This window comes from Salvelinus alpinus, chromosome 6, assembly GCF_045679555.1.
Source record: "Salvelinus alpinus chromosome 6, SLU_Salpinus.1, whole genome shotgun sequence".
Classification (NCBI taxonomy): domain Eukaryota; kingdom Metazoa; phylum Chordata; class Actinopteri; order Salmoniformes; family Salmonidae; genus Salvelinus; species Salvelinus alpinus.
The window spans coordinates 10,993,056-11,137,234 of NC_092091.1; the positions used below are offsets into that span (position 1 = coordinate 10,993,056).

A 144,179-nucleotide genomic window follows, 5' to 3' on the forward strand; every position below is an offset into this window, starting at 1 on the left:
GCCTTACCTTATGTAATATAACTTTCACTCACAGTCGAAATCTGATTCTCTCTCACACTGTCTCACACGCACTAGGACCTAGAAAATCTGTACAAATGCACATTTACCTACTACATCTATGAAGGCTGATGGCAAGTGGTTATTTTCACAACCATACAAATACCTTTACAACTCTTTATGATGAGTCATCTCATCTCACAAGGCTATTTGCTGTTTGTATATCAAGTTCTGGTTACAAGGATAAAAAGGCATTGCACAAGGATTTACATGGTCCTTGTGGGGAACAGCCGGAGACCACTGGCATCAGTTCGATTCCCCTCTGGCTGTGAGCTCCTCATAAATCATTGAAATAGCAATGAGCTGATTGTGCTGTGTGTGTGTGTGTAAGAGAGAGGGAGGTGTGTGTGAGAGAGGGAGCGTGTGAGAGAGAGAGAGAAAGGGAGGTGTGAGAGAGGGAGATGTGTGTGTGAGAGAGAGAGAGAAAGGGAGGTGTGAGAGAAGGAGATGTGTGTGTGAGAGAGAGAGAAAGGGAGGTGTGAGAGGGAGATGTGTGTGTGAGAGAGAGAGAGAAAGGGAGGTGTGAGAGAGGGAGATGTGTGTGTGAGAGAAAGGGAGGTGTGCGAGAGGGAGATGTGTGTGTGAGAGAGAGAGAAAGGGAGGTGTGAGAGAGGGAGATGTGAGAGAGAGGGAGGTGTGTGAGAAAGGGAGGTGTGAGAGAGGGAGATGTGAGAGAGAGGGAGGTGTGTGAGAGAGGGTGATGTGAGAGAGGGAGAGAGAAAGGGAGGTGTGAGAAAGGGAGATGTGAGAGAGGGAGATGTGAGAGAGGGAGAGAGAAAGGGAGGTGTGAGAAAGGGAGATGTGAGAGAGGGAGATGTGAGAGAGAGGGTGAGGTGTGCAAGGGAGGTGTGTGAGAGAGAGAGCTCCACTTCCTAACCTCCTGCCAAATGTATGACCATATTAGAGACATATTTCCCTCAGATTACACAGACCCACAAAGAATTTGAAAACAAACCCGATTTTGATAAACTCTCATATCTACCGGGTGAAATACCAGTGTGCCATCGCAGCAGCAAGATTTGTGACCTGTTGCCACAAGAAAAGGGCAACCAGTGAAGAAACAAACACCATTGTAAATACAACCCATATTTATGTTTATTTTCCATTTTGTACTTTAACTATTTGCACATTGTTACAACACTGTATATAATTTGAGGTGTCTTTATTCTTTTGGAACTTCTGTATGTGTAATGTTTACTGTTCATTTTTATTGTTTATTTCACTTTTGCATATTGTCTACTTCGTTAGCTTTGGCAATGTTAACATGTTTCCCATGCCAATAAAGCCCCTTGAATTGAATTGAGAGAGAGAGATGTGTGTGTGTGAGAGAGAGGTGTGTGTGAGAGAGAAAGCGGTGTGTGTGAGAGAGAAAGCGAGAGAGTGATGTGTGTGTATGTGTGGTTGCCAGTGTTTGGTATGAATGACATCAGTGTTTGGCATCCGGTGAAGAAGGCAGACACAGCTTTCACCGTCTCTCTCCCTATCGGGTGACACAGCTCTCTGCATTCACCCACCGTCTCTCTCCCTATCGGGTGACACAGCTCTCTGCATTCACCCACCGTCTCTCTCCCTATCGGGTGACACAGCTCTCTGCATTCACCCACCGTCTCTCTCCCTATCGGGTGACACAGCTCTCTGCATTCACCCACCGTCTCTCAGGAGAAGTCAATTACGTGGGGGGGTAGCTGAAATGAAGCGGTTTCCATAGCAACGCGTTGGCGCCGGAGCCGAGGAATGAGTCATCATTATTGTTCACGGATAGGGAGGGAGCGGGGAAGAGAGGGTGGGTGAGAGGAGAGAGAAAGCGAAGGAGAGGGACACAGAAAGGTGTCCCATCCCAGAGCAGTGACTCAGCTGTCAGGCAGCACCCTCTCTTTCTTTATAGATCAACAACACAACCCAGCCTATAGACCTTAAGCAGAGAGACCAGGAACAAAATTCCCTGTCTGGACTGGTCAACTAGATGGGACCAGTCTCACGCATACACACAGAGATACACAGTGTACAAAACATTAAGAACACCTTCCTAATATTGAGTTGCACCTCCTTTTGCCCTCAGAACAGCCTCAATTCGTCGGGGAATGGACTCTACAAGGTGTTGAAAGTGTTCCACAGGGATGCCGGCCCATGTTGACTCCAATGCTTCACACAGTTGTGTCAAGTTGGCTGGATGTCCTTTGGGTGGTGGACCATTCTTGATACACACAGGAAACTGTTGAGCGTTTAAAAAAATCCAGCAGCGTTGCAGTTCTTGACACAAGCCAGTGCTCCTACTACCATACCCCATTCAAAGACACTTAAATATTTTGTTTTGCCCATTCACCTTCTGAATGTATATTGACGTCCTAGAGATTTACACAGTTATCAAAACATCGCCCCAGGGTTAGCCTACACGAAACACAGCCCTTATTTTAAGTGTTTCTAAAATACCCAATGGGAAAATAAAATGGTGGAAAAACAATTGGAACCATTTCCTCGTTTAACCGCTAAGTTTTATGGGTATTATGACTCATACATTGGGACTCGATATATAAAAAGTAGTGGACTGAGCCTCATGGATGCATCATTTCTGTTTCAGAATGAGAGGTGGTTTAGCTCTGCTGGTGTTGCTGTTCTGCCCGTCTGGGGGAATGGGCTCAGGGACAGAGTGGAGAAGTCAGACAGAATGACATCACTCAACACGGTCACAGGATCGGAGCTACATAGACCACGCGACCTGACATGAGAACGCTGTGACACATGGTGGTGGAACAAAGAGTGGAGCTGAGGAACACAGAAGGCAAGAGCATAGAGAATGAGATAGGCCTCTAGTTGCCAAAAGGCTGTTTTTAACATGGGCAGCGCCATTGAGGGCATCCACCATGATTCCGCCATTTTAAAGTAGTCATAGTAGGAATTCCTATGGGTTGTAGCCTCAGTGGCGCTGCTTATGATGTCACAGATGCTCTAATGGCACCGATATAAAGATGAGTCCCCTATCTCTATTGGCCTGAGGAACAGCCAATGAGAGCCAGATGGACTGGAGAGAATGCAAACAGACCACAGGTAGCATTCTTTGCTACTTTTAGGTAGTTGCGATGGGACCCTACAATAACAATATTAAATCTGGTCTACACTAAATGTCACCACTAACATCGGCAACGTCTACAGTCCAGTTACAGGGAGGGGGGGACTCTAGAGGGAACTAGAGGTTATGAATATGTATACAATGCAGTGACTCTAGAGCTAGAGGTTATGAATATGTATACAATGCAGTGACTCTAGAGCTGGAGGCTATGAATATGTATACATTGCAGTGACTAGAGCTAGAGGTTATGAATATGTATACATTGCAGTGACTAGAGCTAGAGGTTATGAATATGTATACATTGGAGTGTCTCTAGAAGGAACTAGAGGTTATGAATATGTATACATTGCAGTGACTCTAGAAGGAACTAGAGGTTATGAATATGTATACATTGCAGTGACTTTAGAGCTGGAGGAGAGGATGTGTCCTACATGGTACTTATCAATCAAGATCGTTGGTGATCACAATAAACATCGCAACTTCAGTGGCTTCCCGCTCTTCCCTATGTGAGGAGAACTAATACATTAAATGATTGTAGCCTTCAGGATCGTTGGTGATCACAATAAACATCGCAACTTCAGTGGCTTCCCGCTCTTCCTTATGTGAGGAGAACTAATAAATTAAATGATTGTAGCCTTCAGGATCGTTGGTGATCACAATAAACATCGCAACTTCAGTGGCTTCTGTCTTTCTCTTGATTCTGTAAATGTTGCATTAAATCTCTGTGTGGGCATTCCTGAATCGTACAATAAAGGCTTGGTAGAGGCCCAATGCAGATGTTTTTATAGCAATACCAAATCATTCCTGGGTAACATTTAAGTACCTTACTGTAATAGATCTCCATTAAAATTGGCAACAAAAAAAAGACATTTTAGCAAAGCAATTATTTTCCTAGGACTGTATGGGGGTGATGTGAGTGGGAAAACTGAAAACAAGCTGTTACAGAGAGGTTTGGAACTCTTCTTATTGGTCTATTAACTAATTTCCCGCCTTTGTGATGTCACCAGGCAGGCCAAGACTCAATCCCACCAAAATGTTTTTTCCCAAACAGCTTTTACACTAAAAGGGCATTATAATTTTTACAATATTATTCCAACCTCATAGTGTGGAAATACTAAATAAAAATATAAAAACGCAACATGTAAACTGTTGGACCCATGTTTCATGAGTTTAAATAACAGATCCCAGAAATGTATATATACACACATATATATATATATATATATATACACACACACACACACAGAGTATATATAAATAAACACAGGCATATCCCATTTTTTTGATTGCACTGGGCCTTTAACCAATTTACCACATGGTGATGTCACCATGGAAAGCCGAGACTCCGCCCATGAAATCCTGCTGACCAGAAGGTCCTGTGTAGATTTGTATTTTCAACCAGCAACTTTCAGGAAATAACACTGTTCACCTTGTTTCACACTTCTTCAGTGTTAACTTCATAAGCTGTTGAACAATATAATATGAAAACAGGGCCGTTAAATATCTCTCTTTCTCTACGTTGCCTGAACAGACATGAACTGTGCAGTTCCACTCACTCCTCTCCATTTAAAGTACTAATGGAAGCCAGCTTTGTGATCTGACGTGTGAAGCAACTGTGAGCATATCATCCTCTATAACAGGGGGTATTCAACTCTTACCATGTGATGTCCGGAGCCTGCTGGTTCTCTGTTCTACCTGATAATGACTTGCACCACCTGGTGTCCCAGGTCTAAATCAGTCCCTGATTAGAGGGGAACAGTGAAATAATGCAATGGAACTGGCTTCCAGGTCCAGAGTTGAGTTTGAGAGCTCTATAATATGATAGTGAACCTTGCTATACCCACAAACACCCGCATGCCCACACACACACACACTTGTGCACCTACCCACACACGTGCACCCATCAGACTAGTTAAAATGATGGATTTGTAATGCCTGAGCTTAATGGAGAACCACAACCTCCAGAGATCCGATATGACTTTTAATAAAACAACTGTGGTATTCTATTTTTAAAGTCTAAGGAGAGGATTCTATACAGCGTCACATGTCTTTGGCTGACATTACATTGCCACATTAAGTAAATCACAAATACAACAGCCCTAAATTTCACCTACAAAACACCAATCGTTAAATAAATCATTACTATCACGATAAAAACAAGGTGAAGTAAAGTCAAAGAAAAATGAAGGTTTGTTGTACAGATTCAGCAGTGCTACGGTAGGTCTGCATTAGTGCAGTTGAGAGCATCCTTGAGATAGCATATAAGACAGCATACAAGACAGCATACAAGACAGCATACAAGACAGCATACAAGACAGCATACAAGACAGCATACAAGACAGCATACAAGACAGCATACAAGACAGCATACAAGACGACATACAAGACGACATACAAGACAGCATACAAGACAGCATACAAGACAGCATACAAGACAGCATACAAGACATACAAAAAGACGACATACAAACTACAAAACACAATGACAAGCACGCTCTCTTCATAATCTATTGAAACGTTTTAGTTTTACAATTCTGAGAATTATGTCAAGAATGTAATGGCACTGTACAAGAACAAAATAAAATAAAAATTGTATGTAAATTGTGTTCGTAACCATATGTTTTTGTTAAAACGATTTAATGTATCCCTCCCATCTAACAAAAATATATTTTTTAGCCCTAATTACATATTCAATATAACTTTACTATCGTCTCAGGTACAACACAGATGACAAAATAATATGTATTACAACATATGATACAGAATCGTTTAAATTAATATTAAAAACGTAACTTTGGCAAGACAGCAGACGTGTTTAAACTAGTAGGAGGATCCAGTACAGACTGCAGTAGCCTAAACGACAGCAGACATGTTTAAACTAGTAGGAGGATCCAGTACAGACTGCAGTAGCCTAAACGACAGCTACTTCCTGTGGAGTGGTTTACCCTTGAAACACCAAAACATATATTCAGTAACACTGATTCTCGTTGTAAGGGAGTTGAGGCATATGTTTTTGAAAGAGGTATATGAAATATATTTTACACTTAAAACATAACCAGTATGTGTATAGAATGAGTTGTTATTTTGCGACAAAGTGGTATTAAAATGCTGTGTAGACAATGACAGGAAACAGTATCCCCATTGTATTGTACCCTTTCCCCCAAAATCATGTCAAGTACGGTAACCCAAACAGTGTACCAAAAAAAAAGGGACAACACCAACAAAACTGGACAAAGTAGTCCATATTTGATCAACTGGCTCAACTATCTCTGTGTTCCAAAGAATACGGTCAGCCATGATTCAAAATGGAGAATATTCTGAACCCGCCTCCCTCCTCTGAGAAAGGAGCTACTCATACAGCGCCACATTCTGTGTGTGCAGTTCCATATAGAATAGGATTTTGATGAAGCATGGAAATACTCAGCTCCTGTTTCTCCCATCGTCTCTAATCAGAAGCCACAGTCTGAATCCAGGACAGACGGCAGGACAGCAGTCTGAATCCAGGACAGACGGCAGGACAGCAGTCTGAATCCAGGACAGACGGCAGGACAGCAGTCTGAATCCAGGACAGACGTCTGAATCCAGGACAGACGGCAGGACAGCAGTCTGAATCCAGGACAGATGGCAGGACAGCAGTCTGAATCCAGGACAGACGGCAGGACAGCAGTCTGAATCCAGGACAGACGGCAGGACAACAGTCTGAATCCAGGACAGACGGCAGGACAACAGTCTGAATCCAGGACAGACGGCAGGACAACAGTCTGAATCCAGGACAGACGGCAGGACAACAGTCTGAATCCAGGACAGACGGCAGGACAGCAGTCTGAATCCAGGACAGACGGCAGGACAACAGTCTGAATCCAGGACAGACGGCAGGACAGCAGTCTGAATCCAGGACAGACGGCAGGACAACAGTCTGAATCCAGGACAGACGGCAGGACAACAGTCTGAATCCAGGACAGACGGCAGGGATGAGTCCAGCCTCAGGCCCGTCTATACACTGCAAAGGAACCTGGGGATAGGCTCCCCTCGCTGTCGCTCAACTGGGGCAGAGTGTTGGTTGGACACACATCCGCCTGATGGGAGGGGCCAGTGGGTTTTGGTTTGTTTTTGTCCACACTGGGTCCAGCACTGTATGTGGCTGTGATTAGTTTGAAAGCACTCACAGGCAGGTAGAAGTCACAGCGTGGCTGGATGAATGGCTGGGTGGGTGGGTGGATGGATGGGTGGATGAATAGATGGGTGGGTGGATGGATGGGTGGATGGATTAATAGGGAGTGGATCCAGGTGTTGTGTTGTCCTTGTGGATCTGTGTGGGATCCGGTGAGGGGGCTGTGGTCTACTCACTGAAGCTGAAATGTATGTCTGGGTTCACTGAGGAGGGGGAGGGGGGCCCTGCACTGAACACTGTGCTAGAGGGGCCACTGCTGTCTGCACACACACACACAAAGAAAAAGAGAGACAAACATGAACATAAACATGTAATTGGATAATTATTTTGTACCTTCATTTATACATGTATGTCAATTAAGAACAAATTATTATTTACAATGTGTCAAACATTATTAAACAACATATCAAATTTGAAGTGTAATATCAGTCACTCTAGCGCTGGGCCAAACTCTAGCGCTGGGCCAAACTCTAGCGCTGGGCCAAACTCTAGCGCTGGGCCAAACTCTAGCGCTGGGCCAAACTCTAGCGCTGGGCCAAACTCTAGCGCTGGGCCAAACTCTAGCGCTGGGCCAAACTCTAGCGCTGGGCCAAACTCTAGCGCTGGGCCAAACTCTAGCGCTGGGCCAAACTCTAGCGCTGGGCCAAACTCTAGCGCTGGGCCCAGCGAGTCTAGTGAGAAAATAAACAAATGTCACGCCACACTCAAATGAGAACAAAGCTGCTATTCATCAGAGGGACACTTCTAACCTCCAGCATGCTTTCTCCTCCTCCTCTACGCCCTAATAAACATTACATGGGTTATTAAGACTGAAGAGACACAGATAAAGCTATGGTTATCGCAAGTTCGATTTTGGGGCGAGAGCGAAAGAGAATTAGAGAAAACTAGAGCAAAAGAGCGAAAGAGACCGAAAGAAAGGAGAGACAGAAAGAGAGAGACAGAAAGGAGAGAGACAGAAAGGAGAGAGACAGAAAGGAGAGAGACAGAAAGGAGAGAGACAGAAAGAGAACTAGAGAGAAAGAGCGAGAGAGACAGAAAGAGAGAGACAGAAAGAGAGAGACAGAAAGAGAGAGACAGAGATAAAGCAGCTCACAGCAGCTGTTGAAACAATCCTAAAAGACTGGTGAAGGGCCAAATTAATCCCCACTGGAAGGGGGGGGGGCACCGACAACAATGGACCCCAGCGGCAAGGCAGAGATGGCTAGATAAAACTAAGGAGGGGGGGGGGGGGGGGGGTATTATCCCGAGTCCTATTTTACAGAAGTCTTATATTGATAGCGCCTCTCTTCTTGGCAAAGAAAGACAAAAACACAGCGCTCTTATTTAGTTAATCTGACAGTTTTAGGCCTTTTATACGTCCTGCTCTGGGAAACCTCTTTCTCTTTCTACGTCCTGCTCTGAGAAACCTCTTTCTCTGGTGCTGGTTGGCCTGTTAACCATGTTCATTAGGCAATAATAGGCTCCAAACGGAAGAAAATAGACTGTTCAATAAGACATTTATTTTGTTTTAAAACATTTTCTGTTGCATGCCCCATTGAACATAACCGTGTTGTAGGACAATGGAAATGTGCATTACTACTGTAGTGTTGGGTCCTAAAACTAACCCTTTTTCCTAGCCCCTAGCATCACTTTCATGTTTGCAGATCTGAAGGGACTGAGTGGGTGTAATCTCAAACTAACCTACCCATGGGGTTGGGGAACGCTTCCGCCATACTGCTCAAACCCATCTAGGTGAGGGCTACGGGTTGTGGTCGGACTGACATGCACCTGAACCTGCGTTGATTGTGAAGTTTTGCATACGCATCTACTGTAACTCACTATAGCACTGTGAGAAGCAGAGGTGCCAGACTGCCAGGTAGGCCTACTGTAACTCATTATAGCACTGTGAGAAGCAGAGGTGCCAGACTGCCAGGTAGGCCTACTGTAACTCACTATAGCACTGTGAGAAGCAGAGGTGCCAGACTGCCAGGTAGGCCTACTGTAACTCACTATAGCACTGTGAGAAGCAGAGGTGCCAGACTGCCAGGTAGACTCACTGTAACTCACTATAGCACTGTGAGAAGCAGAGGTGCCAGACTGCCAGGTAGACCTACTGTAACTCACTATAGCACTGTGAGAAGCAGAGGTGCCAGACTGCCAGGTAGACCTACTGTAACTCACTATAGCACTATGATAAGCAGAGGTGCCAGACTGCCAGGTAGGCCTTCTGTAACTCACTATAGCACTGTGAGAAGCAGAGGTGCCAGACTGCCAGGTAGGCCTACTGTAGCTAATTGGTACTCAAAAGAACGCAGCATATTACTCTGTGGTACAAGTACAGTATGGTGATGTTAATGCTCAGTATTTCGTTTAGCGTTTAATATTCTCACATTTAAAAGAGCTAGATATGTTTTAAAGAAATATGTATGAAGACTGAAGAACATGGACGTCGCTATACTCACACCATAGTGGGCATTCGGGGGGCCGGACAGGAGTTTCTGAGGAGGACAGGGCTTTCGGTGAGGGGGGTAGATGTGTGTTTGGCCGTACCCCTGACTCGACGTGTCGAACAAGGCAGAGAGAGCTGGAGAGAAACGATCATGTTCGCTACTAAACATCATAAAAGGTGGATGTGTTATATGCCACTGAGAAAGACACTGATGACTGACACCAAATATATGAATTTGTTTGCCTGGTCCCAGATCTGTTTCTCCCATCTTGCCAACACTTATGGTCATTATCAGGCCAATGATCATAGGAGTTGGTACGACAGCACAAACCGATCTTGGATCAGGTCTGTATCGTAGAGGCTAGGTATGTCGCTCCTAGAATTAATGTTGTAGTGTCATGTAAATGCATCATAATGCTCATTCTAGACATTCTATTCCCCATGTAATGTTAATGGGGGAGCCAACATGGCTGCCATAGAATGTAAATGCATCATAATGCAGAAACTTCAATGGCCCAACTCTCTAAATGCATGGCTCTAACTAGAATGCCTACCTTTCATGGTCTTGGCGTGGGCATCGCTGCTGTGCTCACACACGGCATTGAGGAACTTGTCCACCTGCTTGAGGGACAGCGAGTTGTGCAACGTCTCCAGCGGGTAGATAGAGGGCACCATGGAGCAGCCTTCAAAGCCTGCATGGGAGAAGAGACACACAAACACACGGTGGCACCACCCCTCCATCTGAGCTATGAGACGTGGCGATACAGTAATATAACACGTAGCCCCGCCCCCTTTCAATGTGACATCCCTCGACGGAGAAAGATAGACATTGGGCGTCCCTCAGGGCACTCTGCAAGGACCATGCCAAAATTCAGCTGAGTCATTCACACAAGAGTACCAAGCCATAGAGCAGCTTGACCAAGGACAGGCTTTGCGTCTCGAATGGCGTACAGTACACACGTCCTGCCCTGAGGCCTTGTGTTGTGTGACGACAGGCTTTTCACACACCAGCAGGCCTGTGCGGCCAATCAATCCTTTGACATACAGTGCAGCCCAAAATAACACCACAATGGAAGTGACAGCACCACACAAAAACAAGGAATGTATGAGGTCAAGCAATGAGTCATCCAGTCATCCATTTCCCAGAATGCATGCTGTCAGCCTTCTCCCCGAACTGTCCAAATGTTGTAACCTAAATCCCAACAGCACTTCGATGGTCAGCACAAATGGCTTCCAAGGCCCGCATTTTACAGTATTCCGCCATAATGTTTCTTCCCCAACCATTAATCAACGTGTTAATGTCAGAAATAACAAGTCAACTTGGTCAGGATGGACTTTCACCAACCACCAAAAGAGTGTTGTTGTGATTGGTGAAGCCTTTAGTGGAGTCTTTGAGTTTGCCGTGTTTCAACCATAAGCAGTTTTCAGCATCATTATTCACCTGGGCAAGACAAGGTCAGAGTACAACATGAGAGCGTTTTGCCTGCCAAAAATTATCTGATAACGTCGCTAAAGAATATCAACCCAGACGTCCGTGGAGAAGGCCTGATAAGATCTCTAGCTTTCTGTTGTCTTTCCCTTCCTCCCTCTGCTTGCCTCGCTCTGTCTCCACCCCTCCCTCGCTACGTGTTGCAGCCTACCACTCCGTACGGGTATTCAATTCAGCACACACACACCAGATGTAGCAGAAGACACTGACGCTACACTGCACCCTTAATTTACTACCCGTCAAACAGAGTGGAAGAGCAAGAGAGGGAGAGAGACGCAGCGAATTAAGATATGTAATGAAAAAACACAGAGTGGTAAGGGAGGAGGGAAATGGAAAAATAAAGTAAGACGAGAGAGAAAAAAAAACGTCAGGCTTTGACAATTCAAGTGTGCCCAGTCAATTACCTATGGAAATGTAATATTCCTATCAACCTCTTCCAAGTCTAGGGAATAGTGATTTCCTGTCCAGCTACAGAGTTCTGGGCTGATGTCTAGTACTCTCATGTGGGGATGCGTATGCTTAAAAGGGGGACGCAGAAGCTCCAGATCCTCCCCTAAAAATCTGTCGTTTAAGGACAGACTACCGCTTACTCGGCCAATTAAAATGAGGTAAGCCAAGATGACCTAGATATTCTTCGCAGATCTCAGATCTTAAATCTGGTCCAAAATACCAAAACATCATTCATGAGAGCTAAGGGATTTTCAATGGTAGCCAGGAGGGCCTCCAAAAGTGCAGTCTCCACATCACTCCAATCAAGTGTCCATATGTAAAACAACTATCTTGACAGCCAGAATACCCAACTGGAATGTAAAAGGTCAAATAGTGGGTGCTTATATATCTTTCCTGTTTCAAATATATGAAAGTGTGTGGTGTGAAATGCAAATGTGTTTTTTTGCATATTGCACTCCCCTGCGACACCCTCGGAGAGCGGGGTCACGGCCCTCGGAGAGCGGGGTCACGGCCAGGGATCAGCCAATATTGACGGCGACCCTGGACCAATTAGGGTTAAGTGCTTTGCTCAAGGGCAGATCGACATTTTTCCACCTAGCAGGGACTTTTTAAAAATAATTTCACCGTAAAGATCTTGAAGAGAAAGCTGGCAAACATCCTTTTGGATTAAAAGCCTCAGCAGCAAAATGAGTAAGGGATATTGACCCATCGATTGGAGAATGAACACTCCCTTTATAGTTGCCACGGCTGCATTCTCAGGCAGAGACAGAGAGAGAGACAGAGAGGAGAGAGAGAGACAGACATGAAGGGAATAGGCCAACAAACGTCATGTAGACAGTGATAGTGAATTAGATCTAAAAAAGTAATGAGGACAGAAGCGACAAAACCGGAAGAGGGAAGAGACCGAGAAGATGAAAGAGAAAGGAGAAGCAATACGACAAGCCTGCATCGGCAGCACCCCGGCCTCAGCACTGCATGAACAGGTGGAGGGTAGGACATGGGAGGTCTACAGGGGGCCGACCGTAGAGGCACTCTGGGAGGTCTACGGGGGGCCGACCGTAGAGGCACTCTGGGAGGTCTACAGGGGGGCCGACCGTAGAGGCACTCTGGGAGGTCTACAGGGGAGCCGACCGTAGAGGCACTCTGGGAGGTCTACAGGGGGCCGACCGTAGAGGCACTCTGGGAGGTCTACAGGGGGGCCGACCATAGAGGCACTCTGGGAGGTCTACAGGGGGGCCGACCGTAGAGGCACTCTGGGAGGTCTACAGGGGGCCGACCGTAGAGGCACTCTGGGAGGTCTACGGGGGGGCCGACCGTAGAGGCACTCTGGGAGGTCTACGGGGGGGCCGACCGTAGAGGCACTCTGGGAGGTCTACGGAGGGGCCGACCGTAGAGGCACTCTGGGAGGTCTACAGGAGGGCCGACCGTAGAGGCACTCTGGGAGGTCTACAGGAGGGCCGACCGTAGAGGCACTCTGGGAGGTCTACGGGGGGGCCGACCGTAGAGGCACTCTGGGAGGTCTACAGGGGGGCCGACCGTAGAGGCACTCTGGGAGGTCTACAGGGGGGCCGACCGTAGAGGCACTCTGGGAGGTCTACGGGGGGCCGACCGTAGAGGCACTCTGGGAGGTCTACAGGGGGGCCGACCGTAGAGGCACTCTGGGAGGTCTACGGAGGGGCCGACCGTAGAGGCACTCTGGGAGGTCTACAGGGGGGCCGACCGTAGAGGCACTCTGGGAGGTCTACGGGGGGCCGACCGTAGAGGCACTCTGGGAGGTCTACGGGGGGGCCGACCGTAGAGGCACTCTGGGAGGTCTACGGGGGGCCGACCGTAGAGGCACTCTGGGAGGTCTACGGGGGGCCGACCGTAGAGGCACTCTGGGAGGTCTACGGGGGGCCGACCGTAGAGGCACTCTGGGAGGTCTACGGGGGGCCGACCGTAGAGGCACTCTGGGAGGTCTACGGGGGGGCCGACCGTAGAGGCACTCTGGGAGGTCTACAGGGGTGCCGACCGTAGAGGCACTCTGGGAGGTCTACAGGGGGCCGACCGTAGAGGCACTCTGGGAGGTCTTGGCTGGACACCAGACGGTTCCGGAAGAAGGCGCCGGTGGTAAGGGCACTGTTGCAGATGGAGGGCCATGGCCCCCGTCCAGAGAGGAACAAGACAGGAGAGCCCCTTCAGCAGCTGGGCTACATGGTGCTAGTCTAGGGGCTCTGAGGAAGAGTAGTGAAAGGCTGTAGGCGGGCCAGCATGTTCACAATATTAAAGAGGCTGAGACTCTCTCATTCATAAAGAAACCAGGCTGCAGGTAACAGGCTCTCTCCCATCCATTCGACAAGACAGATGGAGAAACATTTAACCGCTGTCCAGAGCTACAGTTCTCTCCATCTTTGATGTTCATGGGGTAATGTACATTGGAAGCTGACAGGCATGTCAGTCAAAATGCCTCTTTGCTGATCACGAACACCAGTAAGTCACAAGGCTTCTCAACATCAAAGAAAGGACAATGCTTTCATTCCAGACGTAACACTGAACTGCAACTACAAAACGAGGCATCAATGTTTTCATGTAGAATCCAAACAGGGTGTAATCTGGAATTCATACAACGGTCAACAACCGGAACAGAGGCTTATGGGTAGTATCTACAGTGCATTTGGAAAGTATTCAGGGTCAACCAGAATACCAGACAATGGGATCAGAGAGACTTATGGGTAATATGGGTAGTACCTACAGTGCATTTGGAAAGTATTCAGACCTCTTGACTTTTTGCTACGCTACAGCCTTATTCTAAAATCAATATCTCTCTGTACTTTGCGCCATTCATCTTTCCCTCAATCCTGACTAGTCTCCCTGTCCCTGCTGCTGAAAAACATCCTCACAGCATAATGCTGCCACCACCACACTTCACCGTAGGGATGGTGCCAGGCTTCCTCCAGACGTGACGCTTGGCATTCAGGCCAAATAGTTCAATCTTGGTTTCATCATACCAGAGACTCATGTTTCTCACGGCAAACTCCAAGCGGGCTGTCATGTGCCTTTTACTGAGGAGTGGCTTCCGTCTGGCTACTCTACCATAAAGGCCTGATTGGCGGAGTGCTGCAGAGATGATTATTCTTCTGGAAGGTTCTCCCATCTCCACAGAGGAACTCTGGAGCTCTGTCAGAGTGACCATCGGGTTCTTGGTCAACTCCCTGATCAAGGCCCTTCTCCCCCGATTGTCCAGTTTGGCCAGGTGGCCAGCTCTAGGAAGATTCTTGGTGGTTCCAAACTTCTTCCATTGAAGAATGATGGAGGCCACTGTGTTCTTGGGGACCTTCAATGCTGCAGAAATGTTTTGGTACCCTTCCCCAGATCTGTGCCCAAACACAATCCTGTCTCTGAGCTCTCAGAACAATTCCTTCGACCTCATGGCTTGGTTTTTGCTCTGACATGTGTGTGACTCTCCAAATCATATTCAATCAATTGAATTTACCACAGGTGGACTCCAATCAAGTTGTAGGATCAATGGAAACAGGATGCAACTGAGCTCAATTTCAAGTCTCATAGCAAAGGGTCTGAATACTTATGTAAATAAGATATTTCTGTATTTCTGAAAACCTGTTTTCGCTTTGTCATTATGGGGTATTGTGAGTAGATTGAGGAGTAAAAAAAATATATTAAATGAATTTTAAAATAAGGCTGTAACATAACAAAATGTGGAAAAAGCCAAGGGGTCTGAATATTTTCTGAATGCTCTGTATATCACCCCAGAAAGACAAAACAATTGCACAGACAGAGATATCTGCCTCAGACAAGGACTAGCACCGAGTCGATCTCAAACGTTTCCTTTGATCTAATGCATCTTTCATGCCAACACAATATTGTAACACCTTGACTGTGGATGGCTAACTTCATTAATGGCAAAACAACATATAGAGGTCTGAACCAAAGACAACAGGTGTTAATGAGCAGACGGAGAAGGTTGGTTACACGGATGAGGAAGTCTTGTTGAGAACTACCGGTCGTATGAATAGAAGGGTTACTGTGCCTCTAATCTGAGCATACCCCTGTTGGAGACACTACACCATTTGTCCACCTCACTTTTCGGTAAGTACTGCCAACTTATACAGCTTTATTTCCTAGCACGGGGGGACGCGTCCGGTCCTAGCACGGGGGGGCGCGTCCGGTCCTAGCACGGGGGGACGCGTCCGGTCCTAGCACGGGGGGGCGCGTCCGGTCCTAGCACGGGGGGACGCGTCCGGTCCTAGCACGGGGGGACGCGTCCGGTCCTAGCACAGGGGGGAGGCGTCCGGTCCTAGCACGGGGGGACGCGTCCGGTCCTAGCACAGGGGGGAAGCGTCCGGTCCTAGCACAGGGGGGAGGCGTCTGGTCCGGTCTTAGTAGCCAGATGACCCAGGCACTTGGATAACATCTAATACTGCTATTTACCTATAATTCAATGCCAAATTCACTCAGTTTAACTGGGTGAGAGCCAGGCCCAGAGTCGGCAGTTTCAATGTGTCCCTCTCCTTCGTCATTCTCCAAGCTACAGGAAAATACAATCAAGTGCAATTCACAAAACATTGACTTGTATCTGTACAGCCCCAACAGTAAAGTCATTGTGTCGGGCAAAAATTCTCAATTCAACCACTGTTACTTTCTTACCACAGCAGCTCAGGTCCTATACATTGTTTGAGAGATACAACAGGACTCACCCATGCATGACAAACTCATCCAACCACTGCGTGGACACCTATAACATAGTAATATATTTCATAGCACAGTGCATAGCAACATGACTCAATTGAAATCAGTAAAACAGACGGAATAAATAAAAATTAGTCAATTTCCCCTTTAATGGGTATTCTTGTGGACACATGTTCAGACACAGTACCAGTCAAAAGTTTGTACACACCTACTCATTCAAAGTTTATTTTTTTTTCTTTTAACTATTTTCTACATTGTAAAAAAATAGTGAAGACATCAAAACTATGAAATAACACATATGGAATCATGTAGTAACCAAAAAAGTGTTCAACATATCAAAATATATTTTAGATTCTTCAAAACTAAAGAAAAATAAAGAAAAACCCTTGAATGAGTAGGTGTCCAAACTTTTGACTGGTACTGTATAGCAACACGTATACCGCAGTCTCTCTTCCATAGCACAGTGTTATGTGAATGCCTCTCTCGTTTGGTCACCAATTGGTTCGGCCACGTTTGAACACCAACCATTCCTTAAAATTAAATTAATAGATTCACCGACATGGTTATGAGTGATGGGACAGGTTTCATGTTAAAACCATTTCATTCTTTACCCATCGTATTAAATTAGTAGGTTTAGCATGAACTCACGTTTTCATTGGGTCAAATTGAAAGATCTCTCAAGAGTTGAACAAGAGATTTGCCAGTTAATTCAGAAATAAAAGGATGTTTTTGAAAGGATATTAATTCGCTTTAAACACACGGGTTATCCTAATCAAAAAGTAAACTGGAACGGTGGAGGAGCTAACCGTCTCCCCAGACAATGGGTTTGAATGAACAAAAGGAGCATGTGATGATGTGTACACACAGCCACACAACGCGATATATTCCACACACATATACCCATCCTGTGGGAAAACCGTGGGTCAGAGAGACGCGTATTAACAGGTGAAAATCAGTGTCAAGGCAGAACACGGATGGTGTTAAGAGTGAGGGTCCAAAAACCAAACAGATGGTGAAGACAGGAAGTCTTGTGAAGTAGAAAACTCAAGAGATATTGAGATTCTGGCATAATAACGTCATTATGCAGCCAATATCAAACCAAAATATAGTTGTTTCCCCCAAAAGACATGCAAGATGAAGGGAAACTGAGTGGCAAGGTATACTTAAAAAATATTTGTTTTTTAAAAAGGCAGACATACCATTAGTCGGATGCCTGGCAAACGACACAGAAAATCTCTTTACTGCCGGCATAGAGAAGAGCTCTGAGGAAATAAGAAGGGTAATGGTGTTACTGAGGCCCACAGGTTAACTGTGAACACGCTTGTACCTTGTATCGGAGGGCATATGTACGTGTGTGTGTGTGTGTGTGTTTTCCTGACCCCATGTGTGTCTTCAAACTCTCTGAAGTAGAGCCCCTCTCTAATGCTGCAGCCTTATTATGTGTCCACTGTGTCTGTGTCTCTCTGTCGGTGTCTCTCTGTTGGTGGTGAGACATACGCAGCATGGGAAGGGTTAACAGAGGAATGACAGAGAATGTGGAGGGGAAATGGATATACCTAAGTCTTGTTGTACAACTGAATGCATTCAACTGAAACGTGTCTTCCGCGGATGAGTGAATGAACAACTCAGCTGTGATTGTTCTGAATTCAGACAGAGGACTGATATTATTATGATTTATTTAACGAGGCAAGTCAGTTAAAGAACAAATTCTTATTTTACAATGACGGCCTACCCCCCCGGCCAAACCCAGACGACGCTGGGCCAAATTGTTGCGCCGCACTATGAGACTCCCAATCACGGCCGGATGTGATACAGCCTGGATTCGAACCGGGGACTGTAGTGACGCCTCTTGCACCGAGATAGCAGTGCCTTAGACCCCTGCGCAACATTAAGCACTGGTGAAGTGGGCTTTTGAAGAAGTTACCTAAAATGTCCTTTATCTTGTTTTAAATCTCTCTGGAACACTGACTGACTGTTCAGTCTATTGCCATGCCAAAACCATCTGAAACGTACGAAATGAACCATACGATGAAGGCAAGTGACATTTGAACATCCTGTTATATTGAACATGTGTTATATATTAAAATACTGTAATCATCTGGATTATGGGAGGTGTATCTGTAAACACAATCATTATTGCTTATTCGTCTTTGTAACCTACCAGTGCATTACGAGAAATAGACGTTTGCAAAAACACACACTTTAAAACACCGGAGATAAACCCCCCCCATACGTCATAGAAAAACATTGGTGTTATTTCAAAACCCCACACTTGTCACACTCTGTAGTCTCAAACAAGCAAACAATGACGTAACATCTCAAAGCATAACATTAAAGCAACCGTTTCATAAAGTGTGACATCACCTGCATAGTGGAAACAGTACACAGTGCCACCCAGTGGACAACGTGGGGAACTTCAGTTCAACCCACAGTGGGACAACCTATCCTCTCCACATGCATGGGGCAGGTCATACAGTATTGTCCTTTATATACCAGGGTTTTTAACAAACACGGTTTTTAACAAATCATGCTCTGCATACACTGTATGGACAAACAATTCTTAGCATATAATCACGAATGTGGTCACTGTCATGCTGTTGGGGGGGGGGGATCACTCAAGCAGAGGATTGCTCTAAAGCAGGCCTGTCAAATGACTAAAACCACATTGAAAACTATAGAACTGATAATGGACCTGAAATTCATAAACAGTTTCTTGACTGTGCACGGCGTGTTAATAATTACCCGAAATGAAAGCTAGGACAGTCAGGGAGCATAGAAAACTCCCCCACATTTCTTTGGCAAATTTTGACGGCGAGGTAACAACCAATTTTCAGTGTGGCTCTTCCTGGAACTGGTTGAAGAGCGAATTAGTTCGACAGCGCTGCTCTTAGAGGCTGACGACAAGAGGCAGGAAAAGAGGAGGGCTCTTTCGATAACTTTTCTGTTCAAATAATAACCTCTTGTCCACTAAGGTTGGAAGAACCAGATCGAAGGAAACAGGATCTAAACATCAGCTCGGGACGCCATTTCAAATCTTCAAGGTAGTCTTACACTATATAGTAGGGCCGATTCAACGAAGAACAGGTGGGAGATAGAGATCGATAAAGGAGCCGTACCATCTCGAAAAGGCAAACAGGGGGGCAGGGGGGGGGTTTGCGGTAGTGGGTGCGGACGTAGTCCCAAACGTTGGGGGTGCTAGAGGACACCCCCAGGACAGAGGTACTGAAGAGGCCCGAGCACAGGAACCCTGTTGTGGAAGATCCGCGGGGTGGAAGAGAGGAGCGGGATGAGGGAGAGGAGCGGGATGGGAGAGAGGAGCGGGATGGGAGAGAGGAGCGGGGTGGGGGTAGGGAGGAAGTGGTTAGTCCTCATTGCATATCATGCAGTTCTTAGTAAGCGCAGATCACTGTTGCCAAGGGAGCTGTGTGTGTGTGTGTGTGTGTGTGTGTGTGTGTGTGTGTGTGTGTGTGTGTGTGTGTGTGTGTGTGTGTGTGTGTGTGTGTGTGTGTGTGTGTGTGTGTGTGTGTGTGTGTGTGTGTGTGTAAGTGTGTGTGTGTGTGTGAGAGATACTCCAAACACCTGCACCTCTTCCCTGATCAGAGAGGTGGTGAAGCCCCTCTAAGGCCTTCTGGGAAAGGTGACTGACATCAACATCTGGTGGGATCATGGACTCACAGGACGTCATGGATTTAAGAAACAAGTATGAACACATTTGGAACACGACCTTAGATACATTCTCTATTGACCTCTGACCTACATAGTCTAGGCTACTCTGACCTACATAGTCTAGGCTACTCTGACCTACATAGTCTAGGCTACTCAGACCTACATAGTCTAGGCTACTCAGACCTACATAGTCTAGGCTACTCAGACCTACATAGTCTAGGCTACTCTGACCTACATAGTCTAGGCTACTCTGACCTACATAGTCTAGGCTACTCTGACCTACATAGTCTAGGCTACTCAGACCTACATAGTCTAGGCTACTCTGACCTACATAGTCTAGGCTACTCAGACCTACATAGTCTAGGCTACTCAGACCTACATAGTCTAGGCTACTCTGACCTACATAGTCTAGGCTACTCTGACCTACATAGTCTAGGCTACTCTGACCTACATAGTCTAGGCTACTCAGACCTACATAGTCTAGGCTACTCTGACCTACATAGTCTAGGCTACTCAGACCTACATAGTCTAGGCTACTCAGACCTACATAGTCTAGGCTACTCTGACCTACATAGTCTAGGCTACTCAGACCTACATAGTCTAGGCTACTCAGACCTACATAGTCTAGGCTACTCAGACCTACATAGTCTAGGCTACTCAGACCTACATAGTCTAGGCTACTCTGACCTACATAGTCTAGGCTACTCTGACCTACATAGTCTAGGCTACTCAGACCTACATAGTCTAGGCTACTCAGACCTACATAGTCTAGGCTACTCTGACCTACATAGTCTAGGCTACTCAGACCTACATAGTCTAGGCTACTCTGACCTACATAGTCTAGGCTACTCTGACCTACATAGTCTAGGCTACTCTGACCTACATAGTCTAGGCTACTCAGACCTACATAGTCTAGGCTACTCAGACCTACATAGTCTAGGCTACTCAGACCTACATAGTCTAGGCTACTCTGACCTACATAGTCTAGGCTACTCAGACCTACATAGTCTAGGCTACTCAGACCTACATAGTCTAGGCTACTCAGACCTACATAGTCTAGGCTACTCAGACCTACATAGTCTAGGCTACTCAGACCTACATAGTCTAGGCTACTCTGACCTACATAGTCTAGGCTACTCAGACCTACATAGTCTAGGCTACTCAGACCTACATAGTCTAGGCTACTCAGACCTACATAGTCTAGGCTACTCTGACCTACATAGTCTAGGCTACTCTGACCTACATAGTCTAGGCTACTCTGACCTACATAGTCTAGGCTACTCTGACCTACATAGTCTAGGCTACTCTGACCTACATAGTCTAGGCTACTCTGACCTACATAGTCTAGGCTACTCTGACCTACATAGTCTAGGCTACTCTGACCTACATAGTCTAGGCTACTCTGACCTACATAGTCTAGGCTACTCTGACCTACATAGTCTAGGCTACTCTGACCTACATAGTCTAGGCTACTCTGACCTACATAGTCTAGGCTACTCTGACCTACATAGTCTAGGCTACTCAGACCTACATAGTCTAGGCTACTCAGACCTACATAGTCTAGGCTACTCTGACCTACATAGTCTAGGCTACTCTGACCTACATAGTCTAGGCTACTCAGACCTACATAGTCTAGGCTACTCAGACCTACATAGTCTAGGCTACTCAGACCTACATAGTCTAGGCTACTCAGACCTACATAGTCTAGGCTACTCTGACCTACATAGTCTAGGCTACTCTGACCTACATAGTCTAGGCTACTCAGACCTACATAGTCTAGGCTACTCTGACCTACATAGTCTAGGCTACTCTGACCTACATAGTCTAGGCTACTCAGACCTACATAGTCTAGGCTACTCAGACCTACATAGTCTAGGCTACTCAGACCTACATAGTCTAGGCTACTCTGACCTACATAGTCTAGGCTACTCTGACCTACATAGTCTAGGCTACTCTGACCTACATAGTCTAGGCTACTCTGACCTACATAGTCTAGGCTACTCTGACCTACATAGTCTAGGCTACTCTGACCTACATAGTCTAGGCTACTCTGACCTACATAGTCTAGGCTACTCAGACCTACATAGTCTAGGCTACTCAGACCTACATAGTCTAGGCTACTCAGACCTACATAGTCTAGGCTACTCAGACCTACATAGTCTAGGCTACTCAGACCTACATAGTCTAGGCTACTCAGACCTACATAGTCTAGGCTACTCTGACCTACATAGTCTAGGCTACTCTGACCTACATAGTCTAGGCTACTCAGACCTACATAGTCTAGGCTACTCAGACCTACATAGTCTAGGCTACTCTGACCTACATAGTCTAGGCTACTCAGACCTACATAGTCTAGGCTACTCTGACCTACATAGTCTAGGCTACTCTGACCTACATAGTCTAGGCTACTCTGACCTACATAGTCTAGGCTACTCAGACCTACATAGTCTAGGCTACTCAGACCTACATAGTCTAGGCTACTCAGACCTACATAGTCTAGGCTACTCTGACCTACATAGTCTAGGCTACTCAGACCTACATAGTCTAGGCTACTCAGACCTACATAGTCTAGGCTACTCAGACCTACATAGTCTAGGCTACTCAGACCTACATAGTCTAGGCTACTCAGACCTACATAGTCTAGGCTACTCTGACCTACATAGTCTAGGCTACTCAGACCTACATAGTCTAGGCTACTCAGACCTACATAGTCTAGGCTACTCAGACCTACATAGTCTAGGCTACTCTGACCTACATAGTCTAGGCTACTCTGACCTACATAGTCTAGGCTACTCTGACCTACATAGTCTAGGCTACTCTGACCTACATAGTCTAGGCTACTCTGACCTACATAGTCTAGGCTACTCTGACCTACATAGTCTAGGCTACTCTGACCTACATAGTCTAGGCTACTCTGACCTACATAGTCTAGGCTACTCTGACCTACATAGTCTAGGCTACTCTGACCTACATAGTCTAGGCTACTCTGACCTACATAGTCTAGGCTACTCTGACCTACATAGTCTAGGCTACTCTGACCTACATAGTCTAGGCTACTCTGACCTACATAGTCTAGGCTACTCTGACCTACATAGTCTAGGCTACTCAGACCTACATAGTCTAGGCTACTCAGACCTACATAGTCTAGGCTACTCTGACCTACATAGTCTAGGCTACTCTGACCTACATAGTCTAGGCTACTCAGACCTACATAGTCTAGGCTACTCAGACCTACATAGTCTAGGCTACTCAGACCTACATAGTCTAGGCTACTCAGACCTACATAGTCTAGGCTACTCAGACCTACATAGTCTAGGCTACTCAGACCTACATAGTCTAGGCTACTCTGACCTACATAGTCTAGGCTACTCTGACCTACATAGTCTAGGCTACTCAGACCTACATAGTCTAGGCTACTCTGACCTACATAGTCTAGGCTACTCTGACCTACATAGTCTAGGCTACTCAGACCTACATAGTCTAGGCTACTCAGACCTACATAGTCTAGGCTACTCAGACCTACATAGTCTAGGCTACTCTGACCTACATAGTCTAGGCTACTCTGACCTACATAGTCTAGGCTACTCTGACCTACATAGTCTAGGCTACTCTGACCTACATAGTCTAGGCTACTCTGACCTACATAGTCTAGGCTACTCTGACCTACATAGTCTAGGCTACTCTGACCTACATAGTCTAGGCTACTCAGACCTACATAGTCTAGGCTACTCAGACCTACATAGTCTAGGCTACTCAGACCTACATAGTCTAGGCTACTCAGACCTACATAGTCTAGGCTACTCAGACCTACATAGTCTAGGCTACTCAGACCTACATAGTCTAGGCTACTCAGACCTACATAGTCTAGGCTACTCAGACCTACATAGTCTAGGCTACTCAGACCTACATAGTCTAGGCTACTCTGACCTACATAGTCTAGGCTACTCTGACCTACATAGTCTAGGCTACTCTGACCTACATAGTCTAGGCTACTCAGACCTACATAGTCTAGGCTACTCTGACCTACATAGTCTAGGCTACTCTGACCTACATAGTCTAGGCTACTCTGACCTACATAGTCTAGGCTACTCTGACCTACATAGTCTAGGCTACTCTGACCTACATAGTCTAGGCTACTCTGACCTACATAGTCTAGGCTACTCTGACCTACATAGTCTAGGCTACTCCGACCTCCATAGTCTAGGCTACTCAGACCTACATAGTCTAGGCTACTCAGACCTACATAGTCTAGGCTACTCAGACCTACATAGTCTAGGCTACTCTGACCTACATAGTCTAGGCTACTCTGACCTACATAGTCTAGGCTACTCAGACCTACATAGCCTAGGCTACTCTGACCTACATAGCCTAGGCTACTCTGACCTACATAGTCTAGGCTACTCTGACCTACATAGTCTAGGCTACTCTGACCTACATAGTCTAGGCTACTCTGACCTACATAGTCTAGGCTACTCTGACCTACATAGTCTAGGCTACTCTGACCTACATAGTCTAGGCTACTCTGACCTACATAGTCTAGGCTACTCTGACCTACATAGTCTAGGCTACTCTGACCTACATAGTCTAGGCTACTCAGACCTACATAGTCTAGGCTACTCAGACCTACATAGTCTAGGCTACTCAGACCTACATAGTCTAGGCTACTCTGACCTACATAGTCTAGGCTACTCTGACCTACATAGTCTAGGCTACTCTGACCTGCATAGTCTAGGCTACTCTGACCTACATAGTCTAGGCTACTCAGACCTACATAGTCTAGGCTACTCAGACCTACATAGTCTAGGCTACTCAGACCTACATAGTCTAGGCTACTCAGACCTACATAGTCTAGGCTACTCTGACCTACATAGTCTAGGCTACTCAGACCTACATAGTCTAGGCTACTCAGACCTACATAGTCTAGGCTACTCAGACCTACATAGTCTAGGCTACTCTGACCTACATAGTCTAGGCTACTCTGACCTACATAGTCTAGGCTACTCTGACCTACATAGTCTAGGCTACTCAGACCTACATAGTCTAGGCTACTCAGACCTACATAGTCTAGGCTACTCAGACCTACATAGTCTAGGCTACTCAGACCTACATAGTCTAGGCTACTCAGACCTACATAGTCTAGGCTACTCAGACCTACATAGTCTAGGCTACTCAGACCTACATAGTCTAGGCTACTCAGACCTACATAGTCTAGGCTACTCAGACCTACATAGTCTAGGCTACTCAGACCTACATAGTCTAGGCTACTCAGACCTACATAGTCTAGGCTACTCAGACCTACATAGTCTAGGCTACTCAGACCTACATAGTCTAGGCTACTCTGACCTACATAGTCTAGGCTACTCTGACCTACATAGTCTAGGCTACTCTGACCTACATAGTCTAGGCTACTCTGACCTACATAGTCTAGGCTACTCAGACCTACATAGTCTAGGCTACTCAGACCTACATAGTCTAGGCTACTCAGACCTACATAGTCTAGGCTACTCAGACCTACATAGTCTAGGCTACTCAGACCTACATAGTCTAGGCTACTCTGACCTACATAGTCTAGGCTACTCTGACCTACATAGTCTAGGCTACTCAGACCTACATAGTCTAGGCTACTCTGACCTACATAGTCTAGGCTACTCAGACCTACATAGTCTAGGCTACTCTGACCTACATAGTCTAGGCTACTCTGACCTACATAGTCTAGGCTACTCTGACCTACATAGTCTAGGCTACTCAGACCTACATAGTCTAGGCTACTCAGACCTACATAGTCTAGGCTACTCAGACCTACATAGTCTAGGCTACTCTGACCTACATAGTCTAGGCTACTCTGACCTACATAGTCTAGGCTACTCTGACCTACATAGTCTAGGCTACTCAGACCTACATAGTCTAGGCTACTCAGACCTACATAGTCTAGGCTACTCAGACCTACATAGTCTAGGCTACTCTGACCTACATAGTCTAGGCTACTCAGACCTACATAGTCTAGGCTACTCTGACCTACATAGTCTAGGCTACTCAGACCTACATAGTCTAGGCTACTCTGACCTACATAGTCTAGGCTACTCAGACCTACATAGTCTAGGCTACTCAGACCTACATAGTCTAGGCTACTCTGACCTACATAGTCTAGGCTACTCTGACCTACATAGTCTAGGCTACTCTGACCTACATAGTCTAGGCTACTCTGACCTACATAGTCTAGGCTACTCTGACCTACATAGTCTAGGCTACTCAGACCTACATAGTCTAGGCTACTCTGACCTACATAGTCTAGGCTACTCAGACCTACATAGTCTAGGCTACTCAGACCTACATAGTCTAGGCTACTCTGACCTACATAGTCTAGGCTACTCTGACCTACATAGTCTAGGCTACTCAGACCTACATAGTCTAGGCTACTCTGACCTACATAGTCTAGGCTACTCAGACCTACATAGTCTAGGCTACTCTGACCTACATAGTCTAGGCTACTCAGACCTACATAGTCTAGGCTACTCTGACCTACATAGTCTAGGCTACTCTGACCTACATAGTCTAGGCTACTCAGACCTACATAGTCTAGGCTACTCTGACCTACATAGTCTAGGCTACTCAGACCTACATAGTCTAGGCTACTCAGACCTACATAGTCTAGGCTACTCTGACCTACATAGTCTAGGCTACTCTGACCTACATAGTCTAGGCTACTCTGACTTACATAGTCTAGGCTACTCTGATTACAGAGTCTAGGCTACTCTGACTTACAGAGTCTAGGCTACTCTGGCCTGGGAGCTTTGGTTGCTGGACCTACCTACTGTACGCAATGATGGCAGCTATGAGAGAAAGAGAACACGAGAGAGAGCCAACAGATAGTGAGGTAGTTCACATAACCCAGAGAGATCAGTGAGATAGTGCTGATGTCAGGGGGACAGAAATATGACAGTGGCAGCAGTGGTTGGTACAGGGGGACAGAAACCAGATACCCACCTAGGCCAGTCTGTTTAATCTCGGGGGACTGGCACGAGCATGAGGGGAAGAGGCGATAGGAGGTGCCCTTGGAGGAGGTGGGCAAGGTCTCGGAGAGGACCTGGTTGGGGACAGGGACACATGGTCACAGTGAGACAGACAGCGACAGACAAACAGCTGACTGTCAGACAGGTAATTAAATAACCAGGCAGACATACACTCTGGATGAACTTGTAAAAACACAAACATGACTTGACTAATCATCACTAATAAGGACATAGTAGACAGACCACAAAGTCTACTGAGCCCGAGATTAATAATCAGTAGTGTAAAGTACTTAAGTAAAAATTATTTAAAGTAGTTATGGGTATCTGTACTTTATTATTTATATTTGACAAGTTTGACATCACTACATTCTTAAAGAAAATAATGTATTTTTTACCATACATTTTCCCTGACACCCAAAAGTACTCGTTGCATTTTGATGCTTAGCAGGACAGGAAAATGTTCCAATTCACACACTAAATCAAGAGAACATCCCTGGTCATCTCGACTGCCTCTGACCTGTTGGACTCACTAAACACAAATGCTTCGTTTGTAAATTATGCCCGAGTGTTGGAGTGTGTCCCTGGATATCCGTAAAAATAAAATTAAACGTTAAAATAGTGACATCTGGTTTGCTTAATATAAGGAATTTGAAATGATTTATATACTTTTACTTTTGATACTTGGAAGTATATTTTAGCAATTCCATTGACTTTTGATACTCAAAGGAAAATCCACCCAAAACCACTCATTCCTTTAATTTACAGTGTTAAATAACACTAATATTTGAGAACAATATTTTTGTGATCAAATGCTTCATTTCGGCTTTCTAAAACGGTTGGTAGCAACATGGATCGTTGTGTAAATCTGAGGCATCTCAGGTTGACTACAAAATCCACAATGCAATGCTCTCTCTATGGGCTGACTGGCTAGCTAGCTAGCAAGCAAGCAAACGTAGCTACACACATTAATACTAGTTAGCTGTAATCGCCTAAACAAACTGCACCATCAATTTAGGAGTCTACAATATCACCATGTTCAACCTGCAGATGGATGTGCCTCTCAGGGGAGTCTAACATTCGCAACAGCAGATATATTTTTGAGGAGATGGGAAACGTTGCCTATGCTAGGCCAATGGGTCGCGCGGTGCATTCTGGGCGATTATGGGACAAGGAGAGCTTTCCGTCAAGGAGTGAATGGGAGTCGATTGGGCGATAGCTCAAAAACCCAACATTAGCACAACAAGTACAACATTACAAATCTTTTCAGAGATGTGAAATAATTAACTTGCTATCTGTAGCAGTGGCGTAGCCACGGGTAGAACCTGCCCAGTTTGATCTCAGGCCTACCCCCCCAAAAAATCCAGAAATTATTCAATATAAATTGTTTAATTTTATTACATTTTAAAAAATTAACGCATGTGAGATTTATTGTCTATTGGTCATTTTATTATAATGTAACAAAGAAATAGTCCGCGACAATCAAGTTGGCGCCGACTGTTGGTTACATTTAAGAAAAAACTCATACTGTGGTTTACATCAAAAACCTGGCAACGTCACATGGCTAAACTTCATAGCGCATAAGATAGCAAGCTCTACCGCGCAAGTTTACTCGAAGTGACTCACCAGCTACGGTCATTTAGTAGTTCTAGCAATTACAAACCAAAATGTCGATCGCTGGGTTTTTCAAAAAAAGACATCTGGAGTTAAAGTTGTGTGCGTGCCTGAAAATAATTTGGATCAATCTACCGATAGCTTCCAGAATAAGACATAAACAGGTGGCGCCAGGATAGAAACAACCGCCAATGCCACATTGAGCCAGGCATGTTTGCCTACCCCACCGTCTCCTCTCATTCTTGATGCTGCGGGCGGGGGAAAACCTTCAGTAGGTCCACCGACAGACGTGTCTGCCGTTGATGAACCAGCTTGTCAACCAAAGCTAGCAAAGTTCCCTTCAAGTATGATAAATGGCAAATCACGCTGCTTCTCTTCAAGGTGGTATGACCAGTTCGTGTGGATTGAGTATAGTAAAGCACAAGTTTTGTAGGCACTTTCCTGGGGCTAATGGCGAATTCGATTTATACGAGATGGATTTAAAAACTGGAAACTCACTAGAAATGCTTGCTGCAAACACGAGAATAGCAAATTACATGCTAGTGCCCTTGCAACATGTGAATCCTACAAGGCGACCCACGGGCCTAGAAGTTGTGGGACTGTGTTGAACCAAATGTATGGTGATGCAAACATGGATTTCATAGAAAGAAACCGTGCACATGTTAAAGTAGTCATAGATATTGTGCTAATGTGTGCAAAGCAGGATATTCCAATCAGAGGACATAGAGACACACGAAGAGGCAACCAACAAAGGTCACTTTTTAGAAATCTTCAATTTCATCTCAAAGTATGACTCAGAAATACAAAACAGGCTTAATGAGTTACCTCACAATACCACTTATGAGCCCCGAAATTCAGAAGGAGTTGCTGGAGCATGCAGCATCATTGTTACTGTGCAGGATACAAGGTGAAGTTCATTCTGCTTCTTCCACGTATTTTGACATGCTAGCAGTTGAATATAAAGATCAATCTAAATGAGAACTTATTGCTGTGTGCTTCCGATACATTCGTGCTGGAATGATTTAAAGAAAAGAGCTGTTGGGTTTATGGAAACCGCTGATTTATCTGCACAAGGAATTTCTCAAATACTTGAAGTGTTGCAACCACTGGAGTTGGATACCACTCTGTGTGTGGGTTTTTATTTCGATGGCACTTCAGTCATGTCAGTAACAGTTTTGCTTCCGTCCCTCTCCTCGCCCCTACCTGGGCTCGAACCAGGGACCCTCTGCACAAATCGACAACAGCCACCCTCAAAGCATCGTTACCCATCGTTCCACAAAAGCAGCGGCCCTTGCAGAGCAAGAGGAACAACTACTTCAATGTCACTGACAAACGCTATTAGCGCGCACCCCACTAACTAGCTATCCATGTTACATCAGGATACAGAGGAGGGGTACCTGTCCTACTAAAGCAAACATTTAAGCAAGCGGTATATGTGCATTGCAACTCCCACCTTCTGAATTTGGTTCTGTGCACCGCGGCAAAAGTTTTTGGACACAGTAATAAATCAGCAACACACATTTATGAGTGGATCACACAGACATGCTGGATTCATAGAAGTACAGAAAGAGTTGCATCCCCATTAGACTCATGTATCGAGCTAGAAAGATCCACGGTGGAGTTCAAAATCAGGGTCTGTGAGTAAAGTGCTGTTAACTGCTAGATGTCATTTTTAGACGTTCTTGCAGAGTTTTCAGAGGCTTGTGGACAAACCAAATTAGAAGCCGATGCCCTCTTACAACAAATCCAGAACAAGACGTTTTTATTCCTGTTAGTCACGTTTTAGTAAAATTGTTTTGACATTAGTGATTTTGCGACGAAGGGATTACAAAGCTCTACATGATCCGTGACGGACTGTATTGGTTTAATTGAAATCCTCAAAAGCAGATTTTCTACATTCAGAGAAAACTCAGGGGGAGACTGATAAAGTTCTCAAGCTAACTGAAGAGATGATGATTAAGAATGATTATTAGTAATTGGGATGTGAGCTCATCATGGCAGTGAAAACTGCCTGTAAAATTGTCAGACAGTGTTGTCACAACTCCATTAGGGAAAACATCCACCATTAAGAGTGACAGTGACCTGAGGCAACTTTGGAACAATATTCTAGACAGACAGATTACTGAGTTGAACTCAAGATTTCAAGAAGACACTTATGGGATCATGCAAGCGGCAGCCTCCTTTTCCAAAGAATCCCAAACCTGCGGCCTTAAAGAGCAGCTGAAGACCACATGCGATATCAATTGAGGATGCTGAATTCACTGTTTTTATTCAGCAGTTGAGATGCATAATGAACATGGGAAAGAGTGACTTTTCCTCCATAATGAGTGTACTTGACAGCTGCCCTGATGATATGTTCCCTAATATAAACTCTGTTAAGGATCATTGTCACACTTCCAATGACATCATGCAGTGTGGAGAGACTTTTCTCAACAACAACTAGGATAAAAAATCGTCTTCGCACATCAGTGACAAGCGCCCGGCTGAACCACTTCAGTTTTCTGTCTTTTGAGTGTGAATTGACAGATACATTGGATTATGATGAAATCATCACCATATTCAACTGAAAGCCTCGCCGTCTGCACCTTGTGATGTAGGTCACGACTTATTGATACGTCTACTAAAGGTAAGGTACCTTTTTATAGTACTACTGTCCGCCGTGCTATAAATGGTAACATCAAATATAGGCTTGTTTGCCCATCGAGATTAAAGTGCGTCTGAAGATGAGTTTTATGTTGTTGGCAAATTGGCAACTGGTCTAAAGTTAGTCTTATTTTAATATGCTGGGATGGGTAATTATTAGTATATGTAACGAGGTTGCTCCTAGTACTATGCACTAGTATAAAATGATTGTATTATGAAATAATATACGGTGCACATCGCAAAATAAATGTAATAAACAAGTAGAAAAAATGCCTATCCAAATTGGTCTTGGCCTAAACCCCCAAAAATGATCTGGCTACGCCCCTGATCTGTAGTATCAGACAGCTTTGGAATTGAGACATTATGTCGTTTGAGGAAAATAGGCACGTTTCTCGACATATACACTGATTTTGAGAAGGGATTGCGTTACGATTAGCTTAGCAACCGCAGCATGACAACGTGAATGCGATTGGTCGATAGTCTGCTGGGTGGGGGTGTTTAAGTCCCTTTATTCATTCGATTCCTATCTTCTTTGGATAATATCTCTGGTAACGGCACCATGCAATGCACCTTGGTCTAAAGAGGGAGACAAATAGGAGAAATGTGCTAGACCCTCGGTTAAATTACACATTTCTCCAGGTAGGAAAATGGCAAAAATATGATCGACGGCTGTCATCCGAGAGAAGACATCCTACCGAGTTACGACATTGGACAGAATTGAAATCTGACATGTATGATAGACGTTTTCACGATCTAAAAAATGTTGTATTCCAATGAACTTCCAGTTTAGTGAGAGAGACTTTACCACTGTGCTATGTCATACCGGACGGATTTCTACCTGCTTGAACGCCAATAACTCAGATACACATGAAAACCGTGAAATGACCCAGGGGATCGATTGAACATCACTCAGAGATGCACAAAAACAATATAACATTCAAAATGGGTGAACCTTTCCTTTAAGTACATTTAAAACAAGATACTTTTAGACTTGTACTCAAGTAGTATTTTACTGGGTTACTTTTACTTGTCATTTTGTATTAAGGTATCTTTATTTTTTTACTCAAGTATGACAAATTGGGTACTTTTCCCACCACTGTGAATAATCATCACTAATAGGGACATAGTACAAAGACTACGTGATCTGAGATGAGGTTGCAAAGTGCACACAGACACCTGGATGTTGTTCATCAGGCTACACAACAAAAACGTTTAAAAACGTTTCGCAACGGAAAACAGATGTTTGGTCCAGGTAAGTCGCTCTCTGTTTCAAATTATTTTTTCCATTCTATTATTTGGTACCTATGAACATCCGTCTTAGAAAAATCAGGTCTATCCTAAAGACTCAATATCTGAACAGATTCACGCTATGCCTGTGGTTCAGAAGTGGACTGTACTGAATGTGGGAGAGAGGGCTAGGGTCATGCTAGGGTTAGAGAGGACGCACAGTAATGGACATGACCCTTGTCAGCTACCTCCATGGAGCCAGTCTTGCGGTTGCGGATCATGGTGGATCTTTTGATGCCGATTGGCTCAGAGAGCGACAGGGCCTGGTCAGTCTCGTCCTGTGATAGGTCCTCCAGACTGCCTTGGTTGGTCTGCTTCTCCTGATTCTGGATTGGATCAAAGAGTCCGTTAACGGGGGTTGTGGACACACACGGACACCACACACACGGACACCACACACCTCAGCGGAGGCTGGGCGGAAGCCAAAGCCCAGAGGGACGTTCTCCTCGTCCTCACAGCCCTTCACCCCGGGACTGAAGTGGAGCTCCACGTGGAAACGCTCCTCTGAGCCGGGGTCCTGATCAACACATACACAGAGAAACAAAACATGAAAAATGATGTTAAACTACACAGACAGAGACAGAGAGACCTAACTGACCTTGTTGTTATCCTCATATAGCATGATGACTATCTGAATGTAGAGACAGAGACCTAACTGACCTTGTTGTTATCCTCATACAGCATGATGACTATCTGAATGTAGAGACAGAGAGACCTAACTGACCTTGTTGTTATCCTCATACAGCATGATGACTATCTGAATGTAGAGACAGAGACCTAACTGACCTTGTTGTTATCCTCATACAGCATGATGACTATCTGAATGTAGAGACAGAGAGACCTAACTGACCTTGTTGTTATCCTCATACAGCATGATGACTATCTGAATGTAGAGACAGAGACCTAACTGACCTTTTGTTATCCTCATACAGCATGATGACTATCTGAATGTAGAGACAGAGACCTAACTGACCTTGTTGTTATCCTCATACAGCATGATGACTATCTGAATGTAGAGACAGAGAGACCTAACTGACCTTGTTGTTATCCTCATACAGCATGATGACTATCTGAATGTAGAGACAGAGAGACCTAACTGACCTTGTTGTTATCCTCATACAGCATGATGACTATCTGAATGTAGAGACAGAGACCTAACTGACCTTGTTGTTATCCTCATACAGCATGATGACTATCTGAATGTAGAGACAGAGACCTAACTGACCTTGTTGTTATCCTCATACAGCATGATGACTATCTGAATGTAGAGACAGAGAGACCTAACTGACCTTGTTGTTATCCTCATACAGCATGATGACTATCTGAATGTAGAGACAGAGAGACCTAACTGACCTTTTGTTATCCTCATACAGCATGATGACTATCTGAATGTAGAGACAGAGAGACCTAACTGACCTTGTTGTTATCCTCATACAGCATGATGACTATCTGAATGTAGAGACAGAGACCTAACTGACCTTGTTGTTATCCTCATACAGCATGATGACTATCTGAATGTAGAGACAGAGACCTAACTGACCTTGTTGTTATCCTCATACAGCATGATGACTATCTGAATGTAGAGACAGAGAGACCTAACTGACCTTGTTGTTATCCTCATACAGCATGATGACTATCTGAATGTAGAGACAGAGAGACCTAACTGACCTTGTTGTTATCCTCATACAGCATGATGACTATCTGAATGTAGAGACAGAGACCTAACTGACCTTGTTGTTATCCTCATACAGCATGATGACTATCTGAATGTAGAGACAGAGAGACCTAACTGACCTTGTTGTTATCCTCATACAGCATGATGACTATCTGAATGTAGAGACAGAGAGACCTAACTGACCTTGTTGTTATCCTCATACAGCATGATGACTATCTGAATGTAGAGACAGAGACCTAACTGACCTTGTTGTTATCCTCATACAGCATGATGACTATCTGAATGTAGAGACAGAGACCTAACTGACCTTGTTGTTATCCTCATACAGCATGATGACTATCTGAATGTAGAGACAGAGAGACCTAACTGACCTTGTTGTTATCCTCATACAGCATGATGACTATCTGAATGTAGAGACAGAGAGACCTAACTGACCTTGTTGTTATCCTCATACAGCATGATGACTATCTGAATGTAGAGACAGAGACCTAACTGACCTTGTTGTTATCCTCATACAGCATGATGACTATCTGAATGTAGAGACAGAGAGACCTAACTGACCTTGTTGTTATCCTCATACAGCATGATGACTATCTGAATGTAGAGACAGAGAGACCTAACTGACCTTTTGTTATCCTCATACAGCATGATGACTATCTGAATGTAGAGACAGAGAGACCTAACTGACCTTTTGTTATCCTCATACAGCATGATGACTATCTGAATGTAGAGACAGAGAGACCTAACTGACCTTGTTGTTATCCTCATACAGCATGATGACTATCTGAATGTAGAGACAGAGACCTAACTGACCTTGTTGTTATCCTCATACAGCATGATGACTATCTGAATGTAGAGACAGAGACCTAACTGACCTTGTTGTTATCCTCATACAGCATGATGACTATCTGAATGTAGAGACAGAGAGACCTAACTGACCTTGTTGTTATCCTCATACAGCATGATGACTATCTGAATGTAGAGACAGAGAGACCTAACTGACCTTGTTGTTATCCTCATACAGCATGATGACTATCTGAATGTAGAGACAGAGACCTAACTGACCTTGTTGTTATCCTCATACAGCATGATGACTATCTGAATGTAGAGACAGAGAGACCTAACTGACCTTGTTGTTATCCTCATACAGCATGATGACTATCTGAATGTAGAGACAGAGAGACCTAACTGACCTTGTTGTTATCCTCATACAGCATGATGACTATCTGAATGTAGAGACAGAGACCTAACTGACCTTGTTGTTATCCTCATACAGCATGATGACTATCTGAATGTAGAGACAGAGACCTAACTGACCTTGTTGTTATCCTCATACAGCATGATGACTATCTGAATGTAGAGACAGAGAGACCTAACTGACCTTGTTGTTATCCTCATACAGCATGATGACTATCTGAATGTAGAGACAGAGAGACCTAACTGACCTTGTTGTTATCCTCATACAGCATGATGACTATCTGAATGTAGAGACAGAGACCTAACTGACCTTGTTGTTATCCTCATACAGCATGATGACTATCTGAATGTAGAGACAGAGAGACCTAACTGACCTTGTTGTTATCCTCATACAGCATGATGACTATCTGAATGTAGAGACAGAGAGACCTAACTGACCTTTTGTTATCCTCATACAGCATGATGACTATCTGAATGTAGAGACAGAGAGACCTAACTGACCTTGTTGTTATTCTCATACAGCATGATGACTATCTGAATGTAGAGACAGAGACCTAACTGACCTTGTTGTTATCCTCATACAGCATGATGACTATCTGAATGTAGAGACAGAGACCTAACTGACCTTGTTGTTATCCTCATACAGCATGATGACTATCTGAATGTAGAGACAGAGAGACCTAACTGACCTTGTTGTTATCCTCATACAGCATGATGACTATCTGAATGTAGAGACAGAGACCTAACTGACCTTGTTGTTATCCTCATACAGCATGATGACTATCTGAATGTAGAGACAGAGAGACCTAACTGACCTTGTTGTTATCCTCATACAGCATGATGACTATCTGAATGTAGAGACAGAGAGACCTAACTGACCTTGTTGTTATCCTCATACAGCATGATGACTATCTGAATGTAGAGACAGAGACCTAACTGACCTTGTTGTTATCCTCATACAGCATGATGACTATCTGAATGTAGAGACAGAGAGACCTAACTGACCTTGTTGTTATCCTCATACAGCATGATGACTATCTGGGTCATGTAGTTGAGTTCAGAGACGGCACTGAGGTAATCCATGGCCTGTTTCCACTGCTGGTCCTTCACTTCCTGCCACACACACACAACAACCAGAGATATCTGGATCCTGCCGATTCATTTAGCCTATATGAGACAACTGCAAAACAAACTAAAAAATAGTATGTGAACCCAAGTCTGCAATATTCACGACCACGTCTAAATCACAATTGGTACTTTCCCAGATCTGTTTGTGCCATCTTGCCAACACCTTGACCTATGATCATTGTCGTGCCAAACAGATCTGGGACCAATATACTTACATCCAGTAATCCCCCGTAGCGGAAGATGCTGAGCAGTGAGTGGACGTGGCTTTCGCTGGTGAAATAGAGACGGGTCCTGACGTGGCGCCCCGGAGACATGACCCCCCGTGAGTACCTGGAACACCAGAGGGAATGAAAGACAAATGGGTGATCACTCACTGGGGCTCTAGGGGAGACTTCAGGGGAGGGTTAACTGGTCCTGGGACAGTGGCTCAACTCAGTGGTATGCCATCATTGTAACAGGGTCTACTAAGAACTGGTCCTGGGACAGTAGCTCAACTCAGTGGTATGCCATCATTGTAACAGGGTCTACTAAGAACTGGTCCTGGGACAGTGGCTCAACTCAGTGGTATGCCATCATTGTAACAGGGTCTACTAAGAACTGGGCAGTGGTATGTAGGGCTGGGCGATATAGCCTAAAAATCATATCTCGATTTTCTCACAAACTCATGGCCGATCACGGTACAGTATATATTTATTTTCTTAGTAGGGTCTGTTCTGCTGTAAATTTTGGGAGAGATGAGACATGAAACAGATTGTTACAAAGGTTAAGTTCTCCTCCATTACAGTAAAATAGAGAGTTGAAAAAAAAACTTAGTTGAAACTAGTGACATTTTCAGTCTTTGTTGTTGTGAGTGGCAGGGGCTTGGTGTCTGTGGACGAGTGGGAAGGTTCACAGTGCACAGAAGGTGGTGCTTGGTGTCCGGGGGGGGGGGGGGGGGGGGGGCTTGGTGTCAGGGGGGAGGGGCTTGGTGTCTGTGAGCGAGTGGGAAGGCTCACAGTGCACAGAAGGTGGTGTCCGGGGGAAGGGGCTTGGTGTCTGTGGGCGAGCGGGAAGGCTCACAGTGCACAGAAGGTGGTGCTTGGTGTCCGGGGGGGGGGGGGGGGGGGGGCTTGGTGTCAGGGGGGAGGGGCTTGGTGTCTGTGAGCGAGTGGGAAGGCTCACAGTGCACAGAAGGTGGTGTCCGGGGGAAGGGGCTTGGTGTCTGTGGGCGAGCGGGAAGGCTCACAGTGCACAGAAGGTGGTGCTTGGTGTCCGGGGGAAGGGGCTTGGTGTCTGTGGGCGAGCGGGAAGGCTCACAGAAGGTGGTGCTTGGTGTCCGGGGGGAGGGGCTTGGTGTCTGTGCGACTGGTAAAGGTAAACAGTGCACACAGCACAGTCAGAAGGCACGAAGGAGACGACGCCAAAAATAAAAAATAAATCCCCCAAAAGAAAAAAAAAATGTAAACCTCGATTCTAGCGATACAGGCATTTCGAACATCGCGCTAAAACATTAATTCAGATTAATTTGATATATCGCCCTGCATCATACAGGTGGCACTGCAACTCACAGTGGGTGCAGCTTATTGACGGCCTCGTCCTCGTGGGTCCTCTGCAGGTCCAGCTGAATCTTCTTCATCAGGGGCAGGCAGTAGGCCTGGGCAATGTCCATCTTCTCTGCCTTATTGATGCCATACTCCTAGAGAGAGACAAACATGCTCAAAAAATATAAGCTTCAACTCAAGTTTTTACTTCTGTTGATCATTTTCTGAAAAGACAGCTATAGTCTCAGTAGGTCTACACTACAGCCATAGTCTCAGTAGGTCTGCACTACAGCCATAGTCCCAGTAGGTCTACACTACAGCCATAGTCCCAGTAGGTCTACACTACAGCCATAGTCCCAGTAGGTCTACACTACAGCCATAGTCCCAGTAGGTCTACACTACAGCCATAGTCCCAGTAGGTCTGCACTACAGCCATAGTCCCAGTAGGTCTGCACTACAGCTATAGTCTCAGTAGGTCTACACTACAGCCATAGTCCCAGTAGGTCTGCACTACAGCCATAGTCCCAGTAGGTCTGCACTACAGCCATAGTCCCAGTAGGTCTACACTACAGCCATAGTCTCCACTTAGTAGGTCTACACTACAGCCATAGTCCCAGTAGGTCTACACTTCAGCCATAGTCCCAGTAGGTCTACACTACAGCCATAGTCTCCACATAGTAGGTCTACACTACAGCCATAGTCTCCACATAGTAGGTCTACACTACAGCCATAGTCCCAGTAGGTCTACACTACAGCCATAGTCCCAGTAGGTCTACACTACAGCCATAGTCCCAGTAGGTCTACACTACAGCCATAGTCTCCACATAGTAGGTCTACACTACAGCCACAGTCCCAGTAGGTCTACACTACAGCCATAGTCCCAGTAGGTCTACACTACAGCCATAGTCTCCACATAGTAGGTCTACACTACAGCCATAGTCTCCACATAGTAGGTCTACACTACAGCCATAGTCCCAGTAGGTCTGCACTACAGCCATAGTCCCAGTAGGTCTGCACTACAGCCATAGTCCCAGTAGGTCTACACTACAGCCACAGTCCCAGTAGGTCTACACTACAGCCATAGTCCCAGTAGGTCTGCACTACAGCCATAGTCCCAGTAGGTCTACACTACAGCCATAGTCCCAGTAGGTCTACACTACAGCCATAGTCTCAGTAGGTCTACACTACAGCCATAGTCCCAGTAGGTCTACACTTCAGCCATAGTCCCCACATAGTAGGTCTACACTACAGCCATAGTCCCCACATAGTAGGTCTACACTTCAGCCATAGTCCCAGTAGGTCTACACTTCAGCCATAGTCCCAGTAGGTCTACACTACAGCCATAGTCTCCACATAGTAGGTCTACACTACAGCCATAGTCCCAGTAGGTCTACACTACAGCCATAGTCCCAGTAGGTCTGCACTACAGCCATAGTCCCAGTAGGTCTACACTACAGCCACAGTCCCAGTAGGTCTACACTACAGCCATAGTCCCAGTAGGTCTGCACTACAGCCATAGTCCCAGTAGGTCTGCACTACAGCCATAGTCCCAGTAGGTCTACACTACAGCCATAGTCCCAGTAGGTCTACACTACAGCCATAGTCTCAGTAGGTCTACACTACAGCCATAGTCCCAGTAGGTCTACACTTCAGCCATAGTCCCCACATAGTAGGTCTACACTACAGCCATAGTCCCCACATAGTAGGTCTACACTTCAGCCATAGTCCCAGTAGGTCTACACTACAGCCATAGTCCCAGTAGGTCTACACTTCAGCCATAGTCCCCACATAGTAGGTCTACACTACAGCCATAGTCCCCACATAGTAGGTCTACACTTCAGCCATAGTCCCAGTAGGTCTACACTACAGCCATAGTCCCAGTAGGTCTACACTTCAGCCATAGTCCCCACATAGTAGGTCTACACTTCAGCCATAGTCCCCACATAGTAGGTCTACACTTCAGCCATAGTCCTCACATAGTAGGTCTACACTACAGCCATAGTCCCCACATAGTAGGTCTACACTACAGCCATAATTCCCACTTAGTAGGTCTACACTACGCTATAGCCCCAGTAGGACTATACGACAGCTATAGTCCCCACTTAAGTAGGTAAACGTATGTGTGTGTGATAGATATAAATAATGTCTTCCCCTCACCTGAGGTATGACGATGTCGGCCAGGGCACGGGACAGCCTGAACAGCTCCAGTGTGTCCTCTAGGTCCAGCGTGGCGTTGTGCTGTGTGTCGTACTTCACACAGTCGTAGATGTCCGGGATCTTACTGATGTCGTAGCGGCCGCTCTTATTCCGGAAGTCCCTTTCCAGCTTGGACCAGCGTTGCAGCATCAGCTCCAGGGTCTCGCTGTGGTACAGCTGCAGATCTGGGAACAGGACTTAGCTTACAGGTACAGCTGCAGATCTGGGAACAGGATTTAGCTTACAGGTACAGCTGCAGATCTGGGAACAGGACTTAGCTTACAGGTACAGCTGCGGGTCTGGGAACAGGACTTAGCTTACAGGTACAGCTGCAGATCTGGGAACAGTACAGGACATAGCTTACAGGTACAGCTGCAGGTCTGGGAACAGGACTTAGCTTACAGGTACAGCTGCAGATCTGGGAACAGGACTTAGCTTACAGGTACAGCTGCAGATCTGGGAACAGGACTTAGCTTACAGGTACAGCTGCGGGTCTGGGAACAGGACTTAGCTTACAGGTACAGCTGCAGATCTGGGAACAGTACAGGACATAGCTTACAGGTACAGCTGCAGGTCTGGGAACAGGACTTAGCTTACAGGTACAGCTGCAGGTCTGGGAACAGGACTTAGCTTACAGGTACAGCTAATGGTCTAGGAACAGGACAGGACTTAGCTTACAGGTACAGCTAATGGTCTGGGAACAGGACAGGACATAGCTTACAGGTACAGCTGCAGGTCTGGGAACAGGACAGGACATAGCTTACAGGTACAGCTGCAGGTCTGGGAACAGGACAGGACATAGCTTACAGGTACAGCTGCAGGTCTGGGAACAGGACAGGACATAGCTTACAGGTACAGCTGCAGGTCTGGGAACAGGACAGGACATAGCTTACAGGTACATCTGCAGGTCTGGGAACAGGACAGGACATAGCTTACAGTTACAGCTGCAGGTCTGGGAACAGGACAGGACTTAGTTTACAGATACATACCTGCAGATTTGGGGTCCTCCAGCCTCCTGCGGATCTGAGAGGTGAGGCTCTGGATGAGGGCGTAGACCTGGTCACACGTCCTCACTGGGTTCCCTATGGTCTTCATAGAGGTGACCAGGGAGGGGCTGCCTGTAGGGGCCAGCTGCAACACATGGTAACAGTCCCACTTTATTACAGTGGTACCAATAGTGCAGAACGTAATGGAACGGTGTAACGCCAACGTTGGTATCCATAACAACCAGTGATGAAATGCGAAACTCTTATCTGGAGATTGACAGAGATGTCATGGTAAGGAATGACTAGGAAACATTGTTTTTAATCTCAAGAATACTGAAAGACTTGATGGAATTGTCGATGGAGCCTCCCACCAGTGAAACAGAGTGTTAATTTGGGTGACCATTTCTCTACTCAAACCCCACAGGTAAAATACATTGGAGGCAGTTACTGTATTATTATAATAATGTATATTATAATGCATTGTAAAACTTGTAAATGACATGTCTTAATATCTCAATGATTCTTAGTTGAAAGCGTTATGAGACATTATAAGCTCATTCGTGGTTATAACAACATAAGGAATTGCATGCAGTGAGTCAAGTGTTATTAACCATTTCAAACAGGGCTTTCCTGCCTCTGGTTTTTCCCCAACCCCGATTGGGTGGTTAGTAGTGGTCTAGGTGAAAGGGTCTGCTGACTGTACCTTTTGGTAGTCGTCCTCAGTGAAGTCCTGGTCTTTCTGCATGATCTCATGGAGCCGTACCTTCACCCTCTGCTGGCAGTCGGTCAGAGACTCACTGTCGCTGTCCAGCATGCCGTTCATGTTGGCACTCTTCACCATCTGCACCAGGATGGGTGTCAACTCTCCCTCCAGAGCCAGCAGACCCTACACACACACACACACACACACAGTTAAGAGATATACACATATGTTCACACGTACTGTGCACAGAAATGGTTGATCTATGCAGGGTTGGAGATATATTGACACATACTGTACACACGTATACTGAAACATCTACAGACGTACGCACGCACCTTGGCAAAAGCGGCAGCGGTCATCTGAACACGGCCTTCGTCTGAGGCGTAGATCTTGAGGTCGTGGCGGTAGGTGCTGTGTAAACGGAGCAGACCACAGCCAGGGAAACCAGCGTAGTCCCCTTCAGAGTTAAAAACACAGAGGAAGGAACATCAGCCTTGCAGGACATCACAGAGGAAGGAACATCACAGAGGAAGGAACATCACAGAGGAAGGAACATCACAGAGGAAGGAACATCAGGCTTACAGGACATCAGAGAAGGAAAGAACATCACAGAGGAAGGAACATCACAGAGGAAGGAACATCAGGCTTACAGGACATCAGAGAAGGAAGGAACATCACAGAGGAAGGAACATCACAGAGGAAGGAACATCACAGAGGAAGGAACATCAGGCTTACAGGACATCAGAGAAGGAAGGAACATCACAGAGGAAGGAACATCACAGAGGAAGGAACATCAGGCTTGCAGGATATCAGATGAAGGTAAAGCGCGAAGAAAGGGTACCCACCTACGCAACGGCACAGACTCTGCAAAAAGTTGATGAGGTAGGTAACATTGGTTATTTGGTGATTCAAAAAGATTTCTTTTTATTTAACTAGGCAAGTCAGTTAAGAACAAATTCTTATTTGCAATGACTGCCTACCCCGGACAACGCTGGGCCAATTGTGCGCCACCCTATGGGACTCCCAATCACGGCCGGCTATGATAGAGCCTGGATTCGAACCAGGGACTGTAGTGATGCCTCTTGCACTGAGATGCACTGTCTTAGACCGCTGCGCCACTCGGGATTCTGTTCGCCTGAAAAGGAAACAGTCCTTCGCATCTCATACCTGGGATGAAATATGGTTCATGTAATGAGGTTGAAATCATAAACCACTAAAGACCTGGGAAATTCCATAATGAATCCTCCTGCAGGTTGTTTACTAGTCTTCCATAATGAATCCTCCTGCAGGTTGTTTAATAGTCTTCCATAATGAATCCTCCTGCAGGTTGTTTACTAGTCTTCCATAATGAATCCTCCTGCAGGTTGTTTACTAGTCTTCCATAATGAATCCTCCTGCAGGTTGTTTACTAGTCTTCCATAATGAATCCTCCTGCAGGTTGTTTACTAGTCTTCCATAATGAATCCTCCTGCAGGTTGTTTACTAGTCTTCCATAATGAATCCTCCTGCAGGTTGTTTACTAGTCTTCCATAATGAATCCTCCTGCAGGTTGTTTACTAGTCTTCCATAATGAATCCTCCTGCAGGTTGTTTAATAGTCTTCCATAATGAATCCTCCTGCAGGTTGTTTACTAGTCTTCCATAATGAATCCTCCTGCAGGTTGTTTACTAGTCTTCCATAATGAATCCTCCTGCAGGTTGTTTACTAGTCTTCCATAATGAATCCTCCTGCAGGTTGTTTACTAGTCTTCCATAATGAATCCTCCTGCAGGTTGTTTACTAGTCTTCCATAATGAATCCTCCTGCAGGTTGTTTACTAGTCTTCCATAATGAATCCTCCTGCAGGTTGTTCACTAGTCTTCCATAATGAATCCTCCTGCAGGTTGTTCACTAGTCTTCCATAATGAATCCTCCTGCAGGTTGTTAACTAGTCTTCCATAATGAATCCTCCTGCAGGTTGTTAACTAGTCTTCCATAATGAATCCTCCTGCAGGTTGTTAACTAGTCTTCCATAATGAATCCTCCTGCAGGTTGTTAACTAGTCTTCCATAATGAATCCTCCTGCTGGTTGTTTACTAGTCTTCCATAATGAATCCTCCTGCAGGTTGTTTACTAGTCTTCCATAATGAATCCTCCTGCTGGTTGTTTACTAGTCTTCCATAATGAATCCTCCTGCAGGTTGTTTACTAGTCTTCCATAATGAATCCTCCTGCTGGTTGTTTACTAGTCTTCCATAATGAATCCTCCTGCAGGTTGTTCACTAGTCTTCCATAATGAATCCTCCTGCAGGTTGTTAACTAGTCTTCCATAATGAATCCTCCTGCAGGTTGTTAACTAGTCTTCCATAATGAATCCTCCTGCTGGTTGTTTACTAGTCTTCCATAATGAATCCTCCTGCGGGTTGTTTACTAGTCTTCCATAATGAATCCTCCTGCAGGTTGTTTACTAGTCTTCCATAATGAATCCTCCTGCAGGTTGTTTACTAGTCTTCCATAATGAATCCTCCTGCTGGTTGTTTACTAGTCTTCCATAATGAATCCTCCTGCAGGTTGTTTACTAGTCTTCCATAATGAATCCTCCTGCAGGTTGTTTACTAGTCTTCCATAATGAATCCTCCTGCAGGTTGTTTACTAGTCTTCCATAATGAATCCTCCTGCAGGTTGTTTACTAGTCTTCCATAATGAATCCTCCTGCAGGTTGTTTACTAGTCTTCCATAATGAATCCTCCTGCAGGTTGTTTACTAGTCTTCCATAATGAATCCTCCTGCAGGTTGTTTACTAGTCTTCCATAATGAATCCTCCTGCAGGTTGTTTACTAGTCTTCCATAATGAATCCTCCTGCAGGTTGTTTACTAGTCTTCCATAATGAATCCTCCTGCAGGTTGTTTACTAGTCTTCCATAATGAATCCTCCTGCAGGTTGTTTACTAGTCTTCCATAATGAATCCTCCTGTAGGTTGTTTAATAGTATTCCATAATGAACGCTCCCGAGTGGCGCAGCGGTCTAAGGCACTGCCTCTCAGTGCTAGAGGCGTCGCTACAGACACCCTGGTTTGAATCCAGGCTGTATCACAACCGGCTGTGATTGGAAGTCCCACAGGGCGTCGAACAATTGGCCCAATTTGTTCTCAACTGACTTGGCTAGTTAATTAAAGGTTCAATAAAAAATGTAAACTTTTTTTTAATAAGCCTGCAATGAGTTTCAATGTCTTCCATGCGCGTCTTCAACTATTTCTCCCTCATAAACGTAAACATTTGCGTACGCCCACGCAACAAAATTGCACAACTTTTGTAATGAATTGAGTTGGACTAATGATCATCTTGGCAATACAGAGCATCTTCTAAGAATGTCCATATGATTAAGGAAGAGAGACAAAGCAGCAGGCAGATGGTTCAGGAAGCTTGAGGGTCTCTTCCACTGAACCTAGAACAAGCACTTTAATGACACCCTGTTCAGGAAGCTTGAGGGTCTCTTCCACTGAACCTAGAACAAGCCCTTTAATGACACCCTGTATGTTACAGAGCAGTTGCATCACAGAGTTGAATCACAGAGTAAAATGTCAAACACAAAGAGAAGGTGTGTCCACCAAGAGGACACACCAATATGTCCCAAGTTCTCCCTGACCATGTGACCTCATGAAGAGAAACCCAGGGCTCTAGAAAAGTGCTACTGTATGTGTGGACAGACAGAATATGAAGGGAAGTTTTCTTATCAAACACTTTACAGCGTTATCTACATGTAATTCAACTGACGTTTGGAGCATTAGTTCAACTGAATTCAATTGAGACCAGAGCTGAGTTTGATGTCAAATCATTTGGGTTTGACTAAATTGTGTAAAGGTGAGGAGTGTAACCAGAGGTAGTATATAGTGTAGAGGTGAGGAGTGTAACCAGAGGTAGTATATAGTGTAGAGGTGAGGAGTGTAACCAGAGGTAGTATATAGTGTAGAGGTAGTATATAGTGTAGAGGTAGTATATAGTGTAGAGGTGAGGAGTGTAACCAGAGGTAGTATATAGTGTAGAGGTAGTATATAGTGTAGAGGTAGTATATAGTGTAGAGGTAGTATATAGTGTAGAGGTAGTATATAGTGTAGAGGTGAGGAGTGTAACCAGAGGTAGTATATAGTGTAGAGGTAGTATATAGTGTAGAGGTAGTATATAGTGTAGAGGTGAGGAGTGTAACCAGAGGTAGTATATAGTGTAGAGGTGAGGAGTGTAGAGGTAGTATATAGTGTAGAGGTAGTATATAGTGTAGAGGTGAGGAGTGTAGAGGTAGTATATAGTGTAGAGGTGAGGAGTGTAACCAGAGGTAGTAGGAATATCCAGTAGTAGAGTACTGTACCTTGACCTCCAGGGTACATGCAGCGGAAGGCCCTGCCCAGCTCCTCAGCCTGTACCCTGCCTGCCGGGGTCAGCTCCCCTCCCCACTTCAACACCAGCAGCAGAGACGGACCCTCCTTTGGACCCTCTGAACACACACACACAAATAACCGCATTAGTTCCTGCAGGCCAAGAATGTGCATGTTAAACGTACATTTGAAGTCAGAAGATGACATACACTTAGGTTGGAGTCATTAAAACTAGTTTTTCAACCACTCCACAAATGTATTGTTAACAAACTATAGTTTTGTCAAGTCGGTTAGGACATCTACTTTGTGCATGACAAGTAATTTTTCCAACAATTGTTTACAGACAGATTAATTCACTGTATCACAATTCCAGTGGGTCAGAAGTTTACATACACGAAGTTGAATGTGCCTTTAAACAGCTTGAAATATTCCAGAAAATTATGTCATGGCTTTAGAAGATTCTGATAGGCTAATTGACATAATTTGAGTCAATTGGAGGTGTACCTGTGGATGTATTTCAAGGCCTACCTTCAAACTCAGTGCCTCTTTGCTTGGGAAAATTGATTTTGATTTTTCATGGGAAAATCAAAAGAAATCAGCCAAGACCTCAGAAAATAATTTGTAGACCTCCACAAGTCTGGTTCATCCTTGGGAGCAATTTCTAAATGCCTGAAGGTACCACGTTCATCTGTACAAACAATAGTACGCAAGTATAAACACTATGGGACCACGCAGCCGTCATACCGCTCGGGAAGGAGAGGTGTTCTGTCTATTAGAGATGAACGTACTTTGGTGCAAAAAGTGCAAATCAATTCCAGAACAACAGCAAAGGACCTTGTGAAGATGCTGGAGGAAACAGGTATAAAAAGTATGTATATCCACAGTAAAATGAGTCCTATATCGACATAACCTGAAAGGCCGCTCAGCAAGGAAGAAGCCACTGCTCCAAATCCGCCATAAAAAAAGCCAGACTATGGTTTGCAACTGCACATGGGGATAAAGATCGTACTTTTTTGGAGAAATGTCCTCTGGTTTGATGAAACAAAAATAGAATGTGAAGCACAGGGGTGGCAGCATCATGTTGTGGGGGTGCTTTGCTGCAGGAGGGACTGGTGCACTTCACAAAATAGATGGTATCATGAGGCAGGAGAATTATGTGGATATATTGAAGCAACATCTCAAGACATCAGTCAGGAAGTTCCATTTGCGACCAAGCTTTGTCTTCCAAATAGACAATGACCCCAAGCATACTTCCAAAGTTGTGGCAAAATGGCTTAAGGACAACAAAGTCAAGGTATTGGAGTGGCCATCACAAAGCCCTGACCTCAATCCCATAGAAAATTTGTGGGCAGAACTGAAAAAGCATGTGCGAGCAAGGAGGCCTACAAACCTGACTCAGTTACACCTGCTCTGTCAGGAGGAATGGGCCAAAATTCACCCAACTTATTGTGGGAAGCTTGTGGAAGGCTACCCGAAACGTTTGACCCAAGTTAAACAATTTAAAGCCAATGCTACCAAATATGAATTGAGTGTAAACTTCTGACCCACTGGGAATGTGATTAAAGAAATTAAAGCTGAAATAAATAATTCTCTACTATTATTCTGACATTTCACATTCTTAAAATAAAGTGGTGATCCTAACTGACCTAAGTCAGGGAATTTTTACTAGGATTAAATGTCAGAAATTGTGAAAAACTGAGTTTAAATGTATTTGGCTAAGGTGTATGTAAACTTCCGACTTCAACTGTATGTGTAAGAAGTTAATCATGAACATGAGCAGAGATGGTGAATGCCTGCGACTCCTCGTCCCTACCTTCTTCCTCACTGGAGGCTTTGGGCTGTCCGTTGGGCAGGTAGGTGAGCTGCACCTTCCTGTTGATGCCTGAGAAATGGCCGTACCTGGAAGAGACACGCACACAGGCGGCAGGTATCCACCCTTAATGAAGAACCAGGCATCATTATACGGGGGTAGGTATCCACCCTTAATGAAGAACCAGTCATCATTATACAGGGGCAGGTATCCACCCTTAATGAAGAACCAGGCATCATTATACAGGGGCAGGTATCCACCCTTAATGAAGAACCAGTCATCATTATACTGGGGCAGATATCCACCCTTAATGAAGAACCAGTCATCATTATACAGGGGCAGGTATCCACCCTTAATGAAGAACCAGTCATCATTATACAGGGGCAGGTATCTACCCTTAATGAAGAACCAGGCATCATTATACAGGGGCAGGTATCTACCCTTAATGAAGAACCAGTCATCATTATACAGGGGCAGGTGTCTACCCTTAATGAAGCACCAGTCATCATTATACAGGGGGAGGTATCTAACCTTAATGAAGAACCAGTCATCATTATACAGGGGCAGGTATCCACCCTTAATGAAGAACCAGTCATCATTATACAGGGGCAGGTATCCACCCTTAATGAAGAACCAGTCATCATTATACAGGGGCAGGTATCTACCCTTAATGAAGAACCAGGCATCATTATACAGGGGCAGGTATCTACCCTTAATGAAGCACCAGTCATCATTATACAGGGGCAGGTATCTACCCTTAATGAAGAACCAGTCATCATTATACAGGGGCAGGTATCCACCCTTAATGAAGAACCAGTCATCATTATACAGGGGCAGGTATCTACCCTTAATGAAGAACCAGTCATCGTTATACAGGGGCAGGTATCCACCCTTAATGAAGAACCAGGCATCATTATACAGGGGCAGGTATCTACCCTTAATGAAGCACCAGTCATCATTATACAGGGGCAGGTATCTACCCTTAATGAAGAACCAGTCATCATTATACAGGGGCAGGTATCTACCCTTAATGAAGAACCAGGCATCATTATACAGGGGCAGGTATCTACCCTTAATGAAGAACCAGTCATCATTATACAGGGGCAGGTATCTACCCTTAATGAAGAACCAGTCATCATTATACAGGGGCAGGTATCCACCCTTAATGAAGAACCAGTCATCATTATACAGGGGCAGGTATCCACCCTTAATGAAGAACCAGTCATCATTATACAGGGGCAGGTATCTACCCTTAATGAAGAACCAGGCATCATTATACAGGGGCAGGTATCTACCCTTAATGAAGAACCAGTCATCATTATACAGGGGCAGTACACACTCCTTAATGAAGCACCAGTCATCATTATACAGGGGCAGTACACACTCCTTAATGAAGAACCAGTCATTATACAGGGGCAGTACACACTCCTTACAGACACGTGACATATGTCAAGAGCTCAGCGTTGAGCTCAACTCCATCCGAACTCTGTCAATTTAGGAAGTACATTTTAAATATCCTTATTAAAAAAAATGTAAAAACTTTTCTTGGACTAAAATCAATTAATTACTGGATGGAATTGGCAATTTTTAAATGGAACTGACTCAGACCCTATCGGACACGACATTTAATTTCAGAACCATGGTTCAGAGGTCTTCGACCAGCTTCAAACGCTAGCTAGCAAGTGCTCAGTCAGTCAGGCTAGGCCAAGCGAGTTTTGCTAGGCTAGGCTAGGCTAGGCTAGCTGCCTGGTTTCTGGAAACATGTTTTGGGTTGTTGTGTATGACCCATGGAAGCCTGCGGTCACTGTGTTACTGGTAATCCCTTATGTGCCATACCAGCGCTGTCCTTCAGGATGTGACAGGCTTTTGGTAAAAGTGCATAACACCCCACCCACCATCTCTACCTCCCCTGTGGTTTGCGATACATTGATGTGACAGTGATAGGCTACCTACTGCTGCTCAATGCTCCGGCAATTCTAATCATTTAGCATATCCGTCACTAATGTAAAACATACCTTCTTCTAATAGAAAAGAGTCCTTGGGACAAGCATCTGGTTTGACACAACGTACAGACCAAGCACATGACAGCCCCGTGAAAATGGGTTTGATAGGCGATACAGTCTGTGTTTTACAACCGATCTTGGATTCCCCGTTCCCGCACCTTCCCAGATCAATAACCCACATAGATCAATAACCCTCACAGATCAATAACCCTCACAGATCAATAACCCTCACAGATCATGGACCTGTGTGTTTGATCCTTGGTTATTGTCAAAGAGGTGCCATTTGCATTGAATTGTGGTTAATATGCAATCCCCATACCATTATCAACGAGTTTAACCAGGAAGACTACATACAGATTACATACAGTACACAGAGAATGAGAAGAGTGAGAGGACGAAGGTGTAGTGAGATTAGAGGGCAACTTTCAGAACGACATGCATCACAGACAAACACAGCACTCGTTCAGAAACACACACATGGATGTGGCTAGTGGTCCCTGATTCTAATGGTCAGTTTAAAATCCCTCGTTATGACTGGAGGTTAATGGCAGTGGTGGTTACAGAGCGAGGAGGAGTGAACCCGGGGGGGCTGAACCGGGGGAGGAGTGAACCGGGGGAGGGGGAGGAGTGAACCAGGGGAGGGGGGGAGGAGTGAACCGAGGGGGGGGGGGTGTATACCGAGTGTCATTCAAGCTGGATTCCCTTTGGAAAGAGGAGGAGAGAGAGAGAAAGGAGCGAGGAAAAGAGAATTAGAGACACAAGGAGGATGGGGGTTGTCCACAAAGTGAAAGCTGCTAGGCTACGGTGTGTTTCAGGAACACAGGGACTAGGCTAATTCAATGTGTGGAGCACTGGACTACAGACACGGCAACACGGAGGAGGTTCCTACACTGGACTACAGACACAGCAACACGGAGGAGGTTCCTACACTGGACTACAGACACAGCAACACAGAGGAGGTTCCTACACTGGACTACAGACACGGCAACACAGAGGAGGTTCCTACACTGGACTACAGACACAGCAACACGGAGGAGGTTCCTACACTGGACTACAGACACAGCAACACAGAGGAGGTTCCTACACTGGACTACAGACACGGCAACACAGAGGAGGTTCCTACACTGGACTACAGACACGGCAACACGGAGGAGGTTCCTACACCGGACTACAGACACGGCAACACGGAGGAGGTTCCTACACCGGACTACAGACACGGCAACACGGAGGAGGTTCCTACACTGGACTACAGACACGGCAACACGGAGGAGGTTTCTACACTGGACTACAGACACAGCAACACAGAGGAGGTTCCTACACTGGACTACAGACACAGCAACACGGAGGAGGTTTCTACACTGGACTACAGACACAGCAACACGGAGGAGGTTCCTACACTGGACTACAGACACAGCAACACAGAGGAGGTTCCTACACTGGACTACAGACACAGCAACACGGAGGAGGTTTCCACACTGGACTACAGACACAGCAACACAGAGGAGGTTCCTACACTGGACTACAGACACGGCAACACGGAGGAGGTTCCTACACTGGACTACAGACACAGCAACACGGAGGAGGTTTCCACACTGGACTACAGACACAGCAACACGGAGGAGGTTTCCACACTGGACTACAGACACAGCAACACGGAGGAGGTTCCTACACTGGACTACAGACACAGCAACACGGAGGAGGTTCCTACACTGGACTACAGACACAGCAACACGGAGGAGGTTCCTACACTGGACTACAGACACAGCAACACAGAGGAGGTTCCTACACTGGACTACAGACACAGCAACACGGAGGAGGTTCCTACACTGGACTACAGACACGGCAACACGGAGGAGGTTCCTACACTGGACTACAGACACAGCAACACGGAGGAGGTTCCTACACTGGACTACAGACACGGCAACACGGAGGAGGTTCCTACACTGGACTACAGACACAGCAACACGGAGGAGGTTCCTACACTGGACTACAGACACAGCAACACAGAGGAGGTTCCTACACTGGACTACAGACACAGCAACACGGAGGAGGTTCCTACACTGGACTACAGACACAGCAACACGGAGGAGGTTCCTACACTGGACTACAGACACAGCAACACGGAGGAGGTTCCTACACTGGACTACAGACACAGCAACACGGAGGAGGTTCCTACACTGGACTACAGACACAGCAACACGGAGGAGGTTCCTACACTGGACTACAGACACAGCAACACGGAGGAGGTTCCTACACTGGACTACAGACACGGCAACACGGAGGAGGTTCCTACACTGGACTACAGACACAGCAACACGGAGGAGGTTCCTACACTGGACTACAGACACAGCAACACGGAGGAGGTTCCTACACTGGACTACAGACACAGCAACACGGAGGAGGTTCCTACACTGGACTACAGACACAGCAACACGGAGGAGGTTCCTACACTGGACTACAGACACAGCAACACGGAGGAGGTTCCTACACTGGACTACAGACACAGCAACACGGAGGAGGTTTCCACACTGGACTACAGACACAGCAACACGGAGGAGGTTCCTACACTGGACTACAGACACAGCAACACGGAGGAGGTTTCCACACTGGACTACAGACACAGCAACACGGAGGAGGTTCCTACACTGGACTACAGACACAGCAACACGGAGGAGGTTTCTACACTGGACTACAGACACAGCAACACGGAGGAGGTTTCTACACTGGACTACAGACACAGCAACACGGAGGAGTTTTCTACACTGGACTACAGACAGAGCGGAGGTTTCTACACTGGACTACAGACACAGCAACACGGAGGAGGTTTCCACACTGGACTACAGACACAGCAACATGGAGGAGGTTTCCACACCAAGCATCACATACAGAATAGCAGATCACTACCTGATGCATGGATAAAATTATGGACAGATTAGAGCGTGACGTGTGTGTGTGTGTGTGTGTGAGTGAGTGCGCAAGTGTATACTAGGATACCAGATTTTCCATGGCAAAAAAACAACAAAAAAAACGAAGCAGACTTTGTTCCTCGTCAACATTAGGACTGTTTTCCATGAGAAATGAAGTCTACTTCATGTTTTGTTTCCTTGCCACGATACTTCTGAGTATCGCAATACTGGTCACCTGACAACCCTGGTGTGAGTGTGTGTGGCGTGCCCATAAGAGTCTCTCACATCTCTAGAACTGTCTTGAGCTGCTCCAGTTTACCCTTCTTCTCCTCGATCTCACAGTCTGTGTGCTGTCCCAACTCAGCCAGTAGGAGCCGGGCAATGTCCAGCACTTCCTACACAAAACACACACAACAGTCAATTGAACTGACATTTGTCACAAAGTGCTTAACCGCTACAGGATCGGTGACCCCCACAGGACGGTTGAGCTAACGTGCGCTAACGTGATTAGCATGAGGTTGTAAGTAACAAGAAAATTTCCCAGGACAGAGACATATCTGATACGAGCAGAAAGCTTAAATTCTTGCTAATCTAACTGCACTGTCCAATTTACTGTAGCTATTACAGTGAAATAATACCATGTTATTGTTTGAGGAAAGTGCACTGTTATGAACTTGAAAAATTTATTTATAAACCAATTAGGCACATTTGGGCAGACTTGATACAATATTTTGAACAGAAAAGCAATGGTTCCGTGGATCAGTCTAAAACTTTGCGCACAAACAGCTGCCATCTAGTGGCCAAATCTAAATTGCGCCTAAACTGGAATAATAAATTGTGGCCTTTCTCTTGCATTTCAAAGATGGAACATCTTTTACCAGATCTAATGTGTTATATTCTCCTACATTACAAAACTGAAAACCCCCTACAAAGAGGCGACAGTGGCAGGACATTTTACAGGTGTTGGAAACCTTGAAAATAACTGGATTAGAGGTAGCAACCATATACAGTATTATCTTATTGTTACAAATAGGCAGTGTTGGGGAGTAGTGTAGTACATGTAGTTCAACTAGTAAATTAATTACATTTTCCAGTAGCTTAGTGGTAGTTGAACTAAATTCAAATCTATATAGTGTTTTCAGTAGTTAATTACTTTTTTGCCATGAACCGGTGCAGCTAACTACTGGAACTACACAATATTGTTTTACCATATAGTGGTGTAGCTAACTACTGGAACTACACACTACTGTTTTACCATGTAGGGGTGTAGCTAACTACTGGAACTACACACTACTGTTTTACCATGCCATCTGTAAAAACGAATAAAATTGATAAATTACGAGCCTAGTTGGTTTAGCCACGGAAAAGGTCAGCAACCTTCCTGCTAGCCATGATTGGCTGAGATAATGAATGGGCTGGACATGCAGGGAGATGAGTTTGGATTGGTCTGCCATGTAGCATGCTTCTGTCTATAACATGAGCTGGTGTAGGTCATCCTTTTTAACGCAGCTTTTTTGAAAGATATCGCGTAGTAGAACTGCATAAGTGTTGCTCTCCACTTTCTGGAGGACCGAGTTTTGAAATCAGTGGAATTAGAGTATGACAGCTGAGGAGACGGAGAACATTCTGGCCTTTGATTGCAAATATGCAGACGGAGTCGAAAAGAGAACACAGAGGGCTGTTGTATAACCTGTCTCCGGATTACATCTTCAAACTAAAGGGCAACCACGGCATCGGTGACAGAGCGGGAGAAGTGTCCATCCATGTATATGGGTAAGATAGTCTAGCTAGCTATATTTTCAGATACAGTAATCCCTCGTTTATCGCGGGGGTTACGTTCCGAAAATGACCCGCGATAAGTGAAATCCGCGAAATAGAAAACTTCTTTTTTTTTTACAATTAGCAACTATTACATGTATACAAATACAGTGACTCACGTGTAGGCCGTTTCACTGCTCTTCAGACTGGGCCGCTGCATCCTGACTGCGCTCTGCAGTGTTCTCTTCTTCTGAAGCCCGCGGTGCAGGTGTGTTTGTTCGGGAGAAGAGCATAGTGATAGGCAGCTGTTGTCGCTCTTTTTTCTTCTTTGCAAAAAGATCCTTGTACACCGACATGCCACCATCGATTACGTTGGAGAACTGTAATGAACGGCTCATCAAAGGGTCCCATTCCTCAGCTACTCGCTTAAGTTCAGTGGCCATTCGCACCATGGTTGCTAAGCGACCAAGCGTTAGTCCTTCCTTCCTTCCTGGCCAACTTAATGTAAATTTGCCAAGCTGTTTTATGTACGTACACATAACTGCACGAGACGACAAAATGATAGCACAATTCGTAGCATGTTTTGATACAAGAAGCGGGAGTGAGTTTTTAGCGAATCAGAATGCAGAGCACAATGCACCAAAAAAAAAAAAAAAATGCATTATGAAAATCCGCGAAATAGCGAATCCGCGATAAGTGAACCGCGAAGTGGCGAGGGATCACTGTATTACACGTTTCTAATTTTGTCAGAAAGTCTTTTTCATTTAAAGTTAAAGTGTACTGTTAGCTAGCTAGCTAACGTTAGCTGGCTGTCTCGCTAGGTAACGTTACGTGTATGATCTGTCTAGTAATATTATTCGTATCTGAGTTAGTTATAGCCTAATGTAAGCTAGATAACATTGAACCTGGTTGGTTAGTTACCTGCAGATTAATGCAGGTTAGTACCGTTATGAGTTGGGATTATGGTTCATTGTTTAGCTAGCTAGCTACATGTCTAAACAAAAAGACTCCACTATGCAAGTAACCATTTCAATAGAAAGTTCATGATGTCACTGCAACATTTGTCAATAGACGTAGCTGGTAAATTCGCTCTGGCTATCTACTCCGATTTCAGAGCCCTCTCGTCTGAGTGTGCCAAAGCGCAGAATAACTGACAAATTTATGAACGCTCAACACCCGTTGAATATGGCCAGTGTCAGTAAACATTGGCAAAAAAAAGCTTAATTCAAATTGTTGCCAGCAGCACAGGTGCAGTCATCAACGCAGTCATCAAAACTTGCACACTGGAGGTTACAAGTTTATCAACTTTCAAAGCAGAATTACTTTCCCATTGTTCCTCAACTCTAGTGTGTGATACACCATTTTATAGCCCTGAGTCTCTACTTTTATCCAATGTAAAAAACACAATTTAAAATTTTGCTACGTAAGATTGAATCAAGCCGGTCGGTCAGTCACATATAGGCAATAATTAACTATATTTTTCGACATTAGACTTGCCTAATTCACACCATTTCAGATTTCCATATGATCATTTTTCATAATAATCACAAAGTACTGTAGTTTGGATGTAGTGAACTACTTTTTCAAAATAACTGAAGTAAACAAACTGTATTTTTCTTAAGGGTAGCTTAACTTCTTCCAGTGTAAAGTCATTGGTAGCTAGGTAAACTATATTTTCAGAATAGCTTCCCCAACACCACAAATAGGCTTCCGCTCAACAGAGGGTTTCTGTGTTACGGGGAAAGAAGATATACTTGGACTGACCTGTAGCTGTTTGGGCTTCTTCAACTTCAGTTTCCCTGACTTGTAGCCTCCGTACTTTTCAAACAGCGCAAAGAATCTAAAAACAACAGATTCAAACATGGAATCTAAACAACAGATTCAACACCGAAATGCAACAAGACTGGGGAATGTGAATTACAAGTTGTATTTGTTATATGGACGAACAGAAAATGAAGTCATTCATTTTGTCAGCGTGTAAAATGTTGCCCACTGTGAATGGGGAGAGGGGGTATTTGAGGTATATAGACTCACAGAGGGGGTATTTGAGGTATATAAATATATAGACTCACAGAGGGTATTTGAGGTATATAAATATATAGACTCAGGTGGGGTATTTGAGGTATATAGATATATAGACTCACAGAGGGTATTTGCGGTATATAGATATATAGACAGATGGGGTATTTGAGGTATATAGACTCACAGAGGGTATTTGCGGTATATAGATATTTTGACAGATGGGGTATTTGAGGTATATAGACTCACAGAGGGGGTATTTGAGGTATATAGACTCACAGAGGGGGTATTTGAGGTATATAGATATATAGACTCACAGAGGGTATTTGCGGTATATAGATATATAGACAGATGGGGTATTTGAGGTATATAGACTCACAGAGGGTGTCGGACTTCCATCTTCATCTTCTGTTTGGGGGTGCGGTCTCCGTGGCGGATGATGGCGATGACACAGCGCAGCTCCATCCTGTGGGACAGGTGCCATTATAGAGTTGTTTACTGTACTCATCCTTAATTATTGAGAATCTCAATAGGCTGAGGGCTGAAAAACCAATAGGCTAATGGACATGGAAATCAGTTATATACACCGGGTTTCAAACTAGGTCATTTACGTGACTCAGGACTGTGTTTAGCCCAATGAGATGAAGCCTAGGAGTTAGCTGTGGGAGCTAACAAGTCTTCAAGTCTCAAGAGAGGTTAATCACCACGTGAGTATAGTTCACTAAACCACCTCAGACTACCTCTAGAAGAGATGAGCAAGGAAGAGGGGGGACAGGATGAAGAGGAGAAAGAAGCAGGAGGAAGAGGAGAAATGAAAAAAAAGGAAGAGGAGAGGAGTACTCACATGGTTCCCGAGGTGGTGGGGACTATGGGTATGTCCTCAGCCTCCAGGGGGATGGACCAGGGGATGTGGAACTGAGGGGCCAGCTCTCGCATCACTATGTTCCTGTGTGGGGTGGGGGGGAAACAACTAATAGTGTGAGCTATAGCAGAGTTTGGATTCTAGCTAGTTCAAGGAATGAGTTGTGGCTAAAAGACACTTTTACTTTGTCAACGTACAGTATGGCTCTAGTTACCCAGCTGTCCCCTGGGTGTCAACGTACAGTATGACTAGTTACCCAGCTGTCCCCTGGGTGTCAACGTACAGTATGACTAGTTACCCAGCTGTCCCCTGGGTGTCAACGTACAGTATGACTAGTTACCCAGCTGTCCCCTGGGTGTCAACGTACAGTATGACTAGTTACCCAGCTGTCCCCTGGGTAGCAATGTACAGTATGACTAGTTACCCAGCTGTCCCCTGGGTGTCAACGTACAGTATGACTAGTTACCCAGCTGTCCCCTGGGTGTCAACGTACAGTATGACTAGTTACCCAGCTGTCCCCTGGGTGTCAACGTACAGTATGACTAGTTACCCAGCTGTCCCCTGGGTGTCAACGTACAGTATGACTAGTTACCCAGCTGTCCCCTGGGTAGCAACGTACAGTATGACTAGTTACCCAGCTGTCCCCTGGGTGTCAACGTACAGTATGACTAGTTACCCAGCTGTCCCCTGGGTGTCAACGTACAGTATGACTAGTTACCCAGCTGTCCCCTGGGTGTCAACGTACAGTATGACTAGTTACCCAGCTGTCCCCTGGGTGTCAACGTACAGTATGACTAGTTACCCAGCTGTCCCCTGGGTGTCAATGTACAGTATGACTAGTTACCCAGTTGACCCCTGGGTGTCAATGTACAGTATGACTAGTTACCCAGCTGTCCCCTGGGTGTCAATGTACAGTATGACTAGTTACCCAGCTGACCCCTGGGTGTCAATGTACAGTATGACTAGTTACCCAGCTGTCCCCTGGGTGTCAATGTACAGTATGACTAGTTACCCAGCTGTCCCCTGGGTGTCAACGTACAGTATGGCTCTAGTTACCCAGTTGACCCCTGGGTGTCAACGTACAGTATGACTAGTTACCCAGCTGTCCCCTGGGTGTCAATGTACAGTATGACTAGTTACCCAGCTGTCCCCTGGGTGTCAACGTACAGTATGGCTCTAGTTACCCAGTTGACCCTTGGGTGTCAACGTACAGTATGACTAGTTACCCAGCTGTCCCCTGGGTGTCAACGTACAGTATGACTAGTTACCCAGCTGTCCCCTGGGTAGCAACGTGGAAATCAGGGGGCTAAATCAGGGACTGTAGTTGGAAATTAGGCGGCTGGCTAAAACTGGCACTTTCATAGTAATGTTGATTCAAGTGCGCACGGTCCCTGTAAAACTAAAACGTACTAAATGAACGGAGATGGATGAGCGCTAGTTGAACCTTCAGCATGACAGCCTGCCTCACCTACCCCAAGACTTTGGCACAGTCGTCATAGTACTTCATGGAGTTCTTCACAAAGCTGAAGCCGTTGACGTCACAGACGAAGGAGTGGCCGTTTGCTCTCAAGAGGTCGAAGCCACATACAGTTTGCTGGGAGAGAAAGAGAGTGTCACTGTCAGACATTGAAACTGAATGATGCCAATCAAGTGGAGGGCATCCCAGTAGTCTAAAGAGGGTTCCTCCCTTCATCTGCACTTACCTGAGAAAACACGACAGATGCTTTTACCTACGCAGCTCTTGCAGATAAAGGAGATGAGGTTGAGGAGAAGAAGCCTCTTCAGACTATTGGGATGCACCGCGAGTTTAAGATGGCTTCAGGTTGAGTGGGTGAGATGACACACACACACACACACACACACACACACACACACACACACACACACACACACACACACAGCGAGTGGTCTGATTGGTTGACTCACCTTGAAGGCCAGGCAGACCTTGCGGGCCACCAGTTTCTCCATGGCGGAGAGCATGACAGGGTAGCGGATCTCCTTCCCCTCGCTGTCCCTCTCCACCTTACCGTCCAGGGCCGGGGACTTCCTTGCCTCAGCATGGGCATAGTCAGGGCCCACTGTGTACACCTGACATCATATCATAGTCAGGGCCCACTGTGTTCACCTGACATCATATCATAGTCAGGGCCCACTGTGTTCACCTGACATCATATCATAGACACATAGTCAGGGCCCACTGTGTTCACCAGACATCATATCATAGACACATAGTCAGGGCCCACTGTGTTCACCTGACATCATATCATAGTCAGGGCCCACTGTGTTCACCTGACATCATATCATAGACACATAGTCAGGGCCCACTGTGTTCACCAGACATCATATCATAGACACATAGTCAGGGCCCACTGTGTTCACCAGACATCATATCATAGTCAGGTCCCACTGTGTTCACCTGACATCATATCATAGACACATAGTCAGGGCCCACTGTGTTCACCTGACATCATATCATAGACACATAGTCAGGGCCCACTGTGTTCACCAGACATCATATCATAGACACATAGTCAGGGCCCACTGTGTTCACCAGACATCATATCATAGTCAGGGCCCACTGTGTTCACCAGACATCATATCATAGTCAGGTCCCACTGTGTTCACCAGACATCATATCATAGTCAGGGCCCACTGTGTTCACCTGACATCATATCATAGTCAGGGCCCACTGTGTTCACCAGACATCATATCATAGTCAGGGCCCACTGTGTTCACCAGACATCATATCATAGTCAGGTCCCACTGTGTTCACCAGACATCATATCATAGTCAGGGCCCACTGTGTTCACCAGACATCATATCATAGTCAGGTCCCACTGTGTTCACCAGACATCATATCATAGTCAGGTCCCACTGTGTTCACCAGACATCATATCATAGTCAGGGCCCACTGTGTTCACCAGACATCATATCATAGTCAGGTCCCACTGTGTTCACCTGACATCATATCATAGTCAGGGCCCACTGTGTTCACCTGACATCATATCATAGTCAGGGCCCACTGTGTTCACCTGACATCATATCATAGACACATAGTCAGGGCCACAGTAGTGATGGGGGGGGGGGGGAGAAACAATACAGTGACATATGGGGATATTATATTGGATGAAATATCGTATCGTTTTGACAATATAATTTTTGCACTAGTTGGGTGAACCTGCATGTTAATTTCCATCAATACTAGTTGTTTTCCCATGGCATCTATCGTGTCCCTCTGCAGCAGACATAAGGTGAGCAATATGTTTAGTTGAGTTTTTTTTTTTATCACCGTTTCTAAATCACAATACATACAGAATTGTGAGTATCGCAATACATATCCTATCAGCACCTTGGTATGGTGATATCATATCGTGATGTCGCTGAAAATCCACAGCCCTAGTCCCCACAGTGTACACCTGATACAGTATTCTCAAGGCTGTAACCGCTGCCAAAGATGCTTCAAAAAAGTACTGATTAAAGGGTCTGAATACTTAAGTAAATATATCCTCATTTATTTTTTTATAAATTAGCAATACAATTCTAAAAACACATTTTTGCTTTGTCATTATGGGGTATTGTGTGTAGATTGATGAGGAGAAAAAACAATTTAATCAATTTTAGAATAAGGACGTAACGCAACAAAATGTGGAAAAAGTCAAAGGGTCTGAATACTTTCCGGAGGCAGTGTATACAGTCCACCAATCGATGAACCTAAACATCAACAAAAGACACACTCCATACAGCCGATCAAACAAATGACTGACTGCAACCAGGCTCACACACCAACACACACTTAAGACGATACCTTGACATCAGTGCCGTCCGTTGGCATGAACTCCTCGTATATGTAGGAGCCAGTCTTCCTCACACAGCTCTCTGGGGAGTACACACTACTGCGGCTCCCTATCTACGAGAGAGAGGAGACAATCAGACCTGGGTTCAAATAGTATCGACAGAGCGCTTGATTGAGCCAGCCAGATGGGATTTTGCACTTTTGGGACTATTCCATTTGTTGGATTATTTCAAGGGGGGGGGGAGGAAATCAAATAAAGTGCAGCTAAAATATCTAAATATGGGGTTGAAAGTTTGGTTTGAGTACTAAGTGTGTACAGTTGAGTTTCGGCCCATTCTGTACAGCATGGCTCCAAAAAAACTCCACCCATCCACTATAATTCCAACAGCAGTTCCTATACAATACAGTGTCTGACTGTCCCTCCCTAGTCCCTCAGTACCTTGCGGAAGAGTCTCTGGCTGCCTCCTCCAGCTGAGGTGGGGTAGTAGACGTAAACGTTATGGTCCTCAGCACTCACAGGCTTCTCCACAAAGGGTTTGGGGAACACCTCCCCGTTCACCTCCACATGATCCTCCCCCTCCACCAGGTTACACTCTAGAATGACATGCCACCCAGACAATCAGAGACAGGGCCTCGAAGCACACTTGAATTATGCCCCATTGGGTAGGGGTTGGTGATACGGTAAGAGCCTTCATCTTCATTAGGCTAGGCGGAACTTGTGGTCTACAGAAAGTACATATTTAAAGGAAGTCGCTGTGCTTCCTTAGCCGCAACACTTCCTCTCGATCTAGCTCATACCGAGACTCACGCACATTGAACCGCCCTCCTGAAGCATTCCAACCAATCGCTCTATGGGAAAACGCCACATTCAGCAGTGCAAGTGGCTACACTTGTAATCTTGGCACCCAGAACCAAATCTTGGGTGCATGCTAGCTAGCTAATTGATTTAATAGTACCAGTCTGTCACAAGAGACAAGTTGCGTTGTAACACTTACCTTCAGGTCTGTCTGGGTCTCGGGTTAACACAGCGTAACGAGGAAGATCAATGCCCTCCTCCTGCAAGATACGATACACCTCCCTCCTGAGGGGACAGAATACAACGTTTATATGGTGGAACGAGTCAGTAGACTTTTACAAAGTATGAACAGGCCAGGAATGACTGTTTACCATCATACCTGTCTTGTATGTAGTACTGCATGTTCAGGTCATTGATGAGAAGTGGGTTTCTGAGTTTGGCGTACTCTACCGCTTTATCCAATGGGAAACCTACACACCCACACATACATAAACACAACCATGTAAATAAATACAGGAAATAGATGTCTTAACCATGGCATTATTGTTCCGTACAGGCTAAATACATGACATTATTGTTCCATGGGTCTGTATACAGGCTAAATACATGACATTATTGTTCCATGGGTCTGTATACAGGCTAAATACATGACATTATTGTTCCATGGGTCTGTATACAGGCTAAATACATGACATTATTGTTCCATGGGTCTGTATACAGGCTAAATACATGACATTATTGTTCCATGGGTCTGTATACAGGCTAAATACATGACATTATTGTTCCATGGGTCTATATACAGGCTAAATACATGACATTATTGTTCCATGGGTCTGTATACAGGCTAAATACATGACATTATTGTTCCATGGGTCTGTATACATGCTAAATACATGACATTATTGTTCCAAGGGTCTGTATACAGGCTAAATACATGACATTATTGTTCCATGGGTCTATATACAGGCTAAATACATTTCCATGTACATTACATTTATCTGAACTCTGTTCTAAGACCAGGCCAACATAAACCAGGTCAGACGCATACTACGGCTAAACACTGGCAAGACGGGACTGTGTGTGTGTGTGTGTGTGTGTGTGTGTGTGTGTGTGTGCGTGCATTCTGTATTTCCTTCCTTTGTGCATGCTTAATGTAGAGATTGTGTATGCATGTATACTACAGGCATATACAGTATTCATCTGTAGCTGTGCAATGTGCATGCATGTGAGAAAACCAGTACCGGATGCACTTAATAGTGTACGGTGGGTCCACATACGTACGTTGGTTTGTACCTTTGGAGTGGAAGGAGACGAGGCAGTCACACAGGGGCCATTTGTCCACGGGCTGGTTGAGGATGACCTCCTCGGGGAAGATGACCACTGTGATGTACTCAAACTTACACAGCCTTTCCATAATCTGGGTCATGGGTTTGGACTTGGACTTCTTCATCATGGAGCAGATGCCCACCACGATCTGCCTCTCTGGAGGCTGGGGGAACCAGAGAGAAGGGGAGGGGTGGATGTAAAGATTCACCGTTTGTCATTTAATGTACATGATGTGTTATAAGATTACTTGTGAAGGCAAAGGCAATTTTTTCCTGTCCTGTCATCTCTCCTCCTTTTCAAAAAGCATTGGAGGAGAAGGTCCAAGGAGAGGGATCTTGGATTCTTCCCCTCAAATGCGGTTTGAGAAGGAGGTGAGGAAGCAAAGGAATCAATGAAAGACTAGGGTTTTTTTCTGCTTCCACGTACACACCGAGTCATAATCCTTGTCGTTGTCCTCCTGCTCCTCTCCTTTTCGCATCTCTCCCTCGTTCTTCATTCTTCCTCCTTCTTCTGAGCCTCGGTGGTCTTCATCGACACAGCCAACCACAAACGTGAGATTCCCACTCTGGTCCCGCCCCTCTCCTCCAGCCTCTGACATCACAGAGTGGGGACGTCACTCGAAGTTCAGCAGCACCGTCGCGTGCCAGTACACAGGCTTAGAGCACCCTACTGATGGCACTGACCATGCTTTTTTAAATTCCCCCTGTTGGTGTGTTGAATGTAATGTAATAATCAGGGGGGTGGGAACAGAGCGGTTTAAGAGCAGCAGGTTTACATAGAGGAGAGTTGAGGTAGTAATTAGAGGGGAGGGTTTATGGGTTAGTCAGGGGTGAGGCAATGGGGGTCAGTGGTGAGGTAGGTAGGTAGAGAGTCCGGGTTGCTAAGGTTGGGGGAGGAGTACCCTCCCTGTGTCAGGAGAAGGGTCTCATTCTGCAAAGTGGCATCGCTCTAGGCTGAAGACGATGAGATGACTGGTTCACAAAAGGTTCCTCCAGTCTCACCACCAGTCAACACCTACAGAGGACAACACAGAAATAAAGACTGAGAAACAGACCAACCCTGAGAGACTGAGTTCAGTGCCTGTGAAGAAGTGCGCATGCTGTCTACTAATGCTGCCTCATCTCTCTAACTCGGCTCTACTCATCTACTGGGTGTCGTACCACTGTTTGGAGTTGCTATGCCCACATGCCGTGAAGAGCATAACTAAAATGGGCCTTCTTTTGTGTCCTGTGATATACAGTCGTTTGTTAAAGTTAGTCCATCCTTATTTTCTAGCCGAAATCACATAGCCTCAATGCAAAACACACAATCTAAATGGACAAAGACATAATTTATATGCAAATTAGCCATTGCAACTTCCGACTGATTATAATCGAGCGTGTCACATATGTACAGTGCGGTGTCCCTCAGGGCAGATGCCTTGGGCCGTTACTCTTCTCTATTTTACAAAATTATTTACCACTGGTCTTACACAAAGCTAGAATGACTATGTACACACTACATGTCAGCACCCAAAGCCAATGAGCTCACTGAAATTCTAAATAACAGTCATTACCCGAATGGCTGATGCTGAGCAGAAATTACAACAAGCATTTTAGATCAGCACTTAAAATACACAGCAAGAGATTTCTTAAGGGTTCTGTTTTGTCCTGCGTGAAAAATAAAGAAATCTGTGTTAACGCGACCCCTAAGTTTAACTTGCTGGTTATCGAAGTAATTTACTGAATTCATAAATTGACGGGGCATCATATGGGACCGACAGGCACGAGTCGGTATTATGTAGCAACATTTTAAATTGTGTTTTTTACATTGGATAAAAGTAGAGACTCAGTGATATAAAATGGTGTATCACACACTAGAGTTGAGGAACAATAGGAAAGTAATTCTGCTTTGAAAGTGTTCGGCCCTCCGTTTCCACGATCAGCTCCTTTGTCTTGCTGACGTTGAGGGAAAGGTTGTTGTCCTGGTACAACACTGCCAGGTCTCTGACCTCCTTCCTTTAGGCTGTCTCATAAGTGGTACCAACAGGATCCTAAACAGCTTCTACTCCCAAGCCATAAGACTGCTAAATACACTCCGTATACAAAACATTTGTGGATTTATTCCTTGTGTTATTATTTTTTATATTACTTCACTTTCTTTTTTTCCCCCTCTCTGTATTGTTGGGAAGGGCCCCGTAAGTAAGCACTGTTAGTCTACACGTTTTGTTAATAAGCATGTGACAAATGAAAAATTGATCTGATTTGAAACAAAAACAACTCCTTTCATGATATGCTATAGAATGCTAGCACGCTAGCTAAACCCACATGCTTCTTTCAGACAGCTCCTGCCCACACATATCTCAACTTTGTCACACATAACATGTGACCATGGGTAACACCGGTCCCCAGAATAGCCTGCCCTCCTTTCAGGGGGGGGTTGAAAGAGGGCCAGGGGTGGACAGAGTAGAGAAAAGTATCGGGTGCAGAGGCCTACACTAGTAACACTACCCAAACATAATTCATCACTCTCCTCTATGGCGTTGACACGGACAGGCTGCACTAAACCAAGTGGAAGCCCATCTCGGACACCCGAGGACGGGAGATAAACTCATAAATACATAGCTACAACGACAGTGTGAAGACACTCAACACCACCGCGCTCGAAGAAACACAGCAGTAAGGCTATCAGGCCTTGAGGGACAGGGGGAGATAGGACTGGGGGAGATAGGACTGGTGGGTTGAGGATGAGGAGAATAGTGGTACTGGAATGCAGGCCCCTTCAGTTTCACACATTTATGGCTAATGTATGATGGTTTAACACCTAGTGTTGATGGTTGAACAACTAGTGATGATGGTTGACTTTCAATCTGGTAGATATTACTGTTCTATTCTATTATGACGATATACCCTTCAATCATTCACTTAAAAAGTACCAAAAGAAACAGGATGTAGCAACTGCAGATTGCCCCTTTAAAGAATTAGGTCCGCCTGCGCGTCCGTCTGCCCTAATGCCTGCCCTAATGCCTGCCCTAATGCCTGTGCGTCCGCCTGCCCTAAAGCCTGCCCTAAAGCCTGCCCTAATGCCTGTGCGTCCGCCTGCCCTAATGCCTGCCCCAATGCCTGTGCGTCCGTCTGTCCTAATGCCGGCGCGTCAGTCTGTCCTAATGCCTGCGCGTCCGCCTGCCCTAATGCCTGCCCTAATGCCTGCGTGTCCGTCTGCCCTAAAGCCTGCCCTAACGCCTGCGTGTCCGCCCGTCCTAACGCCTGCGTGTCCGCCCGTCCTAACGCCTGCGTGTCCGCCCGTCCTAACGCCTGCGTGTCCGTCCGTCCTAACGCCTGCGTGTCCGTCCGTCCTAACGCCTGCGTGTCCGTCCGTCCGTCCTAACGCCTGCGTGTCCGTCCGTCCGTCCTAACGCCTGCGTGTCCGCCCGTCCTAACGCCTGCGTGTCCGTCCTAACGCCTGCGTGTCCGTCCGTCCGTCCTAACGCCTGAGTGTGCGTCTGTCGTAACGCCTGCGTGTCTTTGTTTCTAGTCTCCAATCCTTGCTGTGCTTCATTCATCCCTTTACCTCACCATCTCAATTTTTATAAGATTCAGCCTTCATTAAAAGGCACTACTTCTGCCGACGCCTACGATGCCCCCCTCCTCCTCCGACGTCCTCCTCCTCCTACGATGCCCTCCTCCTCCTCCTACGATGCCCCCCTCCTCCTCCGACGTCCTCCTCCTCCTACGATGCCCTCCTCCTCCTACGATGCCCTCCTACGATGCCCCCCTCCTCCTCCGACGTCCTCCTCCTCCGACGCCTACAACGTCCTCCTCCTCTTCCGACGCCTATGACTAATTAAATCCAAGATGGCTGACAGAACACGTCCCCATCTCCCTCGGGCATCGACCGACCCACTGTCTGGGTGGTGGAGGTGACCCAGTGCCAGACAAAGTGTGACAAACCCAATAAAGGCTTTTAACCTTTGAGTCAGTAACCTTTGTGACAGTGTCCTGTAGAAAGGCCTCGCTTCCACCAATGTTTATGATTAGGGGGGGATCATCAACTGAGCTCTCAGAAAAGGTACTCACTATCCCACTCACTGATAACAGGCCCAATGACGGCCACTGATTGGTTGAATACTAAGGGAGTGAGGTGGTTGGAGTTATCAACAAAGCAGCATGAATAAAATATACCAAGCTTTCAAACTACCGGGAGTTTTTTTTGAGAAGACATATAAAGTGATCTGTGCATTTGAACAGCAGAGTAAACACACCCATTTTACTTCTGCATGTCAAAAACCCGAATGAACACAGCTTCACGCTGACACGGATTACATTATACTATTTAGAATGAGCAGTCAGCTCACGAACGAACGAACGCACGACAGGGAGAACGCAACAAGCATGCAGATGCAATCTGACCGGGGATAGCTCGCTAACATGTCACAACTAGCCAGTTAACTTGCAATCTGAAATAACTTCATACAGTGGCAAGTGGATCTGGTGGATCACATCAGACAACCCAAGAATATTGCTGAACTGAAACAGTTTTGTAAAGAGGAATGGTCCAAAATTCCTCCTGTCCATTGTGCAGGTCTGATCCGCAACTACAGAAAACTTTTGGTTGAGGTTATTGCTGCCAAAGGAGGGTCAACCAGTTATTAAATCCACCCTGCACTGTGAATGTTTACACGGTGTGTTCAATAAAGACATGAAAACGTATAATTGTTTGTGTGTTATTAGTTTAAGCAGACTGTTTGTCTATTGTTGTGACCTAGATGAAGATCAGATCAAGTTTTAGGACCAATTTATGCAGATATCCAGGTATTTCCAAAGGGTTCACATACTTTGTTCTTGCCACCATCTGTACACATTTACCTCATTTTTATGAGCATTTAAAACAATCCATAATCCAACCATACTTTAGGGGCGGGTTGCCACTGCCAATGACACAGACAACCGTCTGTGCAAATACAGGAGCCATATGCTGTCCATTAAAGGGCGTTTCATTTCTAAAGGGATTGAAGAAGACTGCAAAGACCGGCACAGTCAGAGTATTGTTGTCTGCCACTAGCCACTTACTTGTGTTGATTGACAGCAGCATAGAAGCGTTCACTGTGAAAACAAAGTAGGCCATCATGACTAGTTAGTCACTTAGACTAACAGTTATTATCAGAACACTGACTTCATACAGCCTAACAGGTATTATCAGAACACAGACTTCATACAGCCTAACAGGTATTATCAGAACACAGACTTCATACAGCCTAACAGGTATTATCAGAACACTGACTTCATACAGCCTAACAGGTATTATCAGAACACTGACTTCATACAGCCTAACAGTTATTATCAGAACACTGACTTCATACAGCCTAACAGGTATTATCAGAACACAGACTTCATACAGCCTAACAGGTATTATCAGAACACAGACTTCATACAGCCTAACAGGTATTATCAGAACACTGACTTCATACAGCCTAACAGGTATTATCAGAACACTGACTTCATACAGCCTAACAGGTATTATCAGAACACTGACTTCATACAGCCTAACAGGTATTATCAGAACACTGACTTCATACAGCCTAACAGGTATTATCAGAACACTGACTTCATACAGCCTAACAGGTATTATCAGAACACTGACTTCATACAGCCTAACAGGTATTATCAGAACACAGACTTCATACAGCCTAACAGTTACTATCAGAACACTGACTTCATACAGCCTAACAGGTATTATCAGAACACTGACTTCATACAGCCTAACAGGTATTATCAGAACACAGACTTCATACAGCCTAACAGGTATTATCAGAACACAGACTTCATACAGCCTAACAGTTACTATCAGAACACAGACTTCATACAGCCTAACAGGTATTATCAGAACACAGACTTCATACAGCCTAACAGGTATTATCAGAACACAGACTTCATACAGCCTAACAGGTATTATCAGAACACTGACTTCATACAGCCTAACAGTTACTATCAGAACACAGACTTCATACAGCCTAACAGGTATTATCAGAACACAGACTTCATACAGCCTAACAGTTACTATCAGAACACAGACTTCATACAGCCTAACAGGTATTATCAGAACACAGACTTCATACAGCCTAACAGTTACTATCAGAACACAGACTTCATACAGCCTATCAGTTATTATCAGAACACAGACTTCATACAGCCTATCAGTTATTATCAGAACACAGACTTCATACAGCCTAACAGGTATTATCAGAACACTGACTTCATACAGCCTAACAGGTATTATCAGAACACAGACTTCATACAGCCTAACAGGTATTATCAGAACACAGACTTCATACAGCCTAACAGTTATTATCAGAACACTGACTTCATACAGCCTAACAGGTATTATCAGAACACAGACTTCATACAGCCTAACAGGTATTATCAGAACACAGACTTCATACAGCCTAACAGGTATTATCAGAACACTGACTTCATACAGCCTAACAGGTATTATCAGAACACAGACTTCATACAGCCTAACAGGTATTATCAGAACACAGACTTCATACAGCCTAACAGGTATTATCAGAACACTGACTTCATACAGCCTAACAGGTATTATCAGAACACTGACTTCATACAGCCTAACAGGTATTATCAGAACACTGACTTCATACAGCCTAACAGTTACTATCAGAACACAGACTTCATACAGCCTAACAGTTACTATCAGAACACAGACTTCATACAGCCTAACAGTTACTATCAGAACACAGACTTCATACAGCCTAACAGGTATTATCAGAACACAGACTTCATACAGCCTAACAGGTATTATCAGAACACAGACTTCATACAGCCTAACAGTTATTATCAGAACACAGACTTCATACAGCCTAACAGTTATTATCAGAACACAGACTTCATACAGCCTAACAGGTATTATCAGAACACAGACTTCATACAGCCTAACAGGTATTATCAGAACACAGACTTCATACAGCCTAACAGGTATTATCAGAACACAGACTTCATACAGCCTAACAGGTATTATCAGAACACTGACTTCATACAGCCTAACAGGTATTATCAGAACACTGACTTCATACAGCCTAACAGGTATTATCAGAACACTGACTTCATACAGCCTAACAGGTATTATCAGAACACTGACTTCATACAGCCTAACAGTTACTATCAGAACACAGACTTCATACAGCCTAACAGGTATTATCAGAACACTGACTTCATACAGCCTAACAGGTATTATCAGAACACTGACTTCATACAGCCTAACAGGTATTATCAGAACACTGACTTCATACAGCCTAACAGGTATTATCAGAACACTGACTTCATACAGCCTAACAGGTATTATCAGAACACTGACTTCATACAGCCTAACAGGTATTATCAGAACACAGACTTCATACAGCCTAACAGGTATTATCAGAACACAGAGACAGAAGCGAGACTGTGCACAGGTGATTATTATTATTTATTTTTAAATATTTTTTCAAAAATAGCCTCCACTGCTTAAATCTTTAACAAATCTGTTCATCATTATGTTCAATAGTCTGGAGTGGACTGAACGTACAGACGAGAAATGACAATACCTCATTCCCCACCGCCGGCCACCCATCACAGAAATAGCCTAAGCCCTCTAGTCTCCATACCCCAACACTCCTTGACCCAGATGCCATCTACAGCAGGACAATACTCACAGCTTTGAGAAAAGCACGACAAAATGCTTACTGTACAGCGAGTAACGCGCGACAAAATGCTTACTGTACAGCGAGTAACGCGCGACATAATGCTTACTGTACAGCGAGTAACGAGCGACATAATGCTTACTGTACAGCGAGTAACGCGCGACAAAGTGCTTACTGTACAGCGAGTAACGCGCGACATAACGCTTACTGTACAGCGACATAACGCTTACTGTACAGCGACATAACGCTTACTGTACAGCGACATAACGCTTACTGTACAGCGACATAACGCTTACTGTACAGCGACATAACGCTTACTGTACAGCGACATAACGCTTACTGTACAGCGACATAACGCTTACTGTACAGCGACATAACGCTTACTGTACAGCGACATAATGCTTACTGTACAGCGACATAATGCTTACTGTACAGCGACATAATGCTTACTGTACAGCGACAAATGCTTACTGTACAGCGAGGAACCCGCGACAAATGCTTACTGTACAGCGAGGAACGCACCACAAAATGCTTACTGTACAGCGAGGAACGCGCGACAAATGCTTACTGTACAGCGAGGAACGCACCACAAAATGCTTACTGTACAGCGAGGAACGCACAACAAAATGCTTACTGTATATGCAACCAACCTGCGAGTTGGGGGCCTTGCAACATTACAAGGGGAAAACAAGGCAATTGTCAAACAATGAAACAGAAGTTTTAAAAAAAAGGTCACCACTGACTGATGGCTTATATTAGCAAACATCACTTTAGCTTAGAGGTAGCTGACTAAACTCCACTGTGAAGGAAGTTTCTGATGAACTGCACTCAGAGTGGAGTGTGAGTGGAGTTGAGAGGTCGGAAATCCTGCTCATAGCTCATGGAGGAGTGCCTGCGCACCGCTCCCGTGCTCCACATCCTGTCCACCTGCTCTACTAAAAATCGCAACAACAAAAAAAACTGCCACACCAAATTCGCTCCTTTCATAAAAATAAAATAAATCACAATTTAACCAATACCCATCTATTTTTCTGATTACCGGGAACTAGCATTTGGTTAAGTATTGAAACCAAAATGAATTTGAATTAAAAAGTATTTGAATAAACATGAAACGGTGACTGTTAGAAGCGCTCGTCATTTCAAATAGGCTACATGTCATATTAAACAGTATATTAACACTCTGAATAGGCTACATGTCATATTAAACAGCATATTAACACTCTGAATATGCTACATGTCATATTAAACAGCATATTAACACTCTGAATAGACTACATGTCATATTAAACAGCATATAAACACTCTGAATAGGCTACATGTCATATTAAACAGCATGTAAACACTCTGAATAGACTACATGTCATATTAAACAGCATATAAACACTCTAAATAGACTACATGTCATATTAAACAGCATATAAACACTCTGAATAGGCTACATGTCATATTAAACAGCATATAAACACTCTGAATAGGCTACATGTCATATTAAACAGCATATAAACACTCTGAATAGGCTACATGTCATATTAAACAGCATATAAACACTCTGAATAGGCTACATGTCATATTAAACAGTATATAAACACTCTGAATTGGCTACATGTCATATTAAACAGTATATAAACACTCTGAATAGGCTACATGTCATATTAAACAGCATATAAACACTCTGAATAGACTACATGTCATATTAAACAGCATATAAACACTCTGAATAGGCTACATGTCATATTAAACAGTATATAAACACTCTGAATTGGCTACATGTCATATTAAACAGTATATAAACACTCTGAATAGGCTACATGTCATATTAAACAGCATATAAACACTCTGAATAGGCTACATGTCATATTAAACAGTATATAAACACTCTGAATTGGCTACATGTCATATTAAACAGTATATAAACACTCTGAATAGGCTACATGTCATATTAAACAGCATATAAACACTCTGAATAGACTACATGTCATATTAAACAGCATATAAACACTCTGAATAGGCTACATGTCATATTAAACAGCATATAAACACTCTGAATAGGCTACATGTCATATTAAACAGCATATAAACACTCTAAATAGACTACATGTCATATTAAACAGCATATAAACACTCTGAATAGGCTACATGTCATATTAAACAGCATGTAAACACTAAATAGGTCAGGAGCCAGACAGGAAACCTAAGAAAAAACTAAATCTATTATTTAGGCTATATTACTTCCATTATTTCAAGGCTATAGCCTACAAAGAAATACACTGAAGCATTTGCAAGAAGTACGACACAACAGGCTAGTATGGACATAAAGCTCTCAGTATTTAAACATTTAGTTGTATGTACACTAACAAAAATGAACAAAACTTAAGATATGATTTTTTTTTAAATAAATACTTTACTACAATGACACACTTATTAGCTACCCACCTCATTCCTTTCTTTTATCATGTGCACGTAGTAAGTCACCTTGATTTTGCACCTGTGTGTTTTATCAGTTTCTTTATGACAATATTTAGCTAATTCCATGCCAGTAGCTTAAGCAATAGCAGCACACAAATGCATGGGATGGACCTCTCTCTGTACGAAGAGAGCTGCATTCTCCTTTAGTTATATACAATCGCAATCTGACAGAAACTTCCTCCATATGTAACGTCATTAATTAAGATAAAAATCACAAGTTACCAAACCCGTTCCACAGTAATGGATAACACTTGAGATCCCTTCAGTCGCCACAGATTTGGGAAAATCTGCATTTTGTTTTTATGCCCCAAATGTGTGGAACAATCTGCAGAGTTCACTGCAGTTAGATGTGCTGGTGTCACTCAGGCAGTTTACATTATTGATTGAGGACTTATTTGTAGCTGAATGTGATTGCTTTAATTAAATGGTGTTTTTTTAAACATTTTAATTGTCTTATTGTGCTGAATTGTATTGTTTTATACACATGTGTATGTTGTTTTAATATTCTGTTTTTATTGTTATGTGTATGGCACATGGCTCTCTTGTAAAAGAGATTTTAATCTCAATGTGACTTCCTGTTTAAATAAATGATGGGCGGCCATGCGTGAGCGTTAGCGCTACTGGAAGCAGGCAAGAAGGCCAATGCTTCAGCCTTTGAGAATTTCTGTCCGACCTCCAGTCAAAAGTGGGCATGCTCAGTTCCAGCTCCACTTCACCAATGGAGTGGAGCAAAGACCAGGCTTTGTGGAATTCAGCTCCAACTACATCGATTCACCCAAGGTCAATACTTCAAAAAAAAAATATTATTAATTCCACCAAACCTGGGGTGTAATCATTATGAAATTCTGTTGCAAACGGTTTACTCCAAACAATAGTTATATTGGATAAATCCAGGTAGTTTACTTCTGCTCCTGTGTGGTTCTTATACAATAAACGGTTACCGCAATTACACCCCTGGGGCAATTGTTGCAAAAACGTTTATTAAACAGAAGCAAACGGAACGCAACGGGGAGGGAAATAACATCATTTGTCCAATATAAACTCTCGTTTTGCTCAGTTTGGTTCATAAACGGTTTCCATATTGGAAATACGCCCCAGGTCTCTGCTCCACTCCGTTGGAGTTCATCAGAGTTTAGTCAGCTATATTTTTATTTTGGGAACAAGCTTTGGAACCTGTCTGTCACGAATGGTTCAAGTGTATTCATCTCCTGTCAAGAAAGAGTGACAATGTTCTTGTTGCCGCGCGCGAACACTACTGTAACAACCTTGCCTCCATGCCAAATGTTTTTGCGTGCAAATAAATAGTAACAACGTAGCCCACTTCGCTAGTCAACTTTACCTTACAGCCAACACACTGCAGTGACGATAAATATTGGTAAATGAGTGTTGCGGTGCTCAATTAAAGTTACTTACCACTAAATATTAACCAGCTGTCAACTTCCTTCTCCCTCGGTAGTTGTTTTTGTCGTGCACGCGGGCTTCCCCTTTCCTTTGAAGTGAGATTTAGTTCTTTAAAACAAAGGCCTTTGTCACTGCCATCTATCGTCTGGAGTGTGTGAGAACATGACCTTGATTGGAAATCAATTTTGTGTTTCTGATAATGAGCTCACAGTGCTATCATAAGTACATAGAAACAAATGATTTACAATGTTTTAAATTATTACGTTCTTGGTACGGTTATTTTATTTAGAAGGAGAATTCTGCTACCTATTATACGTTTGACAGGCTAGGGATATGAAATCTTGGGGAGGGTGTCTTTGTCAAGCATTTGATTTACAATGTTGCCTTTGTAAATAAAAATACAATTCAATGGCAAGAAAAAAATCTTAGGCTGAAGGATTGGTACAGAGCACAGGTAGGTAGGATTCAATTGATTGAAAAGCCATAATGTTCTCTCATCGGTTTAAAAAAAAAAAGCTAAATCAAATGTCTCAACATAAAATTCCACTCAGTGTAAATGAGTTCACTGTGAAACACTATTTTTGTGTCAACCTGACAAATAAACATTCTACCTACACGGGGGAAAAAATGAACGTTATTAAATGGTTATTCCTCAGATTTTAAGGTTCCTTGGAGAACTGTTGCCCGATAAAAAAACTTTGAGTTAAGTGTGGGGGGGGTTCTTGACATGGCATCCGGGGTTCTTTAAAATTCTTAAAGTTATTGAAAAGTATCCCTTTCATAGCACACAGAAAATTGGCCAGTGTTTAACTAGGGTTGATTTTTCAGTGTTCAATTTCTAGTGTTGATTCAGGAGTTAAATTAACACTGAGAAGAGTTTTACATTTGACATTTTCAGACGCTCTTATCCAGGGCGGCTTACATTTAGTGTATTCATCTTAAGATAGCTAGGTGGAACATCCACAGATCTCAGTCATAGTAAGTACATTTTTCCTCAATAAAGTAGCTATCGGAAAAGTCAGTACTAGTAGAAAATAAAAAGTTCAATTAACATTCGGTGGCGTAAAAGAACCCCAGTGTAGGTGTAATGCCGCGTTCACCTGCTAGTCGGAACTAGGAAACAACAAATTAGCAAGTCGGAAATGTCTGCATTTCCTAGTTCCGACTAGCACATGAACACAGCATTTATAACCAGAGTTTAACCAAAACCATGGCCATCATTATCATATTTCCCAGCATGCTGCTTTGCAGGTTGATTTCATTTTATTTTATGTTTTTGAGTTGATTGATGAATTAATGTTATGCTACTCAAATGTAAATAACATAAATTTTTTCTAAACTAATCCAATCAATTATTTTGACTTATTTGACCTGTTATTGAAATGGTTGTTCCATTTTAGATGCTTTACATCCCTCAAACTCAACTCTGGACCTTGAAGCCAGTTCCACTGCATATCTTCATTGTTCCCTGCTAATCAGGGACTTATTTAGACCTGGAACAAAAGTACTGTACTTATCAGGAAAAACAGAAAACCAGCAGTCTCCGGACCTCGTGGGGTAAGAGTTGAATACCACTGCTTTGGGTAGTCTCATATCTTAGTCTTCCTAACCTTGGCAGTCTTTCTGAATGCAGGTTGCGGGTGAATAAAAATTCCAAATGTTGGATATCCCCACTCTGGCTGGATTCCAATAGAAATTTCACATTACTTTGCAAGCCAGGATAATGTGACTTGAAGGCCTGATGTGGCCTGTAAACCATGAGTTTCAGTCCACTTTATTAGGGTAAAACTAGGCCCTCAGAATAAGGCCTTAGGAAATGTGTATTTTATTGTCTTCAATCATTTCATTTGAATGATAACATCACTTAGGATCTCACTTGGTGAAGATCACAGGACTGAAAATGAATGAATGCAACAACCATGTCTCTGTCACTAGCAAACACAGTCAAGGGTGATACTGTAACTCTACAATTCACTCGAAAGGGACGCTGGGAAATATGCAAATAAGGCTCAACACCAGTGGAGGCTCATAATAATGGCTGGAATGGAGTATATTGGCTGGAATGGAGTCAATGGAATGGTATCAAACACATCACTCCATTCCGGCCATTATTATGAGCCGTCCTTCCCGCAGCAACGTCAAATGTTTCACTGTTAGTCTACACCTGTTGTTTACGAAGCATGTGACGAATACATTACAGTCGTGGCCAAAAGTTTTGAGAATGACACAAATATTAATTTCACAAAGTCTGCTGCCTCAGTTTGTATGATGGCAATTTGCATATACGCCAGAATGTTATGAAGAGTGATCAGATGAATTGCATTTAATTGCAAAGTCCCTCTTTGCCATGCAAATGAACTGAATCCCCCAAAAACATTTCCACTGCATTTCAGCCCTGCCACAAAAGGACCAGCTGACATCATGTCAGTGATTCTCTCATCAACACAGGTGTGAGTGTTGACGAGGACAAGGCTGGAGATCACTCTGTCATGCTGATTGAGTTTGAATAACAGACTGGAGCTTCAAAAGGAGGGTGGTGCTTGGAATCATTGTTCCTCTCTTAACCATGGTTACCTGCAAGGAAACACGTGCCGTCATCATTGCTTTGCACAAAAAGGGCTTCACAGGCAAGGATATTGCTGCCAGTAAGATTGCACCTAAATCAACCATTTATCAGATCATCAAGAACTTCAAAGAGAGCGGTTCAATTGTTGTGAAGAAGGCTTCAGGGTGCCCAAGAAAGTCCAGCAAGCGCCAGAACCGTCTCCTAAAGTTGATTCAGCTGCGGGATCGGGACACCACCAGTACAGAGCTTGTTCAGGAAGGGCAGCAGGCAGGTGTGAGTGCATCTGCACGCACAGTGAGGCGAAGCCTTTTGGAGGATGGCCTGGTGTCAAGAAGGGCAGCAAAGAAGCCACTTCTCTCCAGGAAAAACATCAGGGACAGACTGATATTCTGCAAAAGGTACAGGGGTTGGACTGCTGAGGACTGGGGTAAAGTCATTTTCTCTGATGAATCCCCTTTCCAATTGTTCCAATTGTTTGGAGAGGAGTCTGTGTGCTGTTTTTAGGTCCAGTGTGAGCTCACAGGCATCTGATGGGGAAGACCAAGACAAATAAGAGAATGTCACTTAATAATCTCAAATAACGCTTTTCAGAAAACCTCTGACAAATTCCAAAAGATTCCAGAAACCAGACCACTTAAGAGGCACAACACAAGTACCGTAAGTGTTGAGAAGTATACTGTACGTAGTAGTATTACTGTACGTTTAGGGTTAAGTACCTTACTCAAGGTCACAATGGCAGGAGACGGTATCTAGGATACCTAGAATCCCCTCGGATTCTTTGGATTCAAAGTTTTTGTGGACACAGATTTGTCTTCTGAGCCTCCACGCTCCTCATATTTCATTGGATATTCTGCGACTTGTCATCGTTATATTTCACTGCAGTCATGAAGACTTAGATTTCTGGAACCGGAACTCTCCATTATGGGCCACACTGTAGAGAAAAGTAGAAAAAAATGAATCGTCATTCAGTATCACATACACAAAGACACACGCCGATGTCCCACCCAATACCTGCTGTCCTATTAGTGACAACTCTCAATAGTAGCCAACCTTAAAGAGGTCTGTGACATTAAAAGGCAAAGAAAAGAGGTCAACAAACAATTATCACACTACTGTTCTTACCATTATGGGAGTTATACTATCAATGTCTCGGTCTAAACAACATCAGTTAAAAGTTTGTTTGGCACAATTTCAATAACGATAACTACCCTTAAAATTCATGTCACATGAATACTGTCGACACAAATATCTACATACTTGAATTTCACCAGTCTACAGTGTGGATCTCTCAGTGCAGCAGACAGTAGCGTAAATCCTGAACGGCCTAGGTGTCATGTCCAGCTGTCTCAGGTGTGAGGAGCTGAGAGCTGAGGCCAATGCTACACAGAATTTGGGAGTCAGATTACATTCGACCTAAAGACTGTAAGGCCTTGTCCACAGCTGTCAGGGGGATTGTGTTCGAGGCTTGCATTCTATTGTTTTCTGGATGATTTTTGTTTTTTGGCCAGAAGATTCAAATTTCTGTTGAGAAATGTAAGAAACACATACTGTATGAAGTATGACATGGTGTTGGATGAAGTATAAAGTAGTGTTAGATGAAGTATAAAGTAGTGTTGGATAAGGTATAAAGTAGTGTTGGATAAGGTATAAAGTAGTGTTGAATCAAATCAAATCAAATCAAATTTATTTTATATAGCCCTTCGTACATCAGCTAATATCTCGAAGTGCTGTACAGAAACCCAGCCTAAAACCCCAAACAGCAAGCAATGCAGGTGTAGAATCAAGTATAAAGTAGTGTTGGATGAAGTATAAAGTAGTGTTGGATAAGGTATAAAGTAGTGTTGGATAAGGTATAAAGTAGTGTTGGATAAGGTATAAAGTAGTGTTGAATCAAGTATAAAGTAGTGTTGGATGAAGTATGAAGTAGTGTTGAATCAAGTATAAAGTAGTGTTGGATGAAGTATAAAGTAGTGTTGGATAAGGTATAAAGTAGTGTTGGATAAGGTATAAAGTAGTGATGAATCAAGTATAAAGTAGTGTTGAATCAAGTATAAAGTAGTTGAATCAAGTATAAAGTAGTGTTGGATGAAGTATAATTCGTTAAGAATTCAAGCTGAATACAAGTTGAATGAGCTAAATATAGTAAAATTCAAACATGGCCATCGGAGATGTGACATTAGTAACAGACCTTATGCATTTCCATGGACATACAGTAGATATATTAATGAGGATGATCCATTTGCACACTGACACTCAGGCGTAGACAGAGACGGCCCTGGCGTGCCTGCAGACGGGTCTGTATGGGTCCTGTGGGCTCTCTGTCAAGAAGAAGCCGGTGTGGGGAGGCTCCTGGTCCCATCATGAAACAGGACATGAGAGGCCAGTCTGTACTGTGGCATAAGGAATCAGTGTTCCCTAAAAACCAACACTCACCCCTCTCAAACCCCCCCTCCACCTCTCAGACACCACTCGGGCTCTACAGTGTACGTTTGGATATGATTATGTATTAAAGGCGAAGGCAGTGGAGGTAGTAATAACCTCTTAGGCGCCCTTTTTCTTCTCCCCAGAGCCTAATTGGTCGACCGGCCGCAACTGGTGCCAGTACTCTTGGGTCAGTGGTGGCCATCTTGTTTTTTTTTACCCGGGAAGAAACTAGTGCCTTGTTCCTAGTAAATAGTTTACAAGGAAAGAGAACTAGAGGGGTGAAGAGGTTTGTGTAAAGAACGCAGTGGCATGTCATTTAGCTCAGGTACAGAGTGAGTCGTTTAGAACATTAAGAGCCACCAGAGAGGGATATATAAGCTTCGATCCATCTTGTGACGGAGGGAAAAAACAGTTGGATAAACTCTGTATATGTCATTGTTTGTCCTGACTAAATTAGCCACATAGTCAATGGTAAAAAAAAATAAAAAACTGTCCAGTTGGATACTTACAGTGAGTTTCAAAAGTATTGGGACAGTGACCATTTTGTTGTTTTGTCTCTGTACTCCAGCACTTTGGATTTGAAATGATACAATGACTACAGAGGTTAAAGTGCAGACTGTCAGCTTTAATTTTAGGGTTTTTTCATTCATATCAGGTGAACCGTTTAGAAATTGGGACAAATTCACTTATGTGTATTAAAGTAGTCAAAAGTGTAGTATTTGGTCCCGTATTCCTAATGCGCAAAGGTTACATCAAGCTTGTTGGATGCATTTTGCTGTTTGTTTTGGTTGTGTTTCAGATTTTGTGCCTAATAAAAATGAATGGCAAATAATGTATTTTGTCATTTTGGGGTAACTTTTACTGTAAATAAGAATAGAATATGTTTCTAAACACTTCTACGTTAATGAGGACGCTACCATGATTACGGATAATCCTGAATGATTCGTGAATAATGATGAGTGAGAAACTTAGAGACCCACAAATATCATCAGACATGCTCACCTCAACATTACAATTATACAGCAGCTGTAACTTTCTCACTGATCATTATTCATAGTGATTAACAATGTGATACAGTACACACGTGTGTTCCTGTATAGTAGCTAAACTAGCTACTGTATAACAGTTACAACTTCCACTCTAGTCTCAGTGTGTGATTAAAACATCACTTTTGAGACACTGTTTTGTCACCTAACAAAATGTTTACAGCACATCAATAGACTGTGCCTTTAAGTGCCTACCTGTAACTCTACACATTCACCAGTCTCTTCCCATAATACAATGTTCAACAGATGATTTCCAGTAGGTCCGGTTTGCCTAGACATCCCAATAAGTTGGCAAAGCAGAGGGAGCCATAAATTGGGGTATAAATTGCGTAAACAGATATGTAGGCTATATATTTAGTGACTAGGCCTTGCCTCCCATAATACAGCTAGCTATTCATTTATATGGAGGGCTGTGGGGGGGGGGGAATCTGTCTACTCCCCTGACAGACAGTGAGAGGCTGTGTCAACAGAGCCCTGAGCGGAGGGAGAGGAGATGGAAGGCTGAGTGAAAGGAGCCCTGAGCGGAGGGAGAGGAGATTGAAGGTTGAGTGAAAGGAGCCATTATGTCTAGCCCTGTGGCCCCAAGTCATGATGGAGGAGAGTGATGAGTAGACGCATTAACGCCAAGGGAGGGACTATTACAGTGCAGTATACAACTAAGCCCCATAGAGATGACTGGAGAGTTTGGATAATCCCCTGCGGCTCATTACTGTCTCCAAGTGACAGCGCCATCTGTTGGTTGTGAAGATTAACTGCAGGAGTGAATAGCAGGAATCCATCAATGCGAATTAATTTTATCCACCTTCTTAAAATGAAGTCTGGAGTTTGTGTGCTTGTATTTGTCTGTTACTGTTAATGTCCTTTGGAAATATTGTAATGTTTATTTAAAAATGTTCTCTATCTCTTTATCAGACCAGGGTTCAAATTATATTTATATTGTATTTCAATTACTGTCAAATACATTTCAAGGTATGCATTTCAATATTTTTTCTTTGAAAGTACAAATAGTTGAGTATTGAATTGTATTTGGAAATACATTAGGAAACTATTGGCATGTTTTTTTAAATACAAATATTTAAATACAGGTCTGTTTGGTCCTCAGGGTATTTGAAATGTTTTTGGAAACAGGTATTTTAAAAAAGGACCGCGCCTTGTGACACTATTTTTGGCTCAGGGCGTCTTATTTGAGAATCTCTATTTTAGGTGTGAAATTCAGCCTCGTTCAGAGGGGTGTTTTAAAATCATGCAGGTATTTCGGAGCGTCATTCATCAGCCTTTATATAGGTATACCAGGCTCTGTCTGTCTGCCTGTCTGTGAGTGTGAGCTTGTGTGTGCATGTGTGTGTGCGTGTGTGTGTGTGTGTGTGTGTGTGTGTGTGTGTGTGTGTGTGTGTGTGTGTGTGTGTGTGTGTGTGTGTGTGTGTGTGTGTGTGTGTGTGTGTGTGTGTGTGTGTGTGTGTGTGTGTTTCAGTTTGCTGTTTTAATGTCACGTGCACAATTACAGTCCAATGCCTTTCTTGCAAACTCTAACTCCTACAATGCAGTCATCAATATCAATGTAGTACTACAAATAACAAGGTAGAACAAAAACACACAACATATCAAATAAGAAATAGGAGAACACGAGAAAGTAAGAAGCTATATACAGGGTCAGTTCCAGTACCATATTAACAATGTGCAGGGATACTGGGTGTGATAGAGGTAGATATGTATAGGGGGAAGGTGACTAGCCATCAGGATATAATAAACATAGTAGCAGGAGCGTGAGGTGGCCCTGTGAGTGGGCCCTGTGAGTGGGCCCTGTGAGGTGGCCCTGTAAGTGGGCCCTGTGAGTGGGCCCTGTGAGTGGGCCCTGTGAGTGGGCCCTGTGAGTGGGCCTTGTGAGGTGGCCCTGTGAGTGAACCCTGTGAGTGAACCCTGTGAGTGGACCCTGTGAGGTGGCCCTGTGAGTGGGCCCTGTGACTGGGCCCTGTGAGTGGGCCCTGTGACTGGGCCCTCTGAGTGGGCCCTGTGACTGGGCCCTGTGAGTGGGCCCTGTGACTGGGCCCTGTGAGTCCCTGTGACTGGGCCATGTGAGTGGGCCCTGTGAGGTGGCCCTGTAACTGGGCCCTGTGAGGTGGCCCTGTGAGGTGGTCCTGTGAGGTGGCCCTGTAAGTGGGCCCTGTGACTGGGCCCTGTGAGTCCCTGTGACTGGGCCATGTGAGTGGGCCCTGTGAGGTGGCCCTGTGAGTGGACTCTGTGACTGGGCCCTGTGAGTGTTTATGGAGACACTGCAAAAAAATAAATTAAATACGAGGGTCAACTCAGATAGTCTGTGTAGCCATTTGGTAGAAGGTGAGTCAATACACCTTCTGAAATAGTCACATCAGCACTTTTCCACAGACTTCAAATGTATCACCCTGAATAAAAACCTCTGTATCCATGTTGATCCCATACAAACTGCAAGCACCAGCAATTCCCAACGTGTTTCCTGCTATCATAGTATGCATGGCCCTATTCTGATATTTTGAGTCGTGGTGTAGAGAGAGAGAGAACACTCACAGACCTGTGTTTACCCCTCAAGGCAGAAACAGCTCTCTCACAGAGGGAAGGTATGTAATACTTGCAGAGGCCGGTCAGAGTCAGAGCTTTATTCATTGGTACTCATGAACCATAGTTAGCTGAGAGGGGACATGATGCTGGTCTCTCTCCATAGTTAGCTGAGAGGGGACATGATGCTGGTCTCTCTCCATAGTTAGCTGAGAGGGGACATGATGCTGGTCTCTCTCCATAGTTAGCTGAGAGGGGACATGATGCTGGTCTCTCTCTCCATAGTTAGCTGAGAGGGGACATGATGCTGGTCTCTCTCTCCATAGTTAGCTGAGAGGGGACATGATACTGGTCTCTCTTCATAGTTAGCTGAGAGGGGACATTATATTTGTCTCTCTCCATAGTAAGCTGAGAGGGGACATGATGCTGATCTTTCTCCATAGTTAGCTGAGAGGGGACATGATGCTGGTCTCTCTCCATAGTTAGCTGAGAGGGGACATGATGCTGGTCTCTCTCCATAGTTAGCTGAGAGGGGACATGATGCTGGTCTCTCTCCATAGTTAGCTGAGAGGGGACATGATGCTGGTCTCTCTCTCCATAGTTAGCTGAGAGGGGACATGATGCTGGTCTCTCTCTCCATAGTTAGCTGAGAGGGGACATGATACTGGTCTCTCTTCATAGTTAGCTGAGAGGGGACATTATATTTGTCTCTCTCCATAGTAAGCTGAGAGGGGACATGATGCTGATCTTTCTCCATAATTAGCTGAGAGGGGACATGATGCTGGTCTCTCTCCATAGTAAGCTGAAAGGGGACATGATGCTGGTCTCTCTCCATAGTAAGCTGAGAGGGGACATGATACTGGTCTCTCTTCATAGTAAGCTGAGAGGGGACATGATGCTGGTCTCTCTCCATAGTAAGCTGAGAGGGGACATGATGCTGGTCTCTCTCTCCATGGTAAGCTGAGAGGGGACATGATGCTGGTCTCTCTCTCCATAGTTAGCTGAGAGGGGACATGATGCTGGTCTCTCTCCATAGTAAGCTGAGAGGGGACATGATACTGGTCTCTCTCCATAGTTAGCTGAGAGGGGACACGATGCTGGTCTCTCTCCATAGTTAGCTGAGAGGGGACATGAAGCTGGTCTCTCTCCATAGTGTGCTGAGAGGGGACATGATACTGGTCTCTCTTCATAGTAAGCTGAGAGGGGACATGATGCTGGTCTCTCTCCATAGTAAGCTGAGAGGGGACATGATGCTGGTCTCTCTCCATAATTAGCTGAGAGGGGACATGATACTGGTCTCTCTCCATAATTAGCTGAGAGGGGACATGATGCTGGTCTCTCCCCATAGTAAGCTGAGAGGGGACATGATACTGGTCTCTCTCCATAGTAAGCTGAGAGGGGACATGATGCTGGTCTCTCTCCATAGTAAGCTGAGAGGGGACATGATGCTGGTCTCTCTCCATAGTTAGCTGAGAGGGGACATGATACTGGTCTCTCTCCATAGTTAGCTGAGAGGGGACATGATACTGGTCTCTCTCCATAGTAAGCTGAGAGGGGACATGATACTGGTCTCTCTCCATAGTAAGCTGAGAGGGGACATGATGCTGGTCTCTCTCCATAGTAAGCTGAGAGGGGACATGATACTGGTCTCTCTCTCCATAGTAAGCTGAGAGGGGACATGATGCTGGTCTCTCTCCATAGTAAGCTGAGAGGGGACATGATACTGGTCTCTCTCCATAGTGTGCTGAGAGGGGACATGATGCTGGTCTTTCTTCATAATTAGCTGAGATGGGTAATGATGCTGGTCTCTCTCCATAGTTAGCTGAGAGGGGACATGATGCTGGTCTCTCTCCATAGTAAGCTAAGAGGGGACATGAATCTGGTCTCTCTCCATAGTTAGCTGAGAGGGGACATGAAGCTGGTCTCTCTCCATAGTGTGCTGAGAGGGGACATGATACTGGTCTCTCTTCATAGTAAGCTGAGAGGGGACATGATGCTGGTCTCTCTCCATAGTAAGCTGAGAGGGGACATGATGCTGGTCTCTCTCCATAGTAAGCTAAGAGGGGACATGAATCTGGTCTCTCTCCATAGTTAGCTGAGAGGGGACATGAAGCTGGTCTCTCTCCATAGTGTGCTGAGAGGGGACATGATTCTGGTCTCTCTCCATAATTAGCTGAGAGGGGACATGATACTGGTCTCTCTCCATAGTTAGCTGAGAGGGTACATGATGCTGGTCTCTCTCCATAATTAGCTGAGAGGGGACATGATACTGGTCTCTCTCCATAATTAGCTGAGAGGGGACATGAAGCTGGTCTCTCTCCATAATTAGCTGAGAGGGGACATGATACTGGTCTCTCTCCATAATTAGCTGAGAGGGGACATGATGCTGGTCTCTCTCCACAGTAAGCTGAGAGGGGACATGATGCTGGTCTCTCTCCATAGTTAGCTGAGAGGGGACATGATGCTGGTCTCTCTCCATAGTAAGCTGAGAGGGGACATGAAGCAGCTCTCCATAGAACATAGGTCTATCAACGATACCTGCTGAAAGTCTGTCAGTCTACCTTTGTCTCTGAAAAATCACAATATACAGTGGCAAGAAAAAGTATGTGAGAAAGTTCAGCACTGTTGCTACTCTCCCAAGGAGTGGCCATCCTGCAAATATGACTGCAAGAGCACAGTGCTGAATGCTCATTGAGGTTTAAGAAGAATCCTAGAGTGTCAGCTAAAGACTTACAGAAATCTCTGGAACATGCTAACATCTCTGTTGACGAGTCTACGATACGTAAAACACTAAACAAGAATAGTATTCATGGGAGGACACCAAGGAAGAAACCACTGCTGTCCAAAAAAAGTTTGAAAAAGTGCACCTGGATGTTCCACAGCACTACTGGCAAAACATTCTGTGGACAGATGAAACTACGGTTGTGTTGTTTGGAAGGAACACACAACACTATGTGTGGAGAAAAAAAGGCACAGCACACCAACATCAAAACCTCATCCCAACTGTAAAGTATGTTGGAGGGAGCATCGTGGTTTGGGGCTGCTTTGCTGCCTCAGGGCCTGGACAGCTTGCTATCATCGACAGAAAAATCAATTCCCAAGTTTATCAAGACATTTTGCAGGAAAATGTTAGGCTATCTCTCCGTCAATTGAAGCTCAACAGAAGTTGGGTGATGCAACAGGACAACCACCCAAAACACAAAAGTAAATCAACAACCGAATGGCTTCAACAGAAGAAAATACACATTCTGGAGTGGCCCAGTCAGAGTACTGACCTCAACCCGATTGAGATGCTGTGGCATGACCTCAAGAGAGTGGATCACACCAGACATCCCAAGAATATTGCTGAACTGAAACAGTTTTGTAAAGAGGAATGGTCCAAAATTCCTCCTGTCCATTGTGCAGGTCTGATCCGCAACTACAGAAAACGTTTGGTTGAGGTTATTGCTGCCAAAGGAGGGTCAACCAGTTATTAAATCCACCCTGCACTGTGAATGTTTACACGGTGTGTTCAATAAAGATATGAAAACGTATCATTGTTTGTGTGTTATTAGTTTAAGCAGACTGTGTTTGTCTATTGTTGTGACCTAGATGAAGATCAGATCAAATTTGATGACCAATTTATGCATAAATCCAGGTATTTCCAAAAGGTTCACACACTTTTTCTTGACACTGTATGTGCTTTATTGAATTGGCCAACCACATTCAAAAGCCCAGGAGACCTCCCAAAAAAATGTAGTCTTCACTGTCTCACAAATTGAGAGGTACCTTATATTCTGCCATGGGAAACAACAGACTAAGAATAACACGTTGCTTACAAAAGCGGGGTCATTTACCATCTTATAGTTGCTTTTGTGAGTCATTCCTTCAGTGTCCTCAACCATTCAGGCCCCTTCCATAAAAACCATGAAAACACTTTGTCTGGTTCTGAGCACTCCCTATTGGCCCTAAAACGAAGTGACCCCTCAGGTCATAAAGTCTCTACACTCAGCACTTCTACCAACCCAGTACAACTCTACACAACTGTACTATATTATTGGCATCAACCCTGTGCCCCAGACAAGAATACTTAATTGTCCAGGGAGTGCGTGTTTCAGTTTTCTTACATAGAACATAATCACTCATTAGGTCTGATATGATTGTGTGTTTAATAATATTAGCAGAACTCAACATGTCAATGGTTCTCATGGTATTAATGATTATTAATGGAGAGAACAAAATGGAGGTTGGAGAGGAGAAAATTAAAATTGGAAATGTTTTCTTTAGTGAAGTTTTTATTGTATTTAAAAAATAAGGCTACTGTACAGTACATCAGAGGTAAGAATACAGCCAGTAGTCCCATACAAACCATACAGGCAGACAGGTAGACAGGTAGACAGGCAGACAGGTAGACAGGTAGACAGGCAGACAGGTAGAGTAACGATTCGGGTTTGACTCCAACTGACCCACTTTATCTAATCTCGCACACACACCCATACACACACACACACACACACACCCATACACATACACACACACACACCCATACACATACACACACCCATACACACACACACACACACCCATACACATACACACACCCACCCATACACATACACACACCCATACACACACACACACACACCCATACACACACACACACACACACCCATACACATACACACACCCATACACATACACACACACACACACACATACACATACACACCCATACACATACACACACACACACACCCATACACATACACATACACACACCCATACACATACACACACCCATACACATACACACACCCATACACATACACACACACACACCCACACACACACACACCCCCATACACATACACACACACACACCCATACACACACACACACACACACACCCATACACATACACACACCCCCATACACATACACACACACCCATACACACACACCCATACACATACACACACCCCCATACACATACACACACCCCCATACACATACACACACACCCATACACACCCACACACACACATTTGACATTTTAGTAATTTCGCAGAAGCTCTTATCCGGAGCGACTTCCAGTCAGTGCATTCATCTTAAGGTAGCCAGGTGAGACAACCACATATATCACAGACATAGTGAGTCTCTCTCTCTCTCTCTCTCTCACACACACACACACACACACACACACACACACACACACACACACACACACACACACACACACACACACACACACACACACACACACACACACACACACACACACACACACACACAGTGTTGAGAACACGTCTCACCCCAAACACATCCAATACTGTATTTCACGTCAAAACTAGCTGATTGTTGGCCTCAGCAAAATATCTACATTAACATGCAGTACAAACAGTCAGCTCCTATTATGGAGTATCTACTGTACCTATTATAGAGTATCTACTGTACCTATTCTGGAGTATCTACTGTTCCTATTCTGGAGTATCTACTGTATCTTGGTCCCTATTCTGGAGTATCTACTGTTCCTATTCTGGAGTATCTACTGTATCTTGGTCCCTATTCTGGAGTATCTACTGTTCCTATTCTGGAGTATCTACTGTATCTTGGTCCCTATTCTGGAGTATCTACTGTTCCTATTCTGGAGTATCTACTGTATCTTGGTCCCTATTCTGGAGTATCTACTGTTCCTATTATGGAGTATCTACTGTACCTATTATGGAGTATCTACTGTACCTATTATGGTGTATCTACTGTACCTATTATGGAGTATCTACTGTACCTATTATGGAGTATCTACTGAACCTATTACGGAGTATATACTGTACCTATTATGGAGTATCTACTGTATCTGTCACGTTCCTGACCTGTTTTCTGTTAGTTTTTGTATGTGTTAGTTGGTCAGGACGTGAGTTTGGGTGGGCAGTCTATGTTTTCTGTTTCTATGTTGGTAAATGGGTACCTGATATGGTTCTCAATTAGAGGCAGGTGGTTTTCATCTCCTCTGATTGAGAATCATATTAAGGTACAGTGAGGGAAAAAAGTATTTGATCCCCTGCTGATTTTGTACGTTTGCCCACTGACAAAGAAATTATCAGTCTGTAATTTTAATGGTAGGTTTATTTGAACAGTGATAGACAGAATATCAACAAAAAAATCCAGAAAAACGCATGTCAAAAATGTTATAAATTGATTTGCATTTTAATGAGGGAAATAAGTATTTGACCCCTCTGCAAAACATGACTTAGTACTTGGTGGCAAAACCCTTGTTGGCAATCACAGAGGTCAGATGTTTCTTGTAGTTGGCCACCAGGTTTGCACACATCTCAGGAGAGATTTTGTCCCACTCCTCTTTGCAGATCTTCTTCAAGTCATTAAGGTTTCGAGACTGACGTTTGGCAACTCGAACCTTCAGCTCCCTCCACAGATTTTTTATGGGATTAAGGTCTGGAGACTGGCTAGGCCACTCCAGGACCTTAATGTGCTTTTTCTTGAGCCACTCCTTTGTTGCCTTGGCCGTGTGTTTTGGGTCATTGTCATGCTGGAATACCCATCCACGACCCATTTTCAATACCCTGGCTGAGGGAAGGAGGTTTTCACCCAAGATTTGACGGTACATGGCCCCGTCCATCGTCCCTTTGATGCGGTGAAGTTGTCCTGTCCCCTTAGCAGAAAAACACCCCCAAAGCATAATGTTTCCACCGCCATGTTTGACGGTGGGGATGGTTTCTTGGGGTCATAGGCAGCATTCCTCCTCCTCCAAACACGGCAAGTTGAGTTGATGCCAAAGAACTCCATTTTGGTCTCATCTGACCACAACACGTTCACCCAGTTGTCCTCTGAATCATTCAGATGTTCATTGGCAAACTTCAGACGGGCATGTATATGTGCTTTCTTGAGCAGGGGGACCTTGCGGGCGCTGCAGGATTTCAGTCCTTCACGGCGTAGTGTGTTACCAATTGTTTTCTTGGTGACTATGGTCCCAGCTGCCTTGAGATCATTGACAAGATCCTCCTGTGTAGTTCTGGGCTGATTCCTCACCATTCTCATGATCATTGCAACTCCACGAGGTGAGATCTTGCATGGAGCCCTAGGCCAAGGGAGTTTGACAGTTCTTTTGTGTTTCTTCCATTTGCGAATAATCACACCAACTGTTGTCACCTTCTCACCAAGCTGCTTGGCAATGGTCTTGTAGCCCATTCCAGCCTTGTGTAGATCTACAATCTTGTCCCTGACATCCTTGGAGAGCTCTTTGGTCTTGGCCATGGTGGAGAGTTTGGAATCTGATTGATTGATTGCTTCTGTGGACAGGTGTCTTTTATACAGGTAAGAAACTGAGATTAGGAGCACTCCCTTTAAGAGTGTGCTCCTAATCTCAGCTCGTTACCTGTATGAAAGACACCTGGGAGCCAGAAATCTTTCTGATTGAGAGGGGGTCAAATACTTATTTCCCTCATTAAAATGCAAATCAATTTATAACGTTTTTGACATGCGTTTTTCTGGATTTTTTTGTTGTTATTCTGTCTCTCACTGTTCAAATAAACCTACCATTAAAATTATAGACTGATCATTTCTTTGTCAGTGGGCAAACGTACAAAATCATCAGGGGATCAAATACTTTTTTCCCTCACTGTAGGTGTTGTCACATTGTTTGTCGTGGGTGGTTGTCTTCCGTGTCTGTGTTTGTTTGCACCATACGGGACTGTTTCGTTCATTCATCGTTTTATGTAGTCATTTTTCCTGTTCGTGCGTTCTTCGTGTTACATGTAAGTTCGTATGTTCAGGTTTGTCTACATTCGTTTTGTTGTTTTGTAAGTATTCAAGTGAAGTTCGTGTTTTTCGTCTACACTTAAATAAATTCATTATGTCTAAATACAACGCTGCAGTTTGGTTCAATCCCTGCTCCTCCTCCGTATCTTAGTCCCTATTATGGAGTATCTACTGTACCCATTATGGAGTATCTACTGTATCTTAGTCCCTATTATGGAGTATCTACTGTACCCATTATGGAGTATCTACTGTACCTATTATGGAGTATCTACTGTATCTTAGTCCCTATTATAGAGTATCTACTGTACCCATTATGGAGTATCTACTGTACCTATTATGGAGTATCTACTGTATCTTAGTCCCATGCCCCTCTGACATATACGTGTATATATATATTCTTAATCCATTCCTTACTTACATTTACGTGTATTTTGGGGTATATGTTATGAAATTGTTTGATATTACTGCGCTGTCGGAGTTAGAAGCACAAGCATTTCGCTACATTCGCAATAACATCTGTTAGTCACGTGTATGTGACCAATAACATCTGCTAAAAATGTGTACGTGACCAATAACATCTGTTAAAAATGTGTACGTGACCAATAACATCTGTTAAATATGTGTACGTGACCAATAACATCTGATTTGATTTGACTTATATGTCCGTTTAGTACCCTAAGACTTTTCTCACGTAATAGTCCATAAACCTGAATATGAATGTTTCAATGCTCACACTTGTAGAGGTAACAGGAAATGTGTCCCAACTGTACTGTTATTGTGTTATAATATACTAATTTTGCATTATTGTAATGTTATAAAAAGCACAGCCCAACACACGAAAACAATACATCATTCTGAGCTAAGATTTCCAAAGAAAAAAAAACATTTTAGCAAGACTTCCAATCCTCTGAACATGAGGTTGAAAAAGATTATTAGAAGTGGATTTGAGTCAAAACAAATCTCATGCCAATTACACCTTTGTTGTGAAAACAACCAATTCAACTAGCAACCATTCACTAGTACTGTAGTGTAGTGTGGTTCTGTGGTTCTGCTTTGATGTTCAAATCCTCAGACTGACCTCACACTACTTTCTACTACAGCTCTCTCTCTCTCTCTCTCTCTCTCTCTCCCTCTCTCTCTCCCTCTCTCTCTCCCTCTCTCTCTCCCCCTCTCTCTCTCCCTCTCTCTCTCCCTCTCTCTCTCTCTCCCTCTCTCCGTCCCTCTCTCCCTCCCTCTCTCCGTCCCTCTCTCCCTCCCTCTCTCCGTCCCTCTCTGTCCCTCTCTCTGTCCCTCTCTGTCCCTCTCTCTCTGTCCCTCTCTCTCTGTCCCTCTCTCTCTGTCCCTCTCTCTCTGTCCCTCTCTCTCTGTCCCTCTCACTCTGTCCCTATCTGTCCCTCTCTCTCTCTTTCCCTCGCTCTCTCTTTCCCTCTCTCTCTCTTTCCCCCTCTCTGTCTCTCGCTCTCTCTCTCTCTCCCCCTCTCTCTCTTTCTCTCTACAGCTAAACTTGGTACTCTGTTTGAATAAAGCTTCTTTCTACTCAACACATCTGGGAGCAGCACCGAGTCAGAACACATAAGGATTTGGCTAACGGGTTGGAGTCACAACGGTACTTTACTACTTACTACAGGAGAGAATATAGTGTATCAATCCAACCAGGGACAAGAATACTGTGTGGGAAAAAAATATCCTTTTCAAGAGGTACAATTTGGATTGTTGATAACTTGAAGTTTATCCTTGTCTTGGAGGAGAGTGGAAAGGTAAAGGGTAGTTTTCAGTATCATCGGTACTGGGCAGCTTCCTAAGTACAGTACTGCTGTAAGTGCTGCTAGTAAGATTGGATGAGAGGGATGGTCAGAGAAGAGAGGAGTACGACTGACTTGGTCCTCAGTAACACCTATAAAATAAGAACACAAAGGCATTTTGAAAGGTTTATTGTGAGCACTTTAGAAAATAGTTGTATTCCTATTTTTACTAATTTTTAAAAAATGTTTACAAGCTTTTAGACAGTAAAAAAAATGAATCTTTTTTTTAAACTAACGTTAAAAAGAAGAAGTTGTACATAGCTTTTCAGAATCAAATAGTTTTCCTGCAGTTCAAACTACTTTGTGGATGATACTGCACATGGCGAAATTTTACACCTGACTTGTCTGACTCTGCTGTGACTCACACAGTCCGTGTCAGAGCCACTGGCGAAATACGATTTCTTTGGATTATCATGTACAAACGAGACAATATCTTCTGTATTTTCAGTGTGTAAATGGGTGAAACTGAGGGGGCACATGGCATGTGGAAATAGGCATGACAATGGACATGCCACTGGTTGGATAACTGTTCTCAGGTCAGTATATCAGCTGGAGTTAGAGGACATGGTACTGAATGGATAACTGTTCTCAGGTCAGTATATCAGCTGGAGTTAAAGGACATGGTACTGTATGGATAACTGTTCTCAGGTCAGTATATCAGCTGGAGTTAGAGGACATGGTACTGTATGGATGACTGTTCTCAGGTCAGTTTGAACAGTTTTAGAATGCACTGTGTCGTAGTCTGAACAGTTTTAGAATGCACTGTGTCGTAGTCTGAACAGTTTAGAATGCACTGTGTCGTAGTCTGAACAGTTTTAGAATGCACTGTGTCGTAGTCTGAACAGTTTTAGAATGCACTGTGTCGTAGTCTGAACAGTTTTAGAATGCACTGTGTGTAAAGGCGTTCCTCTCTCTCTTCATACGAAGAGGAGGAGTAGTGATTGAACCAAGGCGCAGCAGGTTGTGAATACATAATGATTTATTAAATAAACAAAACAGACAGACGAAAACGAACTATACTTGATATAACTAACAAAACAACAAAATGATGTAGACAGACCTGAACAAACGAACTTACATATACACGAAGCACGCTGACACAGGAACAGACTACATAAACGCACGAACAAACCGAAACATTCCCGTATGGTGTAACATCGTCAGACACAGGAGACAACCACCCACAACGAACACTGTGAAACAACCTACCTAAATATGACTCTCAAGTAGAGGAACGCCAAACACCTGCCTCTAATTGAGAGCCATACCAGGCAACCCTTAAACCAACATAGAAACAGACAACATAGAATGCCCACCCAAACTCACGTCCTGACCAACTAACACATACAACAAACTAACAGAAATAGGTCAGGAACGTGACACTGTCGTAGTCTGAACAGTTTTAGAATGCACTGTGTCGTAGTCTGAACAGTTTTAGAATGCACTGTGTCGTAGTCTGAACAGTTTTAGAATGCACTGTGTCGTAGTCTGAACAGTTTTAGAATGCACTGTGTCGTAGTCTGAACAGTTTTAGAATGCACTGTGTCGTAGTCTGAACAGTTTTAGAATGCACTGTGTCGTAGTCTGAACAGTTTTAGAATGCACTGTGTCGTAGTCTGAACAGTTTTAGAATGCACTGTGTCGTAGTCTGAACAGTTTTAGAATGCACTGTGTCGTAGTCTGAACAGTTTTAGAATGCACTGTGTCGTAGTCTGAACAGTTTTAGAATGCACTGTGTCGTAGTCTGAACAGTTTTAGAATGCACTGTCGTAGTCTGAACAGTTTTAGAATGCACTGTCGTAGTCTGAACAGTTTTAGAATGCACTGTGTCGTAGTCTGAACAGTTTAGAATGCACTGTGTCGTAGTCTGAACAGTTTAGAATGCACTGTGTCGTAGTCTGAACAGTTTTAGAATGCACTGTGTCGTAGTCTGAACAGTTTAGAATGCACTGTGTCGTAGTCTGAACAGTTTAGAATGCACTGTGTCGTAGTCTGAACAGTTTTAGAATGCACTGTGTCGTAGTCTGAACAGTTTTAGAATGCACTGTGTGTAACGGCGTTCCTCTCTCTCTTCATACGAAGAGGAGGAGTAGTGATTGAACCAAGGCGCAGCAGGTTGTGAATACATAATGATTTATTAAATAAACAAAATAGACAAAGACGAAAACGAACTATACTTGATATAACTAACAAAACAACAAAACGATGTAGACAGACCTGAACAAACGAACTTACATATACACGAAGCACGCTGACACAGGAACAGACTACATAAACGCACGAACAAACCGAAACATTCCCGTATGGTGTAACATCGACACAGACACAGGAGACAACCACCCACAACGAACACTGTGAAACAACCTACCTAAATATGACTCTCAATTAGAGGAACGCCAAACACCTGCCTCTAATTGAGAGCCATACCAGGCAACCCTTAAACCAACATAGAAACAGACAACATAGAATGCCCACCCAAACTCACGTCCTGACCAACTAACACATACAACAAACTAACAGAAATAGGTCAGGAACGTGACATAACCCCCCCCTTAAGGTGCGAACTCCGGGCGCACCAGCAGAAAGTCTAGGGGAGGGTCCGGGTGGGCATCTGACCACGGTGGTGGCTCAGGCTCTGGACGAGGTCCCCACCCCACCATAGTCAATCCCAGCTTACGTTTACCCCTTATCATGACCACCCTCTTATTTCCCCCACCTAATTTAAGGGGCAACACCAAGATAAAGGACAGCTCCGGGACAAGGTAGCTCAGGACAGAGAAATAGCTCAGGACAGAGGGATAGCTCAGGACAGAGGGATAGCTCAGGATAGAGAGGTAGCTCAGGATAAAGAGGTAGCTTAGGATAGAGGGGCAACTCCGGACTGAAGGGCAGTTCTGGATTACTAGCCGCTTCTGGCTGAGGGGCAGCTCATGGCTGACTGACGGCTCTGGAAGCTCATGGCAGGCTGACGGCTCTGGACGCTCATGGCAGGCTGACGGCTCTGGACGCTCATGGCTCGCTGACGGCTCTGGACGGTCATGGCTCGCTGACGGCTCTGGACGGTCATGGCTCGCTGACGGCTCTGGCAGATCCTGTCTGGCTGGCAGATCCTGTCTGGTTGGCGGCTCTGGCAGATCCTGTCTGGTTGACGGCTCTGGCAGATCCTGACTGACGAATGGCTCTAGCGGCTCCTGACTGACTAACGGCTCTGACGGCTCGGGACAGACGGGCGGCTCTAATGGCTCGGGACAGACGGATGGCTCAGACGGCGCTGGGGAGACGGATGGCTCAGACGGCGCTGGGGAGACGGATGGCTCAGACGGCGCTGGGGAGACGGATGGCTCAGACGGCGCTGGGGAGACGGATGGCTCAGACGGCGCTGGGGAGACGGATGGCTCAGACTGATCCTGTCTAGCGGAAGGCTTTGGCTGCTCCTGTCTGGCGGAAGGCTCTAGCGGCTCCAGTCTGGCGGAAGGCTCTGTAGGCTCATGGCAGACGGGCGGCTTTGAAGGCTCAATACAGACGGGCAGTTCATGCAGCGCTTGGCAGACGGACAGTTCAGGCGCCGTTGAGCAGACGGCAGACTCTGGCCGGCTGAGACGCACTGTAGGCCTGGTACGTGGTGCCGGAACTGGAGGCACCGGACTGGAGACACGCACTTCAAGCCTAGTGCGGGGAGCAGGGACAGGGCACACTGACCTCTCAAAGCGCACTATAGGCCTGGTGCGTGGTACCGGCACTGGTGGCACCGGGCTGAGTGCACGCACATCAGGACGAGTACGGGGAGAAGGAACAGTGCGTACAGGGCTCTGGAGACGCACAGGAGGCTTAGTGCGTGTTGTCGGAACTGGAGGCACCGAACTGGATACACGCACCATAGGAAAAGTGCGTGGAGGAGGAACAGGGCTCTGGAGACGCACTGGAAACCTGGTGCGTAGTGGAGGCACTGGTGGTACTGGGCTAGGGCGGGGAGGTAGCGCCGGAAATACCGGACCGTGCAGGCGTACTGGCTCTCTTGAGCATTGAGCCTGCCCAACCTTACCTGGTTGAATGCTCCCGGTCGCCCGACCAGTGCGGGGAGGTGGAATAACCCGCACCGGGCTATGTAGGCGAACCGGGGAAACCATGCGTAAGGCAGGTGCCATGTATGCCGGCCCGAGGAGACGCACTGGAGACCAGACGCGTTGAGCCGGCCTCATGACACCTGGCTCAATGCCCAATCTAGCCCTACCAGTGCGGGGAGGTGGAATAACCCGCACCGGGCTATGCACACGTACAGGAGACACCGTGCGCTCTACTGCGTAACACGGTGTCTGCCCGTACTCCCGCTCTCCACGGTTAGCCTGGGAAGTGGGCGCAGGTTTCCTACCTGCCCTTGGCCCACTACCTCTTAGCCCCCCCCTAAGAAATTTCTGGGTGTTACTCACGGGCTTTTCGCGCTTCCGTGCAAGACGCGTCCCCTCATAACGCCGGTTCCTCTCTCTCTTTTCCTCCGCTCTCCGAGCTGCCTCCAGCTGTTCCCATGGACGGTGATTCACTTTAGCCCATGGTCCTTCTCCGTTAAATATTTGCTCCCAACTCCACAAGTCCTGTATACTTGCCCGTTGCTCGAAATTACGCTGCTTGGTTCTGGATTGGTGGGTGGTTCTGTAACGGCGTTCCTCTCTCTCTTCATACGAAGAGGAGGAGTAGTGATTGAACCAAGGCGCAGCAGGTTGTGAATACATAATGATTTATTAAATAAACAAAACTGACAAAGACGAAAACGAACTATACTTGATATAACTAACAAAACAACAAAACGATGTAGACAGACCTGAACAAACGAACTTACATATACACGAAGCACGCTGACACAGGAACAGACTACATAAACGCACGAACAAACCGAAACATTCCCGTATGGTGTAACATCGACACAGACACAGGAGACAACCACCCACAACGAACACTGTGAAACAACCTACCTAAATATGACTCTCAATTAGAGGAACGCCAAACACCTGCCTCTAATTGAGAGCCATACCAGGCAACCCTTAAACCAACATAGAAACAGACAACATAGAATGCCCACCCAAACTCACGTCCTGACCAACTAACACATACAACAAACTAACAGAAATAGGTCAGGAACGTGACACTGTGTCGTAGTCTGAACAGTTTTAGAATGCACTGTGTCGTAGTCTGAACAGTTTTAGAATGCACTGTGTCAGGACTATGGACAGTTTCTTTTTCCTTACCATAAGAACAGAGAAACATTCCTGAAACTAATGCTTTGTTAAGACAGCGTGAATGATCTATTGTTCCTCACCATGAAGTCAGAAAATATGTATGCTACTTTATACTTTAAACTGAATGTGTGTGTGTGTGTGTGTGTGTTTGCTCATGAACATATACATCTATGTACAAGCGTCCATCTGTGTGTATGTACACACCCCAATACTGTGCACATCCACTTACATGTTCACCCCGGCATGTGTGTCAACACAAATACATATTTACCCACCAACCACCATGCACATTCAAACAGGCCTATCATTGGGCAGTGGGCATTCAAACAGGCCTATCACTGGGCAGTGGGCATTCAAACAGGCCTATCACTGGGCAGTGGGCGTGTGCTGGCTCCCATGTTCCCCTCTGCTTCCTTACATCTCTGAGGGGGCTCTCTTGTCAATGTCCACTCTGTTCTGAAGCCTGGGGTCTCCAGAGACCCAGGCGGGTGTTGGGGCCTCCTCAGGAATACAGCCCCCAACAGCCCGGTGTTTACCTTGGCTTCCAGCACACTCCCAGGGCCATGCATTCACCCATACTCCCAGGGCCATGCATTCACCCATACTCCCAGGGCCCTGCATTCACCCACTCTCCCAGGGCCATGCATTCACCCATACTCCCAGGGCCCTGCATTCACCCACTCTCCCAGGGCCTTGCATTCACCCACTCTCCCAGGGCCTTGCATTCACCCACACTCACAGGGACCTGCATTCATCCCTCACTCCCAGGGCCCTGCATTCATCCACACTCTCAGTGCCCTGCATTCATCCCACACTCCCAGGGCCCTGCAATCACCCACACTCTCAGTGCCCTGCATTCACCCACACTCTCAGTGCCCTGCATTCATCCACACTCCCAGGGCCCTGCATTCACCCACACTCTCAGTGCCCTGCATTCACCCACACTCCCAGGGCCCTGCATTCATCCACACTCTCAGTGCCCTGCATTCATCCCACACTCCCAGGGCCCTGCAATCACCCACACTCTCAGTGCCCTGCATTCATCCCACACTCCCAGGGCCCTGCAATCACCCACACTCTCAGTGCCCTGCATTCATCCCACACTCCCAGGGCCCTGCAATCACCCACACTCTCAGTGCCCTGCATTCATCCACACTCCCAGGGCCCTGCATTCACCCACACTCTCAGTGCCCTGCATTCACCCACACTCTCAGTGCCCTGCATTCACCCACACTCTCAGTGCCCTGCATTCATCCACACTCTCAGGGCCCTGCATTCATCCATACTTTCAGGGCCCTGCATTCATCCACACTTCCAGCACAGAAGGAACAGACTAGGGCCCGGTTTCCCAAAAGCATTTTAAGTTCATCTTAGAACCGTAGTGTCATCACAGGGCTCAACCACAGCAGGAGCAAACCTGGGCCTTATTGGCCTCCACCTCAATGGGGAATGGAACAGACCACACTGGCTGAATGGAGATACTGTATAAGGGGTAAAAGGCCTATACGGCTAGCCTCTCCAGGCCTGGCTGGCTCACAGTGGGAGCTTACATCAGGAAGGTTGGAGGATGGCCTTAAAGGCATGTGAATTCATTGGTAGGCTACTCTGTAGAGAGATACAGTAGAGTTTTGGTTGGCCATTCTGAGTGGTGAGGTTTTGGCTTGAAACAGATTTATTGGTTCCCATTTTCAGAGTTCCAGAGAAAGTCACTGTCCTAAATAAGAGTAGTTATGAAGAATATAGCTCATTTTAGGATTTATCTGGAGGTTTATCTCTGACCTACGGCTCTGGTGATATGCACCATGTACCATTAGTGTTTCCTCTCTAATAAAACCCAGTCAGATCTCTACTAAAACCCAGTCAGATCTCTACTAAAACCCAGTCAGATCTTTAATAAAACCCAGTCAGATCTTTAATAAAACCCAGTCAGATCTCTAATAAAACCCAGTCAGATCTTTAATAAAACCCAGTCAGATCTCTAGTAAAACCCAGTCAGATCGCTAATGAAACCCAGACAGATCTCTAAATGAACCCAGTCAGATCTCTAGTAAAACCCAGTCAGATCTCTAATAAAACCCAGTCAGATCTCTAGTAAAACCCAGTCAGATCGCTAATGAAACCCAGACAGATCTCTAAATGAACCCAGTCAGATCTCTAATAAAACCCAGTCAGATCGCTAATAAAACCCAGTCAGATCTCTAATAAAACCCGGTCAGATCTCTAATAAAATCCAGTCAGATCTCTAATAAATCCCAGTCAGATCTCTAATAAAACCCAGTCAGATCTCTAATAAAACCCAGTCAGATCTCTAGTAAAACCCAGTCAGATCTCTAAATGAACCCAGTCAGATCTCTAATAAAACCCAGTCAGATCTCTAGTAAAACCCAGTCAGATCTCTAATAAAACCCAGTCAGATCTCTAGTAAAACCCAGTCAGATCTCTAATAAAACCCAGTCAGATCTCTAATAAAACCCAGTCAGATCTCTAGTAAAACCCAGTCAGATCTCTAATAAAACCCAGTCAGATCTCTAGTAAAACCCAGTCAGATCTCTAGTAAAACCCAGTCAGATCTCTAGTAAAACCCAGTCAGATCTCTACTAAAACCCAGTCAGATCTCTAGTAAAACCCAGTCAGATCTCTAATAAAACCCAGTCAGATCTCTAATAAAACCCAGTCAGATCTCTAATAAAACCCAGTCAGATCTTTAATAAAACCCAGACAGATCTCTACTAAACCCAGTCTGATCTCTAATAAAACCCAGTCAGATCTCTAATAAAACCCAGTCAGATCTCTAATAAAACCCAGTCAGATCTCTAGTAAAACCCAGTCAGATCTTTAATAAAAACCCGGTCAGATCTCTAATAAAACCCAGTCAGATCTCTAGTAAAACCCAGTCAGATTTCTAATAAAACCCAGTCAGATCTTTAATAAAAACCCAGTCAGATCTCTAATAAAATCCAGTCAGATCTTTAATAAAACTTTGCGTGTGTGTGTGAGCTTGTCTAGGAGTGTGATGTATGTGTACGTGACCTCGAGACATCAACATTGTTTGCTGCTGTGTCTACAGAGTCGAAAACACAAGCATTTCGCTACACCCGCAATAACATCTGCTAAATATGTGTATGTGACCAATACAATTTGATTTGATTGGGTGGAATGACCTTTGAACTTGGGAGACGGACTTTAGTGGGCTCTGATTTACTCTGACCTCCCTGTAGACTTTAATTATCCTCAGGGTCGTGGTTATTATCCTCAGGGTCGTGTCATTATCCTCAGGGTTGTGGTTATTATCCTCAGGGTCGTGAATATTATCCTCAGGGTTGTGGTCATTATCCTCAGGGTCGTCGTTATTATCCTCAGGGTCGTCGTTATTATCCTCAGGGTTGCAGTTATTATCCTCAGGGTCGTGAATATTATCCTCAGGGTTGTGGTCATTATCCTCAGGGTCGTCGTTATTATCCTCAGGGTCGTCGTTATTATCCTCAGGGTCGTCGTTATTATCCTCAGGGTTGCGGTTATTATCCTCAGGGTCGTGAATATTATCCTCAGGGTTGTGGTCATTATCCTTAGGGTCGTCGTTATTATCCTCAGGGTCGTCGTTATTATCCTCAGGGTCGTCGTTATTATCCTCAGGGTTGCGGTTATTATCCTCAGGGTCGTGAATATTATCCTCAGGGTTGTGGTCATTATCCTCAGGGTCGTCGTTATTATCCTCAGGGTCGTCGTTATTATCCTCAGGGTTGCGGTTATTATCCTCAGGGTCGTGAATATTATTCTCAGGGTTGTGGTCATTATCCTCAGGGTCGTCGTTATTATCCTCAGGGTCGTCGTTATTATCCTCAGGGTTGCGGTTATTATCCTCAGGGTCGTGAATATTATCCTCAGGGTTGTGGTCATTATCCTCAGGGTCGTCGTTATTATCCTCAGGGTCGTCGTTATTATCCTCAGGGTTGCGGTTATTATCCTCAGGGTCGTGAATATTATTCTCAGGGTTGTGGTCATTATCCTCAGGGTCGTCGTTATTATCCTCAGGGTCGTCGTTATTATCCTCAGGGTCGTCGTTATTATCCTCAGGGTCGCGGTTATTATACTCAGAGTGGTAGTCATAATCCCCAGGGTCGTAACAGAAGTAAGGATACTGGACATAACAGCAGTAAGGATACTGGACGTAATAGCAGTAAGGAAACTGGACTTAACAGCAGTAAGGATACTGGACGTAAAAGAAGTAAGGATACTGTACGTAACAGCAGAAAGGATACTGGACATAACAGCAGTAAGGACACTGGACGTAACAGAAGTAAGGATACTGGACGTAACAGCAGTAAGGATACTGGACGTAACAGCAGTAAGGATACTGGACGTAACAGCAGTAAGGATACTGGACGTAACAGCAGTAAGGAAACTGGACGTAACAGAAGTAAGGATACTGGACGTAACAGCAGTAAGGAAACTGGACGTAAAAGAAGTAAGGATACTGGACGTAACAGCAGTAAGGATACTGGACGTAAAAGAAGTAAGGAAACTGGACGTAACAGCAGTAAGGATACTGGACGTAACAGCAGTAAGGATACTGGACGTAACAGCAGTAAGGATACTGGACGTAAAAGAAGTAAGGAAACTGGACGTAACAGCAGTAAGGATACTGGACGTAAAAGAAGTAAGGAAACTGGACGTAACAGCAGTAAGGATACTGGACGTAACAGCAGTAAGGATACTGGACGTAACAGCAGTAAGGATACTGGACGTAACAGCAGTAAGGATACTGGACGTAAAATAAGTAAGGAAACTGGACGTAAAAGAAGTAAGGATACTGGACGTAACAGCAGTAAGGATACTGGACGTAAATGGCACAAAAGATTCACAAAGTAGCTTGGGAGTTAAAACCTATTTAGTATCCACCCTCAGCCCGCACATTTTGTGGAAGGTTGTCCTCTATCCTATCTCCACCCTGGACATACAATAGGCAGGGTCACATATGAAGACCTTGTATGATGTATAAATTCAAGAAAAATATATTTTTTTGCACCGAGAACCTTTCCTGTGCCAGGGACAGAGGGGTTTTATTCATTGATGAACATGTGTGTGGTATTTGAGAATGGGAGAGTGACTTTTGACATCATGTTTCCACTTTGCGCAAGGGCTGGTATCACACAGTACACAACCAGCCTATACTGATTTACAAGGGGCTGGTATCACACAGTACACAACCAGTCTATACTGATTTACAAGGGGCTGGTATCACACAGTACACAACCAGCCTATACTGATTTACAAGGGGCTGGTATCACACAGTACACAACCAGCCTATACTGATTTACAAGGGGCTGGTATCACACAGTACACAACCAGCCTATACTGATTTACAAGGGGCTGGTATCACACAGTACACAACCAGCCTATACTGATTTACAAGGGGCTGGTATCACAGTAAGGATACTGGATGTACAGCAGTAAGGATACTGGACGTTAAAAAAGTAAGGATACTGGACGTAACAGCAGTAACGATACTGGACGTAAAAGAAGTAAGGATACTGGACGTAACAGCAGAAAGGATACTGGACATAACAGCAGTAAGGATACTGGACGTAAAATAAGTAAGGATACTGGACGTAACAGCAGTAAGGATACTGGACGTAAAATAAGTAAGGATACTGGACGTAAAAGAAGTAAGGATACTGGACGTAACAGCAGTAAGGATACTGGACGTAACAGCAGTAAGGATACTGGACGTAAAATAAGTAAGGATACTGGACGTAACAGCAGTAAGGATACTGGACGTAAAATAAGTAAGGATACTGGACGTAAAAGAAGTAAGGATACTGGACGTAACAGCAGTAAGGATACTGGACGTAACAGCAGTAAGGATACTGGACGTAACAGCAGTAAGGATACTGGACGTAAAAGAAGTAAGGATACTGGACGTAAAAGAAGTAAGGATACTGGACGTAACAGCAGTAAGGATACTGGACGTAACAGCAGTAAGGATACTGGACATAACAGCAGTAAGGATACTGGACATAACAGCAGTAAGGATACTGGACGTAAATGGCACAAAAGATTCACAAAGTAGCTTGGGAGTTAAAACCTATTTAGTATCCACCCTCAGCCCGCACATTTTGTGGAAGGTTGTCCTCTATCCTATCTCCGCCCTGGACATACAATAGGCAGGGTCACATACGAAGACCTCGTATGATGTATAAATTCAAGAAAAATATATTTTTTTGCACCGAAAACCTTTCCTGTGCCAGGGACAGAGGGGTTTTATTCACTGATGAACATGTGTGTGGTATTTGAGAATGGGAGAGTGACTTTTGACATCATGTTTCCACTTTGCGCAAGGGGCTGGTATCACACAGTACACAACCAGTCTATACTGATTTACAAGGGGCTGGTATCACACAGTACACAACCAGCCTATACTGATTTACAAGGGGCTGGTATCACACAGTACACAACCAGCCTATACTGATTTACAAGGGGCTGGTATCACACAGTACACAACCAGCATATACTGATTTACAAGGGGCTGGTATCACAAAGTACACAACCAGCCTATACTGATTTACAAGGGGCTGGTATCACACAGTACACAACCAGCCTATACTGATTTACAAGGGTCTGGTATCACACAGTACACAACCAGCCTATACTGATTTACAAGGGGCTGGTATCACACAGTACACAACCAGCCTATACTGATTTACAAGGGGCTGGTATCACAAAGTACACAACCAGCCTACCTCTCCCGAGTGGCGCAGCAGTCTAAGGCACTGCTATCTCAGTGCAAGAGGCGTCACTACAGTCCCTGGTTCGATTTCAGGCTGTGTCACATCCAGCAGTGATTGGGAGTCCCATAGAGCGGCGCACAATTGGCCCAGCGTCGTCCGGGGTTTGGCCGTCATTGTAAATAAGAATTTGTTCATAACTGACTTGCCTAGTTAATTAAAGGTTACATTTTTTTTTTTAAATACTGATATACAAGGGGTTGGTATCACAGAGTATACATCCAGCCTATACTGATAGACTGGTAGACTTTTGCCTGTGTGAATATGATGGGACTAAGGAGGGAAAGGAGCTGTGGTGTATGGGAGCATGAATAGACTCTGCTAAAACTCTTCCCACCAGACCAGCTGGAATAATTCAAACACAGAACAGCAAGTGTTTCTTGTCTAATTAAGGTTTTTACACACCTTTGAAACCCATCAAAAAATATCTAGCCATTTGCCAATCAATAATATTTTCATTCACAAGTCTTTATAGTAAATGTGTAAGGTTGTGTCATTTGGTCAGAATCAAATCAAATCAAATCAAATGTATTTATAAAGCCTTTTTTACATCAGCAGATGTCACAAACTGCTAAACAGAAACCCAGCCTAACACACCAAACAGCAAGCAATGCAGATGTAGAAGCACGGTGGCCAAGAAAAAACTAAAATGTTTTCATTAATTTGCTTCATTAATTAAAAAAAATGTTCATTTCAGTCAACCAGTCAACCATTTCAGACAACCATTTGTTTTACTGACAGTTCTTTCTTCCATAACAGGTCAACCATGATCACCTTGCTCCTACTGTGTGTGTGTCTTCCCTTCATCACCTCAACTATATCATTTGAAGACCCCGGCGGTACGTGTAATCTGACATCACTATTATTGATCCCTGATCAAACACAGATAGATGGGTGTAAGAAAGGTTTCGCACTCCCACTGCTTTTATCCAATCAGATCCAATCCACATCCAGGAAGGACCAATGGAAGGATGCGTTGCATTCAAACAGGGGAAGGTTGCAGTTCTAGCTATTCAAGCGGAGCTCCTGTTATATACTGTATGTGTACTGGAGCTCCTGTTATATACTGTATGTGTACTGGCCACAGCCGACGGCAAATGTAAAAGTAGCAAGGTTTTTAGTCTCTCCGGATAGGGTTTGGAATAATGCAGGCAGACGACATGACTCTACTTTACTGAAAAGAAACAGCCACTACGTCCACCATATTACTTCACTTCGGCAAACATCTTCCTGCGTGAGCTACTCATGAGCAGTGTGACAGTTAGAAAGTATCTTCCATCCAAGTAGATGCAAAATATGTTGTAAAAAAATAAAGGTATCTCATACTCTCCTCCCCAGATCTGGACAGTAACCTGAGTGTCAGCATTCCCGTGGAGGTGCCGCTGCGCCCTCTGATGGGCGCCAAGGTGGCTGTGCCCTGCTACTTCCAGGACAACATGGTCAACGACCCCGGCGCACCCACTGTCACCCCCCTGTCCCACCGCATCAAGTGGACCTACGTCACCAAGGGCAAGGCCACCCTCATACTGCTGGCGTCGGAGGGCAAAGTTCACGTGGAGACGGAGTACCTAGACCGGGTCACCATGGTCAACTACCCGCTGGTGCCCACCGACGTCACCATGGAGATCACAGAACTGCGTGCCAAGGACTCGGGCACTTATCGCTGTGAGGTCATGCACGGCATCGAGAATAACTATGACTGGGTGGACATCCAGGTTCAAGGTATGCACCCTAACCAAATATCAGGGTTATTGGGGTCAATTCTCTTTCGATTCAGTCCATTCTGGAAGTAAACAGAAATTCAAATTCCATGGTTTGCTTAATTATTATAATTTAAAAAAATATTATATTATATGGGGAAGAGTATTGTATAATTAAGCAATAAGGCATGAGGAGGTGTGATATATGGCCAAAGTACCATGGCTAAGGGCTTTTCCACGGCTGTCAGCCAATAAGCATTTAGGGCTCAAACCACCAAGTGTATAATGTGCTATGAAAGTGTGTAAAACTCCTCCACAGTGAGTACACATCTTATGTAAATCAGTAGAAAAGGATTTTGACACGGTTGGGGTGAATTCCATTTCGATTCAATCCATTCAGGAAGTAAACTGTTTCCAATTCCAAATCATTGAGAAGAATTTGAATTTGAATTTCAGTTTACTTCCAGAATTGATTGAATCAACATGGAATTGACCCCAACCGTGTCAAACATCCTCTTACTCATCCTGTTATACACAAGCCAATCCTCTGAAATGGAATAATACTCAGTATAATATGACGGTGATGGCGATGTGTTCTCTCCTCTCCAGGTATTGTGTTCCACTACCGAGCCATCTCGACGCGCTACACTCTGAACTTTGAGAGGGCCAAAGCTGCCTGTATCCAGAACAGTGCCACCATCGCCACCCCAGCACAACTACAGGCTGCCTTTGACGATGGCTTCCACCAATGTGACGCCGGGTGGCTCTCTGACCAAACAGTCAGGTAATTGTGATGTACTGTCGTTACTGTTTTAGGGAAACCATCTTTGATGTGTTGGCGCCCAGTGTGGATATCCAGTACAGTAAAAATTAAGAAATTAGTACAGCCCTGAAGGGTTTTGCAGGGAATGTTATTCTAGAGCATGGGTTGGCATTAATAAGCAAAGACATGTTATAACCATTTGGGATTAAAAATAAACTAATTGACGGCGTGACGTGTATGCATTTTTTTTCTCTTTGCCATCTTACGCGATCTACTCAAGGTACCCCATCCATGAGCCTCGTGAGGGTTGCTTCGGAGACAAGGAGGAGTTCCCGGGAGTGCGAACCTACGGCTTGAGAGAGGTCAACGAGACCTATGACGTGTACTGCTTTGCACAGAAGATGTCAGGTACAGTACACTACGCTATAGCTGGTCATGATCATTATACAAGCTGTTTTGTGATGCACATACATAAACATCACTGTTAAAGTAGAACTGACAGTATTTTAGCAACATGAGATCTTATTAAAATCTGTTCCTATACACCTCCAGGAACAATATGACACCTTAAAAAAAAAAAAAATCTAACAAGCAAGCACTTAGTCATTTTTCATACTTTCATAGAATACTTGGCAATGACATTTGCCAATGAAAATTATATAGCAATATAGTGTGGGAAAGCGGCCGTGCGTTTGGATAATTAATAGACACTGCAGTAAATAAAACCGAATAAAAACATCTGTCTTGTCCAGGACCCGAGTCTACGCAGACCGGTGTGCCATAGCCAATCAGAGCTAGTCGGCCTATATGCACATTAACCATTATTAAAGGCCGACATGTTTCTCTGTTGCAGGTTTTATTTTATTTGATAAATTATGAATTCATTGTCAAGCTTTAAAAAACGAATCTAGACTGCAACATAGCCTATTAGCCACGTTATGACTAGCCTATTATTACGTAAGCTAGCCTATTAGCCACATTATGACTAGCCTATTATTACGTAAGCTAGCCTATTAGCCACGTTATGACCAGCCTATTATTACGTAAACTAGCCTATTAGCCACATTATGACTAGCCTATTATTACGTAAGCTAGCCTATTAGCCACATTATGACTAGCCTATTATTACGTAAGCTAGCCTATTAGCCACGTTATGACCAGCCTATTATTACGTAAGCTAGCCTATTAGCCACATTATGACTAGCCTATTATTACATAAGCTAGCCTATTAGCCACGTTATGACCAGCCTATTATTACGTAAGCTAACCTATTAGCCATGTTATGACTAGCCTATTATTACGTAAGCTAGCCTATTAGCCACGTTATGACCAGCCTATTATTACGTAAGCTAGCCTATTAGCCATGTTATGACTAGCCTATTATTACGTAAGCTAGCCTATTAGCCACCTTATGACCAGCCTATTATTACGTAAGCTAGCCTATTAGCCATGTTATGACTAGCCTATTATTACGTAAGCTAGCCTATTAGCCAAGTTATGACTGACTTGTGATCATTGCCCTTGCTAGTTTGATTGTATTGACATTCCCAGCCTTAGTTAAACAGTTGTCTGTTTTCGTTCAAAATATTGAGTCATTGAAACTGAAACTGTGCATCCCGAATGGGTTGTGGCAGAAAACAATGTTCCAGGCCAGCTGTGATGTACAACCTGATAGCAATATTTTGGGACCAAGAAGAAATCTATTGGTGAATTATATTAATCATACATTGAACTGCATCCATCTATTCTGCCAACAATCACAGGATTTTTTTGTCAAACTTCATAAAAGTTGGTTTTGAAAAATAAACTGGGAATTTGATATTTTGTACTGATATTATGAATAACTGATAGTTTCATATGTGCAAAGTAGTTAAAACCATGTCAGTTCCACTTTAAGGGATTTATAACAGCTGTATTCAATAGGTGGACCGCAGTCCGGCTCCGTACCCACAACAGGGTCAATACGAGAAAAATACAAAAACAATAGGACTGTTTCATATATACTGAACAAAAATATAAATGCAACATGTAAAGTGTTGATTTCATGTTTCATGAGCTGAAATAAAAGATCCCAGTAATTGTTCATACGCACAAAAAGCTTATTTTTCTCAAATTTTGTGCACACATTTGTTTACATCCCTGTTAGTGAGCATAATCCATCCACCTGATAGGTGTAGCATATCAAGAAGCTGATTAAACAGCATGATCATTACATTGGCATGCTGACTGCAGGAATGTCTACCAGAAGTCTTGCCAGAGAATTTAATGTTAATTTCTCTACCATAAGCCGCCTCCAAAGTTGTTTTAGAGAATTTGGCAGTAAGTCCAACCTGCCTCACAACCGCAAACCACATGTAACCACACCAGTGCAGGACCTCCATATCCGACTTCTTCACCTGCGGGATCGTCGGAGACCAGCAACCCGGACAGCTAATAAAGCCCGAGTAAAAAAACGAATTCTGATTGGCTGGCCTGGCTCCCCAGTAGGTGGGCCTGGCTCCCAAGTAGGTGGGCCTATGCCCTCCCAGGCCCACCCATGGCTGCGCCCTGCCCAGTCATGTGAAATCCATAGATTAGGGCCGAATGAATTTATTTCAACTGACTGATTTCCTAATATCAACTGCAACTCAGTAAAATCATTGAAATTGTTGCATGTTGCATTTATATTTTTGTTCAGTATAGTTGCTGTGTGTGCTGTGCTGTGGATGACTCTGCAGTTAAATGGATTTTGCTTCTGCTCAGTGTCAAGACAGCTCCCTCAGCTTTGAAGAACAGAGTACATAGTCTACTCTCCTCAATTAGTTATCTGTTTCTGAAATGATTTTACATTTACATTTTATTCCTTTAGCATATCCTCTTATCCAGAGAGGGATTTACAGGAGCTATTAGGATTAAGTGCCTTGCTCAAGTGCACCGATTTTAACCTCTTCCCCTAAAAACAAGTATTTTTACTGGCATTAGTTACCGCAAGGACAATTGCTGCACTTTTATATCTGTCTGTTTGACCACCTACGTCTGTGTTTCTCACTCTTTGCCTCCCCCAGGCAGAGTGTTCTACTCCATGTCCGTGGAGAAGTTCACCTTCTACCAGGCAATGGACCAGTGTGCCAAACTAGGGGCCAAGCTGGCCACCACAGGGCAACTGTACCTGGCCTGGAAGTCTGGCATGGACGTGTGTAACGCGGGCTGGCTGGCAGACGGAAGCGTCCGCTACCCCATCAACATTGTCAGGCCCCAGTGTGGTGGAGGACTACTGGGAGTGAGGACCGTGTACCTGTTCCCTAACCAGACAGGCTACCCCTACCCGGACTCCCACTATGATGCTATCTGCTACCAAGGTAACCCAGCCACCAGATTATATCTGAAGACTGCATATCAAATCAAATCAAATGTATTTATATAGCCCTTCTTACATCAGCTGATATCTCAAAGTGCTGTACAGAAACCCAGCCTAAAACCCCAAACAGCAAGCAATGCAGGTGTAGAAGCACCTATCCCATAATACACCACCGTTGCTGTCGATCTCTTCAAGCTTGAACGACTGTACTTGGTCAAGGCACCAAAAATAGTTAAAAAAGAGGTCGCAAATAAATTGTTGTAGTGTTAAAAAAGGAATCACTTCCTTATACAGCAAAAAGGCACTGTGGATTACATGTGGTGTGTTAAAAAAACAGAGTGATTTCCAGTATGACAGAGTGTGGCTTTAACTTTACCTGCTGCCAATGATCTAATTCATTAGAGGATGACGGTGCAGTCAAGACCACCCCGTTCCCAGAGGTGGCCACCATCACAGCCAGTCCTATGGTCTATCCAGGGCTAACCACCACCCCTGAAACTGAGGCAAGGGGGGAGGTGCTGACCCAAGCCCCCCTGGACACCATCACCATGGCACCGATCTTACCCATCCCACCCAGTTTGACTGACACGGTTACGAAGGTTACCCCGGTCGTGGGGGAAGAGATCATTAGCAGGGTGACAGCTAAACCTGATGTGGGCTTCGAGTTTCCTCATGACAAGGACACTGCCATGGCTCCTACAGGTTAGTGGATTGTGCCCCCCAGGTGCACGTTTTGGCTTTTTCCCTAGCACTACACAGCTGATTCAAATAACCAACTCATCATCAAGCTTTCATTATTTGAATCAGCTGTGTAGTTCTAGGGCAAAACCCAAAACAGGTCCCAGCTTATCAAGAGCAATTTATAAGTACAATTACAATTAAGTGCCTAGCTCAAGGGCACCTAGTCAGCTCTGGGGTTCAAACCAGTAACCTTTTGGTTATTGGCTTAACGCTCTTAACCACTAGGCTACCTGCCAGCAGTAGTTGCCATTTTCATTTTCAAGTGTAATAACTTAATTTCTGTCTTTGGTTCGGTCTGTCTCTTCCCTGCCTTCTCTCCCCCTCCCTCTCTCCGTACTCCTCCCTCCCTCCTTCCATCCCTCTCTGTAGGTGTGGTGTTCCACTACCGTGCTGACTCAAGTCGCTATGCCATGTCCTTCGTGGAAGCCCAGATGGCCTGTCAGAGTGTGGGTGCGGTCATCGCCAGCTCCCAGCAGCTACAGGCAGCCTACGAGGCAGGGCTCCACCACTGTGATGCAGGCTGGCTCAGGGACCAGACCGTCAGGTGAGATAGATAGTGTAAATCTCAGTAGTCAAAACGTGGCCCTCTCAGTAGGGTTACAAAATTCTGCAAACTTTATTCAAGGTCCTTGGTTTTTCAGAAATCCCTGTTGGAGAAATCCTTGGAGAATTCCTTGGAGGATTCCTGCATATTCCCTTATGATTCCAGAAATCTTCTGACTGGGATATCTGAGAAATGTTGGAACTTTGGGAACATTTCCTGAATGATTAAACTCTACTTCCAAGACTGCTTTTCTTAAAGAGGACAGAAGTGTGACTGTTTTCTAACCACACATTTACCACCAACCCTGACCTTCAGGTACCCCATCCTGTCTCCCAGAGACAAGTGTTCAGGAAACCTGGAGAATGTCCCAGGGGTGAGGTCCTATGGCCTGAGACCTGCTACTGAGCAATACGACGTCTACTGCTATGTGGACCGCCTCAAGGGTGAGAGACATGGCCCCTCATGGACCCTTATTCTTCTGCTGCTTCTTCTTCTTCTGCTTCTTCTTCTTCTTCTTCTACAGACCTTAGCTGCAGATGTAAAGTGATTTATTCTTCTTCTACAGTCCTTAGCAGAAGATGTAAAGTGATTTCGTCTTCTTCTACAGATATTAGCTGCAGATGTAAAGTGAACCATCACTCCTGAGTAAAACCACCTGCTCTCTCTTCTCCCTCACTTCCCAGGGGAGCTGTTCTATTCCAGTGACTATGACAGCTTCTCCTATGAGGAGGCTGTAGCCCACTGCCAGAAGCTCAACACCACGCTAGCCACCACAGGGCAGCTCTATGCCGCCTGGAGACAGGGCTTCGACAAGTGCCGTCCAGGCTGGCTGCAGGATCGCAGCGTCCGCTACCCCATCCATGTCCCAAGGCCCCACTGTGGAGGCGGCAAGGCCGGGGTACACACCATCTACGCCTTCCCCAACCAGACAGAAAACCCAGACCAGCACTCCAGATACGATGCATACTGCTTCAGAGGTATGAGTCTCCATTACTCTGTTCAGAGTCATGGAGAGAGTTGCGAAACCCACCAAAGTTTGTGATAATTACAATCTGTGACAATTAGAGGAATTCTTACCAGATTGTGTAATTTACTTAGAACTCTTGTTACCAAAATGGTTCCTGTTAAATCTCAACTGATTAAGCATACATTTATATAAGGCTCTGTGTCAATCCATTGAGAAATAATAGAGACAACCATTGAGCCATAAGCTTTAATAATGACAAATGCAGCCACTGTTAAAAGTGTGAAAATGATATTGTGTTGGTTTTCTTTGTTTTGTAGCTGAAGGTGTGATTATTCACACTGAAACCAGACTCAACGTTACTCTAGTTGTCGAGGAGGAAATGATCAACATGACAACCAGAACAGACCAATTGACGCCTGGTAATATATATTTTTATTAAGAGGTCTACAGTATTTCTATATCCCCACTAGTATTTCCTGTACATGTAACCTGCCGACTACAACAAATGTAACAGTTTTGGTAGCCTAGTGGTAGCCTAGTGGTAGAGTGTTGGCCCGGGAAACAAAAGGTTACTGGGCCAACGAATCCCTGAGTTGACAAGGTAAAAATCTGTCGTTCTGCCCCTGAGCAAGGCAGTTAACCCACTGTTCCTCGGGCGACGAAGACGTGGATGTCGATTAAGGCAGCCCCCCGCACCTCTCTGATTCAGAGGGGTTGAGTTAAATGCGGACGACACATTTCAGTTGAAGGCCATTCAGTTGTACAACTGACTAGGTATCACCCCTTTCAGTTTCCTTTTGCCTCTATTTCAATCAGAATGCACAAGCTGTATTGTAGTCAGTGTGTAAGTATTACATGTTCTTCTTCCTCTGTGGTTTCTCAGGGAGCCCCATCGAGCCACCTGTCTCTGTGGTTGTGTCTGGTTCAGCCTCAGCTGATCATTCTGCCAGTGGTAGTGGCAGTGGAACTCCTGGCCATAGTGGATACACATCTGGTAGTGGAAGCGGCGAGGGCTCAGGGTCTGGCTTCCAAGTCACCTTCGAGGGCAGTGGACCCGTCTTGTCCGGCTCTGGCTCTGGAGATCCTCAGGAGGCGGGAGAGGGGAGTACCACTGTCACCTACCCCCTGAAAGTCGGGTCCGGGGATAGTGGGTCTGGGGTGGGAGAGTTCAGCGGGTCTGGGGATAATGGATCCGGTGTGGGAGAGTTCAGTGGGTCTGGGGATAGTGGATCCGGGGTGGGAGAGTTCAGTGGGTCTGGGGATAGTGGTTCCGGGGTGGGAGAGTTCAGTGGGTCTGGGGATAGTGGTTCCGGGGTGGGAGAGTTCAGTGGGTCTGGGGATAGTGGTTCCGGGGTGGGAGAGTTCAGTGGGTCTGGGGATAGTGGGTCCGGGGTGGGAGAGTTCAGTGGGTCTGGGGATAGTGGATCCGGGGTGGGAGAGTTCAGTGGGTCTGGGGATAGTGGTTCCGGGGTGGGAGAGTTCAGTGGGTCTGGGGATAGTGGTTCCGGGGTGGGAGAGTTCAGTGGGTCTGGGGATAGTGGGTCCGGGGTGGAGGTGGGAGAGTTCAGTGGGTCTGGGGATAGTGGTTCCGGGGTGGGAGAGTTCAGTGGGTCTGGGGATAGTGGTTCCGGGGTGGGAGAGTTCAGTGGGTCTGGGGATAGTGGGTCCGGGGTGGAGGTGGGAGAGTTCAGTGGGTCTGGGGATAGTGGTTCCGGGGTGGAGGTGGGAGAGTTCAGTGGGTCTGGGGTTGAGGTGGGAGAGTTCAGTGAGTCTGGGGATAGTGGGTCTGGGGTGGAGGTGGGAGAGTTCAGTGGGTCTGGGGATAGTGGGTCCGGGGTGGGAGAGTTCAGTGGGTCTGGGGATAGTGGGTCTGGGGTGGGAGAGTTCAGTTGGTCTGGGGTGGGAGAGTTCAGTGGGTCTGGGGATAGTGGGTCCGGGGTGGGAGAGTTCAGCGGGTCTGGAGATAGTGGATCCGGGGTGGGAGAGTTCAGTTGGTCTGGGGATAGTGGGTCCGGGGTGGGAGAGTTAAGCGGGTCTGGAGATAGTGGGTCTGGGGTGGGAGAGTTCAGCGAGTCTGGAGATAGTGGGTCTGGGGTGGGGGTGGGAGAGTTCAGCGGTGGGCTACCGTCCAGTGTCCTTCCCCACTCGGGTAGTGGCAGCGGTGTATCTGGGGACCTGAGTGGTAGCGGGGACTCTGTCATCATCATTGTGGACAGAGAGATGGTGGACATCTCCAAACGGCAGCCCACCGGACAGGAGTTTGTACAAGGAGGTGTGGACATCAGTGGCTCCGGAGGAATGTCTGGATCGTATGGCCTCTTCAGCGGGGATGTTACCAGCACCTCTGGTTACGGAAGTCCTGACATATCTTTCACGCATTCAGGTCTCATCGACCTCACCGATCAGCCCTCGGGAGAGCAGGAAGTCTCCGGCTACCAGACCTTCTCTTCTGGCTTTCCAAGCGGTTTCCCCTACGGTTTTCCATCCGGTTTTCACAGTGGCTCTGGATTCCCATCCAGCAGGGACAAATCCCATTCGGGCCACGAGGTCATCTTCCTGACAGACGACGGGATGATGGAGGTGACGGCACGTCAAGGGGAGCAGAGTCCGGAGCAGGGACGGGGTTACGTAGAGGTCAGTGGAGACAGCAGTAGCCAACATGAAGGGAGCACCTCGGCCAGAGGGCTCTACCTGGGGGAGTCACCATTTGCAGAGGGCCTGTCTGTGGTGCTGATGCCTGGTTCAACCATGACTTACCCAGAGAATATCGGCAGTCTTGGCAACACAGACCGAGGGGATGACCTGGATCTGGTGGAGGAAGGCCAAGAGCAGAAAGGGCTGGGAGGTTCCACGGAGACAATCTATGTCACGGCACCTTCGGCAGTCTTTTCTAGCATGACGACAGCACCCGCCGTCTCGATGGTGACCCCTGCTGTGGTGGAGGAGCCTGCTGTAGTGTACGGTATGTTGCTTAAAGGGATAGTACAGCAATATTTTATCACTTGGTCATATCTTACTTTAGAGGTGTTCTATAGGTCAGTAGTTACAGCATGTATACTAAACAAAAATATAAATGCGACATGCAACAATTACCAAGTCTTTACTGAGTTACAGTTCATATTAGGAAAGCAGTCAACTGAAATAAATAAATTAGGCCCTAATCTATGGATTTCACATGACTGGGCAGGGGTGCAGCCATGGGTGGGCCTTGGAGGGCATAGGCCCACCCACTGGGGAGCCAGGCCAAGCCAATCAGAAAGGTTTTTCCCCACAAAAGGGCTTTATTACCGACAGAAATACTCATCAGCACCCGACCCCCCCCCCCTCAGACGATCCCGCAGTTGAAGAAGCCGGATGTGGAGGACCTGAGCTGGAGTGGTGACACATGGTCTGCGGTTGTGAGGCCGGTTGCACATACTGCCAAATTCTCTAAAACAATGTTGGAGGCAGTTTATGGTAGAGAATTGAACATTAAATCATCTGGCAATAGCTCTGGTGGACATTCTTGCAGTCAGCATGCTCCCTCAAATCTTGTGACATCTGTGACATTGTGTTGGGTGACAAAACTGCACATTTTAGAGTGGCCTTTTATTGTCCCCAGCACAAGGTGCACCTGTGTAATGATCATGCTGTTTAATCAGCGTCTTGATATGCCACACCTGTCAGGTGGATGGATTATCTTGGCAAAGGAGAAATACTCACTAACAGGGATGTAAACAAATTTCTGCACACAATTTCAGTTCATGATAGATGGTACCAACACTTTACATGTTGTGTTTATATATTTTTTCAGGATACCTGAAATAGCACAGTCCTAATGTATATAATATGTCATGTAGTCTACATATTCTACCACAACCAGTTATTATTCTTATTACCATGATACTCCTTTTTCTTTTACTTGTTCTATTTTTGATTTGACATTTCTTTATTATTGATATATATTCTGCACTGTTGAGGAGAGCTTGCAGGTAGGCATTTCACTGTACCGTTTATACCTGCTGTATCCTGGGTATGTGACAAATCAACTTTGATTTGATTCTCCCAGTAGGCTCCACTCTGTCTCAGTATAAACTCCATTAATAAGAAGACAGGGAGAGTGGCTGGCTGCTGAGACTGACTGGCCAGCGCCAGTATAATACTATTTAGCTATAAGCCATTGTTTACTTTGCTTTATCCACCTCATGCTAACAGCTAGTAAACTACTCCCCCCCCCCCCTGGTTAGCATATTTATCTAAATCAACCCATTATTTATTTGACCCTTGCCCTCTTTCTAGCTACTACTGAACCTTGTGAGCCTAACCCGTGTGGAGCAGGCACCTGCTCTGTGGAGGATGGCGTCGCTTTGTGCCAATGCCCACATGGATTGGCTGGAGAGGAAAACTGCAGCACACGTGAGTGCCACCGCCATGTGTTAAGAGATGTATTGACATGATTGTAAGCCCACATATCTATTAAAGATGATCTGAGATTATTAAATTATTAAAGATGATCAAGTTATTCTTTTGTTCAGTGTTTACATGCAAATGAAAGTTGCCATGTGCCACAACGTATACCGTTAGGGGGGGGGGAGTTGTATCAAAATCAACAAATATCGAACATTCTAAAGTCAATTTGTTGATGTGTCGATCTATCTGTCTGTGTGTGCAGCGGTGCAGGGCTGCGCCCAGGGCTGGGTGGAATTCATGGGGAGCTGCTACCTGCACTTTGCTGAGAGAGACACCTGGCCTGACGCTGAGCAGCGCTGCCAAGAGCTTAACGCCCACCTGGTCAGCATCACCTCCCAACAGGAGCAGGAGTTTGTCAACTGTGAGTAAAGAGATAGGATGTGTGCGAGGAGGAGGAGGGGGGGGGGGATTACTGTTGAGAGTTAGAATAGTAGAATACAACAATGTCGAAATGTGTTTGTGCCTCAGCAGTTTTCCCTCTTATGTCAGTCACTCAATTAGCCATGTCAGCTAACATTTTAACATTAGTAAGTTAGTCTAGAAAAATCTACCGACCGGGCATGCAAGGCACAAGCCAAGAGGCCCTGACCTCCAGGAGCCCTGACCTCCAGGGGGCCCCCATTGATTTTGTTAGTCACTCTTACTCAGATATCATACTAACATGGCATAAGTCATGGCAAAATGTGTAGAATTGCAGGAAGTCATGGCAAAATGTGTAGAATTGTATGAAGTTAGTTATACAATTGCGAAATGTTCTCTCCACATCTTGGCAAAATGTGTAGAATTGGAGAAAAGGGTCTTCAAAACTGCAACATTCTCTCTACGCTCATGCATGGCAAAATGTGTAGAATTGCCGGAAATGTACGTAAAAAAGGAAAAACTCTCCGCCATCGAGAGGGGCCACTAAAATGTTTTGCCTGCCAATCTCGCTTAGGGCCCCCAAAAGGCTAGGGCCGGTCCTGTGTGTGTGTTTCAGTTATTTTAAGCACAGACATGAACATATCTGATACATACATGACAGTTCAATGCTCTCTTCACCATCTAGCTAACGCTCAGGACTATCAGTGGATTGGACTCAATGACAAGGACGTGCAGAATGAGTTCCGCTGGACAGATGGCAGTCCATTGGTAAGTTTTTTTTGTTGTCCAGTTCAGGTATCGCCCTACTCTTATCTCCTACTTTACTTTGATTTTATGTGCATTGCAATGGGAAATGTTCTCTGCAAATGAAATAGAAGAAGAAGAAAGGAAGAAGAAGAAGAAGAAAGGAAGAAGAAGAAGAAGAAAAAGAAGAAGAAAGGAAGAAGAAGAAGGAAGAAGAAGAAGAAAAAGAAGAAGAAAGGAAGAAGAAAAAGAAGAAGAAGAAGAAAGGAAGAAGAAGAAGAAGAAGAAGAAGAAGAGAAGAAGAAGAAGAAAGGAAGAAGAAAAAGAAGAAGAAGAAAGGAAGAAGAAGAAGAAGAAGAGAAGAAGAAGAAGAAAGGAAGAAGAAAAAGAAGAAGAAGAAGAAAAAGAAGAAGAAAGGAAGAAGAAGAAGAAGAAGAAAAAGAAGAAGAAGAAGAAAAGGAAGAAGAAGAAGAAAGGAAGAAGAAGAAGAAAGGAAGAAGAAAAAGAAGAAGAAGAAAGGAAGAAGAAGAAGAAAAAGAAGAAGAAGAAGAGAAGAAGAAGAAGAAGAAGAAAGGAAGAAGAAAAAGAAGAAGAAGAAAGGAAGAAGAAAAAGAAGAAGAAGAAGAAAAGGAAGAAGAAGAAGAAAGGAAGAAGAAAGGAAGAAGAAGAAGAAACATTTTAATCAGCATTTGACTTGTTAATTCCATTTGATCCTACTTTCTAATCAAACGGTCCTATTTTGATGTGTTCACATGCAGGAATTTGAGAACTGGAGGCCCAACCAGCCGGATAACTACTTTAACTCCTGGGAGGACTGTGTGGTGATGATCTGGCACGAGAACGGCCAGTGGAACGACGTGCCCTGCAACTACCACCTGCCCTTCACCTGCAAGAGTGGACCAGGTAGGAGCAGGGATTAGGGGTTGAGGTTCAGAGGGCACAGCACATTCTTTGGGTCAGCTGTCAGTCACTGAGCCAAAAGGACAGAGAAATAGCACTAGCCCTGATGCTTTTTAAAAATATCGGGATGTCCGCAGGTGCTAGTCATCACTATGCACCAATCGGGGTTAATCAAGTGTTAAATGAAGTGTTATAGCTGCAATACAACCAAATTCACATAGAAATGTGAGTTATAGATTTGTAATTCTTCGCAAGTCTAAGAAGTGGTAGATCTGTTCTATGTGCTATATTTCTATGCTTCTCGTTCTTAAGTTTCGTTTTTGCATCTTTTTCTTTTGGTTTTGTACACCAGCTTCAAACTGTTGGAAATACAATATTTTTTTGGTTACTGAAAATATATTTCACAGCGGTTTGGATGGTACAGTGATTCTCTACACTCTACATTGCTTGTTTTGTCATATAAACTGTAATGGCGGAGCAATTTCTGCATATTGCACCTTTAAACGTGTTAAAACTGTGTGTTAAACCTAATTGGTACCCCCCAAAAACCTTATTGTTGGCCCACTCAATGTTTGTAGAAAACACATGATGATCTTGGCAAATTTTTCTGGTTTCCCCTTTTCTTCCCAGTCATGTGCCACTCGCCCCCAGAGGTGGCCAACGCCAGGCCGATGGGCAGCAGAAAAGACCATTACCCTGTCAACTCTATAGTCCGCTACCAGTGTGACGCAGGCTTCACACAGCGCCACCCGCCTGTTGTACGCTGCCGTCCCGACGGGCGGTGGGAGGAGCCCCAGGTGGAGTGTATAGAAGGTGAGTCTGACCTGCTCCTTGTTAAGTCACCGGTGTCTCGTCCACTTCCATCCGAGATCAGCATCTAATAACCATGCAGATGACATCACACATACTAACGGAGTAACAACACAGGAGACACAACATCAACACGAGAAATATAGACATCATGAGAAATAACATCTCTAGGGAAACAAGTCGATAACATTACAGTAAAGTAAAGTAGGTGAGTTGTGATAAACTGTGAATACCCCATGCACTATGGAATTTCCTTATTCATTTCTCTTTTATGGTTATTCAGCAATATTTTCATGACGTCATCAAAATTCGCCTCTCTCTCCCTCAGCCGGTGCCACACCCAGCAACAGACGACACAAGAGGACCATCAGGAGAAGGTCTAAAGCAGCCAACAGTCAGTCACGGAGGAAGCTTCTCTAAGCAGGACTGAAGGGACACACTAAAAGAGAACCAAATGGAGCACTCTTGTAGATAAACGTTGATACTCATTGCCATTTTGCATGACCAAAAAAAAAACACAACGTTCCCACCAGGGATGGAAATGGAAAACAAGTTACTTTGGAAAATCCCCAAAATTCTTGAAATCACCTAAAGCAAATTTTTTACATGTCAAAATGATTTCATTCCCCCAGTTCCACCCCTGATTCCCGTCACGCAGTCAAAAGTTTGAACACACCTACTCATTCAAGGGTTTTCTTTATTTTTGCTATTTTCTACATTGTAGAATATTAGTGAAGACATCAAAACTATGAAATAACACATATGGAATCAAGTAGTAACCAAAAAAAATTCAAACAAATCAAAATATATTTTAGATTCTTCAAATAGCCACCCTTTGCCTTGATGACGTCTGTGCACACTCTTAACCAGCTTCATGAGGAATGCTTTTCCAACAGTCTTGAAGGAGTTCATATGCTGAGCACTTGTTTGCTGTTTTCCCTTCACTCTGTGGTCCAACTCATCCTAAACCATCTCAACTGGGATTGTGGAGGCCAGGTTATCTGATACAGCACTCCATCACTCTCCTTCTTGCTTAAATAGCCCTTACACAGCCTGGAGGTGTGTTTTGGGTCATTGTCCTGTTGAAAAACAAATGATAGTCCCACTAAGGGCAAACCAGATGGGATGGCGTATTGCTGCAGAATGCTGTGGTAGCCATGCTGGTTAAGTTTGCCTTGAATTCTAAATAAATCACTGACAGTGTCACCAGCAAAGCACCCCAACACCATCACACCTCCTCCTCCATGCTTCACGGTGGGAACCACATATGCGGAGATCATCCGTTCACCTACTCTGCATCTCACAAAGACATGGCGATTGGAACCAAAAATCGCAAATTTGGACTCATCAGACCAAAGGACAGATTTCCACCGGTATAATGTCCATCGTGTTTCTTGGCCCAAGCAAGTCTCTTCCTCTTTATTGATGTCCTTTAGTCGTGGTTTCTTTGCAGCAATTCGACCATGAAGGCCTGATTCACACGTCTCCTCTGAACAGTTGATGTTGAGATGTGTCTGTTACTTGAACTCTGTGAAGCATTTATTTGGGCTGCAATTTCTGAGGCTGGTAACTCTAATGAACTTATCCTCTGTAGCAGAGGTAACTCTGGGTCTACCATTCCTGTGGCGGTCCTCATGAGAGCCAGTTTCATCATAGCGCTTGATGGTTTTTGCGACTGCACTTGAAGAAACATTCAAAGTTCTTGAAATTTTCCGTATTGACTGACCTTCATGTTTTAAAGTAATGATGGACTGTCATTTCTCTTTGCCTATTTGAGCTGTTCTTGCCATAATATGGACTTGGTCTTTTACCAAATAGGGCTGGCTATCTTCTGTATACCCCCCCCTACCTTGTCACAACACAACTGATTGGCTCAAACGCATTAAGAAGGAAAGAAATTACACAAATGTACTTTTAACAAGGCACACCTGTTAATTTAAATGCATTCCAGGTGACTACCTCATGAAGCTGGTTGAGAGAATGCCAAGAGTGTGCAACGCTGTCAAGGCAAAGGGTGGCTATTTGAAGAATCTCAGATATAAAATATATTTTGATTTGTTGAACACTTTTTTTTGTTACTACATGATGTGTTATTTCATAGTTTTGATTTCTTCACTATTATTCTACAATGTAGAAAATAGCAAAAATAAAGAAAAACCCTTGAATGAGTAGGTGTTCTAAAACTTGTGACCGGTAGTGTATATATAAACACCAAAGCGCATTCGACATGATTTTTTAGTCCGACTGACAATGTTGATCTCTGAGTGTCACTCTGTGCCTTGGGAAGACTTGTGTAGGTCTAATTGAGGGGAGACATTGGGCAGAGCAAAAAAAGTGTTTGGGATTGCAGCTGGATACTCTGAAGTCAAGCACATTGTTAAATATAGTTTTTAATGATAATTAGGGTATTTTTTCTGTTGTTGTTAATGTTTGTTAACTAGCTTTTTTTCTCCTAGTGTTGGATCTTATGACCAAATAGGGAACAACTCCTGTATGTAAAGAAGAGCAACGTTAGCCCGTTTCTGAATGTCCAACAGATTTCCTCCAGCTCTATATCATAATGGCACAGTATTGTGCTGTCATCATGGATATTTTCCCCCCAAAAAATCAGAACATAGAGATAGATAGAGGGTTCATTAAGCCCAATTGTCCTACTTGAGTAAAAGTTAAGATACCTTAATAGAAAATGACTCAAGTAAAAGTGAAAGTCACCCAGTAAAATAATACTTGAGTGAAATTCTAAAAGTATTTGGTTTTAAATATACTTAAGTATCAAAATAAATGCAATTGCTAAAATATACGTATGTATCAAACGTAAAGGTATAAATCCTTTCAAATTCCTTATATTAAGCAAACCAGAATGGCACAATTTTAGTGTTTTAATTTGTTTTTACGGATAGCCAGGGGCATGCTCCAACACTCAGACATAATTTACAAATGAAGCATTCATGTTTCGTGAGTCCGCCAGATAAGAGGCAGTAGGGATGACCAGGGATGTTCTCTCGATTAGTGCGTGAATTTGACCATTGTCCTGTCCTGCTAAGCATAAATAATTTAAGGAAAATGGGTGTCAGAGACAATTTATGGAGTAAAAAGTACATACTTTTCTTTAGGAATGTAGTGAAGTAAAAGTAGAAGTTGTAAAAAATAGTAAAGTACAGATACACCCAAAAAACTACTTAAGTAGTACTTTAAAGTAATTTTACTTAAGTACTTTACACCACCAACTAAGCCTTTTTTAGCATGACAAAGAAGAAATATTTCTCAACATCGATGCTCATGCTGTCAAAGAAGCGATCAGTGGCTAAGATAGGTGTGCTCTCTTTCCATCTCTATGCTTCAGAACAATCTAGAGGTGAGAATGCCATGGACACAATTGTAGCTGCATTTTATTCCCACAGGTGGCGCCATTTCTATACAAAATTGCATTATCTGGTGTAAGACTAGAGCTGAGGATTTATGTATGTAATGACAGCAATAGAAGAGTTGACGACAGCACATGCAGTGTTGGAACAGGCTATTGTCCTACAAGCCATGTGACATTACAATTCATCCGCTAGTACACAGACGACCAGTCACTTTGGGGCCAATCCTTGAGCGCTACTCTTAGGGAATTAATTTGCCGATAGATTCTGGGTTTGAGTTTGTCTGTCTATTTCTCACTGAATTCTCTCAAACTACGCTTCTGATTTATGATTCATGAGTCCTATCAGATTAAAAATAAACATCAATTTATTTTATTCATAACCCTAAGTCCCTTTGTGTTCAGAAAGGGAATTATCTTGTTCAGGAAGGGAATTATCTTATTCACAACCCCAAGTCCCTTTGTGTGTAGGAAGGGAATTACCTTATTCATAACCCAAAGTCCCTTTGTGTTCAGGAAGGGAATTATCTTATTCACAACCCCAAGTCCCTTTGTGTGTAGGAAGGGAATTATCTTATTCATAAACCGAAGTCCCTTTGTGTTCAGAAAGGGAATTATCTTGTTCAGGAAGGGAATTATCTTATTCACAACCCCAAGTCCCTTTGTGTGTAGGAAGGGAATTACCTTATTCACAACTCCAAGTCCCTTTGTGTTCAGGAAGGGAATTATCTTATTCACAACCCCAAGTCCCTTTGTGTTCAGGAAGGGAATTATCTTATTCACAACCCCAAGTCCCTTTGTGTTCAGGAAAGGAATTATCTTGTTCACAACGCCAAGTCCCTTTGTGTGAAGGAAAGGGAATTACCTTATTCATAACCCCAAGTCCCTTTGTGTTCAGGAAGGGAATTATCTTATTCAAAACCCCAAGTCCCTTTGAGTGCAAGAATGGAATTATCTTATTCATAACCCAAAGTCCCTTTGTGTTCAGGAAGGAAATTATGAGGGGTTGAATGGGTACTGGAGAACTTGAAAATGAATTGACACCAGTAGCATAACAAGCTGTGAAGGCAAAAAGAGAAGTAGGAGTAAGACGATGTGATAGGTTGACGAGGATCCTTTTGGGCAGAGACATGTTCACCGTTTGGGGAGCAGGGTCATACCCTCAACCTCCCCTCCCACCCGACTCATTCAACAAAACACACTCACAGAACAACACTCTCACATTGCAAAGTGATGTCAACGTCTGGTGAATGGTTGACTGGTTAATGGGTGTCTCAGTATAGAGGGAAGTCTCACACACACACACACACACACACACACACACACACACACACACACACACACACACACACATACTTACAGTACACCAACACCACTACGACACCTTTAAAATAAACAATACTGACACAAATATCACATAATTGTGTGTGTGTGTGTGGGTTTGTGTATGAGACATAATGTCCATGCACGTGAGTATAAACGTTGTGTGTTTGATGAGTGTTTGAGCACAAAAAACAGCTACTGTACATGTGATAAAGTTTCACGCAGCGTATGACAACATTCTGATGACGAATTCTGATGTCAACAAATATCAAATAAAATCTGAACGCCTCTTTGTCTGTTCAATAGTTATATTAGCGAATTAGGAAAGTGTATGTCCTGCATTGTGATTGAATGAATCCAAGCTATCTTTCATTGTATTTATATTTATGGCATTTTACACAGTATTATACTGGGTTTATCACATGGCAATATTGCAAATACCTAAATCCAACAACTACCAACATTGACGAAGGGGTTCAGATATCAAATACCTTAATCCAACATTTAGCAACATTGACAGTGTGGGTACAAACTCGCTAGTCAGTATATTTGTAACCCCTCCTGAAATAGCAAGGTGAAAAAAGAAGTCAATATCTCTCTTAGGTCTCTACAGTGCATACCTTCATCGCCTGCAGGCTCGCCAAACAAGCATGGCCTCTGTGTGTGTGTGTGTGTGTGTATAAGTATCTGTTTGTTTGTGTTCGTTAGTGTGTGTGTGTTCGTTAGTGTGTGTGTGTGTGTGTGTGTGTGTGTGTGTGTGTATAATTATCTGTTTGTTTGTGTTCGTTAGTGTGTGTGTGTGTGTGTGTGTGTGTGTGTGTGTGTGTGTGTGTGTGTGTGTGTGTGTGTGTGTGTGTGTATCTGTTTGTTTGTGGGGTGTGTGTGTATGTTTGTGTGTGTGTTTGTGTTCCACTCATATTTTGGCAGCTGGTGTAAATAAAACATGCCTTTGAGGCCCCAGGAATCATACAATTACAGGGACCTCTGTTAGCTACTCAAGAGAGGGAGGGAGGTTACCGGTGTAGTACTTCCTACTGCCTTTCACTCTGTCCAACTGTCTCTCCCTCCATACAGTGCTATAGTTCAACTCTCTTCCTCCATACAAAGTGCTATAGTTCAACTCTCTCCCTCCATTCAAAATGCTATAGTTCAACTCTCTCCCTCCATACAAAGTGCTATGGTTCAACTCTCTCTCCCTCCATTCAAAATGCTATAGTTCAACTCTCTCCCTCCATTCAAAGTGCTATAGTTCAACTCTCTCTCCCTCCATTCAAAGTGCTATAGTTCAACTCTCTCCCTCCATTCAAAATGCTATAGTTCAACTCTCTCTCCCTCCATTCAAAATGCTATAGTTCAACTCTCTCTCCCTCCATTCAAAATGCTATAGTTCAACTCTCTCTCCCTCCATTCAAAATGCTATAGTTCAACTCTCTCTCCCTCCATTCAAATGCTATGGTTCAACTCTCTCTCCCTCCATTCAAAATGCTATAGTTCAACTCTCTCTCCCTCCATTCAAAATGCTATAGTTCAACTCTCTCTCCCTCCATTCAAAGTGCTATAGTTCAACTCTCTCTCCCTCCATTCAAAGTGCTATAGTTCAACTCTATCTTCCTCCATTCAAAGTGCTATGGTTCAACTCTCTCCCTCCATACAAAGTGCTATAGTTCAACTCTCTCTTCCTCCATGCAAAGTGCTATAGTTCAACTCTCTCTCCCTCCATTCAAAGTGCTATAGTTCAACTCTCTCTCCCTCCATTCAAAGTGCTATGGTTCAACTATCTCTCCCTCCATTCAAAGTGCTATGGTTCAACTCTCTCTCCCTCCATTCAAAGTGCTATGGTTCAACTCTCTCTCGCTCCATTCAAAATGCTATAGTTCAACTCTCTCTCGCTCCATTCAAAATGCTATAGTTCAACTCTCTCTCGCTCCATTCAAAATGCTATAGTTCAACTCTCTCTCCCTCCATTCAAAGTGCTATAGTTCAACTCTCTCTCCCTCCATTCAAAGTGCTATAGTTCAACTCTCTCTCCCTCCATTCAAAGTACTATAGTTCAACTCTCTCTCCCTCCATTCAAAATGCTATAGTTCAACTCTCTCTCGCTCCATTCAAAATGCTATAGTTCAACTCTCTCTCCCTCCATTCAAAATGCTATAGTTCAACTCTCTCTCGCTCCATTCAAAATACTATAGTTCAACTCTCTCTCGCTTCATTCAAAATGCTATAGTTCAACTCTCTCTCGCTTCATTCAAAATGCTATAGTTCAACTCTCAACTCCTAGACAGTGGTGCATGCTGTTCACATGCGTGCACACACACACACACACACACACACACACACACACACACACACACACACACACACACACACACACACACACACACACACACACACACACACACACACACACACACACACACACACACACACACACACACACACACACACACACCTCTAGTTAAATAAAATGTTAAAAGCAGGTACACTTCAGCAATTACAACATCTATTCAAATGTTGAAAGCAGTTTGGTGTCAGTAATGGACGACTAAGAAAAATCTTCAGTAAAGACTTGACCATTGACATCATTTTATTCATTTGGTAGAACACTTAAAGTCATACAACCTGATTTAAAGTAGCATGATTTAATTAAAGTCAGACAACCTGATTTAAAGTAGCATGATTTAATTAAAGTCAGACAACCTGATTTAAAGTAGCATGATTTAATTAAAGTCAGACAACCTGATTTAAAGTAGCACGATACAGATGGAAGCCTTTTAACACTGAGCTCCTCTACAAGGTCATAAAATACTGTCAAATCCCCTTCCAACATGACATAGTCTACAGTGCATTCGGAAAGTATTCAGAACCCTTGACTTTTTCGACATTTTGTTTTACGTTACAACGTTAATCATATTCCTTATTTTGCCCCTCATCAATCTACACACAAAACCTCATAACGACAAAAGCAAAAACAGGGTTTTTAGATTTTTTTTGTTGTAAATGTATAAAAAGATAAAGTATTCATTGTCATTAAGTTCATCATTCCATTCCAACCCTTGGAAAAAAACAAGACATGAAAAGATATTCTAACATAAAGAGGATCATCCAGAAATATGCCTAAGACTACGAATGACATACATTGAACTGAAATGACTTCAGGAACAGGGAGATAGCAACACACAGTTCAACAAAACACCAAGGGAAAGACCTTGGTTGGACAACAAAATCACTGGCAAAGCATCACGAGGGCAATGCTGTGGGTTGAACACCTTCCCTGAGTTTACCGTGAGTCAAACCTGACAACACAACTCTAAATAGCCAGTATACAGTATGTGTATCAGTACTGGTTGGAGTCTCAGCGGGGAGTATGACTGATAGTATGTTCAATATAAGGAGATTAAGACAGTTCACTATGACTATACAGCGGACGCTGTGAGAGCAGAACTAGCTAATGCTAAGTAGCATGCAGGCTAGGGTTGTGTGACAGTGCACTGTCTGTGGTGAATAGAGAAGGTGACTAGTATAGGCTATCTGTCATACTGTAGTACTGCTTCATACTGATAAATGATGGTTATCGTTGAGGGGGGGTTTACCGATAGCAGTAGACACTGTATTTCTGCTGCTGAGGGGGGAATCCGACATGACGCACCCCTGGCTCTGAGGGGCCGCAGTTAGGGTGGACCTTGGCGATGGGGTAACGGACGCTCCCATCGGCCAACCAGCCCGCGACGCAGAGGTCCAATCCCATGAACCTCCAGGCGGCGTAGAGTTGGCCCACCTTAGCGATGTGACCGCCGTCGTCAACGCACGCTGCCACCGCCTCGGTGAAGTTGAACTTCTGGGGTTGTTTCAGGAAGTATACTGTCCCTGTGACAGAAGAGACAGAACAGGAGATAGTAGTACTAAACACGTGTAAGTAGAGGACCGCTTAAAACACGTTTCAGTAGAGGAGCGCTTAAAACACGTTTAAGGAGGGGACCGCTTAAAACACGTTTAAGTAGAGGACCGCTTAAAACACGTTTCAGTAGAGGACCGCTTAAAACACGTTTAAGTAGAGGACCGCTTAAAACACGTTTAAGTAGAGGACCGCTTAAAACACATTTCAGTAGAGGACCGCTTAAAACACGTTTAAGGAGGGGACCGCTTAAAACACGTTTAAGTAGAGGACCGCTTAAAACACGTTTCAGTAGAGGACCAGTTAAACATGTAAGGAGGGGACCGCTTAAACATGTTAGGAGGGGAACGCTTAAACATGTAAGGAGGGGAACGCATAAACATGTAAGGAGGGGAACGCTTAAACATGTAAGGAGGGGAACGCTTAAACATGTTAGGAGGGGAACGCTTAAACATGTAAGGAGGGGAACGCTTAAACATGTTAGGAGGGGAACGCTTAAACATGTAAGGAGGGGAACGCTTAAACATGTAAGGAGGGGAACGCATAAACATGTAAGGAGGGGAACGCTTAAACATGTAAGGAGGGGAACGCTTAAACATGTAAGGAGGGGAACGCTTAAACATGTTAGGAGGGGAACGCTTAAACATGTAAGGAGGGGAACGCTTAAACATGTAAGGAGGGGAACGCTTAAACATGTTAGGAGGGGAACGCTTAAACATGTAAGGAGGGGAACGCTTAAACATGTTAGGAGGGGAACGCTTAAACATGTTAGGAGGGGAACGCTTAAACATGTAAGGAGGGGAACGCTTAAACATGTAAGGAGGGGAACGCATAAACATGTAAGGAGGGGAACGCTTAAACATGTTAGGAGGGGAACGCTTAAACATGTAAGGAGGGGAACGCTTAAACATGTTAGGAGGGGAACGCTTAAACATGTTAGGAGGGGAACGCTTAAACATGTTAGGAGGGGAACGCTTAAACATGTTAGGAGGGGAACGCTTAAACATGTAAGGAGGGGAACGCATAAACATGTAAGGAGGGGAACGCTTAAACATGTAAGGAGGGGAACGCTTAAACATGTTAGGAGGGGAACGCATAAACATGTAAGGAGGGGAACGCTTAAACATGTTAGGAGGGGAACGCTTAAACATGTAAGGAGGGGAACGCTTAAACATGTTAGGAGGGGAACGCTTAAACATGTTAGGAGGGGAACGCTTAAACATGTTAGGAGGGGAACGCTTAAACATGTTAGGAGGGGAACGCTTAAACATGTAAGGAGGGGAACGCATAAACATGTTAGGAGGGGAACGCTTAAACATGTAAGGAGGGGAACACTTAAACATGTAAGGAGGGGAACGCATAAACATGTAAGGAGGGGAACGCTTAAACATGTTAGGAGGGGAACGCTTAAACATGTAAGGAGGGGAACGCTTAAACATGTTAGGAGGGGAACGCTTAAACATGTAAGGAGGGGAACGCATAAACATGTTAGGAGGGGAACGCATAAACATGTTAGGAGGGGAACGCTTAAACATGTTAGGAGGGGAACGCATAAACATGTAAGGAGGGGAACGCATAAACATGTAAGGAGGGGAACGCTTAAACATGTTAGGAGGGGAACGCTTAAACATGTTAGGAGGGGAACGCTTAAACATGTAAGGAGGGGAACGCATAAACATGTAAGGAGGGGAACGCTTAAACATGTAAGGAGGGGAACGCTTAAACATGTAAGGAGGGGAACGCTTAAACATGTAAGGAGGGGAACGCTTAAACATGTTAGGAGGGGAACGCTTAAACATGTAAGGAGGGGAACGCATAAACATGTAAGGAGGGGAACGCATAAACATGTAAGGAGGGGAACGCTTAAACATGTTAGGAGGGGAACGCTTAAACATGTAAGGAGGGGACCGCTTAAACATGTTAGGAGGGGAACGCTTAAACATGTTAGGAGGGGAACGCTTAAACATGTAAGGAGGGGAACGCTTAAACATGTAAGGAGGGGAACGCTTAAACATGTTAGGAGGGGAACGCTTAAACATGTTAGGAGGGGAACGCTTAAACATGTTAGGAGGGGAACGCTTAAACATGTTAGGAGGGGAACGCTTAAACATGTAAGGAGGGGAACGCATAAACATGTTAGGAGGGGAACGCTTAAACATGTAAGGAGGGGAACACTTAAACATGTAAGGAGGGGAACGCATAAACATGTAAGGAGGGGAACGCATAAACATGTAAGGAGGGGAACGCTTAAACATGTTAGGAGGGGAACGCTTAAACATGTAAGGAGGGGAACGCTTAAACATGTTAGGAGGGGAACGCTTAAACATGTTAGGAGGGGAACGCTTAAACATGTAAGGAGGGGAACGCTTAAACATGTAAGGAGGGGAACGCATAAACATGTAAGGAGGGGAACGCTTAAACATGTTAGGAGGGGAACGCTTAAACATGTAAGGAGGGGAACGCTTAAACATGTTAGGAGGGGAACGCTTAAACATGTTAGGAGGGGAACGCATAAACATGTAAGGAGGGGAACGCTTAAACATGTTAGGAGGGGAACGCTTAAACATGTAAGGAGGGGAACGCTTAAACATGTAAGGAGGGGAACGCTTAAACATGTAAGGAGGGGAACGCTTAAACATGTTAGGAGGGGAACGCTTAAACATGTAAGGAGGGGAACGCTTAAACATGTAAGGAGGGGAACGCATAAACATGTAAGGAGGGGAACGCTTAAACATGTTAGGAGGGGAACGCTTAAACATGTAAGGAGGGGAACGCTTAAACATGTAAGGAGGGGAACGCATAAACATGTAAGGAGGGGAACGCTTAAACATGTAAGGAGGGGAACGCATAAACATGTAAGGAGGGGAACGCATAAACATGTAAGGAGGGGAACGCTTAAACATGTAAGGAGGGGAACGCTTAAACATGTAAGGAGGGGAACGCTTAAACATGTTAGGAGGGGAACGCTTAAACATGTTAGGAGGGGAACGCTTAAACATGTTAGGAGGGGAACGCTTAAACATGTTAGGAGGGGAACGCTTAAACATGTTAGGAGGGGAACGCTTAAACATGTTAGGAGGGGAACGCTTAAACATGTTAGGAGGGGAACGCTTAAACATGTTAGGAGGGGAACGCTTAAACATGTTAGGAGGGGAACGCTTAAACATGTAAGGAGGGGAACGCATAAACATGTAAGGAGGGGAACGCTTAAACATGTTAGGAGGGGAACGCTTAAACATGTAAGGAGGGGAACGCTTAAACATGTTAGGAGGGGAACGCTTAAACATGTAAGGAGGGGAACGCTTAAACATGTTAGGAGGGGAACGCTTAAACATGTAAGGAGGGGAACGCTTAAACATGTAAGGAGGGGAACGCTTAAACATGTTAGGAGGGGAACGCATAAACATGTAAGGAGGGGAACGCTTAAACATGTTAGGAGGGGAACGCTTAAACATGTTAGGAGGGGAACGCTTAAACATGTAAGGAGGGGAACGCTTAAACATGTAAGGAGGGGAACGCTTAAACATGTAAGGAGGGGAACGCTTAAACATGTTAGGAGGGGAACGCTTAAACATGTTAGGAGGGGAACGCTTAAACATGTAAGGAGGGGAACGCTTAAACATGTAAGGAGGGGAACGCTTAAACATGTTAGGAGGGGAACGCTTAAACATGTTAGGAGGGGAACGCTTAAACATGTTAGGAGGGGAACGCTTAAACATGTTAGGAGGGGAACGCTTAAACATGTTAGGAGGGGAACGCTTAAACATGTAAGGAGGGGAACGCTTAAACATGTTAGGAGGGGAACGCTTAAACATGTTAGGAGGGGAACGCTTAAACATGTTAGGAGGGGAACGCTTAAACATGTTAGGAGGGGAACGCTTAAACATGTTAGGAGGGGAACGCTTAAACATGTTAGGAGGGGAACGCTTAAACATGTTAGGAGGGGAACGCTTAAACATGTTAGGAGGGGAACGCTTAAACATGTTAGGAGGGGAACGCTTAAACATGTAAGGAGGGGAACGCATAAACATGTAAGGAGGGGAACGCTTAAACATGTTAGGAGGGGAACGCTTAAACATGTAAGGAGGGGAACGCTTAAACATGTTAGGAGGGGAACGCTTAAACATGTAAGGAGGGGAACGCTTAAACATGTTAGGAGGGGAACGCTTAAACATGTAAGGAGGGGAACGCTTAAACATGTAAGGAGGGGAACGCTTAAACATGTTAGGAGGGGAACGCATAAACATGTAAGGAGGGGAACGCTTAAACATGTTAGGAGGGGAACGCTTAAACATGTTAGGAGGGGAACGCTTAAACATGTAAGGAGGGGAACGCTTAAACATGTAAGGAGGGGAACGCTTAAACATGTAAGGAGGGGAACGCTTAAACATGTTAGGAGGGGAACGCTTAAACATGTTAGGAGGGGAACGCTTAAACATGTAAGGAGGGGAACGCTTAAACATGTAAGGAGGGGAACGCTTAAACATGTTAGGAGGGGAACGCTTAAACATGTTAGGAGGGGAACGCTTAAACATGTTAGGAGGGGAACGCTTAAACATGTTAGGAGGGGAACGCTTAAACATGTTAGGAGGGGAACGCTTAAACATGTAAGGAGGGGAACGCTTAAACATGTTAGGAGGGGAACGCTTAAACATGTAAGGAGGGGAACGCTTAAACATGTAAGGAGGGGAACGCTTAAACATGTAAGGAGGGGAACACTTAAACATGTTAGGAGGGGAACGCTTAAACATGTAAGGAGGGGAACACTTAAACATGTTAGGAGGGGAACGCTTAAACATGTAAGGAGGGGAACGCTTAAACATGTAAGGAGGGGAACGCTTAAACATGTAAGGAGGGGAACGCTTAAACATGTAAGGAGGGGAACGCTTAAACATGTTAGGAGGGGAACGCTTAAACATGTAAGGAGGGGAACGCTTAAACATGTTAGGAGGGGAACGCTTAAACATGTTAGGAGGGGACCACTTAAACATGTAAGGAGGGGACCACTTAAACATGTAAGGAGGGGAACGCTTAAACATGTTAGGAGGGGAACGCTTAAACATGTAAGGAGGGGAACGCATAAACATGTAAGGAGGGGAACGCTTAAACATGTAAGGAGGGGAACGCTTAAACATGTAAGGAGGGGAACGCTTAAACATGTTAGGAGGGGAACGCTTAAACATGTAAGGAGGGGAACGCTTAAACATGTTAGGAGGGGAACGCTTAAACATGTTAGGAGGGGACCACTTAAACATGTAAGGAGGGGACCACTTAAACATGTAAGGAGGGGAACGCTTAAACATGTTAGGAGGGGAACGCTTAAACATGTAAGGAGGGGAACGCATAAACATGTAAGGAGGGGAACGCTTAAACATGTAAGGAGGGGAACGCATAAACATGTAAGGAGGGGAACGCTTAAACATGTAAGGAGGGGAACGCTTAAACATGTAAGGAGGGGAACGCTTAAACATGTAAGGAGGGGAACGCTTAAACATGTAAGGAGGGGAACGCTTAAACATGTAAGGAGGGGAACGCTTAAACATGTAAGGAGGGGAACGCTTAAACATGTAAGGAGGGGAACGCATAAACATGTAAGGAGGGGACCACTTAAACATGTAAGGAGGGGAACGCTTAAACATGTAAGGAGGGGAACGCTTAAACATGTTAGGAGGGGAACGCTTAAACATGTAAGGAGGGGAACGCTTAAACATGTAAGGAGGGGAACGCTTAAACATGTAAGGAGGGGAACGCTTAAACATGTTAGGAGGGGAACGCTTAAACATGTAAGGAGGGGAACGCTTAAACATGTAAGGAGGGGAACGCTTAAACATGTAAGGAGGGGAACGCTTAAACATGTAAGGAGGGGAACACTTAAACATGTAAGGAGGGGAACGCATAAACATGTAAGGAGGGGAACGCTTAAACATGTAAGGAGGGGAACGCTTAAACATGTAAGGAGGGGAACACTTAAACATGTAAGGAGGGGAACGCTTAAACATGTTAGGAGGGGAACGCTTAAACATGTAAGGAGGGGAACGCTTAAACATTCATTCGCATTTCTCAATTGTTTTGTAACACTTTTATTTTGCTGAAGTGTTTAATCTGGGTTTTTGGAGACCAATATTGACACACACACACACACACACACACACACACACACACTGACCCTTGGGGGCAGCTGAGAAACAGAAGGCATCAAAGTGGTGGAGGTGGCGGTGGCGTTGTCCATAACTACGGAGACCAGGGGCTAAGTCCACGCCCCCACAGGGCTCCCGCGGTGTGGTGATTGGGTACTGAGCCATCCCATCAGCCAACCAGCCGGCGTTGCACCAGTCGAGCCCCTCCTCCCAGGCGACAAAGAGCTGGTCGAAGGTGGCCAGGGTCGAATCCTGCTCCTCACACGCACGCTGGGCCCCCAGGAAGTTGAAATGGTAGCGGCCCTTCTGGGAGTGGTAGGGAAATACCACTCCTATAATGGGGGAAAAGTTTGAAATGTTCTATAGGGGTTAAATTGCTATAGGGGTTAAATCCACCAACAGTCTTTGCAGTGACTAATGCCAGTATAGACACTTGTAAGGACAATATGTTCAAGGTCATTTCAAAAACAGATTGAACGGAGTGGACTGTGTTCTGTTCAGAGCTGAGGGGGCTGTCTAGACACACACACACACACACACCACACACACACACACACACACACATACACACACACACACACACACACACACACCACACACACACCTCGCAGCTCCAGCTCCACCGTCACGCTTTCGTCCTCCAGCCCGTCGATGACCTCACAGCGGTAACGGCCCGTGTCGTTCAGGTGCAGCTCCTTGATCACCAGCGACATGTCCCCTGGAGCAGCCCGACGCAGGCGCACCCTCCCCTGGAAGCTGCCGTAGCTACGGTGACGGTTGCCCATGGCGACCATCACGTCGGTCTCATGGGTGGTCGTGCTGGCGCCGTTGGTGGGCAGCCAAGACCATTTGACCCGGGTACGACGGGGGCCATTGATCTCGGGTTCGTAGCGGTAGTGACAGGGCAGGGTAACATTACTACCCCTGGCCGCCGACACCGAGGGCTCGGGGGACTCCACGTGGAGACGCACCCCGTTGAAATAGACTGGAGAAGACGCAGTAGAGACAAGGACACAGGATAAACAAGAGTTATACAGTAGAAACAGGATAGATAAGTTATACAGTAGAAACAGGATATATAAGAGTTATACAGTAGAAACAGGATAGATAACAGTTATACAGTAGAAACAGGATAGACCTGAGTTAAACAGTAGAAACAGGATAGATAAGAGTTATATCATACAGTAGATAGTGTATAGGGGACCAAGTATTTTTCCTGACCATGTGATTAGACCAGAGCCCCAAATACACCTGGGTCTGCCTCCAGAGTATTTGGGTCTTACCAGGTTACCAGACCCTATATGGAGCCCTTGTGAATGTTGTGCAGGTTTCTGTACATACGGTGCCTTCAGTAAGTATTCATACCCCTTGATTTATTCCACATTTTGTTACGTTACAGTCTGAATAAAAAATGGATTACATCTGGGGGGGGGGTTTCCCTCAACCGTCTACACACAATATCCCATAATGACAAAGTGAAAACATGTTTTATTTTTCCTAATTTATTGAAAAAGAAATGCAGAAATATCTAATTTTCCATAAGTACTCACACCCCATAGTCAATACAAGCTAGAATCATCGATTACAGCGATTACAGCTGTGAGTCTTTTTGGGTAAGTCTCAATATTTGCATATTATTATATTTTTTATTCTTCAAACTCTGTCAAGTTGGTTGTTGATTATTGCTACACAGCCATTTTCTCAAGCTTAATTTAAGTCAAAACTGTAACTAGCCCACTCAGTAACATTCACTGTCATCTTGGTAACATCTCCTGTGTATATTTGGCCTTGTGTTTTAGGTTATTGTCCTGCTGAAAGGTGAATTCATCTCCCAGTGTCTGTTGGAAAGCAGACTGAACCAGGTTTTCCTCTAGGATTCTGCCTGTGCTTAGCTCTATTCCATTTATTTTTATCCTAAAAAACTCCCTAGTCCTTGCTGATGACAAGCATACCCATTGCATGATGCAGCCACCATCATGCTTGACAATATGAAGAGTGATACTCAGTGATGTGTTGGATTTTCCCCAAACATAACACTTTGTTTTCATGACATAAAGTTAATTTCCTTGCCACATTCTTTGCAGTTTTACTTTAGTGCCTTATTGCAAACAGTATGCATGTTTTGGAATGTTTGTATTTTGTACAGACTTCCTTCTTTTCACTCTGTCAATTATGTTAGTATTATGGAGTAACTACAATGTTGTTGATCCATCCTCAGTGTTCTCCTATCACAGCCATCAAACTCTGTAACTGTTTTAAAGTCACCATTGACCTCATGGTGAAGTGGTTTCCTTCCTCCCCGGCAACTGAGCTGGAAAGGACGCCTGTATCTTTGTAGTGACTGGGTGTTTAAATACACCACCCAACGTGTAATTAATAACTTCACCATGCTCAAAGGGATATCCAATGTCTGCTTTTTTCTTCTTTTTTTTAACCCATCTACCAATAAGTGCCCTTCTTTGCGAGGCATCGGAAACCCCCCCTGGTCTTTGTGGTTGAATCTGTGTTTGAAATTCATTGCAAGACTGAGGGATCATTAGAGATAATTGTATGTGTGGGTTACAGAGATGAAGTTGTCATTCAAAAATCATGTTAAACACTATTACTGCACACAGAGTCCATGCAACTTATGTAACTTGTTAAGCAAAACTTATTTAGACTTATTTAGGCTTATTTAGGCTTGTGATAACAAAGGAGTTGAATACTTATTGACTCAAGACATATCAGCTTTACATTTTTAATTACATTTGTAAAAAATGTTTAAAAACATAACTCGACTTTGACATTATAGGGTATTGTGTGTAGGCCAGTGAAACAAAACCTCATTCTAATCCATTTTAACGTTAGGCTGTAACACAACAAAATGTGGAAAGAGTCAAAAGGTGTGACTTCTTTCTGAAGGCACTGCAACAAACTGTACAGCCGATATTGTAGAAGTTAATACCACTCCAGACTGTGTGCTGTCTGCTACACCTTGTGGCATGGACAGACTGCCCGCATTCTTCTAACGTAGACAATGGAATGGTATTTGATATTACATGTGGAAGGGCCCCCCTTCAAGAACATTATACCATGTTCACACTACAGCGCCAATCCAAAACCATACTGTTCTGTGCTCTAATCATTAACTTTTTTCACATTCTCTGTTCGGGTTTCAGCAACTTTGGTGGATGCGTATTCAGGCCAGCCCTGTACAGCGCTGCTCGGCTTGGCTCAGTAGTGTGAAAAATGTATAACAACGTTCTCTCTTTATTTATGGCTGTATCTGTATGACCTACTCTCTCCGTTGCCATCGCCGTTCATGATGTCGTGGTAGAAAAAGCCGTTGTTGTATCTTGGGGCGGCGTGGCTGGAGACGAGGAGGTACATCCAGACGACCAGTAGGGGGCGTAGTAGGTTCAACATCCTCACCGCGAAACACTGCATCTGATTTATTCTATGAGGGATTCTTGTCATACAGGCATCAAAAACACCATTTATGATTGGTTATTCCACTCAATTGTTCCCTATCAAATCACTTTTATACATTTGTAAAGTTTGTATACATTTCCTTAATTCATAGGGGATTTAATGCAGATTTGATTATATTTCGGACATATGCTGTTGTAAATTAATCTCAATTTTAATTTGATTAAACTAGATTTGGCCTGTTATTAGTTTAACAACTGTGTTCAAATAATTTATATAATCATCAGTAGAGGTCGTTGAAACCTTATATTATAAATTAATTATGTGAAATTGAGTCGCCGACGCACTCTTGGTCTCTTTGTCAAATATACTTTAATCTGTGCTTGGAGGTTTATGTTTATGACATTCATACCTCATAGAACAACATAAAGTATAATATTTACAAAATAAAATTTATAAATTAAAACGAATTACTATTAAAAGGTTTAATGTACATCTCGTATCACCCACAAATCATGTGTCAAATAAATGTCAAAACAATCAATTGATGCGGTGAAACAGAATAAATACAGCACATGACAAATAAAGTCAAGAAATCACGAAATAATTTTGAAGTATTTGATTTCAGAAAATATAATTTTGCACAGTTTAACCAAAGGACAAATCAAGTGCTATGAATTAAAAACGTTCTTATAATTAAAAGGAACCGAAATACAGGCTATTGTTCAGTCAGAATATAATTTTTTGTTACAAGTTTTTGTTGTTGTAAGTATTTAACTAGACCGTGCAGCCTATGGTTGTCTAATTCTCTCTAACAAATCTTCTCTAATCGTCCAGCTACTTTGATTGTTTTATCACTTTCAAGTTGTCGGTGGCAAAGTCATTTTTATTAAATTATCTATTTGGCATCACTCAAAACAGTTAAGTTTCGTTTTTCTCGAACCATTCACAGGACACATTCCAATATCCCAAAGGTCGTAAAAATAAGACTACTTACAGATGTAACGTCGTGTCAGTTCATGTTCCCCCTGATGTGTCTTTGTGAGATAGCTACACGCCTGGTCCCAATTCTTCCCATTGCCATTTTTAGGGAGAATAAGAGATCTGACGTCATCCAGAGCAATCCTCTTGAAATGAACGAAAGTGACCTCATCGTAAAAATAAAATAAAACGCCCATAAGACCATCAAAGCTGCAAGACGTTTAGCCTACTATTGCGTTTGCAGTCATACGGATACAAACCGACAACAATTAAATGTACTTAATGATCTTTATAATATTTACTTTAGTAGCTTACATTACAGCTGCATTTGAAACGGCATTGTAATGCAATTTTGATTCTTGCTTTCTTTCCCCATATTTATTTTAAAACATCAGGGCAACATCAATGAGGATATGTTCCTGGTGACTGAGCCTGTACATGAATACAGGCTCGCTTTGAGGACAATACAGTGCCACTGACACGGCCCGCTACCAAAACCTGCGGACTCTCCTTCACTGCAGCCGACCTGAGTAAAACATTTAAACGTGTTAACCCTCGCAAGGCTGCAGGCCCAGACGGCATCCCCGGCCGCGTCCTCAGAGCATGCGCAGACCAGCTGGCTGGTGTGTTTCCGGACATATTCAATCAATCCTTATCCCAGTCTGCTGTCCCCACATGCTTCAAGAGGGCCACCATTGTTCCTGTTCCCAAGAAAGCTAAAGTAACTGAGCTAAACGACTACCGCCTGTAGCACTCACTTCCGTCATCATGAAGTGCTTTGAGAGACTAGTCAAGGACCATATCACCTCCACCCTACCTGACACCCTAGACCCACTCCAATTTGCTTACCGCACCAATAGGTCCACAGACGACGCAATCGCAACCACACTGCACACTGCCCTAACCCATCTGGACAAGAGGAATACCTATGTGAGAATGCTGTTCATCGACTACAGCTCAGCATTTAACACCATAGTACCCTCCAAACTCGTCATCAAGCTCGAGACCCTGGGTCTCGACCCCACCCTGTGCAACTGGGTCCTGGACTTCCTGATGGGCCGCCCCCAGGTGGTGAGGGTAGGTAACAACATCTCCACCCCGCTGATCCTCAACACTGGGGCCCCACAAGGGTGCGTTCTGATCTCTCTCCTGTACTCCCTGTTCACCCACGACTGCGTGGCCATGCACGCCTCCAACTCAATCATCAAGTTTGTAGACGACACTACAGTGGTAGGCTTGATTACCAACAACGACGAGACGGCCTACAGGGAGGAGGTGAGGGCCCTCGGAGTGTGGTGTCAGGAAAATAACCTCACACTCAACGTCAACAAAACAAAGGAGATGATCGTGGACTTCAGGAAACAGCAGAGGGAGCAGCCCCCTATCCACATCAACAGGACAGTAGTGGAGAGGGTAGTAAGTTTTAAGTTCCTCGGCGTACACATCACGGACAAACTGAATTGGTCCATCCACACTGACAGCGTGGTGAAGAAGGCGCAGCAGCGCCTCTTCAACGTCAGGAGGCTGAAGAAATTCGGCTTGTCACCAAAAGCACTCACAAACTTTTACAGATACAATCGAGAGCATCCTGTCGGGCTGTATCACCGCCTGGTACGGCAACTGCTCCGCCCACAACCGTAAGGCTCTCCAGAGGGTAGTGAGGTCTGCACAACGCATCACCCGGGGAAAACTACCTGCCCTCCAGGACACCTACACCACCCGATGTCACAGGAAGGCCATAAAGATCATCAAGGACAACAACCACCCGAGCCACTGCCTGTTCACCCCGCTATCATCCAGAAGGCGAGGTCAGTACAGGTGCATCAAAGTAGGGACCGAGAGACTGAAAAACAGCTTCTATCTCAAGGCCATCAGACTGTTAAACAGCCACCACTAACATTGAGTGGCTGCTGCCAACATACTGACTCAACTCCAGCCACTTTAATAATGGAAAAATCTATGTAAAAAAATGTTTCACTAGCCACTTTAAACAATGGCACTTAATATGTTTACATACCCTACATTACTCATCTCATATGTATATACTGTACTCTATACCATCTACTGCATCTTGCCTATGCCGTTCTGTACCATCACTCATTCATATAGTTTTATGTACATATTCTTTATCCCTTTACACTTGTGTGTATAAGGTAGTTGTTGTGAAATTGTTAGGTTAGATTACTCGTTGGTTATTACTGCATTGTCGGAACTAGAAGCACAAGCATTTCGCTACACTCACATTAACATCTGCTAACCATGTGTATGTGACAAATAAAATTGGATTTGATTTGATTCATATGAAGTATTTTATCTCTTGAAATGAACCAACCTTATTTCATTACTTTGAAACACTATATGCCTATTCATATAAAAAAATAATTTCCTAAATGAATTAACTCAACTTCCAGATTAGAGTAAATATTAGACCTATGCAAATCCTAGGCAAATATAAAATTAACTACAGTATCTGTATTCACGTGTTCTCTCAATGAGGCTTTGGTTCATGGGTATTCCCTGATGTTGAAGTGGTTAGCGAGCCTGTATTTTGGGTATGGTAAGGGTGATGAAGCATATTCCTTGATTCACATTGTTCCTCAACCTTGAATAACACTGACAACAGTATCACGAGGACTCATTTCAGCGAAGGCCTGAAATAACATCAGCAGCCGTGGAAAACAAAGATAATTCCAGTTCTCAGAGACTTCTGGAACTTGTTGATTCTGTAAATAGTTGAGTGAAGTTTATGTATCACTGTGAAGATGTGGGACGTTCCCCCCCCCCCCCCCCCCTACTTAATTCACATGCTAAACCCCATAGGGAATTAGAGGGTATGCCCTCAAACCATCCTCAACATATACAACACAAATGCACGCACACAGGTATGAACGTACACACACACACACAAAGTCAAGAGCAATACCCTACACACGCCACCCTCTGGAGAAAACCCTGTCTACATTCAGCTGTTATTTTAGAATTCCTGGTGCCTGAAACACTATACAGGAGGAAAAAGCTGCTCTGAGCCCTTTGAAACCAACAGGATGTCAGACTACCACCAACGCCCCCCCCCCCCATCCCTATAGACAAACCCCTGACCATCTACATCCTAGACCCCCACCACACACATACAGAGACATGCACACACACACACACACACGTACAGAGACACACACACACACATACAGAGACATGCACACACATACAGAGACACACGCAGAGACATGCACACACAAACACAACCCATCCTAGACTGCGCCCCCCCCCCCCCTTTATAACCCACAGCCATCCCCCTCTGTGCTTGCCTGGGAGACACCCTTTCACCTTTCACCATCTCACTGACACAGCCATTACTGCTGCGTTTGAAGAGCCCTAGTCGCTGCTCTTCTCAAAGCCCAGATGAAAGCCTCTGCCTGGGGCTCTGAATACCAGGTCCCTGTGAACTGCAGGGGGTGACTGGATCCAGGGGTATAATCTACACCGTCAACAGCAAAGCCCGTTTGTGTTGGATGAGATGACACATACGTAGGCAGTCACAAAGACGTACGCGCACACACACACACACACACACACAGAGCCCAAACGTGTGGTTTGACAATGACATAAGTAGCTCTGCTGTCACATTTGTTGAAACTAAGAGGAGACACTCAGACGGCAGGGTTGGTCACAAAGGGATGTGAGTGTTGAGTTAGAGGGTTTGAGTTTGAAGGCAGATAGCGACATGGGACGGTAACGGTGAGAAAGCCAATATTAAAACGCATGAAAGACGTGAAGATACAGACGAATGAGCTGGATTTCTTCCAGGTCGACCTAAACTATAGAGAATAGAATGAGTTATTTCTATCAAGGGTAAAGTCTTTCGCAATAACACCACATAAATCGGATACACCTTTAGCTCCTCAGAACTGAAAACCTTACTTGTGACCTACTTTCCTTGCTTTACTCACATATTTGAGGGTGACTTGCACTGTTATACATGGTTATGGATGATTACAACATGAAGTTATACACGCAACTACACAGGAGGTTGGTGGCATTTTAATTGGGGAGGACGAGCTCGTGGTAACGGCTGGAGCGGAATAGGGGGAATAGTATCAAATACATCAAACACACGGTTTCCATGGTTTCCATGTGTTGGATGGCATTCCGTTTGGCCGTTCAAGTCATTGTTATGAGCCGTCCTCCCCTCAGCAGCATCCAATGCTACATAGCCATATCCTTCAGTAGAGTAAATCAGTTTAATATCACAAATATGATAAATCAAGACGGTACAAAAATATCCACTCAAATCAGCAGTGTTTAAAAAATAATAATTAAACCTTCTACCGGGAAAAAATGACTCCAGGATCATTCTTCGAAAGACAAAACAAATGTGCTTTGGTGGCAGAACTGGTCAGAAATAGCTGTTTTTCCAGGAGAGATTCCTTCCTGAAGAGCCCCCCCCATCCTACCCCGCAGGCCCTTCATTCTTCCTGCCATTCTTCGGCCCTGCATTCCT

The 144,179-nt window shown here is 44.5% G+C and overlaps 3 protein-coding genes across 4 annotated transcripts; 1 reads left to right on the plus strand and 2 right to left on the minus strand.

The window, feature by feature from the left end:
• Positions 1-5,086: 5,086 nt before the first annotated feature.
• Positions 5,087-75,227, minus strand: LOC139578130 (inositol hexakisphosphate and diphosphoinositol-pentakisphosphate kinase 1-like). Its single transcript, XM_071405375.1, is given in 30 exon segments — positions 5,087-7,555; positions 9,737-9,824; positions 9,827-9,858; positions 10,278-10,415; positions 17,548-17,610; positions 26,999-27,098; positions 32,754-32,891; positions 32,966-33,082; positions 36,443-36,550; positions 36,781-36,895; positions 38,113-38,240; positions 40,243-40,466; positions 41,271-41,412; positions 41,971-42,153; positions 42,306-42,427; positions 46,311-46,436; positions 48,131-48,216; positions 53,322-53,431; positions 56,559-56,634; positions 57,193-57,279; positions 57,658-57,759; positions 59,148-59,269; positions 59,602-59,763; positions 61,481-61,582; positions 61,908-62,062; positions 62,464-62,549; positions 62,644-62,734; positions 63,558-63,753; positions 64,021-64,604; positions 75,139-75,227. Coding segments are annotated over 29 exon segments (3,459 nt in total). The 5' UTR covers positions 64,189-64,604; positions 75,139-75,227; the 3' UTR covers positions 5,087-7,463.
• Positions 75,228-93,017: 17,790 nt separating this feature from the next.
• Positions 93,018-125,552, plus strand: LOC139578131 (aggrecan core protein-like). Its single transcript, XM_071405376.1, has 19 exons — positions 93,018-93,141; positions 106,021-106,100; positions 106,600-106,983; positions 107,571-107,745; positions 108,005-108,132; positions 110,769-111,062; positions 111,464-111,763; positions 112,172-112,346; positions 112,662-112,789; positions 113,030-113,323; positions 113,631-113,732; positions 114,197-114,471; positions 115,387-116,275; positions 117,592-117,708; positions 117,965-118,123; positions 118,808-118,890; positions 119,625-119,769; positions 120,397-120,579; positions 120,905-125,552. Exons 2-19 carry the CDS (start codon positions 106,028-106,030, stop codon positions 120,994-120,996), a joined length of 3,996 nt encoding a protein of 1,331 aa, XP_071261477.1. The 5' UTR covers positions 93,018-93,141; positions 106,021-106,027; the 3' UTR covers positions 120,997-125,552.
• Positions 125,553-127,829: 2,277 nt separating this feature from the next.
• On the minus strand, positions 127,830-139,816 carry LOC139578132 (hyaluronan and proteoglycan link protein 3-like). 2 transcript variants are annotated; one of them, XM_071405377.1, is made up of 5 exons: positions 139,698-139,816; positions 138,571-138,740; positions 135,897-136,277; positions 135,322-135,624; positions 127,830-129,127 (listed from the first exon to the last, which is right to left on the minus strand). In XM_071405377.1, exons 2-5 carry the CDS (start codon positions 138,716-138,718, stop codon positions 128,850-128,852), a joined length of 1,110 nt encoding a protein of 369 aa, XP_071261478.1. In that variant the 5' UTR covers positions 138,719-138,740; positions 139,698-139,816; the 3' UTR covers positions 127,830-128,849. The 2 variants fall into 2 exon arrangements, with proteins under 2 accessions (XP_071261478.1, XP_071261479.1); XM_071405378.1 differs by having other exon boundaries at positions 138,571-138,728; positions 139,698-139,783.
• Positions 139,817-144,179: the final 4,363 nt, after the last annotated feature.

What these genes read in the sequence shown, in the direction of transcription:
- LOC139578131 (XM_071405376.1), top strand. Translation starts at nt 106,028, where the DNA reads ATGATCACCTTGCTCCTACTGTGTGTGTGTCTTCCCTTCATCACCTCA. An exon ending in ATCATTTGAAGACCCCGGCG is followed by an intron (nt 106,101 to 106,599) that starts GTACGTGTAATC and finishes TCTCCTCCCCAG; the next exon opens with ATCTGGACAGTAACCTGAGT. An exon ending in GGTGGACATCCAGGTTCAAG is followed by an intron (nt 106,984 to 107,570) that starts GTATGCACCCTA and finishes TCTCCTCTCCAG; the next exon opens with GTATTGTGTTCCACTACCGA.
- LOC139578132 (XM_071405377.1), bottom strand. Translation starts at nt 138,718, where the DNA reads ATGCAGTGTTTCGCGGTGAGGATGTTGAACCTACTACGCCCCCTACTG. An exon ending in CGGCGATGGCAACGGAGAGA is followed by an intron (nt 136,278 to 138,570) that starts GTAGGTCATACA and finishes CGTCTTCTCCAG; the next exon opens with TCTATTTCAACGGGGTGCGT. An exon ending in GGTGGAGCTGGAGCTGCGAG is followed by an intron (nt 135,625 to 135,896) that starts GTGTGTGTGTGG and finishes CCCCCATTATAG; the next exon opens with GAGTGGTATTTCCCTACCAC.